Source organism: Hyperolius riggenbachi, chromosome 2, assembly GCF_040937935.1.
Source record: "Hyperolius riggenbachi isolate aHypRig1 chromosome 2, aHypRig1.pri, whole genome shotgun sequence".
NCBI lineage: Eukaryota > Metazoa > Chordata > Amphibia > Anura > Hyperoliidae > Hyperolius > Hyperolius riggenbachi.
The window spans coordinates 4,043,542-4,165,437 of record NC_090647.1 but is presented as its reverse complement, the minus strand read 5'-3'; the positions used below and the strand labels follow the sequence as shown (position 1 = coordinate 4,165,437).

The 121,896-nt window shown below is 53.1% G+C and overlaps 1 protein-coding gene across 1 annotated transcript; it reads right to left on the bottom strand.

Moving 5' to 3' along the window:
* Positions 1 to 4,921: 4,921 nt before the first annotated feature.
* LOC137545339 (FH2 domain-containing protein 1-like) lies at positions 4,922 to 98,693 on the bottom strand. Its single transcript, XM_068266462.1, has 12 exons — positions 96,192 to 98,693; positions 39,225 to 39,813; positions 36,903 to 36,964; positions 35,187 to 35,289; positions 35,017 to 35,102; positions 31,138 to 31,238; positions 28,579 to 28,649; positions 20,827 to 20,934; positions 19,208 to 19,278; positions 10,455 to 10,572; positions 8,318 to 8,482; positions 4,922 to 7,721 (listed from the first exon to the last, which is right to left on the bottom strand). Exons 2-12 carry the CDS (start codon positions 39,720 to 39,722, stop codon positions 6,960 to 6,962), a joined length of 2,145 nt encoding a protein of 714 aa, XP_068122563.1. The 5' UTR covers positions 39,723 to 39,813; positions 96,192 to 98,693; the 3' UTR covers positions 4,922 to 6,959.
* Between the last annotated feature and the right edge of the window lie 23,203 nt (positions 98,694 to 121,896).

The following is a 121,896-nucleotide window of genomic DNA, read 5'->3' as shown; positions in this document are numbered from 1 at the left end:
TGCTGTTGGTGCAGTTTATGAGGTGTTTGAGGCAAGCGAAGCTGGGGAGGATGATTATGATGATACGGATGCCACGTGGGATCCTAAGAGACAAGATGTCCAAGGGGACAGTTCAGAGGGGAAGTCAGAGAGGAGTAGGAGGAGACGAGTTCCTGAAAGAAGCAGGGGAAGCTCGCCATCAGAAACAGCTGGGGGCAGTGTCCAGCGCCATGTATCACCACCTATGGACAGCCAGTCAACACGCCCTTCAACGTCAGCTGCTGATGCCACCATAATGCCCTCACCCCAGGGGGGCTCAGCAGTTTGGAAATTTTTTAGTGTGTCTGCACCTTAGATCAGAGCAATGCCCTCTGTTCTCTCTGCCGCCAAAAATTGAGCCATGGAAAGGCCAACAGCCGCGTAGGGACAACTGCCTTACGAAGGCACATGGAGAAAAGCACAAACTGCAATGGGAAGAGCACCTGAGGAAAAGCAGCACACAAAAGAAAAGCCACCCTCCTTCTCCTTTTCCTCCTTCAGGTGCATCATCTTCAGCCACTTTCTCTCTTGCATCTTCACAATCACAGCCACCCTCCTCCACTCCGCCTCTGACCTTGAGCAGTTCCTGCTCCTCTGCACACAGCAGCAGCCAGGTGTCCGTGAGGGAAATCTTTGAGCGGAAGAAGCCAATGTCTGCCAGTCACCCCCTTCCCCGGCATCTGACAGCTGGCTTGGCGGCTGTTACCATACCAGCTGGTGGACTCTGAGGCCTTCCGAAAATTTGTGGCCATTGGTACACCGCAGTGCAAAATACCAGGCCACAATTATTTCTCAAAAAAGGTGATACCCAAACCGTACCATGAAGTTGAAAGGCAAGTGGTGTCATCTCTGGCACACAGCGTTGGGTCAAGGGTCCATCTGACCATGGATGCCTGGTCTGCCAAGCATGGTTAGGGCAGGTACATTACTTACACAGCCCATTGGGTCAACCTGGTGACTGCTGGCAAGCAGGTAATACGTGGCTGTGCAGCGGACCTAGTTGTGACACCTCCACGGCTTGCAGGCAGGCCTCCTGCCACCTCCTCTCCTCCTGCTACATCCTCTTAGCTGTCGTCGTTCTCCTCCTCGGCTGAGTGGCAGTTCAATTCTACTGGTCCTGCGATCTCCTCTCCAGCTACACAGCTTCAGCTCCCCAGGTCCTATGCTGTATGCCAGGTACGACAGTGTCACGCCATCTTAGACATGTCTTGCCTCAAAGCAGAGAGTCACACTAGAGCAGCTCTCCTGACTGCTCTGAACAAACAGGTGGATCAGTGGCTGACCCCGCACCAACTGGAGATCGGCAACGTGGTGTGTGACAACGGCAGCAATCTCATTTCGGCTTTAAATTTGGAAAAGTTGACACATGTACCCTGCAGGGCACATGTGCTGAATCTCAAAATTCAGAGATTTGTGTCCAAGTACCCAGGCTTACAGGACATCTTAAAGCAGTCCAGGAAGGTGTGTGAGCATTTCAGGCAGTCTTACACGGCCATGGCACGCTTTGCCGATATTCAGCGGAGAGACAACTTGCCGGTGAGGTGCTTGATTTGCGATAGCCCGACTCGGAATTCGACCCTCCTAATGTTCAACCGCCTGCTACAACAGAAGAAAGCCGTGAAACAGTAATTCTACAACTACAGTCAAAGGACACAGTCTGGGGAGATGGGGATATTCTGGCTGAAGTACTGGACACTCATGCGAAATGCCTGCAAGCTCATGCAGCCATTTGAGGAGGTGACAATCCTGGTGAGTCGCAGTGAAAGCGCCATCAGCGACTTGATCTCGTATGCTTTCCTTCTGGAGCGAGCACTGCGTAGAGTGGTGGATCAAGCTGTGGAGAAGCGTGAACAGGAACAGGAGGAAGAGTTGTGGGATCAATTCTCATTAGAACCAGATGTTTCCTCAACACCTGCGGCAGCACAGAGGGGGGAGGAGAAGGAAGAGTCGTGTGGGGAAGAAGAGTCAGATAAGGAAGGGGTTTGTTTTTTTGGAGGAGGAGACGGAAGAACAACCGCAGCAGGTGTCGCAGTAAAATGAGCTTTACTGGGTGGCCACGCTACAAGACCCTCGGTATAAGCAAAAAAAGTGGCAGAGAAGTTTCCAAATCACCAGAAGACAAAGGATGCAGCACATGCAGAACAAGCTGGCAACTATGTTTTACAGTGCGTTTAAGGGTGATGTCACAGCACAATGGAATAAAAAAGGTACCACTGCCACTAATCCTCCTCCCATGTCCACGCAGGCAAGGACAGGACGCTCCAGCAATCTCATGGTGATGTCAGACATGCGGACATTCTTTAGTCCAATGCCTCGCCTTAGCCCTTCCAGATCCACCCTCCACCAATGCCTGGACCGGCAGGTAGCCGACTACCTGGCCTTAAGTGTGGATGTAGACACTGCTGTGAGCAGCGATGAACCCTTGGACTACTGGGTGCGCAGGCTTGACCTGTGGCCAGAGCTGTCCCAATTTGCCATCCAACTTCTGTCTTACCCTCTGCCGCAAGCGTCCTGTCAGAAAGGACCTTCAGCGCAGCTGGAGGCATTGTCACTGAGAAGAGAGACTGCCTAGGTCACGACAGTGTTCAGTACCTGACCTTTATCAAAATGAATGAGGCATGGATCCCGGAGGGCTACTGCCCGACCAAAGACTAAGTCAGTCCCCACACACAGCATCTCTGCCTGCAGGCTACTTGACTACCTTCACCACCAACAGGGTCCAGGATTCCAGGCAGATTCCTGAATTTTTAAGGCTGCTGCTAGCAGCAGCCATTATAATAATTTTTCTGGATACACTGCAGCTGCAACAACAAAACAAAAGGCATGGTGGAAGGGGGCACACCCAAGATAATGTCATTGCTTCATTGTGGACAGACCAAATTCTATCAGCTGGACAGTCACTGTTCTGTAATTCAGCTACCTCAGCCCGGCGACCATATGGGCTTGAAAACCGCCATGGTGTGCACCAGTCCAGCACAGCCGTCACTACGCAAACAGCTGTGTGCGGTGCATTACACAGTGAGTTTGGTGTGTCAGTGTGAAGCAGTACTCTAATTACACTCCCTGATTGATGTATACACATGCAAGATGTTTTAAAGCACTTTATGCCTCCAATTTAGCATTTAATGATTTATGCTCTTAAAACGCTGCTGATTTTTTTTCCCCGGGACTTTTGGCATGTATCCCACTCATCCATGCAAAAACTCAGATGTTGGACCCCTTGAAACATCTTTGCCATCACTTTTCTGGCCAGCATAAATGTTTCTAGTTTTCAAAGTTCGCCTCCCCATTGAAGTCTATTGCGGTTCACGAATGTTCACACAAACTGAACTTTTGGCGAAGGTTCGCAAACCGAAAATTGGAGGCTCGAGCCATCTCTATCGATGAGGAATTCCCTGGCCACTAGAGCAGTCCTCTCTGCCTATTCATTGCTTTATGAGTAGAAACTTTCCATATGGCCCAGAGACCATTCTAGCCAAAGCTGACCAGTACTCTATGGTATTCCACCCCCTGCTTGGACAGGAAATGAGGTAAGCCATTATGTTGACTATCTGGCTCTTGCTACTAGACATTGGGCTATACTGCCCTGTTCTGCATAAAGTTCAGAGTTCCCCTCCTATCTCATAACTCCTAACGCACGGATAGCAAGTTGAAAGCAGATAAGGCCGCATGGGCAGATTAGACACTGAACACAACTATGGTGCCAAGAGAGAGACCTCCAGCCAGATCTACTCATCACTTCACACATTGTACCAATCCATAATATGGTGTACAAATTGTAACATCTTGTCCTATAGAAATAAACTCAGCCAAGAAAATTGGCTTCAAGGTTGTGGCTGCTGGACATCATGAACTAGGACATCTCCAGTCCAGCCTACCAACCATAACTGGTCCCACTAGCAGGACAAGAAGAATCCCTTTCAAGATTTAACCCCAAAAATGCAACTGCAAATTGAAATTTCCTCTCCACACACACAGATAAACTGCTGATCAGGCCACTTGGTGGCCTAACCACTCGAGGAACCTTAAGGTGCCCATACACTCGTCAGATTGGCAGCAGATAGATAAGAAATGCATCTGATGATCTATCTGATGCGCTTTTAGAACATTTTTTTTACCAGGATAGAATTCCAATAGATTTCAGTTTGAAATCAATTGAAATTCGATCTGATGGCATTTTTTTGCCATCAGATTTCCATTAAGGCCAATGCAAACTGATAAGCAATCTCATCAGATCGACCTAAATTTTCCACCCTGCCAGTTCAATGGAAATCCATTGAAATCGGCCATCGATCGGTCGATTGGCCAACCGATTTGCGATCGATCGGTTGGCCAGAAAATCGGCTGAGTGTATGGGCCCCTTTAGACTTATGCTAGGTATACACCATACAATTTTCTGGCAGATTTACCTGCCAGATCGATTATTTCCAACATGTCCAATCTGAATTGATTTTTTTTTCATAGAACTGAATGAAAATAGATCAGAAAAAACGATCAAAATTCATTCAGTTCTATGAAGAAAAATAAAATAAATCGAAATTCAGATTGGACATGTTGGAAATAATCGATCTGGGAGGTAAATCTGCCAGAAAATTGTATGGTGTGTACCCAGCATAAACCTTAGCCCTCCACCCATCTGGTCCTTCAGTGGGGATGGTCAGTGACGGGCTAGTAATAATACCAGCTGGCACACAAGTTGTATGCAGTTTGGAACTCGACCAATCAGGTACCTGGTCTGCCGGCTGGGCCAGTCCCGGGACGCACACAAATTGCATGCTGGCTGAAATCCTCAGTATACCGTTTCTCGTTCAGCAAGAGGGTGACTCAGACTCAAGTTAAACTTTCACTTTTATTCTTTTTAAAAACCTCAGGCAGCAATACAAAATGTAAATGCACAAGTCTATTTTTGTAATCATCTCTGTTCATTTTTTTATTCCTTTATTAAAACAATATTTAAAAATCCATTATGTTGTATTTCTGAATGCTCTAAGTGGAAATGAAGGAGAACTGTTCCTGAAGTTCTCACCTTCTGCTCCTGCCTCGGTGGTGCACACTTTCCTGAAGATTTGCATCATTCATCAGTAAGGATTCCTGTTAGAATTCAGTAATGGTGGCTATGGCTACCTGTGTAATGCAGTCCACTCCTCTCAGCCTGCTGGTACTTAGTTTGTGGTCCAGCAAGCTGGAAACTGTCACCAACCAGGCAATTGTTGGTCTATCAGCTGTGCAGCTCAGTGCAACACTGAAGCTATATCCACTGGGGCATGGCCAACTTTCACAAAATGTGTGACCAAAGATCCTTCTTGTATGGAAAGGAACTTTATCTAGATTTCATGTATGGAGGGCTTCCTCTCCAAGAGCTCACACCCCTCTTCCATGGAGGGCTTTCTCTCCAAGATCTCACACCCCTCTTCCATGGAGAGCTTTCTCTCCAAGATCTCACACCCCTCTTCCATGGAGAGCTTCCTCTCCAAGATCTCACACCCCTCTTCCATGGAGGGCTTCCTCTCCAAGATCTCACACCCCTCTTCCATGGAGGGCTTCCTCTCCAAGATCTCACACCCCTCTTCCATGGAGGGCTTCCTCTCCAAGATCTCACACCCCTCTTCCATGGAGGGCTTCCTCTCCAAGATCTCACACCCCTCTTCCATGGAGGGCTTCCTCTCCAAGATCTTACACCCCTCTTGTGCGAGATCTTGGTGAGGGTGCCCTCCATACAAGAGGGGTGCAAGACCTTGGTGTGGGTGCTCTCTATACCACTCTTGCATGGGAAGACACCATCACCAGGACCTCGCACCCCTCTTGTATGGAGAGCACCCTCACCAAGATCTTGCACCACTCTTGCATGGCGGGCACCATCACCAGGACTTTACACACATCTTGCCTCAGAGGACACCTTAACCAGGCTTTCCAACCCCCTCATGTGAGAGCACCAATACAGAGACCTCACACTCCTCTTGTATGGAGGGCACCCTCAGCAAGATCTCACACCACTCTTGCATGGGAGGGCAGCTTCAACGAGATCTCACACACCTCTTGCCTCAGAAGGCACCTTCACAAGGACCTCACATAAACCCGTCTTGTATGGAGGGCACCCTCACACCCCTCTTGTATGTGAGAGCACCTCTTCCAGAATCTCACACCCCTTTTGTATGGTGCAGACCTTCATCAGGGTTGCACACCCTTCTTTTATGGAAGGAGACTTCATCAGCATAATCACTCCCCTCTTTTACTTCATCTCAAACTCTGTGTGTTGTTGGAACTCTACCAGAGTCTCAAACCTCTCTTGTATGGAGCGAACCTCTATCAGTCTTCTCAGCATCACAGAGTCCATATATACGGTGGGGGAGGGAGTGCTCACAAAGTACAATTTCTTTTTTTTAAGTCACTCCATTATAAATCCCCTTTATTAAATACATTTATAAACAGCCCAGTCTACAACTTAAAAGAAACACAGACACACATAGAAAACGTCTACCCAAGTGCATGATGGGAGGTAAATGTCCAGAGCATTCCAATCAGACCATCTAAAGGACTCAGGTAGATTGATGGTTCTACGTAGCTTTCCCTTTTCTATCTCCAGATCTCATATAAAGTGCCATCATGGGGAAAAAGCAGCCTCCCAGTCCATCACTCCATATGGCCCTCCCTCAACCATATTCTTCCGTTATTGGAGTCCAATGTCCTTCTACATAGAACCAGTATGGAATTTATAAAAAAGGTAAAAATAAAATACATTCGACCCAAACTATATAGGAGAACCTCCACTGGCCTCATTCACCCCAAAAGGACTACCACACCCACAATTTATATATTTGCTAGACAGAAGTACCACTGTTTATGGAACGTTCTGGATCCAATGTTTATGGAACGTTCTGGATCCAAGGCACAGTCTCAGTTGAATATCATAAGTGCTTACCAACCAGGCTGAGGCTTTTGTCCTATTTAGGAGAGCGCAGGGCATTGTCAACCCGTCTGAGGAAGGTGGTGAGTGCGGAAGCTTCACTCCCTCCTCGGGGCGATCCCTCTGTTAAATGCTCCATCGGAGGTTCAGGACTTTTCATACTTCCTCTCCTCTGGAAAAAGCCTCCTAAGCGGAATGTGTTTGGGGAAATAGAGACAGGAGAAGAAGGGTTCTTTTGGGAACTGTCAACAGCACCAGATTTCGGTGTTTGGCCAAGAGAGGTGCTGGCAGTGGGGGTACTTGGAGTGGCGTTTGAAGCAGCCTCTACTTCCACAGCTTGGGGTTTGGACTTCTGAGAACGCCTGCCGGTAGAGGGAGTAGCGGAATGCATCTGTCCCTCACCTCTGTATGGAAGGCTTGATAATGTGTGCCTCCTGTTCATTTTTCCAGGCGTCTCCTGAGCTTCATCACTTCCTGTCGTCTCCTCCCGGGGTCTCCGCAGGCCTTGGCTCTGATGCTCCGGCACAGTGTTTTCCTCCTCTTTGATTGGCTCTGAAATTCTTCTGGCTGCGGTGGAAGCTAATGGTTTTGTTGGGGAGGAGTTGAGAACCTCACTGGAGTAGCTACGAGGTAGTGGTCGTGGCCCTCTAGTTGAACGTGTCCTGCGGGGGAGCCGAAGGAGCAGAAACTCAAGTTCCACGTCCTGAAGGTCCTTGTCTTGTGAGGAACAGCTAGCAATCGAGCGGCGTTTCTCCAGACGTTCCTTGCGGTGTTCGGCTTTCTCACGTTCTTTGTTCTCCTGAAGAGAGATTGTGACAGTATGAATGAAGAGGGCGATTCCTCCAGGGTACATAGTGGGCAAAAATATGGAACACACAAACAGCATGAACCATCAGCAATATGATTCCCCCCCCCCATACCATCTTATCACCCTGGTTATATTATTTAAAACCGCCCTGGCATTCAATTTTTGTAAGATTTCTGTACAATTAGCAGTTAAATTTTTTTTTTTTGCCTGTAAACTTACCAAAATGTGCCAAGAAAGGGTCTAGTATGCATTAGGAGTATAATAAAAGTTTCGAACACAAGTTTATGTAAAATTTAAAAAAAAATAAAAACCTCCACATTACCAGCCATCACCCCAACATGCCACATTGACTCCAAACTCCATACAATGAAAACAAAAACAAAACAAAAACACAACAACAACAACAAAAGTAAACTGCCGGCAGCTTCCTACAATCCAAAACTAAAAAGGTAGATGGAGAGCCATTGAAGCCCTTCAGCCCATTATAGGATGAAAGCTTCCCAGAATCCCCCATTCTCTCCCCGCCCGTATGTAGGTCAGTAACTGGCAAGATAACGGCACAATCACATGAGGAAGGCGGAGCTCACCTGAGAGGCAGCCACAAATTTGGCACAAAAAGTGGTGAATATGAGGCAGAGTTCTTCTAGTCGGAAGGTAGATTCATCCTCACAGAAATAGTCCATCAGGGCCCGGCGAGCATCTCTCAGACCCTGCAGAGAACAGATCACCTCGCACAGCTCCACCTCTGCCACCTGGGGGCGACAGAACACAGGAAAGCTTCACTCTACCATTATGGGTAGTGTCATTACAGCATGCCCAGCCCCTGAGCAACCAGTCCCAGCATGCCCAGCAGCAGCCCCCCCCCCATATACCCATTACAGCATGCCCAGCCCCTCAACCAGTTTCAGCATGCCCAGCACCTGCAGCCCTTCCCCCCCCCCCCCCAAATATATCCATTACAGAATGCCGAGCCCCCTCCCAATATAATCCATCACACCATACCCAACCCCTGAGCAACCAGTCCCAGCATGCCTAGCGCGCCCCCCCCCCCCCAAATATACCCAGATCCAGCATGCCCAGCCCCTGAGCAACCAGTCCCAGCATGCCCAGCCCCTGAGCAACCAGTCCCAGCATGCCCAGCCCCTGAGCAACCAGTCCCAGCATGCCCAGCCCCTGAGCAACCAGTCCCAGCATGCCCAGCCCCTGAGCAACCAGTCCCAGCATGCCCAGCCCCTGAGCAACCAGTCCCAGCATGCCCAGCCCCTGAGCAACCCCTTCCCCCCCCCCCCCCCCAATATATCCATTACAGCATGCCCAGCCCCCTCCCAATATAATCCATCACACCATACCCAACACCTGAGCAACCAGTCCCAGCATGCCCAGCACCAGCACCCCTCCCCCCCAAATACACCTATTACAACATGCCCAGCCCCTGAGCAACCAATCCCAGCTGTAGCAGCCCCCCCATATACCTATTACAGCATGCCCAAACCCTGATAGACCAGTCCCAGCATGCCCAGCCCCCTCCCCCAATATAACCATCACAGCATACCCAGCCCCTGAGCAACCAGTCCCATCATGCCCAACACACACACCCATATACCCATTACATCATGCCCAGCCCCTGAGCAACCAGTTCCAGCACCGACAGCCCCTCCCCCTAATATATGCATTACAGCATGCCCAAACCCCTCAATATACTCCATCACACCATACCCAGCCCCTGAGCAACCAGTCCCCATCATGCCCAGCACACACCCCCATATACCTATTACAGCATGCCCAGCCTGAGCAACCAGTCCCAGCAACCCAATACCCATCATAGCGCACTCGGCCCCCAATAATCAGCCACTGCATGCCCAGCCCCGACTCCTCTAATCAACCATTCACAGCATGCCCCTCACCCCCACCAGTACCCATCACAGCATGCCCTGCCCCAAATCAGCCACCACTGACCTCGCAGTCCTGCCCCCTCCGATCAACCAGTCACAGTGTGCCCAGCCCCCCCCATGAACCACAGCGTGGCCATATCCGTGATGCGTAATGCCATTTGAACTGGATGTTTGTATGAGATGGAGAACACTGAGGGTTGCAGGCCACCTGGCTACGAGTGGCCAATGAGGACCCCCTGAAGAGTATGGCTGATAGTTTAGCAGACTTTGTTCTTCCCCTCTGATGTTTGGCCACCCAATCCTCTACAGAAAGCTGGTGCGTTGTGGGTATTGGTTTATTTAGACATGAGGATTGTGACAGAGATGATCTGCAATGGATTTCTGTTCATTGAACGTTGGAGGGTACACAGCTGAAGGACACGTCATGCTCTGAGTTCTGACCAACCACCGCCCCGAAGTCACAACTGGTCCAACCAGTCACCTGGAATCACACTTCCAACACAGCAGAACTCATCCCTAGTGACCTGCGGGAGCAGAATGGCTTCTCTGGGGTCTTCAACCAGCTAAATGTTAAAGCTCACAGACAAGTAGGGGCTTCAGAGGAGCTCTGTGTCCTAGGTGACCATGGGATGGGCAGTATGGAAGGCCTTGGTGAATACACACAGGTGCCAGCAGGAGGAGGTGGCACAGAGGCCACTCTCCAGTAAACTAGGCTAGAGGAACATCCAGGTGCACCTTCCTAAATCCTCCTCAGAGAAGCAGCAGAATGTCTACTAGAGGAATCATTCTCAGTCAGGTCCACATTACAAATATCCCCGCAGACTCCACCCACCTGCAGGAATGGCGCCATCTCTTGCTTGAGGTCAGGCTGGTCCCGGAGGGCCTCCTTAGTGCTGCGGAGCCTCTGAGAAAGGGTGTCCAGATCATTCTCCACTTCCTGAGATGTGATGCTAGGAACAAGCAGAAGGTGGTTAGATGACACAAGACTGCTGCTACTACTACCCTCTCTGAAACCTCTGGAGAGGATGGATTATCCAGCTACACTTCCTCAGCCTGCAGCTACTACTCCGAGCAGGAGAATACAGGAAATGAATACAGGAGTTCCTGCTGTATTCCTGGAAGCTCCACAGACCCCCTCCCCCATAATACCACCATGGAAATGTTGCTGTTCCTTCTGGTGCACCAACAAAGGTAGTAAATGACAGACAGAGGTGCCAAGTTTTTAATTGGACCCCTGGCTGTGTTGTACTCCTGTTTATTGCCTGAGGAAGCTGAGCTTTGCCTGCGAAACGCGTTGCAAGATGTTTCTAGGAGTATGTGAATAAATTTGTTATTGCCTTAATTGACAGCATCGTGTCTGCTTTGGGTAGGCTGGTCCACCACCGCCTCCCGAACGTTTTAACAATTTTAGCAAATTTCATCCTTTTGGCACTTCTGTACATCTTTACAAATGTACAGCGGTCACCTAGCAGTACCACGGCACCTCTATGTAGATTAACACAAATGGGGCAGAAGGTCTTTCATAGCAGCAACAATCATATAGAAAGGCCTCAGTCTGATGCACTCCAAAACTATCCACAAACAGTCAATCTTAGCCTAGAAACGCTCAGCTGAGCCTCTAAATCTGAACTTCAAACAAAAACAGAGCATATATGCACATACATACCCCAACTTTTTGAAATGAGGAAGAAGGACACGTAAGCCACGCCCCTGACCACACCCCTAGTCACGCATACCATAAAGATTTCATAAGAAAAATATGTTTTATAATTCAACCCACACTGATCCTTTCTATCCTGGGTCATTTTCCTTCATATTAACATTTTACAATTAGTAATATATAAAATTTAAAGGATTATTGTATTTATAAAGCGCCAACATATTACGCAGCGCTGCACAATAGATAAATGGGGTAACATACAAGGAAGGACATACAGGAAACTCACAACAAAACAAGATCATGCAAATGCAACAATACAGTGTCATAGGTCAAAATAGAGACTGTTCTAGTCCACAAAAGGGGTGGTTGTCAGTAAGATTGCATAATCAAGCTGGAAACACTAGGGAGGAGGGCCCTGCCAGAGGCTTACAGGGTGGGGGTGCAGACAATACAATAATAGGTGTATCTGTTGAGAGGGTGTCTAACAGAACATATTATGGTGCTGGTGTAGGGGGGTATGCGAGCGTGAAGAGGTGAGTCTTGAGAGGTTGTGTAAAGGTATTAACCCTCCTGGTGGTCTATTAGAATCAGCCAGGGGGCAGCACAGCACTGTTTAATTTTTTTTTTTTTCTAAATCATGTTGCGAGCCTAGGGCTCGCTACATGATAGCCGCCGTACAGTGGCATCCCCCCGCTTCGATTGCCTCCAGCGATCTTTGATCAGGAAATCCCATTCAAAGAACGGGATTTCCTGAAGGGCTTCCCCGTCTCCATGGCGACGGGGCGGGATGACGTCAAGACGGCTAACGGAGTCCCGATCCACCCCTCAGCGCTGCCTGGCACTGATTGGCCAGGCAGCGCACGGGGTCTGGTGGGGGGGGGGGGGGCGATCAGTGGCTATTCGGCAGATGGCGGCAGCGATCGGGCAGTACATGCAGCTAGCAAGGTGCTAGCTGTGTATACAAAAAGAAAAAAGAAGAAAAAAAAAAAAAAAAAAAATGCAAAATCGGCCCAGCAGGGCCTGAGAAATCCTCCTGCGCGGCATAGCCCAAGTTCAGCTCGGGCTTACCGCCAGGAAGGTGGGGGAGAGTCTGATGGCTGGTGGGAGCGAGTTGCAGAGAGTAGGGGCAGCCCTAGTGAAGTCCTGCAATCGTGCATGGGACTGAGATATGCGTGGTGCGACTAGGCGCAGGTCATTGGAGGATCGGAGGGGGCGGGCTGGTATGTGCCTGTGGACCAGATCAGAGATGTAGGTCGGGCAGGTCTTGTGCACTGATTTGTAGGCAAAGCACAGGATTTTGAAATTGATCCTAAAGCTGATGGGGAGCCAGTGTAGTGCTTTACAGAGCAGAGTTGTAGAGGCGCTGCGGTGAGAAGAATGGTTATAAAGAAGAAGGATGGGAATAAAGGTTAGAGTCAAACACATTTTATAGTTGAAAATACACACACACACGCGCACACACACGCGCACACAAGCGCGCGCGCACACACACACACACACACACACACACACACACACACGGTATCCATAAACCCAGAGGTATCGTAAATTCTTAGTTCACAAGTTCAGCTAGAGTGGCTGAGACAGTTCATATATCAATCTCATACCAATATAGAAAGTTGTTGTCCTTATTCAAACCCTTCTGCACAGCTTTGAAACAATTTATAAATTTTGTTTCTGCTATTAAATCGGTACATTTGTATGCACATATATGCAGCTTTAAAAACAGGCCAATCAAGTCCCACCCAGGTTTAGGAAGGATTGGTCCATTTTGTAAGCTGCATATATTTGCATACAAAATTTACATAAACAGAAATATTTGCATCTCATTGATAATCCCTATTGAGGATGAGTCTAGAATAAAATCACCTAAAACCATGGTGACAAACAGAAAGCAAAGCAGAATGGCAAAATAAACCATGTGACAGAGTCCTCGAGGAAGCAGCTGGTGCTACGGAACACATGAGAACGCGTGAGAAGCAGGGCAGCCATGAGGAAGCAGCTGGTGCTGTGGAACACGTGAGAAGCAGGACAGCCACGAGGAAGCAGCTGGTGCTGTGGAACGCGTGAGAAGCAGGGCAGCCTCGAGGAAGCAGCAGGTGCTACGGAACACATGAGAACGCGTGAGAAGCAGGGCAGCCATGAGGAAGCAGCTGGTGCTGTGGAACGCGTGAGAAGCAGGGCAGCCTCGAGGAAGCAACAGGTGCTACGGAACGCGTGAGAAGCAGGGCAACCTCGAGGAAGCAGCAGGCGCTGCGGAACGCATGAGAAGCAGGGCAGCCTTGAGGAAGCAGCTGGTGCTGTGGAACACGTGAGAAGCAGGGCAGCCTCGAGGAAGCAACAGGTGCTACGGAAGCGTGAGAAGCAGGGTAGCCATGAGGAAGCAGCTGGTGCTGTGGAACGCGTGAGGAGCAGGACAGCCACAAGGAAGCAGCTGGTGCTACGGAACGCGTGAGAAGCAGGGCAACCTCGAGGAAGCAGCAGGCGCTGCGGAACGCATGAGAAGCAGGGCAGCCTCGAGGAAGCAGCTGGTGCTGTGGAACGCGTGAGAAGCAGGGCAGCCTCGAGGAAGCAGCAGGCGCTGCGGAACGCATGAGAAGCAGGGCAACCTCGAGGAAGCAGCAGGCACTGCGGAACACGTGAGAAGCAGGACAGCCACGAGGAAGCAGCAGGCACTGCGGAACACATGAGAACGCGTGAGAAGCAGGGCAGCCACAAGGAAGCAGCAGGCACTGCGGAACACATGAGAACGCGTGAGAAGCAGGGCAGCCACAAGGAAGCAGCAGGCACTGCGGAACACATGAGAACGCGTGAGAAGCAGGGCAGCCACGAGGAAGCAGCTGGTGCTGTGAAACGCGTGAGAAGCAAGGCAGCCTCGAGGAAGCAGCTGGTGCTGTGGAACGCGTGAGAAGCAGGGCAGCCTCGAGGAAGCAGCGGGCGCTGCGGAACGCATGAGAAGCAGGGCAGCCTCGAGGAAGCAGCTGGTGCTGTGGAACGTGTGAGAAGCAGGGCAGCCTCGAGGAAGCAGCTGGTGCTGTGGAACGCATGAGAAGCAGGGCAGCCTCGAGGAAGCAGCTGGTGCTGTGGAACGCGTGAGAAGCAGGGCAGCCTCGAGGAAGCAACAGGTGCTACGGAAGCGTGAGAAGCAGGGCAGCCACAAGGAAGCAGCTGGTGCTGTGGAACGCGTGAGAAGCAGGGCAGCCACAAGGAAGCAGCAGGTGCTGTGGAACGCGTGAGAAGCAGGACAGCCACAAGGAAGCAGCTGATGCTGTGGAACGCGTGAGAAGCAGGACAGCCACAAGGAAGCAGCTGATGCTGTGGAACGCGTGAGAAGCAGGGCAGCCTCGAGGAAGCAACAGGTGCTACGGAACGCGTGAGAAGCAGGGCAGCCATGAGGAAGCAGCAGGCGCTACGGAACGCATGAGAAGCAGGACAGCCACGAGGAAGCAGCAGGCACTACGGAACACGTGAGAAGCAGGGCAGCCACGAGGAAGCAGCAGGCGCTACGGAACGCGTGAGAAGCAGGGCAGCCATGAGGAAGCAGCTGATGCTGTGGAACGCGTGAGAAGCAGGACAGCCACAAGGAAGCAGCTGGTGCTGTGGAACGCATGAGAAGCAGGGCAGCCTCGAGGAAGCAACAGGTGCTACGGAACGCGTGAGAAGCAGGGCAGCCATGAGGAAGCAGCAGGCACTACGGAACGCGTGAGAAGCAGGGCAGCCACGAAGAAGCAGCTGGTGCTACGGAACGCGTGAGAAGCAGGGCAGCCATGAGGAAGCAGCAGGCGCTACGGAACGCGTGAGAAGCAGGGCAGCCACGAGGAAGCAGCAGGCACTACGGAACACGTGAGAAGCAGGACAGCCACAAGGAAGCAGCAGGCGCTACGGAACACGTGAGAAGCAGGACAGCCACGAAGAAGCAGCAGGTGCTACGGAACGCATGAGAAGCAGGACAGCCACGAGGAAGCAGCTGGTGCTGTGAAACGCATGAGAAGCAGGACAGCCATGAGGAAGCAGCAAGTGCTACGGAACGCGTGAGAAGCAGGGCAGCCATGAGGAAGCAGCAGGCGCTACGGAACGCGTGAGAAGCAGGGCAGCCATGAGGAAGCAGCAGGCGCTACGGAACGCGTGAGAAGCAGGGCAGCCATGAGGAAGCAGCAGGCGCTACGGAACGCGTGAGAAGCAGGGCAGCCTCGAGGAAGCAGCAGGCACTACGGACCACGTGAGAAGCAGGACAGCCACGAGGAAGCAGCAGGTGCTACGGAACGCATGAGAAGCAGGACAGCCACAAGGAAGCAGCAGGCACTACGGAACGCATGAGAAGCAGGACAGCCATGAGGAAGCAGCAAGTGCTACGGAACGCGTGAGAAGCAGGGCAGCCATGAGGAAGCAGCAGGCGCTACGGAACGCGTGAGAAGCAGGGCAGCCTCGAGGAAGCAGCAGGCGCTACGGAACACGTGAGAAGCAGGACAGCCACGAGGAAGCAGCAGGTGCTACGGAACGCATGAGAAGCAGGACAGCCACAAGGAAGCAGCAGGCACTACGGAACGCATGAGAAGCAGGACAGCCATGAGGAAGCAGCAAGTGCTACGGAACGCGTGAGAAGCAGGGCAGCCATGAGGAAGCAGCAGGCGCTACGGAACGCGTGAGAAGCAGGGCAGCCTCGAGGAAGCAGCAGGCACTACGGAACACGTGAGAAGCAGGACAGCCACGAGGAAGCAGCTGGTGCTGTGAAACGCATGAGAAGCAGGACAGCCATGAGGAAGCAGCAAGTGCTACGGAACGCATGAGAAGCAGGACAGCCACGAGGAAGCAGCAGGTGCTACGGAATGCATGAGAAGCAGGACAGCCTCGAGGAAGCAGCAGGTGCTGTGGAACGCGTGAGAAGCAGGGCAGCCACAAGGAAGCAGCAGGCACTGCGGAACGCGTGAGAAGCAGGGCAGCCATGAGGAAGCAGCAGGCGCTACGGAACGCGTGAGAAGCAGGACAGCCACGAGGAAGCAGCAGGCGCTACGGAACGCGTGAGAAGCAGGGCAGCCTCGAGGAAGCAGCTGGTGCTGTAGAACGCGTGAGAAGCAGGACAGCCTCGAGGAAGCAGCTGGTGCTGTGGAACGCGTGAGAAGCAGGGATACCACGAGGAAGCAGCAGGCACTGCAGAACGTGTGAGAAGCAGGGTGACTAGGAGGAAGTAGCAGGCAATGCGGAACGCGTGAGCAGCAGGGTGACTACGAGGGAGCAGCAGGAGCCACAGGGAATGCAGAATACAGCACTTAATCCCTGAGTAAGCAGCCGGTGTGTTCTCTGCCCCTTCTACATAGATTGGATGATTACAGGTGCAGCTATTATATATACCCTGCAGCCTGCCCCCACCTCACCTTATATACAAGCAGCTGTCAGGGCTCTATTTTTGTAATTCCTTCAAGTGAGTTGGCTGTTAAGTCATGAATACCTTTTTTGGTTATTTTAATTCAAATCTTAACTTCTCTTCCAACCAGACTCTAAATCAATGGAATATCTCTTCCTCAGCCGAGCCTTGTACCCCAAAATCTTCCTGTGACGCATCCACCATTTTCCATACCGATTACATCACACCCCATTCACAGTATCACAGCTGCAGAGCTGGAAACAGAGATCATGGTCCAGCAGCTATCACCGGCAGGACTCAGAGTTCTCTTATCAAACGCTTTCCAAGCCCTGACGACTAACAAGCCATCCATCCGGAATTGGCCCTGACAGAAATGGTACACCGACTTCCATACAAATAATACAGTCTACACTGTTCTGTGTGTGAAAACCACTGTTCACACCTCTGTATGTCGTAAAACTGTGCCAGAACTTGGAGAAGAATTCCCCTCTGTGATGCCATCTGTGGTTCCCTCCACACCGCTGCTTCTACCAGCAGGACAGCGGAACTCACAGGAACGCTACAATTCAGGGTTTGCATGGAGTTCTGGGTATGGCGACAGGACATTCTACAAACCATTAGGGCCCGATCACACTAGTGGGGCAATTGCCTTTTTTTCAAGGGCAGGCGAATTGCCCTGAAACCGCTTGTGCAATGATTCCCTATGAGAGAGTTCACATCTTCGTTTCCGATCCCCTCAGCAAAGCGCTGCCTGGACCATTTTTTGATGAGTTTTAGCTACAATAGAAGGGATAGGAAAAATGCAAACCGCTCACAAAACTTGCGTTGTGCAGTGATTGCGTTTGCGTTAAGAATACACTATTATTTTCTGAGTCAAAGAGTTCACTTCCTGACTTGGGTCAGTGAGTGAATTACAAAACCGCTCTGAAGAAAACACACACAAAAGCGCTTAGGTGTGAATGGGGCGAGCAGCAATGCCTGCTGCTTCCTCAAGGTTCTGGGTAATACTTTACAGTGTAATCATGTTTCATGTGTGTGAATTCATAATGCTTTACTGAATGTAAATATGCAATCCATTTATTGATACGACTTCTGTGCACAGAGAAAATCGGCCTCAGATATTCTACCAGATTTCTTCCTTTCTGAAAAGGGGTGGAGCTTCCCCTTAGCTCCTCCCACCAGGACCCTAACCCTTTAAGAGATCTGGTAGGACAGATCTCGGAATTCCATTTACCGTCACACCAGCAGGACACCGGCCAAAACGCAATACTGTGGATTATTCTGAACAAGCACTCACTGCTCATTGGACTCAGCCAAGCACGGTCTTCTGAACTTTTCAGACAATCTCCGTCATTTTCTCTTTGCTGCTCATTTCTGTCCAACCAATCCTCTGATCGATATTTTGGTTGGTTTCTGTACATTTTTGTGTATAGTTTTTTGTAAACAATGTAATAGTTCCAGTTTTGTCCCTGTTGTCCGATTATTCTGATCCATGCTGGAACTCTGTCCTCAGAACAGAGACATTACCGCACTGCTTATCCTTATAAATTGTGGGTGTGGCTAGTTAGGCTGTAAATAACCGATTTCTTCCTGTTAGGAATAGCTAGCCTGAGGTCTCTCTACCTCGTTTCAGTCTGGAGAGTCAGTGGCGGCAGCAAAATTCCAAATATCCAATGCGAAATCGATAATTTTTACTGATTTTATCATGTATGGGCACATCATCCAGTCCTAAATGTTTACTTTGCTCACTGTACAATTGCCTTCAGAAGCCTCTAGTGGAGGAGACCTGCATGGCAACTGTGGCAGAGAATGACGGGATTGGCGAGTGTTTGTCACAGCTCCAGAAGCCTCTAGTGGAGGAGACCTGCATGGAAACTGTGGCAGAGAATGACGGGATTGGCGAGTGTTTGTCACAGCGGCCCTCACACATTTTTGCCACAATTCTAATCAATTGATTGGTCTGAATCAGGCAAGGTGTGGTTTATCAAGTAGAGCACATTTCTCAGTCCATTCTAAAAGCTGGCATGGATCTGGCCCTACTGGACTGGAGTTCCTGCTCTAAGCCCCTCAACCTTGAAAGGCCCCAACCTACAACCTAGCATAGAACTCCCAAACCTTCCCTACCCACTGACCTCCAACCTAGCCTATTCTTTCTAACCATCAACCCTTTCTCTAATTCACGCTCAAACTAGCCTCTAACGCCCCCACTACTTTTAGTTTTGGGTGCCTCCTTTTGCTTTCCTTCTGATGTTTAGTCACTCTTGCTGGGGGTTTGAATTTTACATCCCTCACATGAAGGTCATTTTCTGGAGCTGAGTGGGTCTCCTCTACTCTCCTCGCATGCTGTACCGGTGTCTGCTGGCTCAAGCAACCCAAACATATCAGTCTACAAGAAGTCCACTTATCTCACTAGCATACTTCACCATAGCGGTTCCTGGAGCTCCTCGTATCCAGCAGTAGAGCATGATGGGTCCTTCGGAAGGAATACAGTTTCTACATTTTAAGGTAGACAGTAATATGGGGTCATTAGTGGGGAACTGACAGCTACGTGGGGGTCACTCACCGAGACGCCTGGCTGATGTGCGTCAGTTTCTCTGGAAAAGTCAAGAGTTTGCGGTTATTCCTTTCTGCTTCCTGTAAGATGGAGACAAAAGAATAAATCCTCATCAACTTGCTGCGAGAGGAGGTAGCAACCACAATCTTACCCACCAGTCTACGGCCAAAAGGAGATGCCGAGGCACTGCTAAAATCCCCAGCCTGCTGCCAGAGGAGACACAAACTATGGCCCTACTAATGATGACTGCACAACCATGCTAACTCATCTGGATGTTATCTGGATGGTGGGACCAAACTATGGCCCTACTTATCAGAATCAGAATCAGAATCAGAATCAGCTTTATTCGCCAAGTGCAACAAGTGCTGCACCCGGAATTATTTGTGGACACATGGCAGACATGGATGGTAGTGCGTGTTGACAGCATCAGTAGTAGCTACATAGGAATGCAACAATATAACAGCGACAATATAGGAATACAAAGTAGTAATACAAAAGTTAACAACGACAATAGAACAGCATTGATAATAACAATAACAAAAACATAACAAAAACATAGTGTGGATGAACAGCCCCATTGTGTAAGAGTAGTGTGATACGATTGTAACACGTGGAACAGTGGAACCGTATGGACCACAGGCATGCACTCTTACTCTCATTCGTTGAGTAGGAGAACTGCCTGGGGGAAAAAGGTGTTCCTGTGCCTGGTGGTTTTGGTGGGGATGGTTCTGTAGCGGCGGCCTGAGGGCAGGGGGTCGAAGAAGCGACTGCCAGGGTGGGATTTGTCGTCAGTAATCCTGTTGGCCCTGGACCTCATTCTGGATGTGTGAATGATGACAGTACGACCAGAGGAGGCACAACCTGCTACCTCATATCTGGATGGTGGGACCAAACTATGGCTAGCCATGATGACAGTACCAACCAAGGAAGCATCTCCATGCTACCTCATACGATGTTGTTATCTGGATGGTGTGGTCCCAGCATCCAGATAACATTGTGAGGTACATGGAGATGAGGTAGCATAGAGATGCTTCCTTGGTTGGTACTGTCATGGCTGTCCCCATGATGGCAGTACCACCAGAGAAAGCATCACCATGCTACCTCATCTGGATGTTATCTGGATGGTGGGACCAAACTATGGCTCTCCCCATGATGACAGAACCACCAGAGGAAACGCCACCATGCTACCTCATACTAGGTTATCTGGATGATGGAACTAAACTATAGCTTCACACTCTACACTGCTGCTAGAAGACTCCAATTGTGTTTGCACCAAGCAGTTTGCGGCTTAGGAGGCTCCAACTATAGCTCTACCCACCAGCAAATAGTCATAGGAGACACCAAAAATGGCCACACTCTACTTTCTACTTAAAAAGGATACACCACCTATAAATCCATCACCAAGCCACCAGCACAGGAGGTACTCTCAATGACTCAACAGTTTGGTGAGTGGGGCTTCAACTGGCATTTGCCATGGCACTACTCAACTACAAAGAGGAATCACCAGTCAAGGTTCCCACGCACTATTCTTCCTCAGCCAGGTATTAGCCACGCCCACCTGTCCCTTCCTCCACCCATCCTGGCAGTGTATGGACCGGACCTTGGCTGAGTGTTCACTGAGGACTTACCTGGGCAACAAAATGCATGAGGTTCATCCCGGGCTTATTTGCTTTGGTGTCTGCCAGTTTCAGAAGAGATCCCATCCGAAACCCCATCGCACTTCCGGCATAACCGCCCTGAGAACAGAAGAGAGTCACATGACTGAGCAGCACCATAAAGTGAGGGGTGGAGCACCCATAGGGCCAGACCTACAGGGGGAGCAGCGAGCACCCATAGGGCCAGACCTACAGGGGGAGCAGAGAGCACCCATAGGGCCAGACCTACAGGGGGAGCAGAGAGCACCCATAGGGCCAGACCTACAGGGGGAGCAGAGAGCACCCATAGGGCCAGACCTACAGGGGGAGCAGAGAGCACCCATAGGGCCAGACCTACAGGGGGAGCAGAGAGCACCCATAGGGCCAGACCTACAGGGGGAGCAGAGAGCACCCATAGGGCCAGACCTACAGGGGGAGCAGAGAGCACCCATAGGGCCAGACCTACAGGGGGAGCAGAGAGCACCCATAGGGCCAGACCTACAGGGGGAGCAGAGAGCACCCATAGGGCCAGACCTACAGGGGGAGCAGAGAGCACCCATAGGGCCAGACCTACAGGGGGAGCAGAGAGCACCCATAGGGCCAGACCTACAGGGGGAGCAGAGAGCACCCATAGGGCCAGACCTACAGGGGGAGCAGAGAGCACCCATAGGGCCAGACCTACAGGGGGAGCAGAGAGCACCCATAGGGCCAGACCTACAGGGGGAGCAGAGAGCACCCATAGGGCCAGACCTACAGGGGGAGCAGAGAGCACCCATAGGGCCAGACCTACAGGGGGAGCAGAGAGCACCCATAGGGCCAGACCTACAGGGGGAGCAGAGAGCACCCATAGGGCCAGACCTACAGGGGGAGCAGAGAGCACCCATAGGGCCAGACCTACAGGGGGAGCAGAGAGCACCCATAGGGCCAGACCTACAGGGGGAGCAGAGAGCACCCATAGGGCCAGACCTACAGGGGGAGCAGAGAGCACCCATAGGGCCAGACCTACAGGGGGAGCAGAGAGCACCCATAGGGCCAGACCTACAGGCGGAGCAGGGAGCACCTATAGGGCCAGACCTACAGGCGGAGCAGCGAGCACCTATAGTGCCAGACCTACAGGGGGAGCAGCGAGCACCTATAGAGCCCCACAGGCAGAGCAGCGAGCTCCTATAGGGCCAGACCTACAGGTGGAGCAGCGAGCACCTATAGGACCAGACATACAGGCGGAGCAGGGAGCACCTATAGGACCAGACATACAGGCGGAGCAGGGAGCACCTATAGGGCCAGACATACAGGCAGAGCAGCGAGCACCTATAGAGCCAGACCTACAGGCGGAGCAATGAGCACCTATAGTGCCAGACCTACAGGGGGAGCAGCGAGCACCTATAGAGCCAGACCTACAGGCGGAGCAATGAGCACCTATAGAGCCAGACCTACAGGGGGAGCAGCGAGCACCTATAGGACCAGACCTACAGGGGGAGCAGAGAGCACCCATAGGGCCAGACCCTCAGGGGGAGCAGTGAGCACCCATAGGGCCAGACCCTCAGGGGGAGCAGTGAGCACCTATAGGGCCAGACCTACAGGGGGAGCAGTGAGCACCTATAGGGCCAGACCTACAGGCGGAGCAGCGAGCACCTATAGGGCCAGACCTACAGGAGGAGCAGCGAGCACCTATAGGGCCAGACCTACAGGAGGAGCAGTGAGCACCCATAGGGCCAGACCTACAGGCGGAGCAGCGAGCTCCTACAGAGCCAGACCTACAGGGGGAGCAGTGAGCACCCATAGGGCCAGACCTACAGGGGGAGCAGTGAGCACCCATAGGGCCAGACCTACAGGCGGAGCAGGGAGCACCCATAGGGCCAGACCTACAGGCGGAGCAGCGAGCTCCTACAGAGCCAGACCTACAGTGGGAGCAGCGAGCACCTATAGAGCCAGACCTAAAGGCGGAGCAGTGAGCACCTATAGGACCAGACCTACAGGCGGAGCAGGGAGCACCTATAGAGCCAGACCTACAGGGGGAGCAGCGAGCACCTATAGAGCCAGACCTACAGGGGGAGCAGCGAGCACCTATAGAGCCAGACCTACAGGGGGAGCAGCAAGCACCTATAGAGCCAGACCTACAGGCGGAGCAGGGAGCACCTATAGAGCCAGACCTACAGGCGGAGCAGCGAGCACCTATAGAGCCAGACCTACAGGAGGAGCAGCGAGCACCCATAGGGCCAGACCTACAGGGGGAGCAGCGAGCACCTATAGGACCAGACATACAGGCGGAGCAGGGAGCACCTATAGGGCCAGACATACAGGCGGAGCAGCGAGCTCCTACAGAGCCAGACCTACAGGGGGAGCAGGGAGCACCTATAGAGCCAGAGATACAGGCGGAGCAGCGAACTCCTATAGGGCCAGAGATACAGGCGGAGCAGCGAACTCCTATAGGGCCAGACCTACAGGTGGAGCAGCGAGCACCTATAGGGCCAGACCTACAGGCGGAGCAGCGAGCACCTATAGAGCCCCACAGGCAGAGCAGCGAGCTCCTATAGGGCCAGACATACAGGCGGAGCAGTGAGCACCTATAGGGCCAGACCTACAGGGGGAGCAGCGAGCACCCATAGGGCCAGACCCTCAGGGGGAGCAGTGAGCACCTATAGGGCCAGACCTACAGGGGGAGCAGGGAGCACCTATAGGGCCAGACATACAGGAGGAGCAGTAAGCACCTATAGGGCCAGACATACAGGAGGAGCAGTAAGCACCTATAGGGCCAGACCTACAGGCGGAGCAGCGAGCACCTATAGGGCCAGACCTACAGGAGGAGCAGCGAGCACCTATAGGGCCAGACCTACAGGAGGAGCAGCGAGCACCTATAGGGCCAGACCTACAGGGGGAGCAGTGAGCACCCATAGGGCCAGACCTACAGGCGGAGCAGGGAGCACCCATAGGGCCAGACATACAGGGGGAGCAGTGAGCACCTATAGGGCCAGACCTACAGGCGGAGCAGGGAGCACCCATAGGGCCAGACCTACAGGGGGAGCAGCAAGCTCCTACAGAGCCAGACCTACAGGGGGAGCAGTGAGCACCTATAGGGCCAGACCTACAGGGGGAGCAGTGAGCACCTATAGGGCCAGACATACAGGAGGAGCAGTGAGCACCTATAGGGCCAGACCTACAGGCGGAGCAGCGAGCACCTATAGAGCCCCACAGGCAGAGCAGCGAGCTCCTATAGGGCCAGACATACAGGGGGAGCAGCGAGCACCTATAGGGCCAGACATACAGGCGGAGCAGTGAGCACCTATAGGGCCAGACCTACAGGGGGAGCAGAGAGCACCCATAGGGCCAGACCTACAGGGGGAGCAGCGAGCACCCATAGGGCCAGACATACAGGCGGAGCAGCGAGCACCTATAGGGCCAGACATACAGGGGGAGCAGAGAGCACCCATAGGGCCAGACCTACAGGCGGAGCAGGGAGCACCCATAGGGCCAGACCTACAGGCGGAGCAGGGAGCACCTATAGGGCCAGACCTACAGGCGGAGCAGGGAGCACCCATAGGGCCAGACCTACAGGCGGAGCAGCGAGCTCCTACAGAGCCAGACCTACAGGGGGAGCAGTGAGCACCCATAGGGCCAGACCTACAGGGGGAGCAGTGAGCACCCATAGGGCCAGACCTACAGGGGGAGCAGGGAGCACTCATAGGGCCAGACCTACAGGGGGAGCAGCGAGCACCTATAGAGCCAGACCTACAGGCGGAGCAGGGAGCACCTATAGAGCCAGACCTACAGGTGGAGCAATGAGCACCTATAGAGCCAGACCTACAGGTGGAGCAATGAGCACCTATAGAGCCAGACCTACAGGAGGAGCAGCGAGCACCCATAGGGCCAGACCTACAGGGGGAGCAGCGAGCACCTATAGGACCAGACATACAGGCGGAGCAGGGAGCACCTATAGGGCCAGACATACAGGCGGAGCAGCGAGCTCCTACAGAGCCAGACCTACAGGGGGAGCAGCGAACTCCTACAGAGCCAGACCTACAGGGGGAGCAGCGAACTCCTATAGGGCCAGACCTACAGGGGGAGCAGCGAGCACCTATAGGGCCAGACATACAGGAGGAGCAGTGAGCACCTATAGGGCCAGACCTACAGGCGGAGCAGCGAGCACCTATAGGGCCAGACCTACAGGCGGAGCAGCGAGCACCTATAGGGCCAGACCTACAGGCGGAGCAGCGAGCACCTATAGGGCCCCACAGGCAGAGCAGCGAGCTCCTATAGGGCCAGACATACAGGGGGAGCAGCGAGCACCTATAGGGCCAGACATACAGGCGGAGCAGTGAGCACCTATAGAGCCAGACCTACAGGGGGAGCAGCGAGCACCTATAGGGCCAGACATACAGGCGGAGCAGTGAGCACCTATAGAGCCAGACCTACAGGCGGAGCAGGGAGCACCTATAGGGCCAGACCCTCAGGGGGAGCAGTGAGCACCTATAGAGCCAGACCTACAGGCGGAGCAGAGAGCACCCATAGGGCCAGACCTACAGGCGGAGCAGGGAGCACCTATAGAGCCAGACAGGCGGAGCAGTGAGCACCTATAGGGCCAGACCTACAGGCGGAGCAGGGAGCACCTATAGGGCCAGACCTACAGGCGGAGCAGTGAGCACCTATAGGGCCAGACCTACAGGGGGAGCAGCGAGCACCTATAGAGCCAGACCTACAGGGGGAGCAGCGAGCACCTATAGGGCCAGACCCTCAGGGGGAGCAGTGAGCACCTATAGGGCCAGACACAGGGGGGGGGGGAGCAGTGAGCTCCTACAGAGCCAGACCTACAGAGGGAGCAGCGAGCACCTATAGAGCCAGACCTACAGGGGGAGCAGCGAGCACCTATAGGGCCAGACCCTCAGGGGGAGCAGTGAGCACCTATAGTGCCAGACCTACAGGGGGAGCAGAGAGCACCCATAGGGCCAGACCTACAGGGGGAGCAGAGAGCACCTATAGAGCCAGACCTACAGGGGGAGCAGCGAGCACCTATAGGGCCAGACATACAGGCGGAGCAGTGAGCACCTATAGAGCCAGACCTACAGGCGGAGCAGAGAGCACCCATAGTGCCAGACCTACAGGCGGAGCAGTGAGCACCTATAGGGCCAGACCTACAGGCGGAGCAGTGAGCACCTATAGGGCCAGACCTACAGGCGGAGCAGGGAGCACCTATAGGGCCAGACCTACAGGCGGAGCAGCGAGCACCTATAGGGCCAGACCTACAGGCGGAGCAGTGAGCACCTATAGGGCCAGACCTACAGGGGGAGCAGCGAGCACCTATAGGACCAGACCTACAGGAGGAGCAGCTTGCACCTATAGGACCAGACATACAGGCGGAGCAGGGAGCACCTATAGGGCCAGACCTACAGGGGGAGCAGAGAGCACCTATAGGGCCAGACCTACAGGCGGAGCAGGGAGCACCTATAGGGCCAGACATACAGGCAGAGCAGCAAGCACCTATAGGGCCAGACCTACAGGAGGAGCAATAAGCACCTATAGTGCCAGACCTACAGGGGGAGCAGTGAGCACCTATAGGGCCAGACCTACAGGGGGAGCAGCGAGCACCCATAGGGCCAGACCTACAGGGGGAGCAGTGAGCACCTATAGGGCCAGACATACAGGCGGAGCAGCAAGCACCTATAGAGCCAGACCTACAGGCGGAGCAGGGAGCACCTATAGGGCCAGACCTACAGGGGGAGCAGCGAGCACCCATAGGGCCAGACCCTCAGGGGGAGCAGTGAGCACCTATAGGGCCAGACATACAGGCGGAGCAGCAAGCACCTATAGAGCCAGACCTACAGGCGGAGCAATGAGCACCTATAGGGCCAGACACAGGGGGGGGGGAGCAGTGAGCTCCTACAGAGCCAGACCTACAGAGGGAGCAGCGAGCACCTATAGAGCCAGACCTACAGGCGGAGCAGGGAGCACCTATAGGGCCAGACCTACAGGCGGAGCAGGGAGCACCTATAGGGCCAGACCTACAGAGGGAGCAGCGAGCACCTATAGAGCCAGACCTACAGGCGGAGCAGGGAGCACCTATAGGGCCAGACCTACAGGGGGTGCAGGGAGCACCTATAGGGCCAGACATACAGGCAGAGCAGCGAGCACCTATAGGGCCAGACACAGGGGGGGGGGAGCAGCGAGCTCCTACAGAGCCAGACCTACAGAGGGAGCAGCGAGCACCTATAGAGCCAGACCTACAGGGGGAGCAGGGAGCACCTATAGGGCCAGACCTACAGGGGGTGCAGGGAGCACCTATAGGACCAGACATACAGGCGGAGCAGTGAGCACCTATAGGGCCAGACCTACAGGAGGAGCAGCGAGCTCCTACAGAGCCAGACCTACAGGGGGAGCAGAGAGCACCCATAGGGCCAGACCTACAGGCGGAGCAGGGAGCACCCATAGGGCCAGACCTACAGGAGGAGCAGCTTGCACCTATAGGACCAGACATACAGGCGGAGCAGGGAGCACCTATAGGGCCAGACCTACAGGGGGAGCAGAGAGCACCTATAGGGCCAGACCTACAGGCGGAGCAGGGAGCACCTATAGGGCCAGACATACAGGCAGAGCAGCAAGCACCTATAGGGCCAGACCTACAGGAGGAGCAATAAGCACCTATAGTGCCAGACCTACAGGGGGAGCAGCGAGCACCTATAGAGCCAGGACCTACAGGCGGAGCAATGAGCACCCATAGGGCCAGACCTACAGGGGGAGCAGTGAGCACCTATAGGGCCAGACCTACAGGGGGAGCAGCGAGCACCCATAGGGCCAGACCTACAGGGGGAGCAGTGAGCACCTATAGGGCCAGACATACAGGCGGAGCAGCAAGCACCTATAGAGCCAGACCTACAGGCGGAGCAGGGAGCACCTATAGGGCCAGACCTACAGGGGGAGCAGCGAGCACCCATAGGGCCAGACCCTCAGGGGGAGCAGTGAGCACCTATAGGGCCAGACATACAGGCGGAGCAGCAAGCACCTATAGAGCCAGACCTACAGGCGGAGCAATGAGCACCTATAGGGCCAGACACAGGGGGGGGGAGCAGTGAGCTCCTACAGAGCCAGACCTACAGAGGGAGCAGCGAGCACCTATAGAGCCAGACCTACAGGCGGAGCAGGGAGCACCTATAGGGCCAGACCTACAGGCGGAGCAGGGAGCACCTATAGGGCCAGACCTACAGAGGGAGCAGCGAGCACCTATAGAGCCAGACCTACAGGCGGAGCAGGGAGCACCTATAGGGCCAGACCTACAGGGGGTGCAGGGAGCACCTATAGGGCCAGACATACAGGCAGAGCAGCAAGCACCTATAGGGCCAGACACAGGGGGGGGGGAGCAGCGAGCTCCTACAGAGCCAGACCTACAGAGGGAGCAGCGAGCACCTATAGAGCCAGACCTACAGGGGGAGCAGGGAGCACCTATAGGGCCAGACCTACAGGCAGAGCAGCAAGCACCTATAGGGCCAGACACAGGGGGGGGGGGAGCAGCGAGCTCCTACAGAGCCAGACCTACAGAGGGAGCAGCGAGCACCCATAGGGTCAGACATACAGGAGGAGTATTGTTGCACATTATACTCACTCTGTACACACACGGAGCACATCTGCACCAGTGGCACTAGCATTATGTGCTATGGCTGCACAGAGCATCCTGTATCTAATGACAGCCCAGCACCCAATCTTCCCAATACCCTCTTTTCCCCAGAGTGCCCCCTAGTGGAGAGGTTTGGATGGACTTACAGCATTCATGTAGTTCCCGGCCTTCAGCACCAGGTGGATGATCATGTGGAGCTCCTCACACTGCAGCAACTCTGCAAAAACAAGAGAGAGACAGTCAGTGGTGCAGCCCTGGAGACACCAGACAGTCAGTGGTCCAGCCCAGCCCTGGAGACACAAGGCAGTCAGTGGTCCAGCCCAGCCCTGGAGACACCAGACAGTGGTCCAGCCCAGCCCTGGAGACACAAGGCAGTCAGTGGCATCACCCAGCCCTGGAGACACAAACATGGCGTTTGGCAGCAGCTGAGATATCTGGAGAAGCATGGCTCCGCTCATCCCCGCCCTGCCGCCACCATGGCTGCTCTGAGCCACAATTCACCGTATGACCTGCGGTTTAGAAGTACTATCCGCACACTCCAATGGGTGACATCCAAACAGTTTTATTGAACAAGAAGACAAATTAAACAGCCTTTAATAGACTCATTTGGAGTCACCTATTGGAGCGTGCGGATACTTCTACACCAAGCTGCAGTTGTTACCAGATTCCGGCACCTCACGATGAGGAGAGAGAAGGGGTACATTGTTCTCCTCCCCATCTGCCCTACATTCAGCCAGTGGGTCACAATGCACCCAGACTCCGCCTTTCATACCTCCCCATCTGCCCTACATTCCAGCCAGTGGGGTACAATGCACCCAGACTCCGCCTTTCATACCTCCCCATCTGCCCTACATTCCAGCCAGTGGGGTACAATGCACCCAGACTCCGCCTTTCATACCTCCCCATCTGCCCTACATTCAGCCAGTGGGGTACAATGCATCCAGACTCCGCCTTTCATACCTCCCCATCTGCCCTACATTCCAGCCAGTGGGGTACAATGCATCCAGACTCCGCCTTTCATACCTCCCCATCTGCCCTACATTCAGCCAGTGGGGTACAATGCACCCAGACTCCGCCTTTCATACCTCCCCATCTGCCCTACATTCAGCCAGTGGGGTACAATGCACCCAGACTCCGCCTTTCATACCTCCCCATCTGCCCTACATTCCAGCCAGTGGGGTACAATGCACCCAGACTCCGCCTTTCATACCTCCCCATCTGCCCTACATTCAGCCAGTGGGGTACAAGGCACCCAGACTCCGCCTTTCATACCTCCCCATCTGCCCTACATTCAGCCAGTGGGTCACAATGCACCCAGACTCCGCCTTTCATACCTCCCCATCTGCCCTACATTCAGCCAGTGGGGTACAATGCACCCAGACTCCGCCTTTCATACCTCCCCATCTGCCCTACATTCAGCCAGTGGGTCACAATGCACCCAGACTCCGCCTTTCATACCTCCCCATCTGCCCTACATTCCAGCCAGTGGGTCACAATGCACCCAGACTCCGCCTTTCATACATGGCATTTGCATGGCCTCTACAGAAACAGAGTAAAGCTATGTAGCTAATCCTGTTCCCGAGAAGTCTCACTTCTTATATTTCCACTTTTTGTCCATTTCCTCTAAGCTGCTCTCTGCACCCTGAGAGGAGTATACAAGCCTAGATTCATACGATAATGTGGCTCATTAGGTCACGTTCAGCTGGCCAGTCAGGACCTTTGTTCAGGCCTCGTACTAACGTTAGAGAAATCTCAGCAGCAGCGATTGTTCTGCACCATCTAACATGTGTAGCTGCCCCAGAACACCCGGCAGATCCGGACTGGGAAACGCACACTCCTTTCTTGTCTCAGGACATTCACTGCCCATCATCCCTCTCCCCCCTTCTCCATAGAACATTACAGATTATAGCCAAGCAGCGTGTCTGTACAACACGCGTTCCCTGACATGTCACCCCAACGATCATTAAGGGAGATATTAACTGAACACCTGACACCTCTACTAGCAAATCAGAAGAGATATACTGTAGAATCCCTGTATAGTCCAAGGGACCAGGAAAAGCAGTTTACATGATCAGAATCGGTCATACATTGTACATTTATACAGACATTTGCTGGGACGGGAGGACAGAATTTACTAGATCAGAGTTTAATATAATGATATTCTATAGGTGTCATCTGCCAGTAGGTGGCAGCCATGAGATGGGGCGGCTGTGCGGATTCTGAGGACTTGGGACCATCAGTGACTAAAGAATTCTCAACTCATTAAAATAATTCCAGCTGAAGTATCTTTAAGCTGCAGCAGACTAGAGCCAGAAATCAGTTTAGGGGCAGAGGCGTAGCTATGGGTGGACAACGGGGGCACATGTCCCTGGGTGCAGCTCTGTAAGGGGGCGCAGAGCATGGCCACCGCACCCCCGAGTGTGAGGCAGCTCGCTGGCTGCCCAAAGTTCCCCTGCTCCTCTCCCTGCCTCTGCAGAGGAGTGCAGAAGCGTTAGCAGCAGCAGAACTATAGGGGGCACATCTGGCTATCTAAACAGCATTTGTACATTTGGCTGCACCCTTGACCACATCACCATTCTGATGCGTGGCCACGCCCAATTTGTCCATGGGGGGCAAAAACTGTCTGTCCCTGGACACTGAGAAGCCTAGCTACACCTCTGTTTGGGGGGGGATGCCAGTCCTGGTAACTGGGGGCGCCTACTCACCTGTGGCTGCCTCGGTCTGGATTTCTACAGATTGTTTCAGTGAGTTGAGCTGTGGGAAGAATTCCTCCTTCAGGATCATCACCTGCAGGCGCTGCGGATAGCTAGAATGGAGAGAAGAAGACAATGAGCAGAGAGGACCACCATCCACTAGAGGTCTCTAAGCAGACAAGCTATACCTCCCAACTTTGAGATAAGAGGGACACTGAAGTCCCGCCTCTGCCACACCCCTCATCACTCCCCCAACAAGCCCCTAGTCGCGCATACCGTAAAGATTTCATAAGAAAAAGAGGTTTTGTAATTCAGACCAAACAGGTCCTTTCGATCCTGGCTCATTGTCCTTCATATTAACATTTGAATATAAGAAATATATCAATTTATACAAATCAGCCGATTTCAGTGCACGGCTCTGAGAGCCGAATGCCGAAACTGGACGCCGTCCTAGCAGCAACGCTATGATACACACCCCACGTAGCGGTAATTCGGGGCTCTGAGATGGTGGGTAGCTGGTAAATCTTTGCCAGCAGCCTGGACCAGTTCTAGACTTTTTGCTGCAAACTTGTGAGGATAAATAGCCCGGCGACCATATGGGCTGAAAAGCTACCACCACCTGCACTCTGGCCACGGTGCGCAGTAGTCCAGCACGGCCGTCACTACACAGAGCTGTTTGCGGTGCGTTACACAGTGAGTTTGGTGTGTCAGTGTGAAGCAGAACTCTAATTACACTCCCTGATTGATGTATACACATGCAAGATGTTTGAAAGCACTTTATGCCTCCAATTTAGGAATAGAATTTATTTCTGCCCTTTAGGAATTATAACCCTACTATGCTTCAAATACGTAAATTTCCCCGGGACTTTTGGCCATGTATCCCACTCCACCATGCCCCCCTCCAGGTGTTACACCCCTTGAAACAACTTTTTCATCACTTTTGTGGCCAGAAAGAAACCATTTCCCAGCTGGCCCCACCGTAACCCATGATAATCTATACATTTCTATATTTGTACTATTCCTGGTGTTACCAGGATACCAGGTCCTTCAAATTCGCAGAGTGTGTTGGACTTCGTGACACTGGTCCTGAGAGATTTTCAACCATCTGGATCTTCCAGAACCAATACTACAAAGGGAGGAAGTAACAAACTTGTCTCCCATGGTCCTCATGTGTGGTATCAAATGAATTGTACAATTATCCTGGGTGCGAATATGCATTCTGTTTCTTGATGTGACCGATGGGCACGGAGAAAGCAGGCAAAACAGGATTTGGGCCAAAATCTCTCCCTGTCTAATGGGGCACTGCCCCTATTCAAATTGCACAAGGCTGGACTTTTACGTGTCATGACCCCTCCCATCTACAGTAAGGATTAAAACTCTAATGACACAAGGGTCCAAAGTCCTCCATCTAAAATCTGATGTCTCGTTAACATCAACCAGCAGCCAGCTGGACACTGGCAAATCACTTGGATTATTTCACACAAAAGGGCCTCTATGGCAATCGGCCATCTTGGACTTCCTCCAAAGAGTTGCGATTGCCGCATGGACTACCAATAACGGAATTTGAACTGAACATTAAGACATTCTGTTACTTTTCCTCTCTACTCTCTATCAAACCAATCTGTTGTACCGGACAGGTATATCTATCTGTGGGTTAAAGTAAGCTGTGTGTATGTAGTTTAGAATAAAACTAATGATTTTTATCGTTCAGTCTTGTGCCTTTTCTGGTCATCTGATTGCTGCTACAACGAATCTGCCCTCTGAAGAGTCAGTCATACTACCGCATTGTTTATTATTTGCTTATAAATTGTTGATTTGCTAGCTAGGTTGTAAATAACTAACTTTCTTCCTTCTAGGATTAGCTAGTACCAGATTTCCTATAAGAAAATCGATAACTTTAGTTTATTGATTGGACATAAAATCGAGATTGCATCATATATGGACCCAGTCACTTTCTTTAACGTTACATTGCTCACAGTCTTTAAGCCTTCGGAAGTGACTATTCCCCAAACGGTGACTGGAGTGTGTCGGACATGATTGGGCTGGCTGCCATATTATGATAGTGTGGGGGTCTCTTCGCCCTAGCAAATTGGAGAGTGGTGGCAGTGAAATTACCTAATTTCCAGCATGAAATCAATATTTTTATTTTATTGATTGTACATGTATGGGCAATTCCAACCACTCTTAACCGTTTACTACACACACAGTGAATCTGCCTCTAGAAGTCTCTAATGCATGAGACCTGCATGGCAACTGTGGCCTAATAATACGGGATTGGTGGATGTTTGTCCCATTACATATTGTCGGCAGCTGTGTGACCAATCTTTATTGTCAGTCGGTTCACCATACTATGGGTAAATAACCCCTTGTATCCCCGCTGCACACCTGCGCCAATTAAGCCTCATTTGAATCACGGGTAATCACTCGGGACAGCAACCCTAGCCAGAAATAGCCCCTGTACGTTTTAAAAAATTCACCTGCCCATTGAAGTCTATGGCGGTTCGCGCAAACTTGAATTTTGCAGAAGTTTGCAAACCCAAAATCTGATGGTCGGGCCATCTCTACTTCCAGATAGGTGGGTTAACCTCCTTGGCGTTTTTTTTTTTTTTTTTTTTTTTTTTTAAACACGCAGCCAGCACTTTGCTGTGTGTTTAGGACGATCGCCGCCGCTACACCACGTTACAGACCCCATGCGCAGCCTGGCCAATCAGTGCCAGGCAGCGCTGAGGGGTGGATCGGGACTCCCGATGACGTCATCATGATAGTCGCCGACGGGGGAAGCCCTAAAGGAAATCCCGTTCAGAACGGGATTTCCTTATGAGCATCCGTGCCGGCAGCGATCGGAGAGGTGGGAGGGACGCTGCAGGGAGGGGGGGAAATCATGTAGCTAGCGCTAGGCTGGCTACATAAAAAAAAAATAAAAAAAAAATACTGCTGCGCCGCTACCCTGGCGCATTTAATAGAATGCCAGGGTGGTTAATCAATACTAAGGCCTAGTGCGCACCAGAGCGGTTCGGCTGCGGTTTGCGATCCGCTTGCGGGTGCGGATCCGCTAGGGTAATGTATTTCAATGGGGTGGTGCACACCAGAGCGGGAGGTGTTTTGCAGAAACGCATACTCCCGGGCTGCTGCAGATTTTGGATTGCGGAGGCGTTTCTGCCTCCAATGTAAAGTATAGGAAAACTGCAAACTGCTCTGAAAAACAGCACTTCAGAGCGGTTTGCCAAGCGTTGTTACAGTAGCTGTTCAGTAACAATACATGAAATCTACTACACCAAAAACCACTAAACGCTAGGTGAAATGCTACAGAAAAATAAGAAAAAGCGTTTCAAAATCTGCTAGCATTTTGCGGATCTGCTAGCGGTTTTTGCTGTGCACCAGGCCTTAGAGGTGAAAACCACAATTGAAAACGCTTTTCATTCTGCAGGATGCATGGTCTCAGCTACAATCTGACTCTTTCGGTCAGAAGCAGTGGCGTAGCAATAGAGGGTGCAGAGGTAGCGACCGCATCGGGGCCCTTGGGCCAGAGGGACCCCATAGGGTCCACCCTCTATCACAGTATTAGCTCTCTATTGATCCTGTGTTGGTAATAATCCCTTCTATAGATGTTTTGAATAGTAGTTATTAACATGCTGTTCCCCTCCCCTTCTTGCACCTCTGACACTGTTGTAGCCATTGGCAGGTTTTGGTGCGCTGTATCAATTGTTATTTATAGAGTGCTTGTGGGGCCCCATGTAAAACTTGCACCGGGGCCCACAGCTCCTTAGCTACACCACTGGTCAGGAGTGCTGTGGTGAAGATACCCCGATAGGCAAAACCACTCCGTATGTTCTCACTGAGTTCACCAGAGTGTTGCAGCCTCCAGAAGTGTTGTAGAGTCAAGTTCCTCACCTGGGAACCTCCACCAGCAAAACCATGAAGAGCTCAGGATCAGACAATCGACTTCGATCTCCTTTAAATGCCCGGAGTCTCTTCACCTGGAGAGGATAGATGTGAGAAGGTCTTATAGTTTTCATACAAGACATAATAAAATGTAGCAGTAACCCACAGACGGGCCTCACCTCATCCTTCTCTGGAAGAAGCCTCTGCAGCTCCGTCAGCTTCTCAGCACCAAAATTGGATCCGACCCCTCGCTTTATATCCTCCACCATTACGTGAACTGGCCTACAGAGGGCGCCAGGAGATCAAGTCACAGAGAAGGTAAATGTACATTCCTTATGGTGAAATGCCAACATTGTCAGACAATGATAGTGGATGACTCAAACATGCTCACATCAAAGAAAACAAGCTACTACCTTAGTCAAATATGAAACCTGTGCATTTACAACATAAACCAATGTTTCAAGGCCAGTGAGGGGATCTCCAAGTGACCTCAACTTTCTTTTCACTTCTTTTACTAAATGTTTATTAAGCATATGAAAGTAAGTGGCTGGATAGTGTAATGGTTAAGGGCTCTGCCTCTGACACAGGAGACCAGAGTTCAAATCTCAGCTCTGTCTGTTCAGTAAGCCAGCACCTATTCAGTAGGAGACCTTAGGCAAGTCTTCCCAACACTGCTACTGCCTATAGAGCACGTCCTAGTGGCTGCAGCTCTGGCGCTTTGAGTCCACCAGCAGATAAGCGCTATATAAGTGTTCATCTTTGTCTTTAAAGGATACCCCAACTGAAATGTGACATAATGAGACAGACATGTATATGTACAGTGCCTAGCACACAGATAACTATGCTGTGTTCCTTTTTTCTTTCTCTGCCTGAAAGAGTTAAATATCAGGTATGTAAGTGGCAGACTCAGTCCTGACTCAGACAGGAAGTGACTACAGTGTGACTCTCACTGATAAGAAATTCCAACTATAAAACACTTTGCTAGCAGAAAATGGCTTCTGAGAGCAAGAAAGAGGTAAAAAAGGGGAATTTCTTATCAGTGAGGGTCACACTGTAGTCACTTCCTGTCTGAGTCAGGACTGAGTCAGCCACTTACATACCTGATATTTACCTCTTTCAGGCAGAGAAAGAAAAAAAGGAACACAGCATAGGCATTTGTGTGCTAGGCACTGTACATACACATGTCCATCTCATCATGTCACATGTCACCTCGGGTATCCTTTAATAATACAAAACAGTAGCATTATTGCAGAGCAAGAATTAAAAAAAAAAAAAAAAAAAAAAAAAAAGGAAGCTTGAGAATAATTATTCCACAAAGCGGATATAAGAAAATTTTCATAATGTCCATCTGGAACAGAACAATTATAACAACAAAGAAAGAAAGAAAGAAAGAAAAAAAAAAAAGTCAAACATCCTGGACTATGAAGATTGTGTATCATTTCTTTTGGAATGCCAATCATCCCAATGTAGGATAAATTTATCCACAGTATCAAACATTGTATGAAAAATAAAGTCAGATGACCTAATACTGCCCACCCTGGTGATAACCTTAACATGGAGAGCTGGTTGTTTCCAGAAACATGCAATTACCCACAGCCCAGAACAGAATCATACAGAATATACTCTCCTCCATAATGTTTGGTACCAAGGGGTTAGGGGCCAACAATAGAGCTTGACTAGGGTCTATCATCGGTTTTCCACAAAGATCGCTTAAAAGAGCCCACCTGTGACCATAAACTTTGTTTTAACTTCTATACACTGTAAATAGTGCTGACTTCCATCATTTGTCACATAGAAGGCAAAAGGTGTGATATAAGATACGTTCCAGACATGGAACTAGAGGAAAGACGCGGGAGGAGGAGAGGACGAGCCGAAGCCCAGGAATACAGTCTTACCTCTTGAATTGCTTCAGGAAGATGCCCAGGTTCATGCTTCTCTTGGAATCCAGCAATGTCATCTGCAAAGTACAACCACCAGTCAGGATTGCAGAAGAAGATTAAATATCAAACATTTTTTTCTATCCATTCAGTACATCCACATTGTGGTGCCACATCTGTGGAGACTGTCAGTGGTAACTGATGGCATCTCCAGGTATTGGCCTACCAGGACCTCCTGGGAAGATTCAGCCACGCCCACACTGCTGATGCTAGAACCATAACACGTGGGGGGCAGCTTTAGAGGGGACATTTGCCTGTGTGGACCACCAATGGACCACCTGAGAGTGGAACTTTCTTCCTGCATCTGGGTAGACGACAGAGTCACATAGCACAGAGGAAACCTGCTCGGATTGTGTGGAGAGAGGTTTACACATTCAGGCATGGATTTTGGCACAAGTGTGGCACTTTGGTGGGTGAATCACAAAATTCTCTGAAACACGCATAACCCATTTCTTAGGCAGGGCCCAGTGGTAGAGAGCAGCTGGTGAGGACCTGTATAGGTGCAGTTCTGACCACAGAGACTACAGCCTGGTACATACTATCAATTATGACTGGGCAATCACTGACCAGTTTTACCACCTCCATGTAGTATGATGATCAACAGATATGGAATAGTATGAGCAGATCATGCAGGTAACCGCTCAGGCCAGAGTCACACTGCAATCCGGTGTTAGCGGTGTGGCCCGGGTGCTGCACTGCCAGACAGGGCTTTGGGGATTACCGCATTAGTATGCAGTAATCCCCTTCTGGGTAACAGCCAAACAGGAAGTGATGCTTGCACTGATATACTCACTTCCTGTTTCAGAAATACAGAAGTGCATGGAGGCTTATCCTGTGCATGTGCACCACAACACCGCGTACATTTTTAAGAAACCCTGCGTCGCCGTAGACATAGGAGGAGATCTGGCCCGCCACTGGTCGTGCAGCAGTGTAGGTATGTGCTCGCGGTAGATCGGCGACCTCCGTCGTACTGCACTGCATGTGTATGAAGCACCCATAGGTTTTCATTGGCATAGCAGTGAGGTGCAGTAAAATGACCTACCGCACCCGTGTGAAAGGTCCCTCATACTACATGGAGGGGGTAAAATGTTACTGATTGGCCAATCATAATTGATAGTGTGTATCAGGCTTAATGATACATACACATGCAATTTTGATTGTCCAATAACTGACCAATTTTACCACCTCTAGGTAGAATGAGAGTAAACCAATACTGAATACTAGAACTATGAATAGATTGTGGAGGAAACTCATACTACCTGGTAGTGCTAAAATTGGATGTGTATCAGGCTTATGTCCGGTCCACTCATTGCAATTGTGGTCAGTCTGCACAAACTGTGCATAGATCTAAAATCTGCGTGCCGCATACTACATGGAGAAGGTAAAACTGGCAAGTGATTGGCCAAGCAAGACTGGATGTGTGTGACACCCCTCAGCACAAGGAGGAGGTGGGCGGGATCAGGTGATGTGCTCCCTGCTGGACACAACCCATCAGCTCAGCAGAGGGAGGAGGTGGGCGGGATCAGGTGATGTGCTCCCTGCTGGACACAACCAGTCATCTCAGCAGAGGGAGGAAGTGGGCGGGATCAGGTGATGTGCTCCCTGCTGGACACAACCGGCCATCCCTCAGCAGAGGGAGGAGGTGGGCGAGATCAGGGGATGTGCTCCTTGGTGGACACAACCAGTCATCTCTGCAGAGGGAGGAAGTGGGTGGGATCAGGTGATGTGCTCCCTGCTGGACACAACCGGCCATCCCTCAGCAGAGGGAGGAGGTGGGCGAGATCAGGGGATGTGCTCCTTGCTGGACACAACCAGTCATCTCTGCAGAGGGAGGAAGTGGGCGGGATCAGGTGATGTGCTCCCTGCTGGACACAACCGGCCATCCCTCAGCAGAGGGAGGTGGTGGGTGGGATCAGGTGAGGTGCTCCCTGCTGGGGAAGGAACTCTCACTCTACTGGCAGTAAGGATGGACACAACCTGTCATTTACATCATTCTGAATATTTATTGCAAAAAAGTATAGATATGCAATGCATAAGCACTGGGTGTTGCTTAAGAACAGAAAGCTAAACTAACATCAACCGATTCGGATTTCAGTCAGAGCCCCTGATCTGCTGCAGGCTTGTTCAGGGTCCATGACTGAAACTATCAGAGGATCAGCAGAACAGCCAGGCAGCTAGATTGTTTTAAGGAAATAAATAGGTCAGCCTCCATATTCCTCTCACTTCAGGTGTCCTTTAAGCTAGAAACCATTTAGTATAGTTCCTGCTCCCCCCTCTCACCTCTGGTTCAGGCTCGCCATAGATTGGTCGAGTTTTGAAGCTTCTTTGCCCTCTTAGTTTGCGTGGTTCCTCCCTCTGTCCGAACAGGTCTTCCATGTGTGAGACATTGAGGTGGAGGCTGGTTCCCTGAGGGCCACAAGTCCAGAGATTGCGTCCTCCTAGCACCCGATCGGGCGGTAGAGCGTCCCAGTTGAAGTTCCGCAGCTTGGGTCGGCGCTGATCTCCAAATCGTAGAGGTGCAGATGGAGCAGTGGAAAGGGCCACAGTACTAGTGGGTGGAGGAAGCATTTGCCCCCTTGCCAATGGAGGGGGCGGAGGTGGTAGGTTGAACGTCCCTGGAGGGGGCGGTGGAGGCGGAAAAGGAAGTCCATCAGAACTCATGAGTCCAGGAGATGGTAAAGGAGGAGGACATGGGGGAGGGGGAGGGGGAGGGGGCGGGGGAGGAGGAGGAGGAGTGTTCCTTAAAGTCACCATTGAAACAGAATCGTCCTCATCCATGTACCCAGTGGAGATTGTAAAAAGGGTTTACGTGGGGGCAATATGCATCCAATGGGCATTAATCAGGGCATTTTCTTGGCAAAACTTCAACCTGAAATGGAAGAAAAGTAAACATGAGAAACAGATTGGCACTATAACCAAAGAACTGCAGACAATAAAATTCCTCTATATGTGCATCAAGTGACGACTGCCATAGACTGAACTCAACGGGGCTTAAGGAGGAACCCAGGGCCCGGATGTTAGGCAAGATCACATCTACCAATGCCAATAACTGGGCATATACCAGGAAGGGACAGGAGGACCCCAGGGCCCGGATGTTAGGCAAGACCACATCTGCCACTGCCAATCACGGGGCATATACCAGGAAGGGACAGGAGGAACCCAGGGCCCGGATGTTAGGCAAGACCACATCAATGCCAATAACGGGGCATATACCAGGAAGGGACAGGAGGAACCCAGGGCCCGGATGTTAGGCAAGACCACATCTGCCAATCACGGGGCATATACCAGGAAGGGACAGAAGGAACCCAGGGCCCGGTTGTTAGGTAAGACCACACCAATGCCAATAACTGGGCATATACCAGGAAGGGACAGGAGGAACCCAGGGCCCGGATGTTAGGCAAGACCACATCAATGCCAATAACGGGGCATATACCAGGAAGGGACAGGAGGAACCCAGGGCCCGGATGTTAGGCAAGACCACATCTACCAATGCCAATAACAGGGCATATACCAGGAAGGGGCAAGGGTAACCCAGGGCCCGGATGTTAGGCAAGACCACATCTACCACTGCCAATCACAGGGCATATACCAGGAAGGGACAGGAGGAACCCAGGGCCCGGATGTTAGGCAAGACCACATCTGCCAATCACGGGGCATATACCAGGAAGGGACAGGAGGAACCCAGGGCCCGGATGTTAGGCAAGACCACATCTACCACTGCCAATAACGGGGCATATACCAGGAAGGGACAGGAGGAACCCAGGGCCCAGATGTTAGGCAAGACCACATCAATGCCAATAACCAGGCACATACCAGGAAGGGAGAGGAGGAACCCAGGGCCCGGATGTTAGGAAAGACCACATCAATGCCAATAACTGGGCATATACCAGGAAGGGACAGGAGGAACCCAGGGCCCGGATGTTAGGAAAGACCACATCAATGCCAATCACGGGGCATATACCAGGAAGGGACAGGAGGAACCCAGGGCCCGGATGTTAGGCAAGACCACATCTACCACTGCCAATAACGGGGCATATACCAGGAAGGGAGAGGAGGAACCCAGGGCCCGGATGTTAGGCAAGACCACATCTGCCACTGCCAATCACGGGGCATATACCAGGAAGGGACAGGAGGACCCCAGGGCCCGGATGTTAGGCAAGACCACATCTACCACTGCCAATAACGGGGCATATACCAGGAAGGGACAGGAGGAACCCAGGGCCCGGATGTTAGGCAAGACCACATCTACCACTGCCAATCACGGGGCATATACCAGGAAGGGACAGGGGGAACTCAGGGCCCGGATGTTAGGCAAGACCACATCTGCCACTGCCAATCACGGGGCATATACCAGGAAGGGACAGGAGGAACCCAGGGCCCGGATGTTAGGCAAGACCACATCTACCACTGCCAATAACGGGGCATATACCAGGAAGGGACAGGAGGACCCCAGGGCCCGGATGTTAGGCAAGACCACATCTGCCACTGCCAATCACGGGGCATATATCAGGAAGGGACAGGAGGACCCCAGGGCCCGGATGTTAGGCAAGACCACATCTGCCACTGCCAATCACGGGGCATATACCAGGAAGGGACAGGAGGAACCCAGGGCCCGGATGTTAGGCAAGACCACATCTACCACTGCCAATAACGGGGCATATACCAGGAAGGGACAGGAGGACCCCAGGGCCCGGATGTTAGGCAAGACCACATCTGCCACTGCCAATCACGGGGCATATACCAGGAAGGGACAGGAGGAACCCAGGGCCCGGATGTTAGGCAAGACCACATCTACCACTGCCAATCACGGGGCATATACCAGGAAGGGGCAGGAGGACCCCAGGGCCCGGATGTTAGGCAAGACCACATCTGCCACTGCCAATAGCGGGGCATATACCAGGAAGGGGCAGGAGGACCCCAGGGCCCGGATGTTAGGCAAGACCACATCTACCACTGCCAATAACGGGGCATATACCAGGAAGGGGCAGGAGGACCCCAGGGCCCGGATGTTAGGCAAGACCACATCTGCCACTGCCAATCACGGGGCATATACCAGGAAGGGGCAGGAGGACCCCAGGGCCCGGATGTTAGGCAAGACCACATCTACCACTGCCAATAACGGGGCATATACCAGGAAGGGGCAGGAGGACCCCAGGGCCCGGATGTTAGGCAAGACCACATCTGCCACTGCCAATAGCGGGGCATATACCAGGAAGGGACAGGAGGACCCCAGGGCCCGGATGTTAGGCAAGACCACATCTGCCACTGCCAATCACGGGGCATATACCAGGAAGGGACAGGAGGACCCCAGGGCCCGGATGTTAGGCAAGACCACATCTACCACTGCCAATAGCGGGGCATATACCAGGAAGGGACAGGAGGAACCCAGGGCCCGGATGTTAGGCAAGACCACATCTGCCACTGCCAATAACTGGGCATATACCAGGAAGGGACAGGAGGACCCCAGGGCCCGGATGTTAGGCAAGACCACATCGATGCCAGTAACTGGGCATATACCAGGAAGGGACAGGAGGACCCCAGGGCCCGGATGTTAGGCAAGACCACATCAATGCCAATAACGGGGCATATACCAGGAAGGGACAGGAGGACCCCAGGGCCCGGATGTTAGGCAAGACCACATCGATGCCAATAACGGGGCATATACCAGGAAGGGACAGGAGGACCCCAGGGCCCGGATGTTAGGCAAGACCACATCTGCCACTGCCAATAACTGGGCATATACCAGGAAGGGACAGGAGGAACCCAGGGCCCGGATGTTAGGCAAGACCACATCAATGCCAATAACGGGGCATATACCAGGAAGGGACAGGAGGACCCCAGGGCCCGGATGTTAGGCAAGACCACATCTACCACTGCCAATAACGGGGCATATACCAGGAAGGGGCAGGAGGACCCCAGGGCCCGGATGTTAGGCAAGACCACATCTACCACTGCCAATAACGGGGCATATACCAGGAAGGGGCAGGAGGACCCCAGGGCCCGGATGTTAGGCAAGACCACATCTACCACTGCCAATAACGGGGCATATACCAGGAAGGGGCAGGAGGACCCCAGGGCCCGGATGTTAGGCAAGACCACATCTACCACTGCCAATAACGGGGCATATACCAGGAAGGGGCAGGAGGACCCCAGGGCCCGGATGTTAGGCAAGACCACACCAATGCCAATAACGGGGCATATACCAGGAAGGGACAGGAGGACCCCAGGGCCCGGATGTTAGGCAAGACCACATCTGCCACTGCCAATCACGGGGCATATACCAGGAAGGGGCAGGAGGACCCCAGGGCCCGGATGTTAGGCAAGACCACATCTGCCACTGCCAATCACGGGGCATATACCAGGAAGGGGCAGGAGGACCCCAGGGCCCGGATGTTAGGCAAGACCACACCAATGCCAATAACGGGGCATATACCAGGAAGGGGCAGGAGGACCCCAGGGCCCGGATGTTAGGCAAGACCACATCTGCCACTGCCAATCACGGGGCATATACCAGGAAGGGACAGGAGGACCCCAGGGCCCGGATGTTAGGCAAGACCACATCTACCACTGCCAATAGCGGGGCATATACCAGGAAGGGACAGGAGGAACCCAGGGCCCGGATGTTAGGCAAGACCACATCTGCCACTGCCAATAACTGGGCATATACCAGGAAGGGACAGGAGGACCCCAGGGCCCGGATGTTAGGCAAGACCACATCAATGCCAATAACGGGGCATATACCAGGAAGGGACAGGAGGACCCCAGGGCCCGGATGTTAGGCAAGACCACATCGATGCCAATAACGGGGCATATACCAGGAAGGGACAGGAGGACCCCAGGGCCCGGATGTTAGGCAAGACCACATCTGCCACTGCCAATAACTGGGCATATACCAGGAAGGGACAGGAGGACCCCAGGGCCCGGATGTTAGGCAAGACCACATCAATGCCAATAACGGGGCATATACCAGGAAGGGACAGGAGGACCCCAGGGCCCGGATGTTAGGCAAGACCACATCAATGCCAATAACGGGGCATATACCAGGAAGGGACAGGAGGAACCCAGGGCCCGGATGTTAGGCAAGACCACATCAATGCCAATAACGGGGCATATACCAGGAAGGGACAGGAGGACCCCAGGGCCTGGATGTTAGGCAAGACCACATCAATGCCAATAACGGGGCATATACCAGGAAGGGACAGGAGGACCCCAGGGCCCGGATGTTAGGCAAGACCACATCTACCACTGCCAGTAACTGGGCATATACCAGGAAGGGACAGGAGGAACCCAGGGCCCGGATGTTAGGCAAGACCACATCTGCCACTGCCAATCACGGGGCATATACCAGGAAGGGACAGGAGGACCCCAGGGCCCAGATGTTAGGCAAGACCACATCTGCCACTGCCAATCACGGGGCATATATCAGGAAGGGACAGGAGGACCCCAGGGCCCGGATGTTAGGCAAGACCACATCGATGCCAATAATAATCTGTCTATGGGGAAGCCACTAAAGTAGACCAGCACCCAATGCTGAGCTGCATACAAGGTGTGGAATTACTTGTGTCTTATCGACCATCTGCTGTGTTCACACTAATAGTGGCCACACGCATTACAATTAGATTTTTTTTATCTGGCAATTTGTCATTTTTTGCTTGAATTACAGTTTAGACTCTTGAAACCAATGTACCACACATGTATGTTGGATTTTGACACAAGCACCACAAAAACAATTGAACAAAAGGACATAAATGTAATAATATATAAAATGTAGATTTATAGATGTGTATGGGGTGCTCTGTGCCATCACTGCTGTGTATAAAGGCACAGCAACCAGCCTGAGAACATTTACCTGACATGAACACATCTGCTCCTTGTTTATTTTAATCAACAACACTACATTTATTACAGTGAAGAAATACATTCTAATGCGTCACTTTGTTAAATTAAGTTTTTTTATTCTTGAATGAAAACTTAATTATGTTGAATTACACACACACACACACACGACAAAATTGATCTGATTTTTCCAACATTTTCAATTGATTTTAATCACTTCAGGGTGCAGGGTTTTTACCCCTTAAAGGGTACCCGAAGTGACATGTGACATGAGATAGACATGGGTATGTACAGTGCCTAGCACACAAATAACTAGGCTGTGTTCCTTTTTTCTTTCTCTGCCTGAAAGAGTTAAATATCAGGTATGTAAGTGGCTGACTCAGTCCTGACTCAGACAGGAAGTGACTACAGTGTGACCCTTATTGATGAGACATTACAGCTATAAAACACTTTCCTAGCAGAACATGGCTTCTGAGAGCAAGAAAGAGATAAAAAAGGGGGAATTTCTTATCAGTGAGGGTCACACTGTAGTCACTTCCTGTATGAGTCAGGACTGAGTCAGCCACTTACATACCTGATATTTAACTCTCAGGCAGAGAAAGAAAAAAAATGCGTAAAATGCGGTAAATTTCATGCGTAAACATTTTTGAATGTCAAGATGGTTTTTTTTAAGTCGGGAATTTACCGCAAGTGCATTTCCTCATGCGGAAAATCATTGAGAATAGAGCCCATTATGTCACACGTCAGTTCGGGTATCCTTTAGGCTGGTTTCACAGTGGGACGTCACAGGCGCACGTTAGTGCAGCCTGTAACACAGCCCACCGCACAGCAATGAAAAATCAATGGGCTGTTCACAGTGTCCACGTTGCGTTACTCAGTAACGCTGCGCCATTAGACAACGTACTGCATGCAGTACTTTATAAGCTGCAGAGCCGCGTTAGATTGTTGCTATCAGAATTGGAGCAAAAATCATTATCAGTCCCATTTTATCAACAAGAAATTGAAATAGCAATTAAAAATTTAAAAAATGATAAAGCCCCAGGCCCAGATGGATATATTAATGATTATTACAAGAAATTCCTTCCCTTATTAGCTAAGCCACTTACAGAATTTAATGAAGCAACACTTAAAGGTACTTTCCCTGGAGAGCCATTGGCAGCTCTCATATCCACTATTCCCAAAGGTGACAAAGATCCAGCAGATCCTGGTAGTTATAGACCAATTTCCCTTTTAAATACTGATGTAAAGATTAATGCTAGGATTATAGCTAATAGACTGTCCCCATTAATGCCACAACTTATTCATCCTGATCAAGCTGGATTTATCAGGGGAAGGTCTACCAATGATGGAACAAGAAAGGCCCTTGCTATATTGCATCAACTCAAGACCTGTCGGGCGCCTACACTCCTCGTCTCCTTGGACGCGGAAAAGGCGTTTGACAGGGTCAATTGGCACTATTTGTCTAGAGTTTTATTAAAATTTGGTATACCCAGCTTCCTTCATAGTGCCATCCTTGCTCTCTACACACAACCATCTGCTAAGGTCCTGTCTTCTGGTTATGTCTCTTCTTCGTTTGACATAAAAAATGGTACCCGTCAGGGCTGCCCCTTTTCTCCATTGATTTTTAACCTTACTTTAGAACCATTGGCCCAACAAATTAGAAATAACCCAAGAATACATGGTGTAAAAATTGGACAAATTCACACAAAAATTGGTTTATATGCGGATGATATAATATTATATCTTCAAAAACCCCTTATATCACTGCCAAATGTCACTACTGAACTAAATGAGTTTTCTAGAGTCTCCTTTTATAAATTAAATGAGAATAAAACAGTCATTCTCCCCTGCCACATACCAAAGAGGATGAGGGAAGCCCTTCAGGCCTCTTCCCATTTCTCCTGGACTGAAAAGTATTAAATTTCTAGGTATTCAACTTACACCTACCATAGCCCAGATCTATAGAGAAAATTATAACCCTTGGCTAACCAAATTTAAAGATAAATTAGATTCATTAGCAAAAGTAGAATTCTCTTGGTCAGGCAGAATTGCTGCCTTTAAAATGGTGATTTTACCCCAACTTTTATACTTGTTCAGAAATCTGCCTTTAAGAGTCCCTCAAATATTTTTTACTACCCTACAGAGACTTCTGAATAAATATATTCTTAACAACAAAAAGGCCAGACTCTCTAACAAAATCCTCACAACACAAATTTCTAAGTTAGGCCTAGGAGCCCCCAATTTGGAACTCTATTATATGGCTACAATCTTGGATCAATCCAGATCGGTCTGGACGGAGGATACAAGCAGGCAATGGTATCTGATGGAAGAGGCACAATTGCCATATAGCCCTTATAAACTATGTCTGCAGTCCAGACTAACCTGGAAGATCCAACCAAATATTAAGAATCCAATTACAGCCAATACCCTTAGAATTTGGAAGGAGGTGGTTAAGCTCTCTAGAGAAGACCCCCTGGCTATACCTCTGACAACCCCTCTTGAAGCTTTCCACACTACCATCAGAAACATTTCCTTAGACCACTGGATTGATTGTGGGATAACATCTGTGACAGATTTGTTGGAGAGCTCTGGCCTTAAATCCTTTGACTCACTAGTGACCACATATGGCATCCCATCCACTGATAAACGGATATATGGCAAAATTAACCGATTTCTGAACAAGTACTCATATAGCCCAATTGCATTATTGCCTAAAATTAGGAAGTTAGTGCAGTCGGAGGGAGTAGGCCTGAGGGGCACATCCACCCTTTATAATATTCTACTTGATCTGAAAGGGAAACATCCCCAATGGCAATTGTCTAAATGGCAAACTTATTTACAACGTGACATTGATGAAGAGGAATGGGAGATGACTGTTCAGTCCTTTAGAAAGTCTACTCATTGTATTGGTCATCATGAGGGCTTATTTAAGTGCATTTGGCAGTGGTATATGACCCCAGAAAAAATATCACATTTTGATTCAAAATGTTCCCCACTTTGTTGGAGGGGGTGTAACATGGCGGGTACTATAGAACATATATTATGGGAATGTCCCAAAATTAGAAAACTCTGGGATGATGTTGGAGGTTTTCTGAGACAGCTGCCAATGTCACTCCAGACGATACCACCTGGTATGGCACTCCTTCATTTGGGAACTAGGGACCTTCCACCTCAGGAGAGACTGATTGCTGACCATATTTTTATTGTAACCAAGAATCAACTGGCATATCACTGGAAAACACCCCATATACCGAGATTAGAAGAGATCCTTAGGAAAGTAGAGTCTAACTTGCTGGCAGAGAAGGCTTGGTCTATCAGATGCGGGAACTTACAGTCTTTCATGAGGAAGGTTGATTTCTGGCCTACTGTGTACACGGCATCGAGGGTTCTGGAATTCTGAGGTGTCCTCCCTCCCTCCTTCTCTCTCTTCTTCCCCATGGTCCTTCTATTACCTTCTATCACCTTTATTACCTCTCATTACCTTTTTTCACCTCTATTACTTTTACTACAGTTATTACTTCCTCTACCCCTTGCATTGGAGACAACAGATACAAATTCAGGTTTGCTGGCGATTCCCTCCCCCCCCCCCCCCCCCCCTGGAGAGAAGCTCTTCTTACGCACATGACCTATTGGAACTCACTAAAGGTAGAGTTGAACTTACACCATTAAACACTAATTTGGATAGTATGGAAAGCATAGTAGTTTAGTTATTAGTTTAGTTAGTTTAGTTTTGTTTTGTTTAGCTTAGTTTAGTACAATATCATTAATCTACAATCTGCTAATTTTCAGACATTTATTCTGAAATTGTGCTTATTTCTTATCTGGAGTTAATTTACTGCATCTTATTATAGTTATCCTCAGTCAAGCGTTTATTCTGGAGACTGTGGGCTAAGATTCGCAGGCTCCACTCCCTGGAATCTCAGTAGGGGGTTAACTCCCCCATTTTCCAGGTTGAGAGGATCCTTATTTCTCATTAATTTAATTCCATACTCTCTCAATATATCTTAGAAATGTACACTTTGAAATTCAAATACACATTATCAAGAATTTACTCCAGAGGTTGCAACTGTGTCAATATTATTTGACACAGATTTATTTCTAGTAAGTAAGTAAGCACAATTCATATCATATCAAGTTGAAGATGGTTTAAACATTCTATACACAGCATTTTAATAAGTTGTTATAATTTTGTAATTTTCATAGTTTCTATATTTTAGTGAAATTTCCCATCATTTTTATGTGAATATTGGTGCTTTTCCACATTTATAGATAGGTCACACGCCTGGGTGCGTTGAACGCGTTTCTAGCACGTTTTCGCACCTGTTGGCGTTTTTCACGCGTTTCTGTGCGCTTGCGCGTTTTTTGCGCGTTTGCGTGTTTTTTGCACGCTTCTGCGCGTTTTTGCGCATTTTGCACGATTTTGAGGCTCTTTAAATTCTAACGCGGAATTCCGCATGGTAGCATTGCATTTACGCATCGGGATGCGGATTCTGCACCTTTATGCGGATTTTATGCAGATTTAAGCGGATTTACAATCTATAGAGTACTATTGAGTGTCTCTTTTTTATTCTACACCATCTCAAAGTTACATTTAACTTAATAAGAAGCTAGTTATATGACTGAGTTTTATTTTTATAATGAAAATTTATATGTTAATGTGGGAAACTTTTTTATATATTGTTTATTTGCTACTTGTTATAGTTTTTATATCTTAGTGAAATTTCCCATCATTTTATATGAATATTGGTGCTTTTCCACATTTACAGATAGGTCACACGCCTGGGTGCGTTGAACGCGTTTATAGCGCGTTTTCGCACCGATTGGCGTCTTTTTGCGCGTTTTTGCACGATTTTGAAGCTTTTTAAATTCTAACGCGGAATTCAGCAGGGTAGCATTGAATGTACGCATCTGGATGCGGATTCTGTACCTTTATGCAGATTTACTGCAGATTTAAGCGGATTTACAATCCACACAGTATTATTAAGTATTTCTTTTTATTCTACACCATGATTATAAGCTGCAACTTTATTTCAAAGTGACATTTAACTTAATAATAAGCTAGCTATACGACCGAGTTTATTTTTATAGTGAAAATGTATATGTTAATGTGGGAAAAATTTTTTATATATTGTTTATTTGTTATTTGTTCTACACATATTGCACACTATGCCATTAGATACTTACATAACTTGTATGCTGAAAATTTTTTTTCAATAAAAACTATTGTGACAAAGACTGTTTGCACATGCTCAGTCATGTTGGGGAGGAGCGGAGAGCGGCCAGGCACATGGCTAATTAATATTCACTGCACTCAGTGACGTGCAGTGTTTACTTCCTGAAGCGGCCGCTCTGTGCAGCGATTGGCCAGGCGGGACCACATGATGCCGCATGCGTCCAAGAGTGCGCATCACGGACGCCAGAGTGAGCTGCACAACACGGCTCACTCTGACGTCCACATCAAAGAGCACCAGGCGCTGCGTTACGGGCACGTTATGCGACCAGAACGTCCCCTAAAACGCAACGTCCTGGTGTGAAACCAGCCTTAAGGTTCCTGACAATTTTGGCACATCAGCTATGTTGCTTTTAATACAGCAATAAGTTTATTACCTATGCCATCACAGCGATACATATATTGTGTTTTCAGGACATTCTGGGCTTTCTTAGGGTAATACTTCTTTTAAGTATTTAATTTCATGGGCAATTTATCGAGAAAAATTAGGTCTAAACGCAAAAATTACATATTTTCATGTTCCCCCCTTTCTACCTTTTACATGACAACTGCCACAGTTTTAAAGGAGAACTATAGCGAGAGGTATATGGAGGCTGCCATATTTATTTCCTATTAAGCATTCCCAGTTGCCTGGCAGCCCTGCTGATCCTCTGCCTCTAATACTTTTAGCCATAGTCCCTGAACAAGCTGACAGACTATCTGCTTGCTTTTTTTCAGGTGTGCAACTCAGAAACTGCAGCCAAATAGACCAGCAGGGCTGCCAGGCAACTGGTATAGTTTAAAAGGAAATAAATATGGCAGCCTCCACATACTTCTTGCTACAGTTGTCCTTTAAAGGAACTTGTAGTGAGATGAACACAGAAGGCTGCCATATGTATTTCTAATAATACCAGTTGACTGGCAGCCCTGCTGATCCTCTCTGCCTCTAATACTTTTAGCCATAGCCCCTGAACAAGCATGCAGCAGATCAGGCATGTCTAACATTAAAATGGCCTCAATTCACTAAGGTTAACTCCTGTCTTTAATAACTCTTCAGAGCTGTTTTACAGTTATCACAATTATATCACCATGGTAATAACTGTAAAACAGCTCAGAAGAGTTATTAAAGACAGGAGTTAACCTTAGTGAATAGTCAGATCTGACAGGATTAGCTGCATGCTTGTTTCTTGTTCCAGACATTACTGCAGCCAAATAGAGCAGCAGGGCTGCCAGGCAACTGGTGTTGCTTAAAATGATATAAATATGGCAGCCTCCATATACTTCTTACAATTGTCCTTTAAAACACCTCAAAATACATTATTTGGCTCATCCTGGTTAAAACTACACCATGCATGCCGTATTTCATCACTAGTCAGGCATGCAGCGTACCATCATCACCGGCCTGTGTGTCTGTAACGATTCCATGTGATAACGGATAGCACAGAGTTTACAGACCCCGGTGCTGTACAGATACATTGCTAGGCAACAAGATTGCAATGCATCTATACAGCGTTAGGTTCCGAGCTGTCGCCATAGTGATCACATCCAATCGCTATGGGCAACAGCCATTACAGGTGTCTTCAAATCTTAAGGGCAGGTATAGGTGACACAAGGGGTTTGGGAGGGGTTAAAAAAAATTATAATATAATATAATAAATATAATATATCTTTATGTGAATGACTGCTGCTAGCATCAATCATTGCCGATGGGATTAGTGCACGAGCGCATGCACGATTGCGGCAGATTTTAGTCCTGGATGTAAATCTCACACCCAGGAATGTACAGAGTAACACATTTGTACGCGAGACTTACGACCTGGAACCACAAGTGGTTAATCAAGAAAAACTATTTTCATCAAATAGAATCAATTGAATAAAGAAAGGGGGAGGGGGGAACCCACTCAATTTTCTCACACAATTGTTTTAATCGAATTGGGGTAGTCAGTGTGGCCACCTATACACCTGCTGCATCACAGGGAGGCTGGGAGACCACCTGATAGCCGGGGATACGCACCTGCCGTCCGCGTGGCTACCTGTATACTGGCTACTGCCACAGGAGACCAAGGTTTGAATCTCAGCTCTCCCTGTTCAGTAAGGAGACCTTGGACAAGACTCCATAACGCTGCTACCACCTGTAGAGTGCACCCTAGTGGCTGCAGCTGGAGTCCACCAGGAGAAAAGCGTGATATTCATGTCCTGTGTCTGGCCTGTGTGTACGCACCTTATGTCTGCAGGGGTCCCAGGACTGGGAGGGAATACTCTGCCGGCTGCACCGGATCTCTGCACAGAGTGATCACATCACTGGCTGACACTACTCAGCTGTACAGGAACTCATCATCAGCCTGCATGACAATCAGATGCAAAGGTGGATGCTAATGCTATGCAAATATATGCAGAGGGAGCAGGCCAATGGCATGCAGCTGCTGTGATTGGTCAGATTCTGAGCTGCATAGAGTCTGTATGATGTACAGCCCAGCCTTCCCCCGCCCCTCAGAGCACCCGGAATAGGGGCGGTCACTGGAATGCAAATAGTTACTAGTTCATGCTGGATTATGTCAATTCTGTATTCAGATTCATGCAGCCTGAAGATGGGCCAATCAATCCCACCCATATCTCAAGCCACATACCATTCCAGCTTTTCCATCCGAATCGGAGCGGGAGGCTGCGGATCCCATAGCCATGCATGGCACGGCTGATGGGATTCGTCTGCTTTCTCCGCAGACCCAGAAGAGCCGCCACGCGCGCCGCTCAAGTGAAATCGCGCCCTAACCCGCCGCGGAGGATTGCTCTGGCCCTGCTGGGCCGATTTGCATAAATTTTTTTTTGTTACGCGCAGCTAGCCGCTCGCCGCCGATCCGCCGCTACCCGCTGCGCCCCCCCCCTCCTCCAGACCCCTTGCGCAGCCTGGCCAATCAGTAAGGGGTGGATCGGGACTCCGTCTGATGTCAATGACGTCACTCCGATCGTCGCCATGGCGACGGGGGAAGCCCATACAGGAAATCCCGTTCAGAACGGGATTTCCTGTTGGGTATTTGTGCCAGAGAGGATCGGAGGGGTGGGCGGGATAGCGAAGGGAGGGGGGAAGCATGTAGCTAGCGCTAGGCTAGCTACATGCTAAAAAAAGAAAAAATAGCAACAAAAAAAAAAAAAAAACCTCCCACTGCCGTGCGCAGCAAATAATTAGAACGGCAGGGAGGTTAAAGCAGACCTGAACTCACAGCTTCCTCTGTGCTCTAAAAGGTAAGCAACAGCATAATAATCTTTACAGAAAACATATCTTTGTTACAGCTGATACAAATCCTGCAATAAATCTGATGTGTGTCTACTTCCTGCTTTCATGGAAGCAGACATAGGGTTAACATCCTGTGTTTACAAATTAGCTGCTCTGCCATGGCAGATGAGATTCCTGAGCTGACACAGATGAGAGATCAAATTACAACTTGTGATTAGTGACAGATGAGTGGGAATTAAGACAGGCTAAACTCTCTAAATATATTAAGGCCTGGTGCACACCAAAACCCGCTAGCAGATTTTGAAACGCTTTTTCTTCTTTTTCTCTAGCGTTTCAGCTAGCATTTTGCGGTTTTGTGGAGCGGTTTTGGTGTAGTAGATTTCATGTATTGTTACAGTAAAGCTGTTACTGAACAGCTATTGTAACATAAATCACCTGGAAAACCGCTCTGATCTGCCGTTTTTCAGAGCAGTTTGCGTTTTTCCTATACTTTACATTGGAGGCAGAAACGCCTCCGCAATCCAAAATCTGCAGCAGCCCGGGAGTATGTGTTTCTGCAAAACGCCTCCCACTCTGGTGTGCACCAGCCCATTGAAATACATTACACTAGCGGACCCGCACCCGCATGCGGATCGCAAATCGCAGCAGAACCGCTCTGGTGTGCACTAGGCCACAGTGTGCATTTCTCTGTTTTCCTTCTGTCCTGTGCAAGAGTTCAGGTCCACTTTAAGGCCTCTTTTCCACGGACAGTTGAACTGTGTGCTCAGCAAGCAATTGCCAGGCAGCAGTGAACAGTTACCAGGCAAGAATTTGAGCGCCCCCCCCCTCCCCCAGGGCCCGCTCTGGGACGTTTTGGGGGGGCAGGAGGGGTCGCATTGCACATCGGCGGTGACTCGGGCTCTCCCCTCTGCGCCCCCCTCCTGCATCTAATACTGGCAGCGGCGGCAGCTCTACACACCTCCATCTTCCGCGGAGGTTCCCATCTGCAAGGGCTTCACATAACTTCCTGTTTCAACAGGAAGTAGTGTGAAGCCCTCACAGATCGGAGACCTCCGGCGGTGGATGGAGGTATGTAGAGCTGCCGCGCTGCCAGTATTAGATGCAGGAGGAGGGGGGCAGGGGGGAGAGCCCCCCCCCTATTGTTACGCCCCTGCCAGGCAGCAGCGAGCAGTTGTGAGAGTTTGTGAGGCATTTCACTGCCTATCAACAGTCCATGGAAAAGAGGCCTAACTTGAAATTATTTGCATGCCATTGTAGACCATCCCTAATTATTACCCATAAGGCCTCTTTTCCACGAACTGTTTCTAGGCAGTGAAATGCCTCTCAAACTCTTACAACTGCTCACTGCTGCCTGCCAACTGCTTGCTGAGCACACAGCTCAACAGTCCGTGGAAAAGAGGCCTTAATATTGCCGAGAGATTGGCTTCAGAATAAAGACTGCTTTCACACTTAAAAGGGAACCTAAACTGAGAAGGATATGGATTTTTCCTTTTAAAATAATACCAGTTGCCTGGCTCTCCTGCTGATCCTGTGTCTCTAATACTTTAGCCACAGCCCCTGAACAAGCATGCAGCAGATCAGGTGCTCTGAATGAAGTGTAATTGGATTAGCTGCATGCTTGTTCCAGGTCTGTGATCCAGCCACTACTGCAGCCAGAGACATCAGCGAGGCTGCCAGGCAACTGATATTTTTTAAAAGGAAACATCCATATCCCTCTCAGTTAAGGTTCCCTTTAAGACTGGTACACACATCCAATTTTGATTGGCTGATCGCTGACCAGTTTTACTTCCTCTACTCCATTTAGTAGGAGGGGGAACAGATATTGAATACTATGAGCAGATTGTGTAGGTAAGCCCTCATACTACATAGAGGTGGTAAAATTGTTCAGCGATTGGCCAATCATAATTGCATGTGTGTACCAGGCTTTAGGCCGCTGAAGGTGGAGAATTCATGCTCGATACTCACTAGCAGGCGGTGGGAAAGCGCCCCCCCTCCCCCATGTATTTGCATTAATTTGTGGCGGTTGGCATGGTCAGGCGTGATGTGGGACGTATTATCGCCGTTTCCATGTGACCGCAGCCGAGCATGCTTGTGGCCGGCGGCTGAACCGCTCAACAAACGGAATTAAACTTACATTTATCACAACTTCTTTTTTTAGGAATAGTTTTGCTTATTGACAGTTGGAAAGTGTTTTATTGATAAGGTGAGAGAACATTTCCTGCGAGAAAACTCAGGAGAAAAGTTTATTGACTCAGGAGAAATACCTAATCTTCCGTAGCAGCCGGCGGTAGAGGCTTCCTCTTCCTCTGTGACTACACAGCACGTCATGTGACTAGTCACATGATACCTCATATAGTCACATGACGCGGAAGACGACAGAAGCCTCTACCGCCGGCTGCTATGGAAGATTAGGTATGTATAAACCCTGCCTAGCCCACCCGCCCGGCTGCTGCACCCTCCCCTCACTCAGGATCGCGCCGGCACATGCCCCCATCCCCTGTGGAACGGTCTGTTTCTTCACTAGTGTGAAGAAACGTTCAGTTTCCCATTGCCCCCAATGCTGCTGCATTTTTGTCCAGATCCGCTCCGCTAAGCAGATCGGTCCGGAAAATTAGGGCCTGCAGCATTTTTTAGATCCGTGGACTGGAACGTATGCGTACCAACGGACACATGTGAATGGATCCATAGGTTAACATTGGATCCTTTCACATCCGTTCCGTTTGTACAGTATACGTACCGGTTATGTTCCGAAAAAAACGCTAATGTGAACCGGGCCTAAGTGTGCTGCAAAAACTAAGATTTGTACTGCTTTCATTTTGAAGATAATAGCACTTATTATTTCTAAAACAATCCCCTGTACAACAACCTACAGACCTACATACAGACTGCTATGGGCGGGTAGTGCTGTGCATGCGCTCATGTGTGCTGCACAAATCATCTTTCTATCTTTTATAGTTTGAGATATTCACGTTTTTATAAAGGTCAAGCCCACCTTCACCTCTGCCAGTTATTTTAGGATCAGACAGTAATGGCCCATACTCACGGGCTACAATTGTCGCCGCAACCACGTGGAACGCGCGTGTTGCGGCGACAGGTTGCCCATGAGTATGGCGTGTGCACCCCGAACCGTCGCTCGTCGCTGCTGCGGCCAGGCGATTGGCACGGTCAATCGCCTGGTGACAGTTGCCGCCGCAACTGTCGCTAGTCCGCGTGTGTATGTGGACTAGCGACAGCAACTTATACGCATCACACGGAGCTTCCGGCAGGAGGGAGGAACGTCGGCGACAGCTTCCGTCGCACCACTAATCCCTCTTCCGCAGTGTGTATGCAGAGGGACCTGGCGACGAGCTGTCGCTGGTCTGTTGTGTAAACGCTCCCGTGTGCTAGCGAATAGCGACAATTGTAGCCCGTGAGTATGGGCCATAAACCACATGTGAATACAAGCTCTTATTTCCTGTTTAAGTTGATACAAGTCTCCAGAGATCTCTCACTATAATTGGCTGCTTCCTCCATGCTGGTAGAAGACCGTCGTCTTGCTTGAAGAATCGTGTTGGCCTGATTGTGGCCTCTTGGTGTCCTCTCTGAGCTGCTTGCGAGTCTTCGCTACATTGGTTGAAGAGACTTTGCTTCCAACATTCTTCTTTCTCTTTAAGCTTCACAACAGACCTAGTCCCACCAGCCATGTCTGTATGGATAGATTGGGTTGGGTGATGTGGCTGAGTCAGTGGCAGCAGCAAGTTCAGATAATCTCCACCAATGATGTAACTGTCATGGATTTGCTGGCACTGTCCGTGTTATCACATGAAAATGCGCACGAAAATCCAGCTCACAAAGCATGATTTGGCGTTCCCACACAGCCTGTGTGTCCAGCCACTTAACCCTTTCCCCGCTGGAGGGTGGAGATGGTAAGGTGAGATGGGCAGTGTGTGACACATGATCCAGCTCCACCCCTTTGTCATGACAGGCAGAAAAGTGTATGAAATATCTGAAATGGTCATATCTTGGCGTCAGTTGATCAGAACCCACAGAGAATGATACAGGCGTATTCCTGCCATTTCTTCTTTATTCAGAGTGTAAACACAGATATATTAGGATATTTCATTTCAGATAAAACCATATTTCTGTCACAGAAGGTGGTAGACAGACGCTTTGTGGTTCAGCCACTCAAATCCGATCTAAGGCCTCTCTGATCACTCTGACATGCCTGGCATCTAGGGAAAACGGATTATTTGAGTAAAATGGCTATTCTTTTATTCAAGGTGAATTAAAGGGCATTGGATCCTCTCTCCCTGAAAGGATATGGGAAAAGGAATGTGGCTTTTTGAGCAGCCAGAGATTTATGACAAGGATCTGGTTTTTTTAGCTTGTGCATTCCCCGGATCATCCCTTGAAGGATATGAGATGGTTCTGGTTTAGGCTTTATGGACCTTCCTCTAGAGGACACTAAACAACCATCTCCCCCAGAGCAGAGGTTTGAGAGTTTGTATTGCTTCTCCAATCACCCCGATATTGGAATGAGGAGATAAGATCCGGTACACATTGGTGCAAAGTTTAGGCAATAATTCACAAAGGTTTCTCCAGAGGAGTCTTGGTGGGAGCTAATCCCAGCTGATGTAATCAGTGTCTCTATTTATGGACTGGAAGATGCCTGCAGGTGATGAGGCTGGGTTACTGTCACGGGTTCACTGGTGCTATGAGTGCAATCACATGAAAATGTGCACGAAAATCAGGCACACAAAGCAGGATTCAGAGTGCCCCTTTAAATCTTGTTTAAGACTGTTCTTAAGAAAACAGTGTTTCTCTTTCAGCCCCATTCCAGCATTCCACAGAGCCAGGTTAGTGTCTGAAGAACTCCCTATGGACCAGCAGGGGGCGTAGTGCTTGGTGAGGAGAGAGTGTCTTTTCCTCCATCTTACAAGGCTGATTTCTCTGTATTCCCAACACCAGCCTGGCCTGGTGCACACCAAAAACCGCTAGCAGATCCGCAAAATGCTAGCAGATTTTGAAACGCTTTTTCTTCTTTTTCTGTAGCGTTTCAGCTAGCATTTTGCGGTTTTGTGGAGCGTTTTTGATGTAGTAGATTTCATAAATTGTTACAGTAAAGCTGTTACTGAACAGCTACTGTAACAAAAACCGCCTGGCAAACCGCTCTGAAGTGCCGTTTTTCAGAGCGGTTTGCGTTTTTCCTATACTTAACATTGAGGCAGAAACGCATCCGCAATCCAAAATCTGCAGCAGCCCTGGAGTATGCGTTTCTGCAAAACGCCTCCCGCTCTGGTGTGCACCACCCCATTGAAATACATTACCCTAGCGTATCCGCAGCCGCAAGCGGATCGCAAACCGCAGCAGAACCACTCTGGTGTGCACTAGGCCCCTGAAAGCAGATCTGAAGAGGATTTAGAAAATAGGTCTTCTGATGCATGAAACTAACTTTTGATCTGCCTAGATGAACCTTGTCTTATTTATATTACTATTAAAGGGGAACTTCAGCCTAAACAAACATACTGTCATTAAGTTACATTAGTTATGTTAATTAGAATAGATAGGTAATATAATCTCTTACCCACAGGCAAATGTTTGTGATTTCCTGGGGGCTGTCATCTTTGTCATGGGGCAGCCATCTTTTTGGTTGAAAGGAGGTGACAGGGAGCATGAGACACAGTTCCAACTGTCCTGTGTGCTGATCACCCCTCCCAGCTGTGCACCCAAAATCAGAAATCCCATCATGCTTTGCACAGCATCAGGGAAAAAAGCCCGGGCAGTTTTCCTCTGTGCAGCTAAAAATGAGGCTTGTATAAGATAAACAAAGTTCTGATGCTGTGAAACTGTTAGGGCTGGAACCCACAGGAGCGCTTTTAGCAGCGTTTTGGCAGCACTGCGATACGCTAGCAGTTTGCCAAAACGCTGTGCTAATGTTAATGGATGGGGCAACTTCCACAGGAGCGTTTGCGTTTCTCAGAAACGCAAACGCAGGACCTGCAGCATTTTGGGAGCGCTAGCGCTTCAATGTAAAGTATTGAAACGCTAGTGGAAACGCTCAGCAAAACCTAAACTGAGCGGTTCTGCTAGCGTTTTGCGGTGCAGCGCAATGTAACAAAATGAAAAATTATTCACACGACCAATCAGGATAAAACCGCAAAACGCTACGCACCCGCTGGGCAAAAAAATACAATGTTGCAAAACGCGACCGCAAACGCGCATGAATCCGCTTGCAAACCGCTGTTACAAATTGCTAGCGGTTGCGTTTAGCGTTTGCGGTTTGCAGTGGGTTCCAGGCCTTAAAGAAACACCAAGCCTTTTCAGTTCTGCTGAGTCGATTTTTAGTCCGGAGGTTCACTTTAAAAAGAGAACTCAGCAGGGGTGGGTGTAAGATCAGGAACATCTCAAGGCGCTCACACATCCAGAGATTGTGGCGGCCGATCTCTCTCTGATCGGATCTGTTTGGAGAGAGATCTGTTGGTGGCCCATACACCACAGGCCAATTCCTGATCAATTTCAGCCTGACATCTTGCTGGAATCGGTCTTGTGATGACGACACTCCGGGTGCCCCCCCCCCCCCGATGCTTCATGTCCCCCTCCCTCCCCCATGCCGTTATACTTTACCTGCTGCCGTCCTCGTACTCCTGCCTTTGCGCCCCCACATGGTTGCCGGTGTTATAGCACATGTGACTTCACACACGCCCCACATGCTGTATGCCGGTAGCCATGAGGGGTCAGAATGTGGCAGACACAGCAGCTGACACTAGTGGGCGGTGTGACAGGTATGGGGGGACATAGAACATCAAGGTGGCCCCCGGCTGGAGGTTTCCGTGGCTCGCCCCAATATCGCATGCTGTTACCCCCCCCCCCCCCCCCCCCCCGCGCAGCTGATCCAGCATGTCAGCCCTACATCTTGCAGCACGTCCGATTAGTCGCATCGTTGATCAGGAATTCTCTTGGTGGCAGCAATTATAATTATTTAATCGCATGATCGATCCACTGCCAAGCCGAGTAATCTTTTGGGCACCTGTGTGAGTCCGCTATCAGTCCGCTATCAGCCCGCTATCAGTCCGCTACCAGTCCGCTATCAGTCCGCTATCAGTCCGCTACCAGTCCGCTACCAGTCCGCTATCAGTCCGCTATCAGTCCGCTACCAGTCCGCTATCAGTCCGCTATCAGTCCGCTATCAGTCCGCTATCAGTCCGCTATCAGTCCGCTATCAGTCCGCTACCAGTCCGCTACCAGTCCGCTACCAGTCCGCTATCAGTCCGCTATCAGTCCGCTATCAGTCCGCTATCAGTCCGCTATCAGTTCAGACCTGCCTCAGGCTGCTGCTAAAGGGAACCCGAGGTGAACGGGATATGGAGGCTGCCATATTTATTTCCATGTTAACAATACCAGTTGCCTGGCCCTCCTGCTGATCCTCTGCCTCTAATACTTTTATCCACAGACCCTGAACAAGCATGCAGCAGATCCGGTACTCTGACTCAGCATCTCCGGTGTTACTGGATTAGCCATGTGCTTGTTCCAGGGTTCTTATGTCAGAGAATCAGCAGGGCTGCCAGGCAACTGGCATTGTTTACAAGGAAATAAATGTGGCAGCCTCCATATTCCTCTCCCTCGGGTTCCCTTTAAGACAGAGGTAGCTGAAAAGCGGTCATGAATCACCTGATAGTCATTTATGTACATAATTAGGTGCTACTGTAATTAACGCAACTTTAATGCCAGTAAATTGTGAGAGTGAATAAGATAGGAGATATAAATACTAAATAATAATAATAATGCAGCTGTATGAAATCCTCCAGTGGCCAGGCCCCGTTGGGTGGTAGTGCACGTCTCCTGGTGGCTCTGTATGACATCCTCTGATGGCCAGGCCCCGTTGGGTGGTAGTGCACGTCTCCTGGTGGCTCTGCATGAGATCCTCTGATGGCCAGGCCCCCGTTGGGTGGTAGGACACGTCTCCTGGTGGCTCTGTATGACATCCTCTGATGGCCAGGCCCCGTTGGGTGGTAGGACACATCTCCTGGCATCGATGTATGAGATACTCTGGAGGCCAGGCCCCGTTGGGTGGTAGTGCACGTCTCCTGGTGGCTCTGTATGAGATACTCTGGTGGCCAGGCCCCTATTGGGTGGTAGGACACGTCTCCTGGTGGCTCTGTATGAGATACTCTGGTGGCCAGGCCCCGTTGGGTGGTAGGACACGTCTCCTGGTGGCTCTGCATGACATCCTCCGGTGGCCAGGCCCCGTTGGGTGGTAGGACACATCTCCTGGCGTCTATGTATGAGATACTCTGGTGGCCAGGCCCCGTTGGGTGGTAGGACACGTCTCCTGGTGGCTCTGTATGAGATACTCCAGTGGCCAGGCCCCTATTGGGTGGTAGGACACGTCTCCTGGTGTCTCTGTATGAGATCCTCCGGTGGCCAGGCCCCGTTGGGTGGTAGGACACATCTCCTGGCATCGATGTATGAGATACTCTGGAGGCCAGGCCCCGTTGGGTGGTAGTGCACGTCTCCTGGTGGCTCGGTATGAGATACTCTGGAGGCCAGGCCCCGTTGGGTGGTGGGACACGTCTCCTGGTGGCTCTGTATGAGATACTCTGGTGGCCAGGCCCCGTTCTGTGGTAGGACACGTCTCCTGGTGGCTCTGCATGACATCCTCCGGTGGCCAGGCCCCGTTGGGTGGTAGGACACATCTCCTGGCGTCTATGTATGAGATACTATGGTGGCTAGGCCCCGTTGGGTGGTAGGACACGTCTCCTGGTGGCTCTGTATGAGATACTCCAGTGGCCAGGCCCCTATTGGGTGGTAGGACACGTCTCCTGGTGTCTCTGTATGAGATCCTCCGGTGGCCAGGCCCCGTTGGGTGGTAGGACACATCTCCTGGCATCGATGTATGAGATACTCTGGAGGCCAGGCCCCGTTGGGTGGTAGTGCACGTCTCCTGGTGGCTCTGTATGAGATACTCTGGTGGCCAGGCCCCGTTGGGTGGTAGGACACGTCTCCTGGTGGCTCTGCATGACATCCTCCGGTGGCCAGGCCCCGTTGGGTGGTAGGACACATCTCCTGGCGTCTATGTATGAGATACTCTGGTGGCCAGGCCCCGTTGGGTGGTAGGACACATCTCCTGGCATCTCTCTATGAGATCTTCTGGTGGCCAGGCTCCGTTGAGTGGTAGGACACGTCTCCTGGTATCTCTCTCTATGAGTTTCTCTGGTGGCCAGGCCCGTTGGGTGGTAGGACACGTCTCCTGGTGGCGCCGTATGAGATCCTCCGGTGGCCAGGCCCTCGTTGGGTGGTAGGACACGTCTCCTGGCATCTCTCTATGAGTTTCTCTGGTGGCTAGGCCCTCGTTGGGTGGTAGGACACGTCTCCTGGTATCTCTCTCTATGAGTTTCTCTGGTGGCCAGGCCCGTTGGGTGGTAGGACACGTCTCCTGGTATCTCTATGAGTTTCTCTGGTGGCCAGGCCCGTTGGGTGGTAGGACACGTCTCCTGGTGGCTCTGTATGAGATCCTCCGGTGGCCAGGCCCCGTTGGGTAGTAGGGCACGTCTCCTGGTGGCTCGGTATGAGATACCCTGGTGGCCAGGCCCTCGTTGGGTGGTAGGACACGTCTCCTGGTATCTCTCTCTATGAGTTTCTCTGGTGGCGAGGCCCGTTGGGTGGTAGGACACGTCTCCTGGTGGCTCGGTATGAGATACCCTGCTGGCCAGGCCCTCGTTGGGTGGTAGGACACGTCTCCTGGCATCTCTCTATGAGTTTCTCTGGTGGCCAGGCCCCGTTGGGTGGTAGGACACGTCTCCTGGTATCTCTCTCTATGAGTTTCTCTGGTGGCCAGGCCCGTTGGGTGGTAGGACACGTCTCCTGGTGGCTCTGTATGAGATCCTCCGGTGGCCAGGCCCCGTTGGGTAGTAGGGCACGTCTCCTGCTGGCTCGGTATGAGATACCCTGGTGGCCAGGCCCTCGTTGGGTGGTAGGACACGTCTCCTGGCATCTCTCTATGAGTTTCTCTGGTGGCCAGGCCCCGTTGGGTGGTAGGACACGTCTCCTGGTATCTCTCTCTATGAGTTTCTCTGGTGGCCAGGCCCGTTGGGTGGTAGGACACGTCTCCTGGTGGCTCTGTATGAGATCTTCCGGTGGCCAGGCCCCGTTGGGTAGTAGGGCACGTCTCCTGGTGGCTCGGTATGAGATACCCGGGTGGCCTGGCCCTCGTTGGGTGGTAGGACATGTCTCCTGGCATCTCTCTATGAGTTTCTCTGGTGGCCAGGCCCCGTTGGGTGGTAGGACACGTCTCCTGGCATCTCTCTCAATGAGTTTCTCTGGTGGCCAGGCCCGTTGGGTGGTAGGACACGTCTCCTGGTGGCTCTGTATGAGATCCTCCGGTGGCCAGGCCCCGTTGGGTAGTAGGGCACGTCTCCTGGTGGCTCGGTATGAGATACCCTGGTGGCCAGGCCCTCGTTGGGTGGTAGGACACATCTCCTGGCATCTCTCTATGAGTTTCTCTGGTGGCCAGGCCCCATTGAGTGGTAGGACACGTCTCCTGGCGTCTCTCTATGAGATTCTCTGGTGGCCAGGCCCCGGTAAGTCGTAGGGCACGTCTCCTGGTGGCTTGGTATGAAATACCCTGGTGGCCAGGCCCTCGTTGGGTGGTAGGACACGTCTCCTGGCATCTCTCTATGAGTTTCTCCGGTGGCCAGGCCCCGTTGGGTGGTAGGACACGTCTCCTGGTGGCTCTGTATGAGATCCTCCGGTGGCCAGGCCCCGTTGGGTAGTAGGGCACGTCTCCTGGTGGCTCAGTATGAGATACCCTAGTGGCCAGGCCCTCGTTGGGTGGTAGGACACGTCTCCTGGCATCTCTCTATGAGTTTCTCCGGTGGCCAGGCCCCGTTGGGTGGTAGGGCACATTTCCTGGTGGCTCTGTATGAGATCCTCCGGTGGCCAGGCCCCGTTGAGTGGTAGGACACGTCTCCTGGTGGCTTGGTATGAGATACCCTGGTGGCCAGGCTCTCGTTGGGTAGTAGGACACGTCTCCTGGCATCTCTCTATGAGTTTCTCCGGTGGCCAGGCCCCGTTGGGTGGTAGGGCACATTTCCTGGTGGCTCTGTTTGAGATACCTTGGTGGCCAGGCCCCATTGAGTGGTAGGACACATCTCTTGGCGTCTCTGCCTTGAAGTTCTCCCATTTTACAGCCCTCAGCATATAAATAAACTGCAGGAAAGCTACCAGCCTCCCGCATGAATCATGAAAGGACATTCCTGAGTCTCTCTGTCAGGAGATTATCGGAACAATCGCCCCATTTTACAGCTAAATCCCCTAATCCAGCGACTCTCTTTATAGAGGAAGCGGTTGGAGGAGTCGTTACTGTCACCACGGCGTCATCTGAAGAGCCATAAAACCTTCTGTAGCAACAAAATATGGACATTTCCCAAACTACCAGCAAGTTCCACAACAGCCTCTGCATACGAGACACACATCAAATCAAATCAAAAATACAAATATACATACAGGCATTGCCAAAGCAAGGAGTCATTGGGGACATGAAAGAGGGCGAGACCAGGGGTTTGGGGTGAGTCCTGAGAGCTGGGGGTTAGTCCTGGGGATGGGTGGAGTCCTAAGGGATGGAGTGGAGTTCTGGGGAGTGGGTGGAGTCCTAGGGGTTGAGGTGGAGTCCTGGGGGGTGGGAGTGAGACCAGGGGGGTTTGGGTTGAGTCCTGGGGGTGGGCGGAGTCCTGGGGAGTGAGTCCTGGGGGTGGGTGGAGTCCTGGGGGGTGGGAGTGAGACCAGGGGGGTTTGGGGTGAGTCCAGGGGGTGGGCGGAGTCCTGGGGGGTGACTCCTGGGGGTGGGTGGAGTCCTGGGGGGTGGGAGTGAGACCAGGGGGGTTTGGGGTGAGTCCAGGGGGTGGGTGCAGTCCTGGGGGGTGAGTCCTGGGGGTGGGTGGAATCCTGGGGGGTGAGTCCTGGGGGTGGGATGGGATACAGGTATAGTGGATAAGCAGTCTGCGGATATTTTTTAGATTTACAGATCACTCTGCGCCTTGTGACACATTTTGTCAGAAACATCCTGGGAGGTTGGACACATCTCCGGCTGTCTTTAAATTAGAGAATGAGATCTTCCGGTGGCTGTAAGTCACCGTTCTCCCAGCCTCACACAGATTTTCCAGCATACGGGACAACAATGTAAAGGCCAGCCAGCTGGGAGCTGCCTCTACACTCTGCACAGGTACTGCGGTGGTCTCAGAGCCCCCTACAGTCAGACACATGTACTACAGTGGTCTCAGAGCCCGCTACAGTCAGACACATGTACTGCAGTGGTCTCAGAGCCCCCCACAGTCAGGTAGATGTACTGCAGTGGTCTCAGAGCCCCCTACAGTCAGACACATGTACTGCAGTGGTCTCAGAGCCCCCTACAGTCAGACACATGTACTGTGGTGGTCTCAGAGCTCCCTACAGTCAGACACATGTACTGCAGTGGTCTCAGAGCCCCCTACAGTCAGACACATGTACTGTGGTGGTCTCAGAGCCCCCTACAGTCAGACACATGTACTACAGTGGTCTCAGAGCCCCCTACAGTCAGGCAGATGTACTGCGGTGGTCTCAGAGCCCCCTACAGTCAGACACATGTACTGCAGTGGTCTCAGAGCCTCCTACAGTCAGGCAGATGTACTGCGGTGGTCTCAGAGATCCCTACAGTCAGACAGATGTACTGCAGTGGTCTCAGAGCCTCCTACAGTCAGGCAGATGTACTGCGGTGGTCTCAGAGATCCCTACAGTCAGACAGATGTACTACAGTGGTCTCAGAGCCCCATACAGTCAGGCAGATGTACTGCAGTGGTCTCAGAGCCCCCTACAGCCAGGCAGATGTACTGCGGTGGTCTCATAGGCCCCTACAGTCAGACACATGTACTGCAGTGGTCTCAGAGCCTCCTACAGTCAGGCAGATGTACTGCGGTGGTCTCAGAGCTCCCTACAGTCAGGCAGATGTACTGCGGTGGTCTCAGAGCTCCCTACAGTCAGGCAGATTTACTGCGGTAGTCTCAGAGCCCCCTACAGTCAGAGCCCCCTACAGTCAGACACATGTACTGCAGTGGTCTCAGAGCCTCCTACAGTCAGGCAGATGTACTGTGGTGGTCTCAGAGCTCCCTACAGTCAGACACATGTACTGCAGTGGTCTCAGAGCCCCCTACAGTCAGACACATGTACTGTGGTGGTCTCAGAGCCCCCTACAGTCAGACACATGTACTACAGTGGTCTCAGAGCCCCCTACAGTCAGGCAGATGTACTGCGGTGGTCTCAGAGCCCCCTACAGTCAGACACATGTACTGCAGTGGTCTCAGAGCCTCCTACAGTCAGGCAGATGTACTGCGGTGGTCTCAGAGATCCCTACAGTCAGACAGATGTACTGCAGTGGTCTCAGAGCCTCCTACAGTCAGGCAGATGTACTGCGGTGGTCTCAGAGATCCCTACAGTCAGACAGATGTACTACAGTGGTCTCAGAGCCCCATACAGTCAGGCAGATGTACTGCAGTGGTCTCAGAGCCCCCTACAGCCAGGCAGATGTACTGCGGTGGTCTCATAGGCCCCTACAGTCAGACACATGTACTGCAGTGGTCTCAGAGCCTCCTACAGTCAGGCAGATGTACTGCGGTGGTCTCAGAGCTCCCTACAGTCAGGCAGATGTACTGCGGTGGTCTCAGAGCTCCCTACAGTCAGGCAGATTTACTGCGGTAGTCTCAGAGCCCCCTACAGTCAGAGCCCCCTACAGTCAGACACATGTACTGCAGTGGTCTCAGAGCTTCCTACAGTCAGGCAGATGTACTGCGGTGGTCTCAGAGCCCCCTACAGTCAGACAGATGTACTGCAGTGGTCTCAGAGCCCCCTACAGTCAGACACATGTACTGCGGTGGTCTCAGAGTCCCCTACAGTCAGGCAGATGTACTGCGGCGGTCTCAGAGCCCCCTACAGTCAGACACATGTACAGCGGTGGTCTCAGAGCCCCCTACAGTCAGGCAGATGTACTGCGGTGATCTCAGAGCCCCCTACAGTCAGACACATGTACTGCAGTGGTCTCAGAGCCCCCTACAGCCAGGCAGATGTACTGCGGTGGTCTCAGAGCCCCCTACAGTCAGACACATGTACTGCAGCGGTCTCAGGGCCCCCTACAGTCAGACAGATGTACTGCGGCGGTCTCAGGGCCCCCTACAGTCAGACAGATGTACTGCGGCGGTCTCAGAGCCTCCTACAGTCAGGCAGATCTACTGCGGTGGTCTCAGAGCTCCCTACAGTCAGACACATGTACTGCAGTGGTCTCGGAGCCCCCTACAGTCAGACACATGTACTGCAGTGGTCTCAGAGCCTCCTACAGTCAGGCAGATGTACTGCGGTGGTCTCAGAGATCCCTACAGTCAGACAGATGTACTGCAGTGGTCTCAGAGCCTCCTACAGTCAGGCAGATGTACTGCGGTGGTCTCAGAGATCCCTACAGTCAGACAGATGTACTACAGTGGTCTCAGAGCCCCATACAGTCAGGCAGATGTACTGCAGTGGTCTCAGAGCCCCCTACAGCCAGGCAGATGTACTGCGGTGGTCTCATAGGCCCCTACAGTCAGACACATGTACTGCAGTGGTCTCAGAGCCTCCTACAGTCAGGCAGATGTACTGCGGTGGTCTCAGAGCTCCCTACAGTCAGTCAGATGTACTGCGGTGGTCTCAGAGCTCCCTACAGTCAGGCAGATTTACTGCGGTAGTCTCAGAGCCCCCTACAGTCAGAGCCCCCTACAGTCAGACACATGTACTACAGTGGTCTCAGAGCTTCCTACAGTCAGGCAGATGTACTGCGGTGGTCTCAGAGCCCCCTACAGTCAGACAGATGTACTGCAGTGGTCTCAGAGCCCCCTACAGTCAGACACATGTACTGCGGTGGTCTCAGAGTCCCCTACAGTCAGGCAGATGTACTGCGGCGGTCTCAGAGCCCCCTACAGTCAGACACATGTACAGCGGTGGTCTCAGAGCCCCCTACAGTCAGGCAGATGTACTGCGGTGATCTCAGAGCCCCCTACAGTCAGACACATGTACTGCAGTGGTCTCAGAGCCCCCTACAGCCAGGCAGATGTACTGCGGTGGTCTCAGAGCCCCCTACAGTCAGACACATGTACTGCAGCGGTCTCAGGGCCCCCTACAGTCAGACAGATGTACTGCGACGGTCTCAGGGCCCCCTACAGTCAGACAGATGTACTGCGGCGGTCTCAGAGCCTCCTACAGTCAGGCAGATCTACTGCGGTGGTCTCAGAGCTCCCTACAGTCAGACACATGTACTGCAGTGGTCTCAGAGCCCCCTACAGTCAGACACATGTACTGCAGTGGTCTCAGAGCCTCCTACAGTCAGGCAGATGTACTGCGGTGGTCTCAGAGATCCCTACAGTCAGACAGATGTACTGCAGTGGTCTCAGAGCCTCCTACAGTCAGGCAGATGTACTGCGGTGGTCTCAGAGATCCCTACAGTCAGACAGATGTACTACAGTGGTCTCAGAGCCCCATACAGTCAGGCAGATGTACTGCAGTGGTCTCAGAGCCCCCTACAGCCAGGCAGATGTACTGCGGTGGTCTCATAGGCCCCTACAGTCAGACACATGTACTGCAGTGGTCTCAGAGCCTCCTACAGTCAGGCAGATGTACTGCGGTGGTCTCAGAGCTCCCTACAGTCAGGCAGATGTACTGCGGTGGTCTCAGAGCTCCCTACAGTCAGGCAGATTTACTGCGGTAGTCTCAGAGCCCCCTACAGTCAGAGCCCCCTACAGTCAGACACATGTACTGCAGTGGTCTCAGAGCTTCCTACAGTCAGGCAGATGTACTGCGGTGGTCTCAGAGCCCCCTACAGTCAGACAGATGTACTGCAGTGGTCTCAGAGCCCCCTACAGTCAGACACATGTACTGCGGTGGTCTCAGAGTCCCCTACAGTCAGGCAGATGTACTGCGGCGGTCTCAGAGCCCCCTACAGTCAGACACATGTACAGCGGTGGTCTCAGAGCCCCCTACAGTCAGGCAGATGTACTGCGGTGATCTCAGAGCCCCCTACAGTCAGACACATGTACTGCAGTGGTCTCAGAGCCCCCTACAGCCAGGCAGATGTACTGCGGTGGTCTCAGAGCCCCCTACAGTCAGACACATGTACTGCAGCGGTCTCAGGGCCCCCTACAGTCAGACAGATGTACTGCAGCGGTCTCAGGGCCCCCTACAGTCAGACAGATGTACTGTGGCGGTCTCAGAGCCTCCTACAGTCAGGCAGATCTACTGCGGTGGTCTCAGAGCTCCCTACAGTCAGACACATGTACTGCAGTGGTCTCAGAGCCCCCTACAGTCAGACACATGTACTGCAGTGGTCTCAAAGCCCCCTACAGTCTGATGTACTGTGGTGGTCTCAGGGCCCCCTACAGTCAGACAGATGTATTCTGGTGGTCTCAGGGCCCCCTACAGTCAGACAGATGTACTGCGGCGGTTTCAGGGCCCCCTACAGTCAGACAGATGTATTGCGGTGGTCTCAGGGCCCCCTACAGTCAGACAGATGTACTGCGGTGGTCTCAGGGCCCCCTACAGTCAGACAGATGTACTGCGGCGGTCTCAGAGCCTCCTACAGTCAGGCAGATCTACTGCGGTGGTCTCAGAGCTCCCTACAGTCAGACACATGTACTGCAGTGGTCTCAGAGCCCCCTACAGTCAGACACATGTACTGCAGTGATCTCAGAGCCTCCTACAGTCAGGCAGATGTACTGCGGTGGTCTCAGAGCCCCCTACAGTCAGACAGATGTACTGCAGTGGTCTCAAAGCCCCCTACAGTCTGATGTACTGTGGTGGTCTCAGGGCCCCCTACAGTCAGACAGATGTACTGCGGTGGTCTCAGGGCCCCCTACAGTCAGACAGATGTACTGCGGCGGTCTCAGGGCCCCCTACAGTCAGACAGATGTATTGCGGTGGTCTCAGGGCCCCCTACAGTCAGACAGATGTACTGCGGTGGTCTCAGGGCCCCCTACAGTCAGACAGATGTACTGCGGTGATCTCAGGGCCCCCTACAGTGAGACAGATGTACTGCGGTGGTCTCAGGGCCCCTACAGTCACACAGATGTACTGCGGTGGTCTCAGAGCCCCCTACAGTCAGGCAGAGGTACAGCGGTGGTCTCAGAGCCCCCTACAGTCAGACAGATGTACTGTGGTGGTCTCAGAGCCCCCTACAGTCAGACAGAGGTACTGCGGTGGTCTCAGAGCTCCCTACAGTCAGGCAGAGGTACTGTGGTGGTCTCAGAGCCCCCTACAGTCAGACAGATGTACTTAGGTGGTCTCAGAGCCCCCTACTGTCAGACAGAGGTACTGCGGTGGTCTCAGAGCTCCCTACAGTCAGGCAGAGGTACTTTGGTGGTCTCAGGGCCCCCTACAGTCAGACAGATTTACTGCGGTGGTCTCAGGGCTCCCTACAGTCAGACAGATGTACTGCGGTAGTCTCAGGGCCCCTACAGTCACACAGATGTACTGCAGTGGTCTCAGGGCCCCTACAGTTACACAGATGTACTGTGGTGGTCTCAGAGCCCCCTACAGTCAGACAGATGCACTGTGGTGGTCTCAGAGCCCCCTACAGTCAGACAGAGGTACTGCGGTGGTCTCAGAGCTCCCTACAGTCAGGCAGAGGTACTGTGGTGGTCTCAGAGCCCCCTACAGTCAGACAGATGTACTTAGGTGGTCTCAGAGCCCCCTACTGTCAGACAGAGGTACTGCGGTGGTCTCAGAGCTCCCTACAGTCAGGCAGAGGTACTGTGGTGGTCTCAGGGCCCCCTACAGTCAGACAGATTTACTGCGGTGGTCTCAGGGCTCCCTACAGTCAGACAGATGTACTGCGGTAGTCTCAGGGCCCCTACAGTCACACAGATGTACTGCAGTGGTCTCAGGGCCCCTACAGTTACACAGATGTACTGTGGTGGTCTCAGAGCCCCCTACAGTCAGACAGATGCACTGTGGTGGTCTCAGAGCCCCCTACAGTCGGACAGATGTACTGCGGTGGTCTCAGAGCCCCCTACAGTCAGACAAATGTACTGTGGTGGTCTCAGAGCCCCCTATAGTCAGGCAGTCGTTCTGCGGTGGTCTCAGAGCCCCCTATAGTCAGGCAGATGTACTGCAGTGGTCTCAGAGCCCACTATAGTCAGGCAAAGGTACTGCGGTGGCCTCCGAGCTCCCTACTGTCAAACAGATGCACTGCAGTGGTCTCGGAGCCCCCTGTAGTCAGGCAGATGTACTGCGGTGGTCTCAGAGCCCCCTACAGTCAGGCAGAGGTACTGTGGTGGTCTCAGAGCCCCCTACAGTCAGACACATGTACTGCAGTGGTCTCAGAGCCCCCTGTAGTCAGGCAGAGGTACTGCGGTAGTTTCAGAGCCCCCTACAGTCAGACAGATGTACTGCGGTGGTCTCAGAGCCGCCTACAGTCAGGCACATGTACAGCGGTGGTCTCAGAGCCCCCTACAGTCAGACAGATGTCCTGCAGTGGTCTCAGAGCTCCCTACAGTCAGAAAGATGTACTGCGGTAGTCTCAGAGCCCCCTACAGTCAGACAGAGGTACTGCGGTAGTCTCAGAGCCCCCTACAGTCAGACAGATGTACTGCGGTAGTCTCAGAGCCCCCTACAGTCAGACAGATGTACTGCAGTGGTCTCAGAGCTCCCTACAGTCAGACACATGTACTGCGGTGGTCTCAGAGCCCCCTACAGTCAGACAGATGTACTGCGGTGGTCTCAGTGGCTCCTACAGTCAGACAGATGTACTGCGGTGGTCTCAGAGCCCCCTACGGTCAAGCAGAGGTACAGCGGTGGTCTCAGAGCCCCCTACAGTCAGACAGATGTACTGCGGTGGTCTCAGAGCCCCCTACAGTCAGACAGAGGTACTGTGGTAGTCTCAGAGCCACCTACAGTCAGACAGAGGTACTGCGGTAGTCTCAGAGCCCCCTACAGTCAGAGTATAGTTGCAGCATTGCACAGGCACATAGTTCTTGGCAGATTCTATCAGTCACAGTTGCAGAGCAGCTTCCTGGGAGGATATATTGAATTGCTGTTGTGATAACACAGCTCCACCCTCAGCTTATAATAACTTGTCATTGTGTCACCTCAGGGACCCGTGAGCTATTCTGCCGTGGTTTGTACAAGCACTATGCGGGGACAGTCCCACCTGTGGCCTGACAGCCACGTGCTGCAACAGGTGTCCCCAACCTCGCCCCCTCCCACCAGTCACATCCAGTCACCCAGAACGGGGTCACCTCCCGATTCTATGCCTATCGTGATCTACAAATACTGCTAACATAACAATGACACCGAGAAAGCTTCCTCCAGTCATGCCAACGCCCAGAAAGAGGACCTGTCATAGGGAGAGGAGAACTCTGCCTGACATAGAGGGAGATCGCCCAGAATGAGGACCTGTCCTTGTAGGTTGTCAGCTCTGATGATAGGGAGAGGAGCGACCGTTGTGGGGGAGGAGGGACAGGGAATTGGTGGGGGGCTGGATTGCCCTGCCTCCATACAATCTCAGTGATCACAGAGAAGCTTTCCTGAGTCACACGACCTATGAGATGACAATGGTGCTCCAACACCCCCAACACCAATTTATAGACAACTCATTACCATCTAATAAAATACAGAGGATAATAGAATATGGATGAACCTGCCTGATGTGAGAGCGATATGGAGGCTGACATTTATATTTATTTTTATTTTTTAACAATGCAGATTGCCTGGCTGTCCTGGTGATCTTCTGCCTTTTCAGCTTTGTCCACACGCATGATGGAAGTCGTCTGAGGAAACCGATAATCATCACCTCAGCCGATAATCCTCCAAATGTAGAGCGACCACCAAGTACACACATTAGATAAAGGTTGTCTGCAACAGCAGATGGCAACCTCTTCAGCACAGCGCACGCCCAACACTCCCAAGTCTCCAACATGCTGTGAGTGTTGTGGTTACTGTGCGCTGCTCTGCCCTTGCGTCCCGCGCTGATCTGAAGGTCCGAACGGGCTAAAGGCAGATTCCTTACTGTACTGGGGACACCACACTACCTGTACTGGGGGCACCACACTGCCTGTACTGGGGACACCACACTACCTGTACTGGGGGCACCACACTACCTGTACTGGGGACACCACACTACCTGTACTGGGGGCACCACACTACCTGTACTGGGGACACCACACTACCTGTACTGGGGGCACCACACTACCTGTACTGGGGACACCACACTACCTGTACTGGGGGCACCACACTACCTGTACTGGGGGCACCACACTACCTGTACTGGGGGCACCACACTACCTGTACTGGGGGCACCACACTACCTGTACTGGGGGCACCACACTACCTGTACTGGGGACACCACACTACCTGTACTGGGGATACCACACTACCTGTACTGGGGACACCACACTACCTGTACTAATAACTTCTATAGATGCGTTGAATAGCGGTAATCGTTAACAAGCTGTTCCCCATCCCCTTCTTGCACCTCTGACACTGTAGTTGCCATTGGCAGGGATTGCTGTGTATAGAGTGCTTGGGGGTAATCAGTAACAAGCTGCTCCCCATCCCCTTCTTGCTCCTCTGACACTGTAGTTGCCATTGGCAGGGATTGCTATGTATAGAGTGTTTGGGGGTAATCAGTAACAAGCTGCTCCCCATCCCCTTCTTGTACCTCTGACACTGTAGTTGCCATTGGCAGGGATTGCTATGTATAGAGTGCTTGGGGGTAATCAGTAACAAGCTGCTCCCCATCCCCTTCTTGCACCTCTGACACTGTAGTTGCCATTGGCAGGGATTGCTATGTATAGAGTGCTTGGGGGTAATCAGTAACAAGCTGCTCCCCATCCCCTTCTTGCACCTCTGACACTGTAGTTGCCATTGGCAGGGATTGCTATGTATAGAGTGCTTGGGGGTAATCAGTAACAAGCTGCTCCCCATCCCCTTCTTGCATCTCTGACACTGTAGTTGCCATTGGCAGGGATTGCTATGTATAGAGTACTTGGGGGTAATCAGTAACAAGCTGTTCCCCATCCCCTTCTTGTACCTCTGACACTGTAGTTGCCATTGGCAGGGATTGCTATGTATAGAGTGCTTGGGGGTAATCAGTAACAAGCTGCTCCCCATCCCCTTCTTGCACCTCTGACACTGTAGCTGCCATTGGCAGGGATTGCTATGTATAGAGTGCTTGGGGGTAATCAGTAACAAGCTGCTCTTCATCCCCTTCTTGCACCTCTGACACTGTAGTTGCCATTGGCAGGGATTGCTATGTATACAGTGCTTGGGGGTAATCAGTAACAAGCTGCTCCCCATCCCCTTCTTGTACCTCTGACACTGTAGTTGCCATTGGCAGGGATTGCTATGTATAGAGTGCTTGGGGGTAATCAGTAACAAGCTGCTCCCCATCCCCTTCTTGCACCTCTGACACTGTAGTTGCCATTGGCAGGGATTGCTATGTATAGTGTGCTTGGGGGTAATCAGTAACAAGCTGTTCCCCAGCCCCTTCTTGCACCTCTGACACTGTAGTTGCCATTGGCAGGGATTGCTATGTATAGAGTGCTTGGGGGTAATCAGTAACAAGCTGCTCCCCATCCCCTTCTTGCTCCTCTGACACTGTAGTTGCCATTGGCAGGGATTGCTATGTATAGAGTACTTGGGGGTAATCAGTAACAAGCTGCTCCCCATCCCCTTCTTGCACCTCTGACACTGTAGTTGCCATTGGCAGGGATTGCTATGTATAGAATGCTTGGGGGTAATCAGTAACAAGCTGCTCCCCATCCCCTTCTTGCACCTCTGACACTGTAGTTGCCATTGGCAGGGATTGCTATGTATAAAGTGCTTGGGGGTAATCAGTAACAAGCTGCTCCCCATCCCCTTCTTGCTCCTCTGACACTGTAGTTGCCATTGGCAGGGATTGCTATGTATAGAGTGTTTGGGGGTAATCAGTAACAAGCTGCTCCCCATCCCCTTCTTGCACCTCTGACACTGTAGTTGCCATTGGCAGGGATTGCTATGTATAGAGTGCTTGGGAGTAATCAGTAACAAGCTGCTCCCCATCCCCTTCTTGCACCTCTGACACTGTAGTTGCCATTGGCAGGGATTGCTATGTATAGAGTGCTTGGGGGTAATCAGTAACAAGCTGCTCCCCATCCCCTTCTTGCTCCTCTGACACTGTAGTTGCCATTGGCAGGGATTGCTATGTATAGAGTGTTTGGGGGTAATCAGTAACAAGCTGCTCCCCATCCCCTTCTTGCACCTCTGACACTGTAGTTGCCATTGGCAGGGATTGCTATGTATAGAGTGCTTGGGAGTAATCAGTAACAAGCTGCTCCCCATCCCCTTCTTGCACCTCTGACACTGGGGTTGTCCTTGGCAGGGATTGCTATGTATAGAGTGCTTGGGGGTAATCAGTAACAAGCTGCTCCCCAGCCCCTTCTTGCACCTCTGACACTGGGGTTGTCCTTGGCAGGGATTGCTATGTATAGAGTACTTGGGGGTAATCAGTAACAAGCTGCTCCCCATCCCCTTCTTGCTCCTCTGACACTGTAGTTGCCATTGGCAGGGATTGCTATGTATAGAGTGTTTGGGGGTAATCAGTAACAAGCTGCTCCCCATCCCCTTCTTGCACCTCTGACACTGTAGTTGCCATTGGCAGGGATTGCTATGTATAGAGTGCTTGGGAGTAATCAGTAACAAGCTGCTCCCCATCCCCTTCTTGCACCTCTGACACTGGGGTTGTCCTTGGTAAGTTTTGCTGTGCCATATCAATTGTTATGTATAGAGTGCTTGGGGGACCCCATTGTAAAACTTGCATCGGGGCCCAAAGCTCCTTAGCTACGCCACTGCCCTTAATCCCTGCCTAGTGATAGGTGTGTATATAGCGTATCCTCCTGTGATCTGTATTGTGCTACCTATCTATACACAGCATGTCAGAGTCCTGCCCCATTATACAAGACCTGGGATCTGTTGTTGTAACTTCTGCCTCATGAATAGTCACAGCGATGACTCATCTGTGCTAATAAACTTCTGATGAAACCTTTAATTATCACCTTGTAGAAAAATCTGGACATTTGATTTATTGGATCCGTCATTCATCTGAATGTAAACAACGCTCACAGTGAATAAACGTCTTCTCTATTACAGCCACTACACAACCAGACCACTACAGGACCAACCGCAAACAACCAACTACCACACAACCAACCACCACACAACTAACCACTACAGGACCAGCCACTACAGGACCAACCAGCCTTACAACCAACCACCACACCAAACACCACAGGACCAGCCACTACCTGATTACCCACCACACAACCAACCACCACACAACCAGCCAGTACAGAACCAACCACCACACTACCAAACACCACAGGACCAGCCACTACAGGATTACCGGCCACACAACCAACCACCACATGACCAACCACCATGGGATCAGCCACTGCAGGACCAACCACCACACAACCAACCACCACACAACCAACCACTACAGAACCAACCATCACACCACCAAACACCACAGGACCAGCCACTACCTGATTACCCACCACACAACCAACCACCACACAACCAGCCAGTACAGAACCAACCACCACACTACCAAACACCACAGGACCAGCCACTACAGGATTACCGGCCACACAACCAACCACCACATGACCAACCACCACACAACCAACCACCACACAACCAACCACCACACAACCAACCACTACAGAACCAACCATCACACCACCAAACACCACAGGACCAGCCACTACAGGATTACCCACCACACAACCAACCACCACACAACCAAACCCCACAGGACCAACCACCACAAACATGTAAACACAAGGGACATTTCTTTTTTTTTTTTCTAAAACCATATTGTCTCCTTTGCAGCACAAATGCAGGACACAGAGATGCAGGACACAGAGATGCAGGGCACAGAGATGCAGGGCACAGAGATGCAGGGAAGAGAGATGCAGGGAAGAGAGATACAGGAAAGAGAGATGCAGGGAAGAGAGATGCAGGGCAGAGAGATGCAGGCCCAGGGAGAGGAGAGGGAGGAAGGCCCAGGGAGGAAGGCCCAGGGAGAGGAGAGGGAGGAAGGCCCAGGGAGAGGAGTGGGAGGAAGGCCCAGGGAGAAGAGTGGGAGAAAGGCCCAGGGAGAGGAGAGAGAGAGGAAGGCCCAGGGAGAGGAGAGAGAGAGGAAGGCCCAGGGAGAGGAGAGAGAGGAAGGCCCAGGGAGAGGAGAGAGAGGAAGGCCCAGGGAGAGGAGAGAGAGGAAGGCCCAGGGAGAGGAGAAGGAGGAAGGCCCAGGGAGAGGAGAAGGAGGAAGGCCCAGGGAGAGGGAGGAAGGCCCAGGGAGAGGAGAAGGAGGAAGGCCCAGGGAGAGGAGAGGGAGGAAGGCCCAGGGAGAGGAGAGAGAGAGGAAGGCCCAGGGAGAGGATAGGGAGGAAGGCCCAGGGAGAGGAGAGGGAGGAAGGCCCAGGGAGAGGAGAGGGAGGAAGGCCCAGGGAGAGGAGAGAGAGAGGAAGGCCCAGGGAGAGGAGAGGGAGGAAGGCCCAGGGAGAGGAGAGGGAGGAAGGCCCAGGGAGAGGAGAGGGAGGAAGGCCCAGGGAGAGGAGAGAGAGGAAGGCCCAGGGAGAGGAGAGGGAGGAAGGCCCAGGGAGAGGAGAGGGAGGAAGGCCCAGGGAGAGGAGAGGGAGGAAGGCCCAGGGAGAGGAGAGAGAGAGGAAGGCCCAGGGAGAGGAGAGGGAGGAAGGCCCAGGGAGAGGAGAGGGAGGAAGGCCCAGGGAGAGGAGAGAGAGAGGAAGGCCCAGGGAGAGGAGAGGGAGGAAGGCCCAGGGAGAGGAGAGGGAGGAAGGCCCAGGGAGAGGAGAGAGAGGAAGGCCCAGGGAGAGGAGAGGGAGGAAGGCCCAGGGAGAGGAAAGTGAGGAAGGCCCAGGGAGAGGAGAGAGAGGAAGGCCCAGGGAGAGGAGAGGGAGGAAGGCCCAGGGAGAGGAGAGGGAGGAAGGCCCAGGGAGAGGAGAGAGAGGAAGGCCCAGGGAGAGGAGAGAGAGGAAGGCCCAGGGAGAGGAGAGAGAGGAAGGCCCAGGGAGAGGAGAGAGAGGAAGGCCCAGGGAGAGGAGAGAGAGGAAGGCCCAGGGAGAGGAGAGAGAGGAAGGCCCAGGGAGAGGAGAGAGAGGAAGGCCCAGGGAGAGGAGAGAAAGGAAGGCCCAGGGAGAGGAGAGGGAGGAAGGCCCAGGGAGAGGAGAGGGAGGAAGGCCCAGGGAGAAGAAAGAGAGGAAGGCCCAGGGAGAGGAGAGGGGGGAAGGCCCAGGGAGAAGAGAGGGAGGAAGGCCCAGGGAGAGGAGAGGGAGGAAGGCCCAGGGAGAGGAGAGGGAGGAAGGTCCAGGGAGAGGAGAGGGAGGAAGGCCCAGGGAGAGGAGAGAGAGGAAGGTCCAGGGAGAGGAAAGAGAGGAAGGCCCAGGGAGAGGAGAGAGAGGAAGGCCCAGGGAGAGGAGAGGGAGGAAGGCCCAGGGAGAGGAGAGGGAGGAAGGTCCAGGGAGAGGTAAGAGAGGAAGGCCCAGGGAGAGGAGAGAGAGGAAGGTCCATGGAGAGGAAAGAGAGGAAGGCCCAGGGAGAGGAGAGAGAGGAAGGCCCAGGGAGAGGAGAGAGAGGAAGGCCCAGGGAGAGGAGAGAGAGGAAGGCCCAGGGAGAGGAGAGGGAGGAAGGCCCAGGGAGAGGAGAGAGAGGAAGGTCCAGGGAGAGGAGAGAGAGGAAGGCCCAGGGAGAGGAGAGAGAGGAAGGCCCAGGGAGAGGAGAGGGAGGAAGGCCCAGGGAGAGGAGAGGGAGGAAGGCCCAGGGAGAGGAGAGGGAGGAAGGCCCAGGGAGAGGAGAGGGAGGAAGGCCCAGGGAGAGGAGAAGGAGGAAGGCCCAGGGAGAGGAGAGAGAGGAAGGCCCAGGGAGAGGAGTGGGAGGAAGGCCCAGGGAGAGGAGAGGGAGGAAGGCCCAGGGAGAGGAGAGAGAGGAAGGCCCAGGGAGAGGAGAGAGAGGAAGGCCCAGGGAGAGGAAAGAGAGGAAGGTCCAGGGAGAGGAGAAGGAGGAAGGCCCAGGGAGAGGAGAAGGAGGAAGGCCCAGGGAGAGGAGAGGGAGGAAGGCCCAGGGAGAGGAGAGGGAGGAAGGCCCAGGGAGAGGAGAGGGAGGAAGGTCCAGGGAGAGGAGAGGGAGGAAGGCCCAGGGAGAGGAGAGGGAGGAAGGCCCAGGGAGAGGAGAGGGAGGAAGGCCCAGGGAGAGGAGAGGGAGGAAGGCCCAGGGAGAGGAGAGGGAGGAAGGCCCAGGGAAAGGAGAGAGAGGAAGGCCCAGGAAGAGGAGAGGGAGGACGGCCCAGGGAGAGGAGAGAGAGGAAGGCCCAGGGAGAGGAAAGAGAGGAAGGCCCAGGGAGAGGAGAGAGAGGAAGGCCCAGGGAGAGGAGAGGGAGGAAGGCCCAGGGAGAGGAGAGGGAGGAAGGCCCAGGGAGAGGAGAGAGAGGAAGGCCCAGGGAGAGGAGAGAGAGGAAGGCCCAGGGAGAGGAGTGGGAGGAAGGCCCAGGGAGAGGAGAGGGAGGAAGGCCCAGGGAGAGGAGAGAGAGGAAGGCCCAGGGAGAGGAGAGGGAGGAAGGCCCAGGGAGAGGAGAGAGAGGAAGGCCCAGGGAGAGGAGAAGGAGGAAGGCCCAGGGAGAGGAGAGAGAGGAAGGCCCAGGGAGAGGAGAGAAAGGAAGGCCCAGGGAGAGGAGAGGGAGGAAGGTCCAGGGAGAGGAGAGGGAGGAAGGCCCAGGGAGAGGAGAGGGAGGAAGGCCCAGGGAGAGAAGAGGGAGGAAGGCCCAGGGAGAGGAGAGGGAGGAAGGCCCAGGGAGAGGAGAGAGAGGAAGGCCCAGGGAGAGGAGAAGGAGGAAGGCCCAGGGAGAGGAGAGAGAGGAAGGCCCAGGGAGAGGAGAGAGAGGAAGGCCCAGGGAGAGGAGAGGGAGGAAGGTCCAGGGAGAGGAGAGGGAGGAAGGTCCAGGGAGAGGAGAGGGAGGAAGGCCCAGGGAGAGGAGAAGGAGGAAGGCCCAGGGAGAGGAGAGAGAGGAAGGCCCAGGGAGAGGAGAGAGAGGAAGGCCCAGGGAGAGGAGAGAGAGGAAGGCCCAGGGAGAGGAAAGAGAGGAAGGTCCAGGGAGAGGAGAAGGAGGAAGGCCCAGGGAGAGGAGAAGGAGGAAGGCCCAGGGAGAGGAGAGGGAGGAAGGCCCAGGGAGAGGAGAGGGAGGAAGGCCCAGGGAGAGGAGAGGGAGGAAGGTCCAGGGAGAGGAGAGGGAGGAAGGCCCAGGGAGAGGAGAGGGAGGAAGGCCCAGGGAGAGGAGAGGGAGGAAGGCCCAGGGAGAGGAGAGGGAGGAAGGCCCAGGGAGAGGAGAGGGAGGAAGGCCCAGGGAAAGGAGAGAGAGGAAGGCCCAGGAAGAGGAGAGGGAGGACGGCCCAGGGAGAGGAGAGAGAGGAAGGCCCAGGGAGAGGAAAGAGAGGAAGGCCCAGGGAGAGGAGAGAGAGGAAGGCCCAGGGAGAGGAGAGGGAGGAAGGCCCAGGGAGAGGAGAGGGAGGAAGGCCCAGGGAGAGGAGAGAGAGGAAGGCCCAGGGAGAGGAGAGAGAGGAAGGCCCAGGGAGAGGAGTGGGAGGAAGGCCCAGGGAGAGGAGAGGGAGGAAGGCCCAGGGAGAGGAGAGAGAGGAAGGCCCAGGGAGAGGAGAGGGAGGAAGGCCCAGGGAGAGGAGAGAGAGGAAGGCCCAGGGAGAGGAGAAGGAGGAAGGCCCAGGGAGAGGAGAGAGAGGAAGGCCCAGGGAGAGGAGAGAAAGGAAGGCCCAGGGAGAGGAGAGGGAGGAAGGTCCAGGGAGAGGAGAGGGAGGAAGGCCCAGGGAGAGGAGAGGGAGGAAGGCCCAGGGAGAGAAGAGGGAGGAAGGCCCAGGGAGAGGAGAGGGAGGAAGGCCCAGGGAGAGGAGAGAGAGGAAGGCCCAGGGAGAGGAGAAGGAGGAAGGCCCAGGGAGAGGAGAGAGAGGAAGGCCCAGGGAGAGGAGAGAGAGGAAGGCCCAGGGAGAGGAGAGGGAGGAAGGTCCAGGGAGAGGAGAGGGAGGAAGGTCCAGGGAGAGGAGAGGGAGGAAGGCCCAGGGAGAGGAGAAGGAGGAAGGCCCAGGGAGAGGAGAGAGAGGAAGGCCCAGGGAGAGGAGAGGGAGGAAGGCCCAGGGAGAGGAGAGGGAGGAAGGCCCAGGGAGAGAAAAGGGAGGAAGGCCTAGGGAGAGGAGAGGGAGGAAGGTCCAGGGAGAGGAGAGGGAGGAAGGCCCAGGGAGAGGAGAAGGAGGAAGGCCCAGGGAGAGGAGAGAGAGGAAGGCCCAGGGAGAGGAGAGGGAGGAAGGCCCAGGGAGAGGAGAGGGAGGGAGGCCCAGGGAGAGGAGAGGGAGGAAGGCCCAGGGAGAGGAGAGAGAGGAAGGCCCAGGGAGAGGAGAGGGAGGAAGGTCCAGGGAGAGGAGAGGGAGGAAGGCCCAGGGAGAGGAGAAGGAGGAAGGCCCAGGGAGAGGAGAGAGAGGAAGGCCCAGGGAGAGGAGAGGGAGGAAGGCCCAGGGAGAGGAGAGGGAGGAAGGCCCAGGGAGAGAAGAGGGAGGAAGGCCTAGGGAGAGGAGAGGGAGGAAGGCCCAGGGAGAGGAGAGAGAGGAAGGCCCAGGGAGAGGAGTGGGAGGAAGGCCCAGGGAGAGGAGAGGGAGGAAGGCCCAGGGAGAGGAGAGGGAGGAAGGCCCAGGGAGAGGAGTGGGAGGAAGGCCCAGGGAGAGGAGAGGGAGGAAGGCCCAGGGAGAGGAGAGGGAGGAAGGCCCAGGGAGAGGAGAGAGAGGAAGGCCCAGGGAGAGGAGAAGGAGGAAGGCCCAGGGAGAGGAGAGGGAGGAAGGCCCAGGGAGAGGAGAGGGAGGAAGGCCCAGGGAGAGGAGAGTGAGGGAGGCCCAGGGAGAGGAGAGGGAGGAAGGCCCAGGGAGAGGAGAAGGAGGAAGGTCCAGGGAGAGGAGAGAGAGGAAGGCCTAGGGAGAGGAGAGGGAGGAAGGCCTAGGGAGAGGAGAGGGAGGAAGGCCCAGGGAGAGGAGAGGGAGGAAGGCCCAGGGAGAGGAGAAGGAGGAAGGCCCAGGGAGAGGAGAAGGAGGAAGGCCCAGGGAGAGGAGAGAGAGGAAGGCCCAGGGAGAGGAGAGAGAGGAAGGCCCAGGGAGAGGAGTGGGAGGAAGGCCCAGGGAGAGGAGAAGGAGGAAGGCCCAGGGAGAAGAGAGAGAGGAAGGCCCAGGGAGAGGAGAGAGAGGAAGGCCCAGGGAGAGGAGTGGGAGGAAGGCCCAGGGAGAGGAGAAGAAAGAAGGCCCAAGGAGAGGAGAGGGAGGAAGGTCCAGGGAGAGGAGAGAGAGGAAGGCCCAGGGAGAGGAGAGAGAGGAAGGCCCAGGGAGAGGAGTGGGAGGAAGGCCCAGGGAGAGGAGAAGGAGGAAGGCCCAGGGAGAAGAGAGAGAGGAAGGCCCAGGGAGAGGAGAGAGAGGAAGGCCCAGGGAGAGGAGAGAGAGGAAGGCCCAGGGAGAGGAGTGGGAGGAAGGCCCAGGGAGAGGAGAAGAAAGAAGGCCCAAGGAGAGGAGAGGGAGGAAGGCCCAGGGAGAAGAGAGAGAGGAAGGCCCAGGGAGAGGAGAGAGAGGAAGGCCCAGGGAGAGGAGAGGAGAGGAAGGCCCAGGGAGAGGAGAGGGAGGAAGGCCCAGGGAGAGGAGAGGGAGGAAGGCCCAGGGAGAGGAGAAGGAGGAAGGCCCAGGGAGAGGAGAGAGAGGAAGGCCCAGGGAGAGGAGAGAGAGGAAGGCCCAGGGAGAGGAGAAGGAGGAAGGCCCAGGGAGAGGAGAGAGAGGAAGGCCCAGGGAGAGGAGAGGGAGGAAGGCCCAGGGAGAGGAGAAGGAGGAAGGCCCAGGGAGAGGAGAGAGAGGAAGGCCCAGGGAGAGGAGAAGGAGGAAGGCCCAGGGAGAGGAGAAGGAGGAAGGCCCAGGGAGAGGAGAGAGAGGAAGGCCCAGGGAGAGGAGAGAGAGGAAGGCCCAGGGAGAGGAGAGAGAGGAAGGCCCAGGGAGAGGAGTGGGAGGAAGGCCCAGGGAGAGGAGAAGGAGGAAGGCCCAGGGAGAGGAGAAGGAGGAAGGCCCAGGGAGAGGAGAGGAAGGAAGGCCCAGGGAGAGGAGAGAGAGGAAGGCCCAGGGAGAGGAGAGAGAGGAAGGCCCAGGGAGAAGAGAGGGAGGAAGGCCCAGGGAGAGGAGAGAGAGGAAGGCCCAGGGAGAGGAGAGGGAGGAAGGCCCAGGGAGAGGAGAAGGAGGAAGGCCCAGGGAGAGGAGAGAGAGGAAGGCCCAGGGAGAGGAGAGAAAGGAAGGCCCAGGGAGAGGAGAAGGAGGAAGGCCCAGGGAGAGGAGAGAGAGGAAGGCCCAGGGAGAGGAGAGAGAGGAAGGCCCAGGGAGAGGAGAAGGAGGAAGGCCCAGGGAGAGGAGAGAGAGGAAGGCCCAGGGAGAGGAGAGGGAGGAAGGCCCAGGGAGAGGAGAAGGAGGAAGGCCCAGGGAGAGGAGAGAGAGGAAGGCCCAGGGAGAGGAGAAGGAGGAAGGCCCAGGGAGAGGAGAAGGAGGAAGGCCCAGGGAGAGGAGAGAGAGGAAGGCCCAGGGAGAGGAGAGAGAGGAAGGCCCAGGGAGAGGAGAGAGAGGAAGGCCCAGGGAGAGGAGTGGGAGGAAGGCCCAGGGAGAGGAGAAGGAGGAAGGCCCAGGGAGAGGAGAAGGAGGAAGGCCCAGGGAGAGGAGAGGAAGGAAGGCCCAGGGAGAGGAGAGAGAGGAAGGCCCAGGGAGAGGAGAGAGAGGAAGGCCCAGGGAGAAGAGAGGGAGGAAGGCCCAGGGAGAGGAGAGAGAGGAAGGCCCAGGGAGAGGAGAGAGAGGAAGGCCCAGGGAGAGGAGAGAGAGGAAGGCCCAGGGAGAGGAGTGGGAGGAAGGCCCAGGGAGAGGAGAAGAAAGAAGGCCCAAGGAGAGGAGAGGGAGGAAGGCCCAGGGAGAAGAGAGAGAGGAAGGCCCAGGGAGAGGAGAGAGAGGAAGGCCCAGGGAGAGGAGAGGAGAGGAAGGCCCAGGGAGAGGAGAGGGAGGAAGGCCCAGGGAGAGGAGAGGGAGGAAGGCCCAGGGAGAGGAGAAGGAGGAAGGCCCAGGGAGAGGAGAGGAAGGAAGGCCCAGGGAGAGGAGAGAGAGGAAGGCCCAGGGAGAGGAGAGAGAGGAAGGCCCAGGGAGAAGAGAGGGAGGAAGGCCCAGGGAGAGGAGAGAGAGGAAGGCCCAGGGAGAGGAGAGAGAGGAAGGCCCAGGGAGAGGAGAGAGAGGAAGGCCCAGGGAGAGGAGTGGGAGGAAGGCCCAGGGAGAGGAGAAGAAAGAAGGCCCAAGGAGAGGAGAGGGAGGAAGGCCCAGGGAGAAGAGAGAGAGGAAGGCCCAGGGAGAGGAGAGAGAGGAAGGCCCAGGGAGAGGAGAGAGAGGAAGGCCCAGGGAGAGGAGAGAGAGGAAGGCCCAGGGAGAGGAGTGGGAGGAAGGCCCAGGGAGAGGAGAAGGAGGAAGGCCCAGGGAGAGGAGAAGGAGGAAGGCCCAGGGAGAGGAGAGGAAGGAAGGCCCAGGGAGAGGAGAGAGAGGAAGGCCCAGGGAGAGGAGAGAGAGGAAGGCCCAGGGAGAAGAGAGGGAGGAAGGCCCAGGGAGAGGAGAGAGAGGAAGGCCCAGGGAGAGGAGAGGGAGGAAGGCCCAGGGAGAGGAGAAGGAGGAAGGCCCAGGGAGAGGAGAGAGAGGAAGGCCCAGGGAGAGGAGAGAAAGGAAGGCCCAGGGAGAGGAGAAGGAGGAAGGCCCAGGGAGAGGAGAGAGAGGAAGGCCCAGGGAGAGGAGAGAGAGGAAGGCCCAGGGAGAGGAGAAGGAGGAAGGCCCAGGGAGAGGAGAGAGAGGAAGGCCCAGGGAGAGGAGAGGGAGGAAGGCCCAGGGAGAGGAGAAGGAGGAAGGCCCAGGGAGAGGAGAGAGAGGAAGGCCCAGGGAGAGGAGAAGGAGGAAGGCCCAGGGAGAGGAGAAGGAGGAAGGCCCAGGGAGAGGAGAGAGAGGAAGGCCCAGGGAGAGGAGAGAGAGGAAGGCCCAGGGAGAGGAGAGAGAGGAAGGCCCAGGGAGAGGAGTGGGAGGAAGGCCCAGGGAGAGGAGAAGGAGGAAGGCCCAGGGAGAGGAGAAGGAGGAAGGCCCAGGGAGAGGAGAGGAAGGAAGGCCCAGGGAGAGGAGAGAGAGGAAGGCCCAGGGAGAGGAGAGAGAGGAAGGCCCAGGGAGAAGAGAGGGAGGAAGGCCCAGGGAGAGGAGAGAGAGGAAGGCCCAGGGAGAGGAGAGAGAGGAAGGCCCAGGGAGAGGAGAGAGAGGAAGGCCCAGGGAGAGGAGTGGGAGGAAGGCCCAGGGAGAGGAGAAGAAAGAAGGCCCAAGGAGAGGAGAGGGAGGAAGGCCCAGGGAGAAGAGAGAGAGGAAGGCCCAGGGAGAGGAGAGAGAGGAAGGCCCAGGGAGAGGAGAGGAGAGGAAGGCCCAGGGAGAGGAGAGGGAGGAAGGCCCAGCGACAGGACCTCTTCATTCACTAGGAAGCACCCATAATAAAAGTTTTCTGTGCATTTGTTTAGCTAATTATGGTGATAAATGAGCGCATTGTGGAATATTGGGCATAAATGATCTCATTCAGTATTAATGAATGATTCATAACAGCTTTTCAGCTTCACTGACTTAAGGACTAGCTGAATATCTGCGTGCGGCGGGTGTAAACTGATAACACAGAGATAAGCTGTACTGCTGTTATGTAATGGAAAGAATCACTCAGCCTGTTTCCTGAGCGCCCTCCCCTAGCAACCGAGACTGAACTGACACACTGCAGTTTCCTGTGTGCCCTCCCCTAGCAACCAAGACTGAACTGGCACACTGCAGTATCCTGAGCACCCTCCCCTAGCAACCGAGACTGAACTGACACACTGCAGTTTCCTGAGCACCCTCCCCTAACAACCGAGACTGAACTGACACACTGCAGTTTCCTGAGCACCTCCCCTAACAACCGAGACTGAACTGACACACTGCAGTTTCCTGAGCACCTCCCCTAGCAACCGAGACTGAACTGACACACTGCAGTTTCCTGAGCACCCTCCCCTAGCAACCGAGACTGAACTGACACACTGCAGTTTCCTAAGCACCCTCCCCTAGCAACCGAGACTGAACTGACACACTGCAGTTTCCTGAGCACCCTCCCCTAACAACCGAGACTGAACTGACACACTGCAGTTTCCTGAGCGCCCTCCCCTAGCAACCGAGACTGAACTGACACACTGCAGTTTCCTGAGCACCCTCCCCTAGCAACCGAGACTGAACTGACACACTGCAGTATCCTGAGCACCCTCCCCTAACAACCAAGACTGAACTGACACATTGCAGTTTCCTGAGCACCCTCCCCTAACAACCGAGACTAAACTGGCACACTGCAGTTTCCTGAGCACCCTCCCCTAGCAACCGAGACTGAACTGGCACACTGCAGTTTCCTGAGCACCTCCCCTAGCAACCGAGACTGAACTGACACACTGCAGTATCCTGAGCACCCTCCCCTAGCAACCGAGACTAAACTGACACACTGCAGTTTCCTGAGCACCCTCCCCTAACAACCGAGACTGAACTGACACACTGCAGTTTCCTGAGCACCTTCCCCAAATAACCGAGACTGAACTGACACACTGCAGTTTCCTGAGTGCCCTCCCCTAACAACCGAGACTGAACTGACACACTGCAGTTTCCTGAGCACCTCCCCTAGCAACCGAGACTGAACTGACACACTGCAGTTTCCTGAGCACCCTCCCCTAGCAACCGAGACTGAACTGACACACTGCAGTTTCCTGAGCAACGCAGGTGGCCGTGAACTATACACAAATGCACGGTGCCCACATTGCTCTCCACTGGACATGGCAAATGTCTGGCAGCAGAGAGGGGATAGGGACCACGGGTGAGGTCTGGCAGCAGGCAGTGGATGGGCATAGGGACCACGGGTGAGGTCTGGCAGCAGAGAGGGGATAGGGACCACGGGTGAGGTCTGGCAGCAGGCAGTGGATGGGCATAGGGACCACGGGTGAGGTCTGGCAGCAGGCAGTGGATGGGCATAGGGACCATGGCGTGAGGTCTGGCAGCAGGCAGTGGATGGGCATAGGGACCATGGCGTGAGGTCTGGCAGCAGGCAGTGGATGGGCATAGGGACCATGGCGTGAGGTCTGGCAGCAGGCAGTGGATGGGCATAGGGACCATGGCGTGAGGTCTGGCAGCAGGCAGTGGATGGGCATAGGGACCACGGGTGAGGTCTGGTACCAGGAAGGGATAGAAACCATGGCGTGAGGTCTGGTACCAGGCAGGGATAGGGACCATGGGGTGAGGTCTGGTACTAGGCAGGGATAGGGACCATGGGGTGAGGTCTGGTACCAGGCAGGGATAGGGACCATGGGGTGAGGTCTGGTACCAGGCAGGGATAGGGACCATGGGGTGAGGTCTGGTACCAGGCAGGGATAGGGACCATGGGGTGAGGTCTGGTACCAGGCAGGGATAGGGACCATGGCGTGAGGTCTGGTACCAGGCAGGGATAGGGACCATGGGGTGAGGTCTGGTACCAGGCAGGGATAGGGACCATGGGGTGAGGTCTGGCAGCAGGCAGTGGATGGGCATAGGGACCACGGGTGAGGTCTGGTACCAGGCAGGGATAGAAACCATGGCGTGAGGTCTGGTACCAGGCAGGGATAGGGACCATGGGGTGAGGTCTGGTACCAGGCAGGGATAGGGACCATGGGGTGAGGTCTGGTACCAGGCAGGGATAGGGACCATGGGGTGAGGTCTGGTACTAGGCAGGGATAGGGACCATGGGGTGAGGTCTGGCAGCAGGCAGTGGATGGGCATAGGGACCATGGCGTGAGGTCTGGTACCAGGAAGGGATAGAAACCATGGCGTGAGGTCTGGTACCAGGCAGGGATAGGGACCATGGGGTGAGGTCTGGTACCAGGCAGGGATAGGGACCATGGGGTGAGGTCTGGTACCAGGCAGGGATAGGGACCATGGCGTGAGGTCTGGTACCAGGCAGGGATAGGGACCATGGGGTGAGGTCTGGTACCAGGCAGGGATAGGGACCATGGGGTGAGGTCTGGTACTAGGCAGGGATAGGGACCATGGGGTGAGGTCTGGCAACAGGCGGCAGAGAGGGGACAAGGGCCATGGGGTGAGGTCTGGTACTAGGCAGGGATAGGGACCATGGGGTGAGGTCTGGTACTAGGCAGGGATAGGGACCATGGGGTGAGGTCTGGCACCAGGCAGCAGAGAGGGGACAAGGGCCATGGGGTGAGGTCTGGCACCAGGCAGCAGAGAGGGGACAAGGGCCATGGGGTGAGGTCTGATAGCAGGCACCAGAGAGGGGACAAGGACCATGGGGTGAGGTCTGGCACCAGGCACCAGAGAGGGGACAAGGACCATGGGGTGAGGTCTGGCACCAGGCAGCAGAGAGGGGACAAGGGCCATGGGGTGAGGTCTGGCACCATGCAGAGGATAGGGTGAGGTGAGACACCAGAGAGGGGACAAGGACCATGGGGTGAGGTCTGGCACCAAGCAGCAGAGAGGGGACAAGGGCCATGGGGTGAGGTCTGATAGCAGGCAGCAGAGAGGGGACAAGGGCCATGGGGTGAGGTCTGGCACCAGGCAGCAGAGAGGGGACAAGGGCCATGGGGTGAGGTCTGGCACCAGGCAGCAGAGAGGGGACAAGGGCCATGGGGTGAGGTCTGGCACCATGCAGAGGATAGGGTGAGGTGAGACACCAGAGAGGGGACAAGGACCATGGGGTGAGGTCTGGCACCAAGCAGCAGAGAGGGGACAAGGGCCATGGGGTGAGGTCTGATAGCAGGCAGCAGAGAGGGGACAAGGGCCATGGGGTGAGGTCTGGCACCAGGCAGCAGAGAGGGGACAAGGGCCATGGGGTGAGGTCTGGCACCAGGCAGCAGAGAGGGGACAAGGGCCATGGGGTGAGGTCTGGCACCAAGCAGCAGAGAGGGGACAAGGGCCATGGGGTGAGGTCTGATAGCAGGCAGCAGAGAGGGGACAAGGGCCATGGGGTGAGGTCTGGCACCAGGCAGCAGAGAGGGGACAAGGGCCATGGGGTGAGGTCTGGCACCAGGCAGCAGAGAGGGGACAAGGGCCATGGGGTGAGGTCTGGCACCAGGCAGCAGAGAGGGGACAAGGACCATGGGGTGAGGTCTGGCACCAGAGAGGGGACAAAGGCCATGGGGTAAGGTCTGGCATTAGAGAGGGGACAAGGACCATGGGGTGAGGTCTGGCACCAGGCAGCAGAGAGGGGACAAGGGCCATGGGGTGAGGTCTGGCACCAGGCAGTGGTCCAGAGGGTGGACGGTGTGGATAAAGGCCATCACACGCCACTCATGCTAGTAAGACAGCCAATCGGCTGTGTCTGCTAAGAGTCTAGAGTGAGTAGGGTGGCCCTGATGTGTGGCACAGAGATTGAGCACATGGGCCCTTATAGCTTTTTCTCCTACGCTTTCTCCCAGGAGATAATCTCCTGTAAAATGTAAAAGGAGTAAAGCTTTTCTCCTTGCTTTCATTAAATGATATAATGATTTGTATGTGTAGTACAGCTAAGAAATAAAGCATTAGCAGTAGAGGCATTAGTCTAATATTGTTTCCAGTACACGAAGTGTTAAGAAACTCCAGTTAGCTATGTAAAAAAGCCATTGACTTTCAAAGTCGCAGAGAGCTCTGTCTTCTGAAGCTTGTTATCTCAACTGTCAGTCACTCTATTTTCTTTCTTTCTCCAGAGGACAGGTCAATAGTTTGCTGGCCTACTCTTTGTGTTTCAACATTTTTTATTGAGTTTTTCATTTTAAAAGGTATAACAAAGCTGTATACAGGAGCTTAACAAAGTCCACAGAAAAGGGGGACAACGTAACATTGAACAGTTACCGGATGTCGTTGAAAGACGGCAAAGAGGTAAGCTACACTAAATAAAACACTTAAAACAAGGTACAATTAAGGAGAGGTCATCCACAGTTTGCTGAAAGTGTGCCCCAGAGGACTATACCCATTGGGTGCGCATTGGGTGCGACCTTAACGTCGCACCATGTGACATTAAAGTCGAACCCAATGCGACCTTATGGGCGCATCGGGTGCACCGTTTTCGTCGCACCGCGATGCGACATTTCGTGCACACCGCGCTGTGCGCACGCAAAGTTTTCAGTGTGGGACTTTAAGCGCGATGTGAATTTAGTAAACGGTGCTAACCCAGTCAGCCCCCTAGTTATCACGCCCAAAGTCTTTAGGTGTGCTAACTGGGTTAGCACCGTTTACTGAATCAAGCCCATCAAGTGGAGAAAGAGAGAGAAAGAAGAAAGAGAAGAATAAAAAGGAGAAGAAAGGAACGTGGGAAGGGCGGTCCCGACTCATAACCTCGTTCTAAAGGAATTCTCCAAAGATGGATGCTCAAGTTGGATCCAGGGCTCCCAAATCTTTTTACATTTATTATGGGTATCTCTCAGGATGCTAGTCAGTTTCTCGTTAATCATGAAGGAGTTAACTCTAGATTTCACTTCAGTAATGTTGACAGAGGGTTTCTTCCAATTTCTGGCAATCATCATCGTGGCTGCTGAGAAGATAAAGGAGGTGAATTTGTTTTGGGAGAAGGTCAGGGACTCTAGTTTTGCATGTAGAAGGGCTTGCCAGGGATCTCTAGGAATATGTGTATGAAAAAGAGTCAAGAGGATTCTATAAACCTGACACCAAAATCTGGTGAGTGTGTGTGTGTGTGTGGGGGGGGGGGAGGGGCAGGTCCACCAAATATGTAGCATGTCACCGGGTGATCTGCAGCCTCGGAAGCAAGAAGGGTTAGCTGAAGGGTATACTTTATTTATTCTGGAGGGGACTAGGTACCAGCGAGTCATGACTTTGTAAGCTGCCTCTATGGTATGCAGGTTAGATGAGCAGTGAGAGATTCTATCCCAGATATTGAGCCAGTCCTCCCTATCCTTTGTGCCTGGGAGGTCTGCCTCCCATCTGGACGTGTAAGCATGGGTAAGGGATGTTCTGGGCGAGTGAGGAAGGCGTAGATCGTGGAAATGAATCCTCTGGAGGTAGGTCTATGAAGGCAGATATTTTCATATGGTGTAGTGTTATAAGGAGAGTCTGGTGACTGGATTAGGGATTGTATCCAGTGTCTTATTTGTAGGCAGCAGAAATATTCCCTGGGCGGTACCTGTGAGTTTTCCTGCACGGAAGGCCAGGAACAGACCCCTCTAGGGGAGAGAAAGTGAGTTACCCTAGTAAAGCCGTTATCTACCCACCAGTGGAAAGCTACAGGGTCCTCATATCCTGGGGTAAAAAGGGGGTTATTAATCTAAGTGGTAAGAGAGGAAGATAAGTGGACGATAATTTGGCCGAGTACCATATTGAATCCCAGACCTGGAGGCTATGGAGCATAGGGGGGCTAAGGGTGGAGGGCCTTGTCTTCTGAGGTAACCAAAGTAAAGTGCTCGGGAGTAAAGGGAAGCTGTCTGGCATTTCAAGGAAGACCCACGGGGGGTATCTTGGATTTGAAAAAGCCTAGTCAGCTGGGTTATCATGGCTGCTCGGCAGTAGGAGCAAATTTGAGGTACTCCAAGACCACCATCCAATTTGTGGGTGAAGAGGGTTGATCTATTGACCCTGTGGTGTTTATGGCCCCAGATAAAAGATTGTATCCTATTCTGAAAAATGCAGAGGTAATGGTTGGGGACTTTAACGGGGAGAGTGCGGAAATAGTAAAGGAGTTTGGGAAGGAAGGACATCTTTATTGAATTAATTCTACCTAACCAAGAGAGTGGAAGCGAGGACCACCTGTCGGTTAGTGTAGATAGAGATTTTAATCATTGAGGGTAATTAGCAGCAAAAAGAGAGGCGTAATTAGGGGTTAGTGTAATTCCTAGATAAGGTAGGGACTGGACCCATGTGAAGGAGTTAGATACCTGGAGTTGGGAAGAGACACATGGGGATAGGGATAGTCCCATGGCCTTGGATTTGGTCATATTGATACTTAAGCCAGAAACTTGAGCAAAATATGTAAAAGCTTTAAGAGCATTTGGGAATGGGAATACGGGGATGTGTGAGAAATAGCAAAGTATCATCAGTGAACATTAGCAATTTATGAGATGCCTGCCCTCTCAGCCCCCTTAATATCGCGTAGAAAGCACGCGAAAGGCTCCAAGGCTAAGATAAAAAGAAGGGGGGAGAGGAGGCAGCCCTGTCGTGTTCCTCGCTTTATGATAAAGGGCTGTGAGCTATGGCCAAAGTACCATACTGATGCTGTAGGTGAAGAGTATAACCCGCCAATCCAGTTTATAAAGTGAGGGTCCAGTCTGCTCAAAGTGTGTTTTAGGTATTGCCAGGAGAGGGTGTCGAAGGCCTTGAAGATGTCCAAGGATAAAGCAGCACTCGGAATTATCCGAGAGTGCAGGTAATGGGATAGGAGGATGGCCCGTCTAGTGCTGTCTTTGGCCTGTTTACCTGATATAAAACCCACTTGGTCTTGGTGAATCAATGTTGGAAGGAATCTATTCAGGCGTAGGCCTAGGATTTTACCTAGCAATTTAATGTCCACGTTGATGAGAGATATGGGGCGAAACTGATGAGCAGCGTGGCAGTCTTGCTCAACCTTTGGAATCCTAGAGATGTGGGCTGATAGCATGGAGTTAGGAGGAAGTTTGCCTTCTCGTAGCTCATTGTAGCACTTAGTTAAGGTGGGGGCCAGTAAACAGGCTAGCCTGCTCTGTAAAATCATTTAGAATTCTGAGTAATGTGTAAACTGCAAATATTAGAGAATGATGCAATGTTCTAAAAAAACACTATAACTGAAAATAAAAATATTAAATATGTTCTTGTAATTTTCCATACTACACAACCAATTCATTTTATCATCATTTGTTTGGCTTCCGTGTCTCTTTAACATTGGAATGAAATCCTTAAGTTTTGGATTATTCTTTAAGTTATGGATAGAATGGTGTGAAACGTGAACTCACAGAGTAGCACAGTTTGTTAGAGTTTTATGATTGATCACTTTACTTTAGCTGTCATTAAGGCCACACACCATACAATTTAAAAAAAATGTGTTCAATTCAAGAATTGCAGTCAATTTTTCTGAATCATTGTAACATTTCAACAATATGACCAATGTATACACATATGTTCAATTTCCCCCCCAATTATGATAAAAATGATTGGAAACCCTGAGAAAATTGCTAGGGTGAGTATATTAATAAATTTACAATCTAACACACACCGTACAATCTTTATACAGATACTGCCTCACAGTACATCCTTCGATATGCGGGCAATTTAATGGCAGCATTTGTAACCCCCCCCCCCCACAAGCCCCCCCCCCCTACCCCATAAGCACCCCCCCCTACCCCATAAGCACCCCCCCACCACCACCATCATGAACAAGGGTCTGTTCACACTGCAAGGATCAAAAACTGATTCGGTAGAAAAACAATAAAATGGATCAGTCTTTATTTGGGCGTCAGTTTTTCCTCAGCGACTTCCGTTTTGTTAGCAATCGGTCAATGCAACACATCCGTGGATCCGTCAGATTATCACAGCCTCACCTGGTGAAGCTGACCGAATGGATCCATTTCAAACAGACTGATTTATTACTAATGATAACAGGATCTGTTCGCATCAGTTGGGATCTGTTCTGGAAACAGACCATTTTTTTGGACAGTGTGAACTGGTTCTCAGGGATGTGGTGCATTTACTGTCTGGTGTCACACAGGAGTGTGGTGCACAGATCTGCCTCTATGGGATATTGCCTCCCTGCCAATGCTGAGTGCTGGCAATGCCCTCCGCTGCCCATGTGAAGGAGAATGTCATCGGAGACTGTATCTACTCAGGAATGAAGATGGAAGCCACTCCCTTCAATATCGCTTTATTGCATCATTACCACCAAATAACATAATTAAGCAGCATGACTACACAATACATTAGGTACCATCATCTCAAAATAATCTCCAAATTAGAAGTAGGTATCATGACCCCTAAAAAGCAATTAGGCAGCATGGCCCCGAAATAACATAATTCAGCATCTTGACCCCCACAGCGGCAGCGTAAGATTACACAATTCAGCACCATGACCCCTAAATGACATAATTGAGCCTCATGATCCCCCAAATAGAAGTTAGGTAGCACAATCCCACAAAACATGATGAGGCAGCATGACTCCCACATAACATAATTAAGCACCGTAAGCCCTGTTGTCACTCATGTTGCAGAGCACTATTCCCCACGATTATTGATGCAGGTGGGCAGTGGCACGCTCTGACAGTAACCCACAAAGGTTCTTACATTCAGGATTATCGCACACCAATATACAGATTCTCCTAGATGAAGGGTTTGCAGTTTATACTTCTATATAAGAAGAAATGATGACGGAATCGCAGCTTCAATCAGCAAACAATAATGCATAGATCCGGAGCATGAGCGAGAGGGAGGTGAAATGCCTGATGGGGTGACAAACTGATGGGGTGACATACTGACTGGGGAGATACTGACTGGGGAGATACTGACTGGGGAGATACTGACGGGGGAGATACTGACGGGGGAGATACTGACGGGATGAGATACTGACGGGGGAGATACTGACGGGGGAGATACTGACGGGGGAGATACTGACGGGGGAGATACTGACGGGATGAGATACTGACGGGGTGACAAACTGACGGGGGAGATACTGACGGGGGAGATACTGACGGGGGAGATACTGACGGGGGAGATACTGACGGGGGAGATACTGACGGGGGAGATACTGACGGGGGAGATACTGACGGGGGAGATACTGACTGGGGAGATACTGACGGGGGAGATACTGACGGGGGAGATACTGACGGGGGAGATACTGACGGGGGAGATACTGACGGGGGAGATACTGACGGGGGAGATACTGACGGGGGAGATACTGACGGGGGAGATACTGACGGGGGAGAAACTGACTGGGGAGATACTGACGGGGAAGATACTGACGGGATGAGATACTGATGGGGTGACAAACTGATGGGGGAGATACTGACGGGGTGACAAACTGACGGGGTGACATACTCACGGGGGAGATACTGACTGGGGAGATACTGACGGGTGACATACTGACTGGGGAGATACTGACTGGGGAGATACTGACTGGGGAGATACTGACGGGGGAGATACTGACGGGGGAGATACTGACTGGGGAGATACTGACGGGGGAGATACTGACTGGGGAGATACTGACGGGGGAGATACTGACGGGGGAGATACTGACGGGGGAGATACTGACGGGGGAGATACTGACGGGGGAGAAACTGACTGGGGAGATACTGACGGGGAAGATACTGACGGGATGAGATACTGATGGGGTGACAAACTGATGGGGGAGATACTGACGGGGTGACAAACTGACGGGGTGACATACTCACGGGGGAGATACTGATGGGGTGAGATACCACAGGAGGTCAACTCCTCTGTGAAATCACATAGAATTGTGTCATTTGGCAGTCAGCGAGGATATAACTCATGTCTAATAACACATTCTTTGTGAAATGATCACTGCAGGTAACACCCATGTCAGATGTATGGGGCCACCAATGTGTGTAACACCCGTGTCAGATCCACGGGGCCACCAATGTGTGTAACACCCGTGTCAGATCCACGGGGTCACCAATGTGTGTAACACCCGTATCAGATCCACGGGGTCACCAGTGTGTGTAACACCCGTGTCAGATCCACGGGGTCACCAGTGTTCTCCAGATTGGGTGAAGCTCCTCAATCAGGAAAATGAAGATCTCTTCTGGACAGGTGACTGGACCGGGCACACATCTGCAGATAACTATCTTATCAATGATACACAGTTGGTTTTTGGTCACTGTACTCACCCATGAAAGGTCACATCCCAGGAATCTCGGGTACTTTACAGCCACAGATCCTCCCAAGTGCAGACTGATCTTCTCACTGATTGTAAATGGTCAAGCAGGTCACCGTCCAGCCAAAATCTCTGATGGTAGCCTTTATGTGCAGACAAGATGGCTTCCACCAGAAATGGGACTATAGGTGTTCCTTTTAGAACCTCTGGAATGGACTATATGGCTAGGTCTGTGTGCTGCAATCAGTAGACCTGGAGGGCTTCACTTCTGGGCTCTCTCATCGCAAGGACTGATATTTCACTGATCAAAGGACACATGAATGTCACTTCCGTGTCTGGAAGCAAAGCAGGACCTCTCCACCAATGGCCACCGCAATGCAGGACCTCTCCACCAATGGCCACCGCAATGCAGGACCTCTCCACCAATGGCCACCGCAAAGCAGGACCTCTCCACCAATGGCCACCGCAAAGCAGGACCTCTCCACCAGTGGCCACAGCAACGCAGGACTTCTCCACCAATGGTCACAGCAACGCAGGACCTCTCCACCAGTGGCCACAGCAACGCAGGACCTCTCCACCAGTGGCCACAGCAACGCAGGACCTCTCCACCAGTGGCCACAGCAACGCAGGACCTCTCCACCAGTGGCCACAGCAACGCAGGACCTCTCCACCAGTGGCCACAGCAACGCAGGACCTCTCCACCAGTGGCCACAGCAACGCAGGACCTCTCCACCAGTGGCCACAGCAACGCAGGACCTCTCCACCAGTGGTCACAGTAAAGCAGGACCTCTCCACCAGTGGCCACAGCAACGCAGGACCTCTCCACCAGTGGCCACAGCAACGCAGGACCTCTCCACCAGTGGCCACAGCAACGCAGGACCTCTCCACCAGTGGACACAGTAAAGCAGGACCTCTCCACCAGTGGCCACAGCAAAGCAGAACCTCTCCACCAGTGGTCACAGCAACGCAGGACTTCTCCACCAGTGGTCACAGCAACTCAGGACCTCTCCACCAGTGGCCACATCAAAGCAGGACCTCTCCAGTGTCCACCAGAGCCACCTCACCTGAGGTCTCTTACTAAAAGGAAGGATGGGGAATGTTTCACAGTCTGCATGGAGTAAAGATGAATAAACAGATGAGGACTCTATGGCAACCTTGTCTCCCTGCAGCTGGAAGGATGGACATAGACAGTCTCTCCAAGTCTTTCTACCTGCAGAAGAAACTGGGTGAAGATGTTCTCTGAGGGTCTTCAGAATATTGTGGATTGCTGGAAGCTATCTGTAAGGAATGATGTAGTCTGTGGAAATCACAGTTCAGAATAAGGAAGTCTATGGAAGTATCTAAAGATGGTAGAAGTAACTGTTGGGAATTCATCAGATTATGGAGGTATATGTGAGGAACAAAGCAGTCTCTTGAGGTATCTGTGAGGGATGAGGCAGGCTCTGGAGGTATCTATGAAGGATGAGTCAGGCTCTTGAGGTATCTGTGAGGGATGATGCAGGCTCTGGAGGTATCTGTGAGGGATGATGCAGGCTCTGGAGGTATCTGCGAGGGATGATGCAGGCTCTGGAGGTATCTGTGAGGGATGATGCAGTCTCTGGAGGTATCTGCGAGGGATGAGGCAGGCTCTGGAGGTATCTATGAGGGATGAGTCAGGCTCTTGAGGTATCTGCAAGGGATGATGCAGGCTCTGGAGGTATCTGTGAGGGATGAGGCAGGCTCTGGAGGTATCTATGAGGGATGAGTCAGGCTCTTGAGGTATCTGCGAGGGATGATGCAGGCTCTGGAGGTATCTGTGAGGGGTGATGCAGGCTCTGGAGGTATCTCTGTGAAGGATGAAGCAGTATCAGTAGCGAGTCAGTCTGCAGAGAGGAGCAGAGCATGTGTTACAGTCAGACCGGTTGGTCGCTCCCTCCTGTGGCAGTGGGCAGGCTCTGGAGGTATCTGTGAGATGAGGCAGGCTCTGGAGGTATCTCTGTGAAGGATGAAGCGTCAGTCTGCACAGAGGAGCATGTGTGACAGTGTGTGACAGTCAGACGGGTTGGTCGCTCCCTCCTCTGGCAGTGGGCAGGCTCTGGAGGTATCTGTGAGATGAGGCAGGCTCTGGAGGTATCTCTGTAAAGGATGAAGCGTCAGTCTGCACAGAGGAGCATGTGTGACAGTGTGTGACAGTCAGACGGGTTGGTCGCTCCCTCCTCTGGCAGTGGGCAGGCTCTGGAGGTATCTGTGAGATGAGGCAGGCTCTGGAGGTATCTCTGTGAAGGATGAAGCGTCAGTCTGCAGAGAGCAGCGTGTGTGACAGTCAGACCGGTTGGTCGCTCTCTCCTGTGGCAGTAGGCAGGCTCTGGAGGTATCTCTGTGAAGGATGAAGCGTCAGTCTGCACAGAGGAGCATGTGTGACAGTGTGTGACAGTCAGACGGGTTGGTCGCTCCCTCCTCTGGCAGTGGGCAGGCTCTGGAGGTATCTCTGTGAAGGATGAAGCGTCAGTCTGCACAGAGGAGCGTGTGTGACAGTCAGACGGGTTGGTCGCTCCCTCCTCTGGCAGTGGGAGGCTCTTCCCAAGCGTGTAATCTATATTTATGTACAACTTGCTCATCCTGTCATAGTTCAGTCTCCTCTCACATACATTATCCTGCAGCATAATATAGGAATTAATGCTAATTACCACTGCGGAACCAGTTCTGCAACAACCTGGCTCCATATCGCTGCAATTACCATTATATATATATCTATATGAAGTCACCGGAATCTTTATTAGGAGCTGATAACACAAATAGCTCAGCAGCCAATTACACAGAGACATGGGAAGAATGGAAGAGGACCTGTCACCTGCCAATCACACAGAGACATGGGAAGAATGGAAGAGGACCTGTCACCTGCCAATCACACAGAGACATGGGAAGAATGGAAGAGGACCTGTCACCTGCCAATCACACAGAGACATGGGAAGAATGGAAGAGGACCTGTCACCTGCCAATCACACAGGGCAGTGAGGCCTCCAGACATGGGAAGAATGGAAGAGGACCTGTCACCTGCCAATCACACAGGGCAGTGAGGTCTCCAGACATGGGAAGAATGGAAGAGGACCTGTCACCTGCCAATCACTCAGGGCAGTGAGGCCTCCAGACATGGGAAGAATGGAAGAGGACCTGTCACCTGACAATCACTCAGGGCAGTGAGGCCTCCAGACATGGGAAGAATGGAAGAGGACCTGTCACCTGACAATCACACAGGGCAGTGAGGCCTCCAGACATGAGAAGAATGGAAGAGGACCTGTCACCTGCCAATCACACAGGGCAGTGAGGCCTCCAGACATGGGAAGCTGCTGAATGGAAGAGGACCTGTCACCTGCCAATCACACAGGGCAGTGAGGCCTCCAGACATGGGAAGGATGGAAGAGGACCTGTCACCTGCCAATCACACAGGGCAGTGAGGCCTCCAGACATGGGAAGGATGGAAGAGGACCTGTCACCTGCCAATCACACAGAGACATGGGAAGAATGGAAGAGGAACTGTCACCTGCCAATCACACAGAGACATGGGAAGGATGGAAGAGGACCTGTCACCTGCCAATCACACAGGGCAGTGAGGTCTCCAGACATGGGAAGGATGGAAGAGGACCTGTCACCTGCCAATCACACAGGGCAGTGAGGCCTCCAGACATGGGAAGAATGGAAGAGGACCTGTCACCTGCCAATCACACAGGGCAGTGAGGCCTCCAGACATGGGAAGAATGGAAGAGGACCTGTCACCTGCCAATCACACAGGGCAGTGAGGCCTCCAGACATGGGAAGAGGACCTGTCACCTGCCAATCACACAGGGCAGTGAGGCCTCCAGACATGGGAAGAATGGAAGAGGACCTCTCACCTGCCAATCACACAGGGCAGTGAGGTCTCCAGACATGGGAAGAATGGAAGAGGACCTGTCACCTGCCAATCACACAGGGCAGTGAGGCCTCCAGACATGGGAAGAATGGAAGAGGACCTGTCACCTGCCAATCACACAGGGCAGTGAGGTCTCCAGGCATGAGAAGAATGGAAGAGGACCTGTCACCTGCCAATCAGCAGCTTTCGCAAGAGAAATCCTCACCTTTTCTCACATAGATCAGGAGTGGCCGATATTGTGGTGAAAACCCTCCCACAGTGTGATGTCATGACCATGGTGCTGACAGTTTCCTGTCTGTGAGCCTCATTGCATTGTGGGATATAACAGCTTTTTTCTAACTGCCAAGCAAGTAACCAGTATCTCCCTCTGTGCATTGAGCTCTCAATAACGAGATAGCGCCAGCTTCTTCTGTGGCGCTGTTCACACCGCTGCTGGTGTAATTGTGTGAGGGGGACGTTTTCTTGGGACACATTGGGCCCTTTACAACCCACTGAGCATAAACGCGATTACTTTTTCCAAAACGACAGACCCAAACACACTTGTTAACATGCAACTTGTACTGTGGCAGCATGGTGGCGTAGTGGTTAGCGCTCTTGCCTTGCAGCGCTGGGTCCCCGGTTCCAACCCCAGCCAGGTCAACATCTGCAAGGAGTTTGTATGTTCTCCTCGTGTCTGTGTGGGTTTCCTCCGGGCACTCCGGTTTCCTCCCACATCCCAAAAACATACAGATAAGTTAATTGGCTTCCCCCTAAGTTGGCCTTAGACTAAAATATAGATACAATATAGACATATGACTATGGTAGGGACTAGACTATGAATAGAGATGGCCCGATCGGTTCCAGGCGAACTTCCGGTAGTTCACGTTCGCCAGCGAAGGTAAACTTTTGCAGAAGTTCGGTTCGCCCCCATAGTGCGCCATTAGGGTCAACTTTGACCCTCTACATCACAGTCAGCAGGCACATTGTAGCCAATCAGGCTACACTATCTCCTGGAGCCACTCCTGGCAGACTCTCATAGGGAAAGATTAGTTAGGCTCTTGTTAGCTTGCTCCTGGCTGATTTGTTGTTCCTTATATAGCACCCCACAACAGCTCTTTTGAGAGCTAATGTTCTCCTGAGGTGTTTTTTTTGTGTGTGTTGATCACTGACACTTCATTATACAGCCCTATCTGTTGCAGCTGGACCTTGGTAATTGTTATTACTGTGCCAGCCAGGCCCTGCCTAACTATCTATACTGGGACACCTACCTATGCCTACCTAACTACTGGGGCACCTACTTACCTATATGGGGACACCTACCTACCTATACTAGGACACCTACCTATGCCTACCTACCTACCTACCTATACTAGGGCACCTACCTATGCCAACCTACCTATACTGGGTCTCCTACCTATGCCTACCTACCTATACTGGGACTCCTACCTATGCCTACCTACCTATACTGGTCTTGGACTCCTACCTATGCCTAGCTAACTACTGGGGCACCTACCTTTGCCTATCTACCTATACGGGGACACCTACCTATGCCTACCTACCTACCTATATTAGGGCACCTACCTATGCCAACCTTCCTATACTGGGTCTCCTACCTATGCCTACCTACCTATACTGGGACTCCTACCTATGCCTACCTACCTATACTGGTCTGGGACTCCTACCTATGCCTAGCTAACTACTGGGGCACCTACCTATGCCTAGCTAACTACTGGGGCACCTACCTATGCCTATCTACCTATACTGGGACACCTACCTATGCCTATCTACCTATGCTGGGACACTTACCTATGCCTACCTACCTATACTGGGACTCCTACCTATGCCTAGCTAACTACTGAGGGACCTACCTATGCCTACCTACCTATACTGGGACTCCTACCTATGCCTAGCTAACTACTGGGACACCTACCTATGCCTACCTACCTACCTATACTAGGGCACCTACCTATGCCTACCTACCTATACTGTGACACCTACCTACCTATACTGGGACACCTACCTATGCCTACCTACCGATACTAGGGCACCTACCTACCTATACTGGGTCTCCTACCTATGCCTAGCTAACTACAGGGGCACCTACCTATGCCTATCTACCTATACTGGGGCACCTACCTATGCCTACCTACCTATACTGGGACTCCTACCTATGCCTAGCTAACTACTGAGGCACCTACCTATGCCTACCTACCTATACTGGGACACCTACCTATGCCTAGCTAACTACTGGAGCACCTACTTACCTATACGGGGACACCTACCTATGCCTACCTACCTACCTATACTAGGGCACCTACCTATGCCTACCTACCTATACTGGGACACCTACTGGAATCCCGCTCTCGGGTCCTTACCTACTGGAATCCCACTCTCAGGTCCTGACCTACTGGAATCCTGCTCTTTGGTTCTGACCTACTGGAATCCTGCTTTCAGATCTTGTCCTACTGGAATCCTGCTCTCAGGTCCTGACCTACTGGAATCCCGCTCTCTGGTCCTGACCTACTGGAATCCCACTCTCAGGTCCTGACCTACTGGAGTCCCGCTCTCGGGTCCTGACCTACTGGAATCCCACTCTCAGGTCCTGACCTACTGGAATCCTGCTCTTTGGTTCTGACCTACTGGAATCCTGCTTTCAGATCTTGTCCTACTGGAATCCTGCTCTCAGGTCCTGACCTACTGGAATCCAGCTCTCTGGTCCTGACCTACTGGAATCCCACTCTCAGGTCCTGACCTACTGGAGTCCCGCTCTCGGGTCCTGACCTACTGGAATCCCACCACTCTCAGGTCCTGACCTACTGGAGTCCCGCTCTCGGGTCCTGACCTACTGGAATCCCGCTCTCGGGTCCTGACCTACTGGAATCCCACTCTCAGGTCCTGACCTACTGGAATCCTGTTCTTTGGTTCTGACCTACTGGAATCCTGCTTTCAGATCTTGTCCTACTGGAATCCTGCTCTCAGGACCTGACCTACTGGAATCCCGCTCTCTGGTCCTGACCTACTGGAGTCCTGCTCTCGGGTCCTGACCTACTGGAATCCCACCACTCTCAGGTCCTGACCTACTGGAGTCCCGCTCTCGGGTCCTGACCTACTGGAGTCCCGCTCTCGGGTCCTGACCTACTGGAATCCCACTCTCAGGTCCTGACCTACTGGAATCCCACTCTCAGGTCCTGACCTACTGGAATCCCGCTCTCTTGTCCTGTCCTACTGGAATCTCGCTCTTGGGTCCTGACCTACTGGAATCCCACTCTCAGGTCCTGAACTACTGGAATCCCGCTCTCAGGTCCTGACCTACTGGAGTCCCGCTCTCGGGTCCTGACCTACTGGAATCCCACTCTCAGGTCCTGACCTACTGGAATCCCACTCTCAGGTCCTGACCTACTGGAATCCCACTCTCAGGTCCTGACCTACTGGAATCCCACTCTCAGGTCCTGACCTACTGGAATCCCACTCTCAGGTCCTGACCTACTGGCATCCTGCTCTCAGGTCCTGACCTACTGGAATCCCACTCTCGGGTCCTGACCTACTGGAATCCCACTCTCAGGTCCTGACCTACTGGAATCCCACTCTCAGGTCCTGAACTACTGGAATCCCACTCTCAGGTCCTGACCTACTGGAATCCCACTCTCAGGTCCTGACCTACTGGAATCCCACTCTCAGGTCCTGACCTACTGGAATCCCACTCTCAGGTCCTGAACTACTGGAATCCCACTCTCAGGTCCTGACCTACTGGAATCCTGCTCTCGGGTCCTGACCTACTGGAGTCCCACTCTCAGGTCCTGACCTACTGGAATCCCACTCTCAGGTCCTGACCTACTGGAATCCTGCTCTTTGGTTCTGACCTACTGGAATCCTGCTTTCAGATCTTGTCCTACTGGAATCCTGCTCTCAGGTCCTGACCTACTGGAGTCCCACTCTCGGGTCCTGACCTACTGGAATCCCACTCTCAGGTCCTGACCTACTGGAATCCCACTCTCAGGTCCTGACCTACTGGAATCCTGCTCTCGGGTCCTGACCTACTGGAACATCACTCTCAGGTCCTGACCTACTGGAATCCCACTCTCGGGTCCTGACCTACTGGAATCCCACTCTCGGGTCCTGACCTACTGGAGTCCCGCTCTCGGGTCCTGACCTACTGGAGTCCCGCTCTCGGGTCCTGACCTACTGGAATCCCACTCTCAGGTCCTGACCTACTGGAATCCCACTCTCAGGTCCTGACCTACTGGAATCCCGCTCTTGGGTCCTGACCTACTGGAATCCCACTCTCAGGTCCTGAACTACTGGAATCCCACTCTCAGGTCCTGACCTACTGGAATCCTGCTCTCGGGTCCTGACCTACTGGAATCCCACTCTCGGGTCCTGACCTACTGGAATCCCACTCTCGGGTCCTGACCTACTGGAATCCCACTCTCAGGTCCTGACCTACTGGAATCCCACTCTCGGGTCCTGACCTACTGGAATCCCACTCTCGGGTCCTGACCTACTGGAATCCCACTCTCGGGTCCTGACCTACTGGAATCCCACTCTCGGGTCCTGACCTACTGGAATCCCACTCTCGGGTCCTGACCTACTGGAATCCCACTCTCGGGTCCCGACCTACTGGAGTCCCACTCTCAGGTCCTGACCTACTGGAATCCCGCTCTCTGGTCCTGCCCTACTGGAATCCCGCTCTCTGGTCCTGACCTACTGGAATCCCACTCTCGGGTCCTGACCTACTGGAATCCCACTCTCGGGTCCTGACCTACTGGAATCCCACTCTCGGGTCCTGACCTACTGGAGTCCCACTCTCGGGTCCTGACCTACTGGAGTCCCACTCTCGGGTCCTGACCTACTGGAGTCCCACTCTCGGGTCCTGACCTACTGGAATCCCACTCTCAGGTCCTGACCTACTGGAATCCCACTCTCAGGTCCTGACCTACTGGAGTCCCGCTCTCGAGTCCTGAACTACTGGAATCCCACTCTCAGGTCCTGAACTACTGGAATCCTGCTCTCAGGTCCTGACCTACTGGAATCCTGCTCTCAGGTCCTGACCTACTGGAATCCCATTCTCAGGTCCTGAACTACTGGAATCCCATTCTCAGGTCCTAAACTACTGGAATCCCACTCTCAGGTCCTGACCTACTGGAATCCCGCTCTCAGGTCCTGACCTACTGGAATCCCACTCTCGGGTCCTGACCTACTGGAATCCCACTCTCGGGTCCTGACCTACTGGAATCCCGCTCTCGGGTCCTGACCTACTGGAATCCCGCTCTCGGGTCCTAACCTACTGGAATCCTGCTCTCGGGTCCTGACCCACTGGAATCCCGCTCTCAGGTCCTGACCTACTGGAATCCCGCTCTCAGGTCCTGACCTACTGGAGTCCCGCTCTCGTGTCCTGAACTACTGGACTCCCGCTCTCGGGTCCTGAACTACTGGAATCCCACTCTCGGGTCCTGAACTACTGGAATCCCGCTCTCAGGTCCTGACCTACTGGAATCTCACTCTCAGGTCCTGACCTACTGGAATCCCACTCTTAGGTCCTGACCTACTGGAATCCCGCTCTTGGGTCCTGACCTACTGGAATCCCACTCTCGGGTCCTGAGCTACTGGAATCCCACTCTCGGGTCCTGACCTACTGGAATCCCACTCTCAGGTCCTGACCTACTGGAATCCCGCTCTCGAGTCCTGAGCTACTGGAATCCCACTCTCGGGTCCTGACCTACTGGAATACCGCTCTCGGGTCCTGACCTACTGGAATCCCACTCTCGGGTCCTGACCTACTGGAATCCCACTCTCAGGTCCTGACCTACTGGAATCCCACTCTCAGGTCCTGACCTACTGGAATCCCGCTCTTGGGTCCTGACCTACTGGAATCCCACTCTCAGGTCCTGACCTACTGGAATCCCACTCTCAGGTCCTGACCTACTGGAATCCCACTCTCGGGTCCTGACCTACTGGAATCCCACTCTCGGGTCCTGACCTACTGGAATCCTACTCTCAGGTCCTGAACTACTGGAATCCCACTCTCAGGTCCTGACCTACTGGAATCCTACTCTCAGGTCCTGAACTACTGGAATCCCGCTCTCCGGTCCTGACCTACTGGAATCCCGCTCTCGGGTCCTGACCTACTGGAATCCCACTCTCGGGTCCTGACCTACTGGAATCCCACTCTCGGGTCCTGACCTACTGGAATCCCACTCTCGGGTCCTGACCTACTGGAATCCCACTCTCAGGTCCTGACCTACTGGAATCCTACTCTCAGGTCCTGAACTACTGGAATCCCGCTCTCCGGTCCTGACCTACTGGAATCCCGCTCTCGGGTCCTGACCTACTGGAATCCCACTCTCAGGTCCTGACCTACTGGAATCCCACTCTCACGTCCTGACCTACTGGAATCCCGCTCTTGGGTCCTGACCTACTGGAATCCCACTCTCGGGTCCTGAGCTACAGGAATCCCACTCTCGGGTCCTGACCTACTGGAATACCGCTCTTGGGTCCTGACCTACTGGAATCAAGCTCTCGGGTCCTGAACTACTGGAATCCCACTCTCAGATCCTGACCTACTGAAATCCCTCTCTCGGGTCCTGACCTACTGGAATCCCACCCTCAGGTTCTGAACTACTGGAATCCCACTCTCAGGTCCTGACCTACTGGAATCCCACTCTCGGGTCCTGACCTACTGGAATCCTGCGCTCAGGTCCTGAGCTACTGGAATCCCGCTCTCGGGTCCTGACCTACTGGAATACCGCTCTTGGGTCCTGACCTACTGGAATCCCACTCTCAGGTCCTGACCTACTGGAATCCCACTCTCGGGTCCTGACCTACTGGAATCCTGCTCTCGAGTCCTGAGCTACTGGAATCCCGCTCTCGGGTCCTGACCTACTGGAATTCCGCTCTTGGGTCCTGACCTACTGGAATCAAGCTCTCGGGTCCTGACCTACTGGAATCCCACTCTCAGGTCCTGACCTACTGGAATCCCACTCTCAGGTCCTGACCTACTGGAATCTAGCTCTCTGGTCCTGAACTACTGGAATCCTGATCTCGGGTCCTGACCTACTGGAATCCCGCTCTCGGGTCCTGACCTACTGGAATCCTACTCTCAGGTCCTGACCTACTGGAATCCCACTCTCAGGTCCTGACCTACTGGAATCCCGCTCTTGGGTCCTAACCTACTGGAATCTCACTCTCAGGTCCTGACCTACTGGAATCCTGCTCTTTGGTTCTGACCTACTGGAATCCTGCTTTCAGATCTTGTCCTACTGGAATCCTGCTCTCAGGTCCTGACCTACTGGAATCCCGCTCTCTGGTCCTGACCTACTGGAATCCCACTCTCAGGTCCTGACCTACTGGAGTCCCGCTCTCGGGTCCTGACCTACTGGAATCCCACTCTCAGGTCCTGACCTACTGGAATCCTGCTCTTTGGTTCTGACCTACTGGAATCCTGCTTTCAGATCTTGTCCTACTGGAATCCTGCTCTCAGGTCCTGACCTACTGGAATCCCGCTCTCTGGTCCTGACCTACTGGAATCCCACTCTCAGGTCCTGACCTACTGGAGTCCCGCTCTCGGGTCCTGACCTACTGGAATCCCACTCTCAGGTCCTGACCTACTGGAGTCCCGCTCTCGGGTCCTGACCTACTGGAGTCCCGCTCTCGGGTCCTGACCTACTGGAATCCCACTCTCAGGTCCTGACCTACTGGAATCCTGCTCTTTGGTTCTGACCTACTGGAATCCTGCTTTCAGATCTTGTCCTACTGGAATCCTGCTCTCAGGTCCTGACCTACTGGAATCCAGCTCTCTGGTCCTGACCTACTGGAATCCCACTCTCAGGTCCTGACCTACTGGAGTCCCGCTCTCGGGTCCTGACCTACTGGAATCCCACCACTCTCAGGTCCTGACCTACTGGAGTCCCGCTCTCGGGTCCTGACCTACTGGAGTCCCGCTCTCGGGTCCTGACCTACTGGAATCCCACTCTCAGGTCCTGACCTACTGGAATCCTGCTCTTTGGTTCTGACCTACTGGAATCCTGCTTTCAGATCCTGTCCTACTGGAATCCTGCTCTCAGGACCTGACCTACTGGAATCCCGCTCTCTGGTCCTGACCTACTGGAATCCCACTCTCAGGTCCTGACCTACTGGAGTCCTGCTCTCGGGTCCTGACCTACTGGAATCCCACCACTCTCAGGTCCTGACCTACTGGAGTCCCGCTCTCGGGTCCTGACCTACTGGAGTCCCGCTCTCGGGTCCTGACCTACTGGAATCCCACTCTCAGGTCCTGACCTACTGGAATCCCACTCTCAGGTCCTGACCTACTGGAATCCCGCTCTCGGGTCCTGACCTACTGGAGTCCCGCTCTCGGGTCATGACCTACTGGAGTCCCGCTCTCGGGTCCTGACCTACTGGAATCCCACTCTCGGGTCCTGACCTACTGGAATCCCACTCTCAGGTCCTAACCTACTGGAATCCCACTCTCGGGTCCTAACCTACTGGAATCCCGCTCTCAGGTCCTGAACTACTGGAATCCCACTCTCGGGTCCTGACCTACTGGAATCCCACTCTCGGGTCCTGACCTACTGGAGTCCCGCTCTCGGGTCCTGACCTACTGGAATCCCACTCTCAGGTCCTGACCTACTGGAATCCCACTCTCAGGTCCTGACCTACTGGAATCCCACTCTCAGGTCCTGACCTACTGGAATCCCACTCTCAGGTCCTGACCTACTGGCATCCTGCTCTCAGGTCCTGACCTACTGGAATCCCACTCTCGGGTCCTGACCTACTGGAATCCCGCTCTCGGGTCCTGACCTACTGGAATCCCACTCTCAGGTCCTGACCTACTGGAATCCCACTCTCAGGTCCTGAACTACTGGAATCCCACTCTCAGGTCCTGACCTACTGGAATCCTGCTCTCGGGTCCTGACCTACTGGAGTCCCACTCTCAGGTCCTGACCTACTGGAATCCCACTCTCAGGTCCTGACCTACTGGAATTCTGCTCTTTGGTTCTGACCTACTGGAATCCTGCTTTCAGATCTTGTCCTACTGGAATCCTGCTCTCAGGTCCTGACCTACTGGAATCCCACTCTCAGGTCCTGACCTACTGGAATCCCACTCTCAGGTCCTGACCTACTGGAATCCCACTCTCAGGTCCTGACCTACTGGAATCCTGCTCTCGGGTCCTGACCTACTGGAATCCCACTCTCGGGTCCTGACCTACTGGAGTCCCGCTCTCAGGTCCTGACCTACTGGAGTCCCGCTCTCGGGTCCTGACCTACTGGAGTCCCGCTCTCGGGTCCTGACCTACTGGAATCCCACTCTCGGGTCCTGACCTACTGGAATCCCACTCTCCGGTCCTGACCTACTGGAATCCCGCTCTCCGGTCCTGACCTACTGGAATCCCGCTCTTGGGTCCTGACCTACTGGAATCCCACTCTCAGGTCCTGAACTACTGGAATCCCACTCTCAGGTCCTGACCTACTGGAATCCTGCTCTCGGGTCCTGACCTACTGGAATCCTGCTCTTTGGTTCTGACCTACTGGAATCCCACTCTCAGGTCCTGACCTACTGGAATCCCACTCTCAGGTCCTGAACTACTGGAATCCCACTCTCAGGTCCTGACCTACTGGAATCCTGCTCTCAGGTCCTGACCTACTGGAATCCCACTCTCAGGTCCTGACCTACTGGAATCCCGCTCTCAGGTCCTGACCTACTGGAATCCCGCTCTCAGGTCCGGACCTACTGGAATCCCACTCTCAGGTCCTGACCTACTGGAATCCCACTCTCGGGTCCTGACCTACTGGAATCCCACTCTCGGGTCCTGACCTACTGGAATCCCACTCTCGGGTCCTGACCTACTGGAATCCCACTCTCGGGTCCTGACCTACTGGAATCCCACTCTCGGGTCCTGCCCTACTGGAATCCCACTCTCAGGTCCTGACCTACTGGAATCCCGCTCTCGGGTCCTGACCTACTGGAATCCCACTCTCGGGTCCTGACCTACTGGAATCCCACTCTCGGGTCCTGACCTACTGGAGTCCCACTCTCGGGTCCTGACCTACTGGAGTCCCACTCTCGGGTCCTGACCTACTGGAGTCCCGCTCTCGGGTCCTGACCTACTGGAATCCTGCTCTCGGGTCCTGACCTACTGGAATCCCACTCTCAGGTCCTGACCTACTGGAGTCCCACTCTCGGGTCCTGACCTACTGGAATCCCACTCTCGGGTCCTGACCTACTGGAATCCCACTCTCGGGTCCTGACCTACTGGAATCCCGCTCTCTAGTCCTGCCCTACTGGAATCCCGCTCTCGGGTCCTGACCTACTGGAATCCCGCTCTCAGGTCCTGAACTACTGGAATCCTGCTCTCAGGTCCTGACCTACTGGAATCCTGCTCTCAGGTCCTGACCTACTGGAATCCCACTCTCGGGTCCTGACCTACTGGAATCCCGCTCTCTAGTCCTGCCCTACTGGAATCCTGCTCTCAGGTCCTGACCTACTGGAATCCCACTCTCAGGTCCTGACCTACTGGAATCCCACTCTCGGGTCCTGAACTACTGGAATCCCACTCTCAGGTCCTGAACTACTGGAATCCTGCTCTCAGGTCCTGACCTACTGGAATCCTGCTCTCAGGTCCTGACCTACTGGAATCCCATTCTCAGGTCCTGAACTACTGGAATCCCACTCTATGGTCCTGACCTACTGGAATCCTGCTCTCAGGTCCTGACCTACTGGAATCCCACTCTCAGGTCCTGACCTACTGGAATCCCACCCTTAGGTCCTGACCTACTGGAATCCTGCTCTCGGGTCCTGACCTACTGGAATCCCACTCTCAGGTCCTGACCTACTGGAATCCCGCTCTATGGACCTGACCTACTGGAATCCTGCTCTCAAGTCCTGACCTACTGGAATCCCACTCTCAGGTCCTGACCTCCTGGAATCCCACTCTCGGGTCCTGAACTACTGGAATCCCACTCTCAGGTCCTGACCTACTGGAATCCCACTCTCCGGTCCTGAACTACTGGAATCCCACTCTCAGGTCCTGACCTACTGGAATCCTGCTCTCGGGTCCTGACCTACTGGAGTCCCACACTCAGGTCCTGACCTACTGGACTCCCACTCTCGGGTTCTGACCTACTGGAATCCTGCTCTCGGGTCCTGACCTACTGGAATCCCACTCTCAGGTCCTGACCTACTGGAATCCTGCTCTCGGGTCCTGACCTACTGGAATCCTGCTCTCGGGTCCTGAACTACTGGAATCCCACTCTCAGGTCCTGACCTACTGGAATCCTGCTCTCGGGTCCTGACCTACTGGAGTCCCACACTCAGGTCCTGACCTACTGGACTCCCACTCTCGGGTCCTGACCTACTGGAATCCTGCTCTCGGGTCCTGACCTACTGGAATCCCACTCTCAGGTCCTGACCTACTGGAATCCTGCTCTCGGGTCCTGACCTACTGGAATCCCGCTCTCGGGTCCTGACCTACTGGAATCCCACTCTCGGGTCCTGACCTACTGGAGTCCCACTCTCGGGTCCTGACCTACTGGAATCCTGCTCTCGGGTCCTGACCTACTGGAATCCCACTCTCAGGTCCTGACCTACTGGAGTCCCACTCTCGGGTCCTGACCTACTGGAATCCCACTCTCGAGTCCTGACCTACTGGAATCCCACTCTCGGGTCCTGACCTACTGGAATCCCGCTCTCTAGTCCTGCCCTACTGGAATCCCGCTCTCGGGTCCTGACCTACTGGAATCCCACTCTCAGGTCCTGAACTACTGGAATCCTGCTCTCAGGTCCTGACCTACTGGAATCCTGCTCTCAGGTCCTGACCTACTGGAATCCCACTCTCCGGTCCTGACCTACTGGAATCCCGCTCTCTAGTCCTGCCCTACTGGAATCCTGCTCTCAGGTCCTGACCTACTGGAATCCCACTCTCAGGTCCTGACCTACTGGAATCCCACTCTCGGGTCCTGAACTACTGGAATCCCACTCTCAGGTCCTGAACTACTGGAATCCCACTCTCAGGTCCTGACCTACTGGAATTCTGCTTTCAGGTCCTGACCTACTGGAATCCCATTCTCAGGTCCTGAACTACTGGAATCCCACTCTATGGTCCTGACCTACTGGAATCCCGCTCTCAGGTCCTGACCTACTGGAATCCCACTCTCAGGTCCTGACCTACTGGAATCCCATACTTAGGTCCTGACCTACTGGAATCCTGCTCTCGGGTCCTGACCTACTGGAATCCCACTCTCAGGTCCTGACCTACTGGAATCCCGCTCTATGGTCCTGACCTACTGGAATCCTGCTCTCAAGTCCTGACCTACTGGAATCCCACTCTCAGGTCCTGACCTACTGGAATCCCACTCTCGGGTCCTGAACTACTGGAATCCTACTCTCGGGTCCTGACCTACTGGAGTCCCGCTCTCGGGTCCTGACCTACTGGACTCCCACTCTCGGGTCCTGACCTACTGGAATCCTGCTCTCGGGTCCTGACCTACTGGAATCCCACTCTCAGGTCCTGACCTACTGGAATCCTGCTCTCGGGTCCTGACCTACTGGAATCCTGCTCTCGGGTCCTGACCTACTGGAATCCCACTCTCAGGTCCTGACCTACTGGAATCCCGCTCTCAGGTCCTGACCTACTGGAATCCTGCTCTCAGGTCCTGACCTACTGGAATCCCACTCTCAGGTCCTGACCTACTGGAATCCCACTCTCAGGTCCTGACCTACTGGAATCCCACTCTCAGGTCCTGACCTACTGGCATCCTGCTCTCAGGTCCTGACCTACTGGAATCCCACTCTCAGGTCCTGACCTACTGGAATCCCGCTCTCGGGTCCTGACCTACTGGAATCCCACTCTCAGGTCCTGACCTACTGGAATCCCGCTCTCGGGTCCTGACCTACTGGAATCCTACTCTCGGGTCCTGACCTACTGGAGTCCCGCTCTCGGGTCCTGACCTACTGGAATCCCACTCTCAGGTCCTGACCTACTGGAGTCCCGCTCTCGAGTCCTGAACTACTGGAATCCCACTCTCGGGTCCTGAACTACTGGAATCCCACTCTCAGGTCCTGACCTACTGGAATCCTGCTCTCGGGTCCTGACCTACTGGAGTCCCACACTCAGGTCCTGACCTACTGGACTCCCACTCTCGGGTCCTGACCTACTGGAATCCTGCTCTCGGGTCCTGACCTACTGGAATCCCACTCTCAGGTCCTGACCTACTGGAATCCCACTCTCAGGTCCTGACCTACTGGAATCCCACTCTCAGGTCCTGACCTACTGGAATCCTGCTCTCGGGTCCTGACCTACTGGAATCCTGCTTTTGGGTCCTGACCTACTGGAATCCCACTCTCAGGTCCTGACCTACTGGAATCCCGCTCTCAGGTCCTGACCTACTGGAATCCTGCTCTCAGGTCCTGACCTACTGGAATCCCACTCTCAGGTCCTGACCTACTGGAATCCCGCTCTCAGGTCCTGACCTACTGGAATCCCACTCTCAGGTCCTGACCTACTGGCATCCCGCTCTCAGGTCCTGACCTACTGGAATCCCACTCTCAGGTCCTGACCTACTGGAATCCCGCTCTCGGGTCCTGACCTACTGGAATCCCACTCTCAGGTCCTGACCTACTGGAATCCCGCTCTCGGGTCCTGACCTACTGGAATCCTACTCTCGGGTCCTGACCTACTGGAGTCCCGCTCTCGGGTCCTGACCTACTGGAATCCCACTCTCGGGTCCTGACCTACTGGAATCCCACTCTCAGGTCCTGACCTACTGGAATCCCACTCTCAGGTCCTGACCTACTGGAGTCCCGCTCTCGAGTCCTGAACTACTGGAATCCCACTCTCAGGTCCTGAACTACTGGAATCCTGCTCTCAGGTCCTGACCTACTGGAATCCTGCTCTCAGGTCCTGACCTACTGGAATCCCATTCTCAGGTCCTGAACTACTGGAATCCCATTCTCAGGTCCTGAACTACTGGAATCCCACTCTCAGGTCCTGACCTACTGGAATCCCGCTCTCAGGTCCTGACCTACTGGAATCCCGCTCTCAGGTCCTGACCTACTGGAATCCCACTCTCGGGTCCTGACCTACTGGAATCCCACTCTCGGGTCCTGACCTACTGGAATCCCGCTCTCGGGTCCTGACCTACTGGAATCCCGCTCTCGGGTCCTAACCTACTGGAATCCTGCTCTCGGGTCCTGACCCACTGGAATCCCGCTCTCAGGTCCTGACCTACTGGAATCCCGCTCTCAGGTCCTGACCTACTGGAGTCCCGCTCTCGTGTCCTGAACTACTGGACTCCCGCTCTCGGGTCCTGAACTACTGGAATCCCACTCTCGGGTCCTGAACTACTGGAATCCCGCTCTCAGGTCCTGACCTACTGGAATCTCACTCTCAGGTCCTGACCTACTGGAATCCCACTCTCAGGTCCTGACCTACTGGAATCCCGCTCTTGGGTCCTGACCTACTGGAATCCCACTCTCGGGTCCTGAGCTACTGGAATCCCACTCTCGGGTCCTGACCTACTGGAATCCCACTCTCAGGTCCTGACCTACTGGAATCCCGCTCTTGGGTCCTGACCTACTGGAATCCCACTCTCGAGTCCTGAGCTACTGGAATCCCACTCTCGGGTCCTGACCTACTGGAATAACGCTCTCGGGTCCTGACCTACTGGAATCCCACTCTCGGGTCCTGACCTACTGGAATCCCACTCTCAGGTCCTGACCTACTGGAATCCCACTCTCAGGTCCTGACCTACTGGAATCCCGCTCTTGGGTCCTGACCTACTGGAATCCCACTCTCAGGTCCTGACCTACTGGAATCCCACTCTCAGGTCCTGACCTACTGGAATCCCACTCTCGGGTCCTGACCTACTGGAATCCCACTCTCGGGTCCTGACCTACTGGAATCCTACTCTCAGGTCCTGAACTACTGGAATCCCACTCTCAGGTCCTGACCTACTGGAATCCTACTCTCAGGTCCTGAACTACTGGAATCCCGCTCTCCGGTCCTGACCTACTGGAATCCCGCTCTCGGGTCCTGACCTACTGGAATCCTACTCTCGGGTCCTGACCTACTGGAGTCCCGCTCTCGGGTCCTGACCTACTGGAATCCCACTCTCGGGTCCTGACCTACTGGAATCCCACTCTCAGGTCCTGACCTACTGGAATCCCACTCTCAGGTCCTGACCTACTGGAGTCCCGCTCTCGAGTCCTGAACTACTGGAATCCCACTCTCAGGTCCTGAACTACTGGAATCCTGCTCTCAGGTCCTGACCTACTGGAATCCTGCTCTCAGGTCCTGACCTACTGGAATCCCATTCTCAGGTCCTGAACTACTGGAATCCCATTCTCAGGTCCTGAACTACTGGAATCCCACTCTCAGGTCCTGACCTACTGGAATCCCGCTCTCAGGTCCTGACCTACTGGAATCCCGCTCTCAGGTCCTGACCTACTGGAATCCCACTCTCGGGTCCTGACCTACTGGAATCCCACTCTCGGGTCCTGACCTACTGGAATCCCGCTCTCGGGTCCTGACCTACTGGAATCCCGCTCTCGGGTCCTAACCTACTGGAATCCTGCTCTCGGGTCCTAACCTACTGGAATCCTGCTCTCGGGTCCTGACCCACTGGAATCCCGCTCTCAGGTCCTGACCTACTGGAATCCCGCTCTCAGGTCCTGACCTACTGGAGTCCCGCTCTCGTGTCCTGAACTACTGGACTCCCGCTCTCGGGTCCTGAACTACTGGAATCCCACTCTCGGGTCCTGAACTACTGGAATCCCGCTCTCAGGTCCTGACCTACTGGAATCTCACTCTCAGGTCCTGACCTACTGGAATCCCACTCTCAGGTCCTGACCTACTGGAATCCCGCTCTTGGGTCCTGACCTACTGGAATCCCACTCTCGGGTCCTGAGCTACTGGAATCCTACTCTCAGGTCCTGAACTACTGGAATCCCGCTCTCCGGTCCTGACCTACTGGAATCCCGCTCTCGGGTCCTGACCTACTGGAATCCCACTCTCGGGTCCTGACCTACTGGAATCCCACTCTCGGGTCCTGACCTACTGGAATCCCACTCTCGGGTCCTGACCTACTGGAATCCCACTCTCAGGTCCTGACCTACTGGAATCCTACTCTCAGGTCCTGAACTACTGGAATCCCGCTCTCCGGTCCTGACCTACTGGAATCCCGCTCTCGGGTCCTGACCTACTGGAATCCCACTCTCAGGTCCTGACCTACTGGAATCCCACTCTCACGTCCTGACCTACTGGAATCCCGCTCTTGGGTCCTGACCTACTGGAATCCCACTCTCAGGTCCTGACCTACTGGAATCCCACTCTCAGGTCCTGACCTACTGGAGTCCCGCTCTATGGTCCTGACCTACTGGAATCCCGCTCTCGGGTCCTGAGCTACAGGAATCCCACTCTCGGGTCCTGACCTACTGGAATACCGCTCTTGGGTCCTGACCTACTGGAATCAAGCTCTCGGGTCCTGAACTACTGGAATCCCACTCTCAGATCCTGACCTACTGAAATCCCTCTCTCGGGTCCTGACCTACTGGAATCCCACCCTCAGGTTCTGAACTACTGGAATCCCACTCTCAGGTCCTGACCTACTGGAATCCCACTCTCGGGTCCTGACCTACTGGAATCCTGCGCTCAGGTCCTGAGCTACTGGAATCCCGCTCTCGGGTCCTGACCTACTGGAATACCGCTCTTGGGTCCTGACCTACTGGAATCCCACTCTCAGGTCCTGACCTACTGGAATCCCACTCTCGGGTCCTGACCTACTGGAATCCTGCTCTCGAGTCCTGAGCTACTGGAATCCCGCTCTCGGGTCCTGACCTACTGGAATTCCGCTCTTGGGTCCTGACCTACTGGAATCAAGCTCTCGGGTCCTGACCTACTGGAATCCCACTCTCAGGTCCTGACCTACTGGAATCCCACTCTCAGGTCCTGACCTACTGGAATCTAGCTCTCTGGTCCTGAACTACTGGAATCCTGCTCTCGGTTCCTGACCTACTGGAATCCCGCTCTCGGGTCCTGACCTACTGGAATCCTACTCTCAGGTCCTGACCTACTGGAATCCCACTCTCAGGTCCTGACCTACTGGAATCCCGCTCTTGGGTCCTAACCTACTGGAATCCCACTCTCAGGTCCTGACCTACTGGAATCCTGCTCTTTGGTTCTGACCTACTGGAATCCTGCTTTCAGATCTTGTCCTACTGGAATCCTGCTCTCAGGTCCTGACCTACTGGAATCCCGCTCTCTGGTCCTGACCTACTGGAATCCCACTCTCAGGTCCTGACCTACTGGAGTCCCGCTCTCGGGTCCTGACCTACTGGAATCCCACTCTCAGGTCCTGACCTACTGGAATCCTGCTCTTTGGTTCTGACCTACTGGAATCCTGCTTTCAGATCTTGTCCTACTGGAATCCTGCTCTCAGGTCCTGACCTACTGGAATCCCGCTCTCTGGTCCTGACCTACTGGAATCCCACTCTCAGGTCCTGACCTACTGGAGTCCTGCTCTCGGGTCCTGACCTACTGGAATCCCACCACTCTCAGGTCCTGACCTACTGGAGTCCCGCTCTCGGGTCCTGACCTACTGGAGTCCCGCTCTCGGGTCCTGACCTACTGGAATCCCACTCTCAGGTCCTGACCTACTGGAATCCCACTCTCAGGTCCTGACCTACTGGAATCCCGCTCTCGGGTCCTGACCTACTGGAGTCCCGCTCTCGGGTCATGACCTACTGGAGTCCCGCTCTCGGGTCCTGACCTACTGGAATCCCACTCTCGGGTCCTGACCTACTGGAATCCCACTCTCAGGTCCTAACCTACTGGAATCCCACTCTCAGGTCCTGACCTACTGGAATCCCACTCTCAGGTCCTGACCTACTGGAGTCCCGCTCTATGGTCCTGACCTACTGGAATCCCGCTCTCGGGTCCTGAGCTACTGGAATCCCGCTCTCGGGTCCTGACCTACTGGAATACCGCTCTTGGGTCCTGACCTACTGGAATCAAGCTCTCGGGTCCTGAACTACTGGAATCCCACTCTCAGATCCTGACCTACTGGAATCCCACTCTCAGGTCCTGACCTACTGGAATCCCACCCTCAGGTTCTGAACTACTGGAATCCCACTCTCAGGTCCTGACCTCCTGGAATCCCACTCTCGGGTCCTGACCTACTGGAATCCTGCTCTCAGGTCCTGAGCTACTGGAATCCCGCTCTCGGGTCCTGACCTACTGGAATACCGCTCTTGGGTCCTGACCTACTGGAATCCCGCTCTCGGGTCCTGACCTACTGGAATCCCACTCTCAGGTCCTGACCTACTGGAATCCCACTCTCGGGTCCTGACCTACTGGAATCCTGCTCTCGAGTCCTGAGCTACTGGAATCCCGCTCTCGGGTCCTGACCTACTGGAATTCCGCTCTTGGGTCCTGACCTACTGGAATCAAGCTCTCGGGTCCTGACCTACTGGAATCCCACTCTCAGGTCCTGACCTACTGGAATCCCACTCTCAGGTCCTGACCTACTGGAATCCCACTCTCAGGTCCTGACCTACTGGAATCTAGCTCTCTGGTCCTGAACTACTGGAATCCTGCTCTCAGGTCCTGACCTACTGGAATCCCACTCTCAGGTCCTGACCTACTGGAATCCCGCTCTCGGGTCCTGACCTACTGGAATCCCGCTCTCGGGTCCTGACCTACTGGAATCCTACTCTCAGGTCCTGACCTACTGGAATCCCACTCTCAGGTCCTGACCTACTGGAATCCCGCTCTTGGGTCCTAACCTACTGGAAACCCACTCTCAGGTCCTGACCTACTGGAATCCCGCTCTCAGGTCCTGACCTACTGGAATCTCGCTCTATGGTCCTGACCTACTGGAATCCCGCTCTCGGGTCCTGACCTACTGGAATCCCACTCTCGGGTCCTGACCTACTGGAATACCGCTCTTGGGTCCTGACCTACTGGAATCCTGCTCTCGGGTCCTGACCTACTGGAATCCCACTCTCAGGTCCTGACCTACTGGAATCCCGCTCTCGGGTCCTGACCTACTGGAATTCCGCTCTTGGGTCCTGACCTACTGGAATCAAGCTCTCGGGTCCTGACCTACTGGAATCCCACTCTCAGGTCCTGACCTACTGGAATCCCACTCTCAGGTCCTGACCTACTGGAATCCCACTCTCAGGTCCTGACCTACTGGAATCCTGCTCTCTGGTCCTGACCTACTGGAATCCCACTCTCAGGTCCTGACCTACTGGAATCCCACTCTCAGGTCCTGACCTACTGGAATCCCGCTCTCGGGTCCTGACCTACTGGAATCCCGCTCTTGGGTCCTAACCTACTGGAAACCCACTCTCAGGTCCTGACCTACTGGAATCCCGCTCTCAGGTCCTGACCTACTGGAATCTCGCTCTATGGTCCTGACCTACTGGAATCCCGCTCTTGGGTCCTAACCTACTGGAAACCCACTCTCAGGTCCTGACCTACTGGAATCCCGCTCTCAGGTCCTGACCTACTGGAATCTCGCTCTATGGTCCTGACCTACTGGAATCCCGCTCTCGGGTCCTGACCTACTGGAATCCCACTCTCGGGTCCTGACCTACTGGAATACCGCTCTTGGGTCCTGACCTACTGGAATCCTGCTCTCGGGTCCTGACCTACTGGAATCCCACTCTCAGGTCCTGACCTACTGGAATCCCGCTCTCGGGTCCTGACCTACTGGAATTCCGCTCTTGGGTCCTGACCTACTGGAATCAAGCTCTCGGGTCCTGACCTACTGGAATCCCACTCTCAGGTCCTGACCTACTGGAATCCCACTCTCAGGTCCTGACCTACTGGAATCCCACTCTCAGGTCCTGACCTACTGGAATCCTGCTCTCTGGTCCTAAACTACTGGAGTCCCGCTCTCGGGTCCTGAACTACTGGAATCCCACTCTCAGGTCCTGACCTACTCCTACTGGAATCCCACTCTCAGGTCCTGAACTAATGGAATCCCACTCTTAGGTCCTGACCTACTGGAATCCTGCTCTCGGGTCCTGAACTACTGGAATCCCACTCTCAGGTCCTGACCTACTGGAATCCCGCTCTCAGGTCCTGACCTACTGGAATCCCACTCTCAGGTCCTGACCTACTGGAATCCCACTCTCAGGTCCTGACCTACTGGAATCCCACTCTCAGGTCCTGACCTACTGGAATCCCACTCTCAGGTCCTGACCTACTGGAATCCCACTCTCAGGTCCTGACCTACTGGAATCCCACTCTCGGGTCCTGAGCTACTGGAATCCCACTCTCGGGTCCTGACCTACTGGAATACCGCTCTTGGGTCCTGACCTACTGGAATCAAGCTCTCGGGTCCTGACCTACTGGAATCCCACTCTCGGGTCCTGACCTACTGGAATCCCACTCTCAGGTCCTGACCTACTGGAATCCCACTCTCAGGTCCTGAACTACTGGAATCCCGCTCTCGGGTCCTGACCTACTGGAATCCCGCTCTCGGGTCCTGACCTACTGGAATCCCACTCTCAGGTCCTGACCTACTGGAATCCCACTCTCAGGTCCTGACCTACTGGAATCCCGCTCTTGGGTCCTGACCTACTGGAATCCTGCTCTCAGGTCCTGACCTACTGGAATCCCACTCTCAGGTCCTGACCTACTGGAATCCCACTCTCAGGTCCTGACCTACTGGAGTCCCGCTCTCGGGTCCTGACCTACTGGAATCCCACTCTCAGGTCCTGACCTACTGGAATCCCGCTCTTGGGTCCTGACCTACTGGAATCCTGCTCTCAGGTCCTGACCTACTGGAATCCCACTCTCAGTTCCTGACCTACTGGAATCCCACTCTCGGGTCCTGACCTACTGGAATCCCACTCTCGGGTCCTGACCTACTGGAATCCCACTCTCAGGTCCTGACATACTGGAATCTAGCTCTCTGGTCCTGAACTACTGGAATCCTGCTCTCGGGTCCTGACCTACTGGAATCCCGCTCTTGGGTCCTGACCTACTGGAATCCCACTCTCAGGTCCTGACCTACTGGAATCCCACTCTCAGGTCCTGACCTACTGGAATCCCACTCTCAGGTCCTGACCTACTGGAATCTAGCTCTCTGGTCCTGAACTACTGGAATCCTGCTCTCGGGTCCTGACCTACTGGAATCCTGCTCTCAGGTCCTGACCTACTGGAATCCTACTCTCAGGTCCTGACCTACTGGAATCCCACTCTCAGGTCCTGACCTACTGGAATCCCGCTCTTGGGTCCTGACCTACTGGAATCCCACTCTCAGGTCCTGACCTACTGGAATCCCACTCTCAGGTCCTGACCTACTGGAATCCCACTCTCGGGTCCTGAACTACTGGAATCCCGCTCTCGGGTCCTGAGCTACTGGAATCCCCACTCTCAGGTCCTGACCTACTGGAATCCTGCTCTCGGGTCCTGACCTACTGGAATCCCACTCTCAGGTTCTGACCTACTGGAATCCCACTCTCGGGGCCTGAACTACTGGAATCCCACTCTCAGGTCCTGAACTACTGGAATCCCACTCTCAGGTCCCGACCTACTGGAATCCCACTCTCAGGTCCTGACCTACTGGAATCCCACTCTCGGGTCCTGAACTACTGGAATCCCGCTCTCGGGTCCTGACCTACTGGAATCCCGCTCTCGGGTCCTGACCTACTGGAATCCCACTCTCAGGTCCTGACCTACTGGAATCCCACTCTCAGGTCCTGACCTACTGGAATCCCGCTCTTGGGTCCTGACCTACTGGAATCCTGCTCTCAGGTCCTGACCTACTGGAATCCCACTCTCAGGTCCTGACCTACTGGAATCCCACTCTCAGGTCCTGACCTACTGGAGTCCCGCTCTCGGGTCCT

What these genes read in the sequence shown, in the direction of transcription:
- LOC137545339 (XM_068266462.1), bottom strand. Translation starts at nt 39,722, where the DNA reads ATGGATGAGGACGATTCTGTTTCAATGGTGACTTTAAGGAACACTCCT. An exon ending in ATGGCGAGCCTGAACCAGAG is followed by an intron (nt 36,965 to 39,224) that starts GTGAGAGGGGGG and finishes TGTACTTTGCAG; the next exon opens with ATGACATTGCTGGATTCCAA. An exon ending in CCGGGAACTACATGAATGCT is followed by an intron (nt 20,935 to 28,578) that starts GTAAGTCCATCC and finishes TTCTGTTCTCAG; the next exon opens with GGCGGTTATGCCGGAAGTGC.